Source organism: Tenrec ecaudatus, chromosome 16 (assembly GCF_050624435.1).
Source record: "Tenrec ecaudatus isolate mTenEca1 chromosome 16, mTenEca1.hap1, whole genome shotgun sequence".
Classification (NCBI taxonomy): Eukaryota; Metazoa; Chordata; class Mammalia; order Afrosoricida; family Tenrecidae; genus Tenrec; species Tenrec ecaudatus.
The window spans coordinates 21188704-21326100 of NC_134545.1; the positions used below are offsets into that span (position 1 = coordinate 21188704).

A 137397-nucleotide genomic window follows, 5' to 3' on the forward strand; every position below is an offset into this window, starting at 1 on the left:
CAACTGAGCACCTCCAATGTGCTAGCTCTCATTGTTCAATAAAGGAAATAAGCAAGCTAGTACAAAGAGACCCATTCCTCTGACTTAAGGATTTGAATCAGAGACACGAAGTCTTTCATAGCAATCACACCAAAGATAGGGAGGTCTTCCTTTGTTTTATCTTTAATCATTTTATTAGGGGCTCGTACAGCTCGTACCACAATCCATCCATCCATCGTGTCGATCACATTTGTACATTTGTTGCCATCATCATTCTCAAAACATTTTCTTTCTACTTGAGCCCTTAATATCAGTTCCTCATTTTTTCCCTTCCCTACCTCATGAACCCTTGATAATTTATAAATTTTTATTTTTTCATGTCTTACACTCACCGATGTCTCCCTTCACCTACTTTTCTGTTGTCCATAACCCAGGGATGGGGGCTTATAGGTAGATCACTGTGATTGGTTCCTCCTTTCTCCCCCACCTTCTCCTTCCTCTCCTGGTATCACTACTCTCATTATTGGTTCTGAGGGGCTTATCTGTCCTGGAGTCCCTGTTTCCAGCTCTTATCTGTAACAGTGCACATGCTCTAGTCTAGTCGGATTTGTAAGGTAGAATTGGGATCATGATAGTGGGGAGGAAGCATTTAAGAACTAGAGGAACGTTGTATGTTTCATTGTTGCTATACTGCACCCTGACCGGCTCGTCTCCTCCCTGCGACCCTTCTGTAAGGGGATGTCCAGTTTCCTACCGGTGGACTTTGGCTGGCAGGCCCTCCATACACACACACACACACACACACACACACACACACACACACACACACACACATATAAAATCTGGCATTGGCCCTTGAGATATATATATGTTTTTTTGGTATATTTTTACATACATATAAAATCTGGCATTGGCCCTTGAGCTCAGGATTGGGTTGCTTAAAAAAAAGGCAGTTGTCCCTGGTTGGCTGGGACCTAACTCTGAACCTCCTAGTCACAGTCCTCGGTGGTCAGGCTCACAGCTACTTTGTTTCTGGTATATGGCAACACATCGCTTAGACCATTCAGGCGCCTTGCCCTGTTCCTTTCAAGTGCACCATCGAAAGACTGACTCAGATAGGCTTGCATGGCATTACAGGTTGTCATCTCAGCCTAACTGGAGACTACCTAGACTTGGCCCCTCAGTTCTTTTCCAGGGGATGTCAGTTCCGTATTCAGGAGTCCATCCATGAAAACCCCAGCCCAGGGTTGGGCATTCATCCAGTCCAACCCTTGCCAGTCACTGGCAGCAGGTATACCCACGTTGGTTTCTCCTTACCCTTTACAGGCCGCATCTTCTCTTCTTTAGCCGAAGTAAGTCCTACTTCACATGCCATGACAAGGTCATGTTCCTCTTACACCGAGAGATGCCTGCTTCTCCATCAATGCTCAATGCGTGCCGGAGACCTCTCAGGCAACTTAGTTCTTGCAGTTATTCTACATACATACATGCGTACGAATGCTGAACGCCTGTGAGCCCACGTCCTTTGAGTTGCGTTTTCCTCTGGCTTTTCCATCTGCTTGGGACCATCGGCAACCTTGATGCCAGCACAGTGATAGGCCCGCCCTCCCAGGGAAAGGCGGGGAGGCCCCAGCAGGACCCTAGCCTCCCCCTCGATGGAGGTCCTGATTCCAGCTGGCCCGAGGGTGGCGGGGGTGGGGTGCACTCTAGACATTCTGTGCCACATCTTGACATCCCACAACCAGTGGAGGATCCAGTGAGGCTGTTTATGGGCAGACTTAGCTAGCAGAAATTGAAGAACCTTCTCCTGGATGGGCCCTGACGCCCACGAGAGATGCTGAGTCAGAGCCAGCCGTAAACTTTGGATTCTGTTTGCTTCTTTGCCCCAAACCGTAAATGACCTTGTGCAATAGACCAGCTCACCAGGCAATGAGGCGAGACAGCCTTGCTTGGTAAGCTGGCCAAGGCTCCAAGAGCAAGTTCCAAAGGGGCATGTGCCCTTGGATGTGGGGGAGGTGAACAGTGGGGAGAACTGAGGGTAGTGGGGGAAATGTTCAATTGGGGGACCTGAAATGGGGCAGAGGGAAGCCTGAGAGGGTAGAGCTCCCCCAAGGGGTATGGAGACAACTTCCTCAGAAAACCAGACCATCTTCCCCTAGCTCGCTCTGGCACAAGTGACCTCGCATGACGGATCAGGAGAGCCCAGCGAGACCTCAGAAGTAAGACCCACAAACACCAACTGGGTAAGGGGGCATTTCATCAGTGGGAGAAAGGTAGCATCTACAATAACAGACAGAGCCATGCCTGATGGCACGGTTGGACACCACTGAGTCGATTTCCATGTCTAGCCGCATCCAAATCCTGGGTCGGTGCCCAGGAACGATGGAGCCCAAGGAGTATCTCCGAGAGGAGCAGAGAAGGGGCATGAACTGAACTGTGATAGAGACCAACCTCGAGGCCATCTATTCAGTAGTTGGACTGTTTGCTGGGTGTGCAGATTAGTCTCATTTCCCACCTACCATGGTTACTGGTTTCTCTACAAATATGAATTATAGGTGGGTTTATCATTCTGACGAGACATGACAGGTCACACAGACTGGAGTCACCTGGAAGAGTGAAAATGTTGCAGAAGAATTCTTTAAGCTATTACTTGGTATTACACCCCCCAAAAGTCTCCTCCTAATCCACCACATAGGAACCTTGGTGGTGTCGTGATTATGCATTGGGTCACAAACCACAAGATCATCAGCTCAAAACCACCAGCCACTCCAAGGTCAGCCATTGGAAACCACCAGCCACTCCGCACAAGAAAGTCAGTTCTCTCTGTGCCCTTAAAGTTACAGTCTTGGAAACCCACAGGGGCAGTTCTACCCTGTTGTATAGATAGGGTCACTATGAGTCGATGGCAGTGAGGTGGTTTTTTGTTTTTAAATCATACGTAATGATCGAGAAGGTGTGTGTGGGGGGGGGGGTCAGTGTGGCTCTCAGCAGGACTCAAACAGCGATGAACATTTCTTGGTATGCTGGGCTCATGGAACCCAAAGCCGGCTGATAACAGATCAATAGGATCCAACTTGACCAAGGTTGACTCAAAACAAAATGGCTGCAGCCTTGCTCACAGCTCAAGAAGTCATATGGGCAGGTCTCCAGGTCTTTCTTCCTCGGAGCTTTGATGCTGGGTGGGTGGGGTTAGAACCACCAGCTTTTCAGTAAAGGCCAAGTAGTTGACATTGTGCCTGCGGGTCCTCCTTTTGTATCAGATTGCAAAAGGTTCAAGTGCACACATTGCAATAATGCACACATATAAAACACCACCACATTCAAGTGCTGGAGACAACCATGGGAAGTGGTTTGAGAGCCACGAGGGAGGGGCCAAAGGGCGCCGTGGATTCTGAAGGAGTTGGGATGTCTCCAAGGTTTCGGAATGAGTACATCTCCAGAGAGGAGGAGGAGGAGGGATGAAGGATGTCTCCAGGGAGGTGGGTTGAACAGATCTCCAAGGAGACGGGATGAGCACATCCCAGGAAGGTGGGATGAGTACATCTTCAGGGATGAGACAAGTATGTCTCCAGGGATGAAGGTTGAGTACATCTCCAGGGAGGAGGGATGAGTATGTCTCCAGGGAGGTAGGATGAGTCAATCTCCAGGGAGGAGGGATAATAAGCATCATTTACAAGGTAGAAGGATGAGTCTCCAGGGGAAGAGGTGGGATGAGCACATTCCAGGGAGGTGCAAATGAGCAAGTATCAGCTGCTCGCAGCAAAGAACTGCCAAGGACAAGGATTTTCCTCTTTGCCAAGGGGCAAGCCCAAGCACAGGCTTGTTGCTTCTAAAGGCACCCAGTGACAACATGGGCTTGGCATCTGGCTGCTGACCTCAATCTCACCAACAGAAACCCCGGGGAGCACTTCCGCTGCAGTTTCCCAAAGTGGGTGCTACAGCCCCTGGGGGTGCGAAGATGACCTGGGACAAAGACAGAGACCGACACGTTGTCCTGGATTCTGGGCTATCGTACCTGTGTCTTTCGTTGCCACGGAGACTCTGAGTTTTATAGTGCTTCTTTCCTAGAAAAGGGGGTGGTAGGGCCAAAATAAGTTTGGGAAGTTCTTCAATAGTGACTATGAGTTGCCCAGCTGGCGTGGGTTTGGTTCGAGGTTTCTGAGGACACGAGAACATTGGCATACTTAGCCATTGGCTGACACTTACCCTTATCCAGGTAGAGGGGGCATTGGTAAATCCTTCCATTTCCCAAATGTGAGAAACTGTGGCCTGGACAGGGGACTGGACCCCAGTTCTGACATGGCATGAGGGAGTCAGCCTCACAGAGGCAAAGATCAGGCAAAGACAGAAATGCATGTCATGAAGGCGTGTGCCTGGGGTGGGGCGAGACGGGGGAAGGGGGAGGCTGATGTAGCTGCTGGTCCTCCAGAGCGGACCAGCCCAAGGTCTCTCCACATCCACAGACCCCTGGGGAGACACAGCCAACACAGTGGGCAGGCTGGCAGAGTGCACCGCACTAACTGGGCAGGTCTCACCCAGGTTCCAGTGGGCTGGGGGGCCGGATTGCTTGGCTGCCACTAGAGCCCCCTCACCGACAGGGAGCTTGAGGCCACCCTGGCGATTGGGGTTGCCAGCACTGATGTCTCAATGCCCCTGGATGTCGGGGTCTCCATCGCTGGAGGTTGCAATGCCCAGGAGGGGCAAGGCTGTGCGGGCCACGTGTCACATTTCCAGTTGTGCTGGGAGAAGCGTTTCTGCTGCTGCCTGGAAGGTGGGCCACAGGCAGGGACAGGCTATGGCTGTATAGGCTGCTTCCGGTGACCCAGAGTGGGGTGGACAGGCACAGAGGCAGTCTGCTGCTAGAAGGGGGCCAAAGGTTTCCCTGCTGAGATCCCCCCAGCCCCATGGGCCCACCTCCCTGGCCTAGTGTCAGCAGGGGAACCCAAACACTTGGCCTTGATAGGGGGGACGAAAGGGACTTGAAGGGCCATATGAAGAGTTTCTATGCTGGGAACTGGACCAGTGCAGTCTCAGACCGTGAGTGGCTGGAGGTGCTGTGACCAGGGCCTGGCTAGTGGTGAGACTTCACATAAAGCCCGGCAGGGAGGCCCCCGTCTCTGTGCATACTTAGGATAAACACAAATCCCTCATCTTTCTCCTCTAAGTCCCAGCCCGAGCCTAGGTCTGTCACTGTAAGTGCCCATGTCTAAATTCATGCCTGGAAGGGGAGGTGAAGAACAGTGAGGGGGAGCTAGGGTCCACTGAGGAAGGGTACCCCAGATAACCCCAGGAGCCTCGGGTATCATGGTTACTGGGGCTGGTGGTTCATACCCACAGTGAGGGCAGTGCCCCCTAGACACTATGCCCTTCGGGGCCAGCACCTGTCCACCACCCCTGTGAACTTCCAGCCCCCTTTCACAGAAGCATTAAGGGACACAAAGCTTGTGTCCCAGGCAGGAGGCAACGCACTGGGCTGTGAGAGAATAAAACCAGGAAGTCTGCATCTGCCACCTCCCTCATCCCGAAGATGTTCCTGAAGGTCACAGCCATTGTCCGCATACGCGAAACGGTGACGGAACGGCTTCCACCCAGAAGGTCCATACTCTTCCAGGCAGAAGTCCTCGACTTACACACAGCACCTCTCCAGATAGCAGCCCGGTCTTGGGACCAGGTAGCTCAAGATCTGAGCTGGGTTTCTGGATCTGTGGCCCCAGGGCCCCCGTCTCCCTCCCACCCTCAACCACACCCTGGCAGGGGAGAAGGGCTGCAGCTCCAGAAGGTTCCAGGGTTGGCAGCCTGGCCCTGCTACCCCATTGCTTCCTTCTGGCATGGGCTGGGCGCGGAGGGATGGGTTTAGTCAGGGCCTCGGCCCTGCCCCATCTCTCACTCAGCCAATCCAAATGCAGTCGAGGCAGGCAGCTTGGTCTCTGAACCGTTTATTTCTTTCGTGGGGGGGGGGGGGCGCGGGCGGGCTGGCTGGGGCAGGGAAGGGGGCGACTCAGGCAAAGGTGGAGCTGTTCCAGCCCACGTTGGCGGCATTCATGTCATAGTAGTTGATGTAGATCCTGTGGGGTGGAAGGCAGGTTCAGCGCTGCGCCTCGGGGGATGGGTGGGGGGACGGACCACCCGCCCTGCCCCGACCAGCCCACACCCATACCTGTCCGGGCTGATGCGCAGGCGCTCGGCCAGCAGGCCGCACAGCAGCTTGCTGTAGGTGCGGTTCTGGGCCCCGCCGATCTTGCCGATGCTGTGCAGGCTGCAGAGGGCACACGGCTCGGCGGAGCCCCCGAACACCATGAGCTGGTCGGGGACCACGTGCACGGCGATGTACTGTGGGCACGGTCACGGGCAGCGAGGTCAGGGGCGCTGGCCGTCGGTCACCGTGCACTCCTCACCCACGGGAACCCCCCACCCCCACCAGGCACCCAATCTCACGAGGCACCCCCGCCCCGCTCCAGGCAGCACCCCGCGGGCACCTCCCGCCCCGCGGACCTGGGCCGGCTTGCCGGTGGCCTGCGCCAGTTGCTGGGTGAGCTCGGAGAGCAGCCCGTCGGGCACGGAGGCGCGGGGCACGTTGGTGTTCACCACGAACATGGGCATGATGGCGGACGGACGGCGCGGGGGGCCAGACGGGCGGACACTCGGACAGCCACGCGCGGCGACCGCAAGCCGGGAACCGGAGCTACGTGACTGCCGCTCGGCCCCGCCCCACAATCGCGCGGGCGCGCCTCTCGTGACGTCACCCAAGCGGAGGCTCCGCCCCGCGTCCCAGCACGTCCCCGGAAGCCCCGCCCCCTTGTTGCGTCACGGCCCCGGAGCCCCGCCTCGGCAGGCTCCCAGCGCGCTTGCGCGCCTGCGCGCGTAGCGGAGCCTCTCGGGGCGGATGGGGCCGCGCCCGTTCCACGGTGCTTTGCTTCCGAGCTTGCACCCGGGGGGCGGGGGTACACTCGTGCTTCTCCCACTCAGGGGGCGCCCGGCGGGTGCAGGCGAGGGGCGCCGAGGAACCGCTGCAGGGGCGGGCCCCCGGAGGCACCGCACGGCGGCTCCCCGCCCAGCCCACCCCAGGGTGCAGGCCCGAGAAGGGTGCACCTCCTGGGCTCACCCACCGTGGGGGCCCCGCTCTCTTCTTCCCTGTACCCCCTGTGCAAGCTTTTCTTTGGGTGAGCCCACCTCGTGCCTAGTATCCATAGCTTTCGGCCCCGCCCAAGGGGCTAGGTGGCCAGGGCGCTGGGTTAAGCTGGGCAGCGGACCTCAAGGTCGGAGGGTTGAGCGCAACTGCCTGCCCACCTAAGGATTTACAATCTGCAAAGCTCTGTAGTGTAGCTGAGTCAGAATCCGCTCAGTGGCGGTGGGTTTGGGGGTACCCTCTGGAAAGTAGAGTCTAGGGGCCTCATGCTTGGTAAAGTGGAAGGGCTGAGAAAAAGGAGGGCCCTGCTTGAGGTGGGTTGAGACAGTGGCTGGAACCGCGGGCACAGACAATAAGAAGACTGGGCCGTGTTTCCTTGCGCTGTGCATTGGGTCACTAGGCGTCAGAACCCAGTTGTTAGCAGGTAACAGCCACGGGAGGGATTGGCCCTGCTCCTCGCCCCTCCCTGGGTACGCTACTTACAGGTCAGGGTCGAACCGCCCCCCGTGGGTTTCTGAGACGAACTCTTCATGGGACTAGAGCTGCTGGGAGGGGTTCGAGCTGCCGACCTTGTGTGTTCCTACAAAACGACAGACGTATGTTTAGGGTCACTTCAGAAATCTCTGTAAATCCTGTCCTTCATCACCAGCCAAAATTCACTTAATAATGCTTTTTGTTGTTGAGGAAATGCAGGTTTTTCAGCGGGCAAATTCTTTTTAATGACTGATGACTCTTCCCACCCTCGCCATCCACTCATTTTGAGTATATTTTATGAAGCCAAACAATTTTTATTTTTTTAGAATTAAAATTTGAAGGAACGTCTTTCTGAAACCGTGTTTCAGATTCGCCCGATGACCAACTACAACTCTCAACTATAAAATCTTTGGGGAAGTTGTTTACAATAATAAAATAATCTGTAGGTGTAAATATTTCTAAAGAACCATTTTCTACTCTTTTGCACATTTTAACTTTTTTTTTACAATTTTACTAGTACATAATCCACAAATCATACAACTCAATAGTTAAATCATATCAAGAAGAATTGTACAATCACTACCACAAACATTTCTCCCCCATGGTTAAATCACTTTTTAAATGAGTTGTGAAATCACCATGAATTCTAGTGCTGCCTTCCCCCTCCTGCATACTTTCCTTGCTCCCCCCACCTCTCCCTCTATTGCAGTTACATAATCTGTCAACTTGAGTGAAGGGGTGGAGTCTAGCCTGTCATCAGGTCATAGCCAATGAGGTCTCTATGTGGGCATGTCCTACTCCTGAGGATTCTGGGAACTCCCACCTTCCTTCCTGGAGGCCAGACACACCCTCTCTCTGCAAGACATTCCTGTTGAAGCCACATGAAACTATGCTGATGACAACCAGAGCCCTGGATCTGGAGGAGCCACATGGAGACCCACACCAGCACTGAGATGCTTATACCGCCACTGGATCCACAAGACTTTGCACCCACTGGCCTACGATCTTCGTGCATTCGGCACCATTGTATGTGTTGCATGAGTCTGAAGAGGAATTTATAGACTGGTATCGGGCATATGGACTAATATTGGACTCATGGGCTTGATCTGGACTGGGCTGGAATGTTTTCTCAATATACAATTACTCTTTGATATAAAGCTCTCTCTTACACATATATGAGTGTCTCTGGATTTGTTTCTCTAGTCTACTACCCAGACTAACACACCTGTAAACCCTTGCATCATTTTATCTCTATGCATCTACTCCTCCTGTGCTCCACAAACTGGAGAACCCAACAGCAAGGACAAGAAACAGAAAGAAAAGAAAGCGGTAAGTGTAAAATAATACAAATATTTAAAATACACACGAGTAAGGAAGAAAAGACCACCATCAGTATTTAAAAGGCCAGGGAAGAAATTCTTGTCATGGAATAAGCAAGAAATACTTGCACCTAGAAAAATTTCACATTGGGTTAAGAGGGAGGCCAATTGACCACGTACCAAGTTTGATCCAGTATGATCACGATTTACAATGATCTCTATCTGATAGCAAACGCTCCTGGCCCTGGCCTGTGGCTGGAGGAAAACTATCAAAGGTTAATCTGGTTAAATACTCTGCAGATCGGTTGGGGGCTCCCACTGTTCTCCACAGCTTCCACAACTTGGGTGTTTGCCATTGAGGCTCTGGTATTTATCCCTTCATCATCTTAAAAGTCTGTATTGTCATCTTGGATCACACAAAGTGGTGTGCATCTTCCATGTGGACTTAGGTGACTCCTCACCTAGATGGCTGCTTGTTTGAATATAAGCCTTTAAGACCCCATACAATATTCCAATTGATAGCCGGGCCCCATCTGCTTTCTTCACCACATTTTACTGCAGCACCCAGCGATCATTTCAGGAAGGTAAGTATCAATCAGTGATCATTTCATGAAGGTAAGTATCAATCAGGGCCCTGTTAGGAGAAGTAATTTTTCTTGGGTTGGGACTAGAGTTCAGTGGGATGCCGGAGTCCATCTGCTTGTCCCTGGGATACGCCCAACTCAGGTTTACTTTGGTGGTCGTGTTGTGTCAAAATCAACACCCCATAAGTTCAAGTACTCCAATCAAGAAACCAACAAGCAGAAACCAACTGGCAGACAACAGAAAACAAAAACAAGCAAACTAAAGGCAGAAAACCAAAAACCGATAGAAACAGAAGAATAAACCTTGTCAATCATCCCCGTGGGGGTTAAGGGATGTGCACTGGTAATATCATCGATGACAGCAAATTGCGGGTTCCCCCTCAAGGTCCCATGACCGCCACTTCCACAGTTCCGGGGCGGCCACTCTCTGCTTCCTCTCCCATCCAAGTACACCCGTGCAAGGTGCAGGCCCCTTTGGAGTAGTTCATCCTGCTGGGTCTCTATGGTACGGCCTTCTGGTGTGGTCCATGGGTTATGCCAGGGCCCCAGCCCAGTCAGCACCCAAGGTCACCATGATGCTTAGGTGATGGTGTGTTTCACTGGGAGTTGGGTAGAAATGTATTCATAGTGTTTAGCCAGGTACTTAAAATCTGGTCCATTGCCCGCCTATGTTCTCTACAATCATTGTTTAGCATCCCTTCTTGATGTGAGGTTACTGCTCCCCAATCACCCACCATACTCGCCAACAGAATTTTCCTTGTCTCCTCCGAAATGGAGACGCTCCTCTCCCCATGGCTTGATTTTCCAGCAGGTTCTCCTTCCATACCTGCAGGGAGCCCCTTGTCTCGGTGTAGAAGCTATCCTGGAGTGAATGGCATTCTCCCACTTCCCACTGCTTGAAGGAGTGACCGCAGACAATGTGAAGTCTCCTCCAAGCTGGTTCTTGTGCTAAAAGGGAGACTGTCATGTCATAGTTACATAATGTATTGTCAGCTTGGAAAAGGGTGGAGTCTAGCCTGTCAATCAGATTGCAGCTTGATGACCTCATTTGGAGGCACCACGATGATAAATAGCTGACTGGAGGTCAGATACACAGAAACATTCTCTGCTTTGTCTTCCTGGTGACAAGATTCATGGAGCTACTCTGGAGCTCTAGAGGAGCCATGTGGAAACTCCTGTCAGTGCTGAGATACTTCCACCACCACTGGATCCACAAGACTTCCCACCCACTGGCCTGTGACCCTCCTGCATTCGGCGTCATTGCATGAGTTGTGTGAGTCTGCATAAGAAATTATAGGTTGGCGTTGGACATATGGACTAATATTGAACTTATGGACTTGATCTGGACTGGGCTGGGATGTTTTCTTAATACAGCATAATGGTTTCCAGGTCCTTCCAAGTCATGTGGTGTTTCGTGCTTCATCACTGTTTTTCAGGGGTGCATAGTATTCCATTCTGTGTATGTACCATAGTGTCTTTATCCACTCTTCCACTGTTGGGCATTTGGGCTGCTTCCAGTTTCTTCATATTATGAACTGTGCTGCTATGAACACGGGACAGCATACAACCATTCGTGTTGTGTCTCATTTCTTTTGGGTAAATACCTAACGTGGTGTTGCTGGATCATATGGGATTTCAATTTCCAGTTGCATTCAGTATCGCTGTATTGCTTTTCATAGTGGCTGTATGTATTTATAAACTTACCAACAGTGTCTATGAATTCCAATCTCTCCAGCATTTGTTTTTTGGTGTGTGTGTGAGGGGGTGGGGTGGGACTGGTATTGTGGGTGTAAAGTGATATCTCACTGTGTTTTAATTTGCATCTCCCTGATGGTTAGGGATCTTGAGCATGTATTTGATAGTCATTTGTACTTCATTTTTGGTTCTGTCCATGTCTTTTCTTTTTTTTTCATTTCTAAAGTGGGTCACATTTTCTTATGGAGGTGTTGTACAATTCTGTATATTTTGGTAATTAGCCCTTTGTCCAATGTGTCCTTGGCAAAGATTTGTTTCCCAATCTGTGGGCTCTCCTTTCACTCTGCTCATGAAGTCCTGTGGTGTGAATAGGCGAGGTGATTTCAGCATGTCCCACTCATCTGTCTTGTCTTCTGCTGTGTGTATATTCTCTGTTATCCTTGGTAGTCTGTGTGTGCCCTGCAATAGGGCCCTTACGTTTGTTCCAGCCTTCTCCTCGATGATCTTGAGAGCTTTGGGGTTTACAGTTAGGTCTTTAATCCATCTTGGGGTCGCTTTTGTGCATGGGGAAAGGTAAGGGTCTTGTTTCATTCTTCTGCATATGGGAACTCAGTTTGTCCAACACCATTTGTTGAAGAGGCTGTCTTGCTCTCATTGGATCTTTCTAGGTCAATTGTCAAATATGAGATGGCTGTAGGCTGATGTATTTATGTCTGGGTTTTCTGTTCTAATCCATTGGTCTATGTAATTCTTGTTGAACAAGTACCAGGCTGTTTTGACTACTGGGGTTGTGTAGTAGATTTTTAGATCAGGCAGTGCCAGGCTTCCTGATTGGTTCTTCTTTTTAAGAAGTCTTTTGCATGCCTATATGAAATTCGTAATTACCATATATACTCGAAAATAAGCCGACCCAAGTATAAGCCGAGGTACCTAATTATTACCTGGGAAACCAGAAAAACTGACTGACTCGAGTATAAGCCTAGGGTGGGAAATGCAGGATGTGAATTAACACAGAGACCAGAGGGGAGAGAGGGAGCGCAGCCACAGACACATCCTTACCAGTTCAGCTGCCTGTGTAAGTGAATCACTACAGGTGCTTCTGCGAATTGGAGCAGTCCATGTCACAGGACGGCTCTGATTGGTTAGATGTGAGTAAACAAACATTCAAAGCCCTGCAGTGTCAGCAGTGCTTTGAATGAACAGCGGAGGAATGGCAATCACCCGCTAGATGTTACACCTCGCTGGGGTACCACTGACCTGTGTATAAGCCAAACCCCAGTTTTTTAGCACATTTTTGGTGCTGAAAAACTTGGCTTATACACAACTTTATACGGTAGTTTTTCCATTTATTTAAAGGATGTATTTAGGATTTTCACTGGTATTGAATTATATCTGTAGATTATTTTAGGTAGTACTGACATTTTCTCAATATTAAGTCTTCCTATCCATGAGCATGGGATCATCTTCCATTTATGTAGGTGTGTTTTAGTTTCTTGTAGTAGTGTTCTGTAGATTTACCTGTCTAGTTCTTTTGTTCTGTTTATTCTTAAGTATTTTATCTTTTGTGTAGTTATTGTAAGTTGTATTGATTTCTGAATGTCTTTTTCGTAGCTCTCTTCGTTGGCATACTGAAATTTGACTGATTTCTGGTTATTAACTCTGTATCCTGCTACCTCGCCAAATTCCCCGATTGTTTCTAGCAGGCTTATGGTGGAGACTTGTGGGTTTTGTATAGCAGATCATATCACCTGCAAATAGTGAGAGTTTCACTTCTTCTTTGCCCATTTGTGTTCCCTTGGTTTCTTTTTGTTGTCTAGTGTCACTCACGTAAACTTCCAGCACGGTGTTCAATATGAGTGATGATAGGGGACATCCTTGCCTAGCCACTGTTTTCAGTGGGAATGCTTCTAGCTTTTCCCCATTGACCATGATGTTGGCTGTTGGTTTCTCATAGGTCTTTTATTATGCTGAAGAATTTTCCTTCTATCCCTATTTTGTTGAGTGTTTCGAACAGAGATGGATGTTGATTATTGTCAAAAGCCTTTTCTGTGTCTATTGATCTGATCTGTGATTTTTGTTTCTTGCCTTGTTTATGTGGTGGACTACATGGATTGTTTTCGAATGCTGAGCCATCCCTAGATACCTGGAATGAATCCCTCTTGGCCATGGTGAATTTTTTTTTTTTTATCAACTGCTGCATTCTATTGGGCAGGATTTGGTTTTCATGAGGCATTGTCTCATGTGTATTGTTGCTGTTGGCTTTTTGGCTGTAGTACTTCATTGAGTTTTTGTTTGTTTGTAGTGGTGGTCTTGTTTTTGTGAACTCTTTTAGTTTCTCCTTGTCTGGGAATACTTTTATTTCTTCATCATATTTGAGTGGTAATTTTGTTGGCTAGAAAACTCTAGGTTAATGGTTATTTTCCTCCAGTACTCTGTAGAAGTCACTCCAATGTCTTCTTGCCTTCCTAGTAGTTTCTGCTGATAAATCTGAGGTTCTTCTAATTTCTGACCCTTTTTATGTCATTGATCCTTTTTCTCTGGCTGCTCTTAGAAATGTTTCCTTGTCAGGTGGGTGAACACATAAATGTGGTGAAGAAAGCTGATGGTGCCCGGCTATCAAAAGAGATAGTGACTGGGGTCTTAAAGGCTTGAAGATAAACAAGCGGCCATCTAGCTCAGAAGCAACAAAGCCCACATGGAAGAACACACCAACCTGTGTGATCGCGTGATCCCGAAGGGCTCAGTTATCAGGCATCAAAGAACAAAAAATCATATCATTGGCTGCACACTTCCATGATACGATCGCCGAAGACAAACGGGTGCATAAGTAAATGTGGCAAAGAAAGCTGATGGTGCTCGGCTATCGAAAGAGATAGTGTCTGGGGTCTTAAAGGCTTGAAGGTGAACAAGTGGCCATCTAGTTCAGAAGCAATAAAGCCCACATGGAAGAAGCACACCAGCTGGTTTGATCACGAGGTGCCAAAGGGACCAGGTATAAGGCATCATGAAAAAAAAAGTATATATATATATATATATATATATATATATATATATATATATATATATATATATATATATATATATATATATATATATATATATATATATATATATATATATATATATATATATACCATAGTGAATGAAGGGGGAAGTGTAGAGTGGAGACCCGAGGCCCAAGTGTCGACCACAGGAGATCCACTCATAGAGGGGTTTAGGAGAGGAGATGGGTCAGTCAGGGTGCGATGTAGTACCGATGAAGAACACAGCTTTCCCCCAGATCCTGGATGCTTCCCCCCAACCCCCAGCTACCACGATCCAAATTCTACCTTGCAGGACTGGATGGGGCAGAGGTTGTACACTGGTGCATATGGGAGCTGGAGGCACAGGGTATCTTCAGGACCAGGGGTGTGAGGGGCAATGATGGGAGAGTGGAGGGTGAATGGGTTGGAAAGGGGGAACTGATTACAAGGATCCACATGTGACCTCCTCCCTGGGAGATGGATGGCAGAAAAGGGGGGGAAGGGAGACTCCGGATAGGGCAAGATATGACAAAATAACAATCTGTGGCTTATCAAGGGCTCATGAGGGACGGGGGAGTGGGGAGGGAGGGGAAAAAAAGAGGACCTGATGAAGAGGGCTTAAGTGGAGAGCAAATGCTTTGAGAGTGATTAGGGAAAAGAATGTACGGATGTGCTTTATACAATTGATGTATGTATATGTATGGATTGAGATAAGAGTTGTATGAGCCCCTAATAAAATGTAAAAAAAGAAAAGAAAAAAAAGAAATGTTTCCTTGTCATTGATATGAGACATCTCCTGGCTGGGGTTCTTTTGGCTTCCTCATTAGTTATCTTTTCCTCCTTTACACTTAAAGGAAAGTTTCTTGCAGGAACTCTTGGACTACTCTCTGTGTGGGTTATTTACTTATTCTGCATCTTCCTCGTCTGGAATCCCTATTATACGTACGTTGTTCCTCTTAATCACGTCCCACATTGTTCTCAAGCTTTTCTCAGTCTCTCTTGAGTTCTTTGTGATTCTCCTTTTAGGTTGGAGCCTATAGATTTGTCTTCTAGATCACTAATTCGGGTTTCCATCTCTTCAATGCTATTTCTCTGCTCTTTGATAGCCTCGTGCTGTTCCTTCACAGGATTGTTTGATTCTGCTATTGTGGTGTCTGATCTTTGTCTCTGGAGTTTTTCTGCTACAGCATGCTACGAGCTTCTCTATTGTTTCACGTTTCCTCCAGACTCTTCCTTCAACTACTGCACACGTGCACTCATCATTCCTTTTCTGGTAAATCCATAGCCTGTTCAGTTTCAGGCACTGCATGGAAGTCTGGTTGGTGTTTGGTTGTTTTTGTTTGTTTCTTTCTCTTGTTTTTGTGTGGGGGCTGATATCTTATGTTGTTTCCTCTACATCTTGGAGTTGCTGCTAGGGGTGTTAGGGAAGCGGTGTTGTGTGGGAGTGGCTAACTCTGTTAGGTGGTGCAGTACAGGGTGGTTAGCAGTTTGTGTTAAGTCTATAGAGGGAGTTTGAGATGAGGTGTTAGGGCAATAGCGGTGGTCAGAAAGTGGGAGAGGAAGTGTTAGCTCAGGGAGAGAGGAAGGAACAATAGGAAAAAGGAAGGGATTGGATAGTGTTATTTGGTAGATTAAAAGAAGGGAAGTTAGATCACAAAAAAAAATGCCTGCTTGTAACGATTGAGGAATGGGTGCTAATATTTGATTGGGGATAAAAAAGATTTTAAAAATGTATTAATAGTGTCAGCTATTGGTTTGATGATGATAAGAAAAGGTTTGATGGGAAAAAAAGAGAAACTAAATGATAGGTTAATGGTGCTATGGAATAAAACTTTACGTATTTAGATTAAAGAGAGGGAAATTAAAGGAACAGGCCAGAGGAGAAGCTTTTAAAAATAATACTAGCAACAAGAATACTAGAGTACAATACTAGACAGGTGTAAGTGTACGTCTGGGCTCTCAGCTTTGCCCAGGGACTTTGTCTCTGTCGTGGGTGTTAATTTCTGGGTTGGGGGTATGTTAAGTGATGAGAACAAACAAATTGAGAGTAAGAAAGTTGCTATAGTTTATTGTGGCAGCCTGGCCGATAAACACAAGTAGGATTAACTGAAGGGCAGAGGGATAAATGGCTCGGTGAGCCTCACCTTGGTTGTTCTGTGCCTCAGTTTAAAGGGGTACACTACCTGTGGGATGCCTAGCCTGTGGACTGTGTTGCTGTAAGTTGAGGTCCCTTTAAGCCCACACGATTGGAATGTTCGTCTCTGGAGCTAGGGACTGACAGTTGATGACAGTTGGGGACCTGCCTTGCTGTTTGCTGCCTGGATATATATAGCCCAGCTCTCTACAGAAGGGGACTGGCACCTGGCAGCTCTCAAAACTTGAAGGACTGCTAGTGTCTCACTGCTTTATAATTTAACTGGTAATTTTTTGTATTATCTATCTGTATATTATTTAATGGTTTATTTCTTGAATTATATATCTATCTTTATAAATATATTTATATATAATTACTAGCAATCTGGTTTGTCTCTCTAGAGAACCCTGTCCAATACAAAAGTAAAGGTATATATATATATAAAATCTCCCCCCCACCCCCCACCTGACCTTACCTCTACCTACAAATGGGAACGTCCTGGCTGAGTATCGATCATAAGAACAGTGCTCAACTTTGTTCTAAAGAGGGCCGTGTACAGGAGAGCTAGAACACAGCGCAACAACAGAACCAGCAAAATGAGCAGCTTAGTCCCACTCCTTGGCCTGGGGGTGGGGGACGGGGATGTGGGGGGGGGACCAGGACTGTGTGTAGCAGAGGTCTTTTAAGGAGTTGGGGACAGTGTCTGTCTGGTAGTATGATGTTCTTCTACCCTGTGATCTTGTAGGGTGTCAGAGTAGGGTTGAGACTATGGATAGGGGAATTATTGGGGTGTTTGATATAGCTATGGGTCCTGTATTGGGGGGTATACCCCCCAAAGCCGGAATTTCTTTTACAAAGTTATGTATTTAAATTTTCTTACTAAACAACCTTACCATCTTCAAAGTCTACTCTCCATTACTCCTAATAGATTTGTCAAATCTGTGAGTCCATTCTTGGAGACATTTTTCAAACTCATCTATTTGGATGGCTGACAGCACCTCCCTCGTTGTTGGTTTTTTTTCCACCTTTTCTACGTCATCAAATCGCTGTCCTTTCATGTCCCTCTGAATTCATGGAAACAACAAGGAGTCACTTGGAGCCAGGTCAGGTAAGTAAGGTATGTGGGGGAAGAGACGCATGCTGTGATTTGCCCAAAACTGGCGCACTGAGATGGCTGCCTGAGCAGGTGCATTGTCGTGGTAGCAAACCCAGTCCCCTGTCTGCCACAAATCAGGCCTGTTTTGTCACACACTTTTAAGCAACCTTTTCAGAACCTCTAAATTGATTAACAGTCTAGTCTGACCTGGTGGAACGAACTCCAAATGCACTACAAGTTGACATTTTCCTCAGTTTGGGAAGTTGACTGATGTCCAGAATGAGGTTTGTCATCAATCGACATTTCACCTTTCTGAAATGAGAAAACCACTCGTACACTTGAATTTTTCCCATCGCGCTGTCCTTGTAAGCCGTGTTCAACGTCACACAGTTTCTGCGGCATTTTCCCTGAGCAGAAAACAAAATTTTACAGCCACACACTGTTCTTTTAAATTGGCCATCACAAAACAAACAAACAAAAAACCCCAATGTTCGAGTGAAATGCTTTTATGAAAAAATTCACTGTGACCAGAAGAAATTTCCCAGGTGACACCACAGGGTGCACTAACTCAGAGCAAGTTGCTCAATGCTTAATGCTCGCTTAAGCAGGAAATGTCGTGCTATGAAAGCTCTACCCAGCGGAGATTGTGTGTGTGTGTGAGGTGGGTTATACCCTTGTATTCTTGTGATTTAATTATCTCGAGAGAATAGACCTCTGATGAATCTGATCGGAGGGAATGAGATCTGCTCTTTCCATGTTGTGGCTGACCAAGTGGAGTTGGGGGAATGGGGTCGATGCCTACCACCTAGCTAGGTGCCCTGGGGTGGCCGAAGAAAGCAATGTCCCACTTAGAGGGCATGCGGCTTATGGGAGAGACCTGGGATACTGATCAGGGGCTGGTGTCCCCAGACAGCTTGGTGTGGACAACTAGGTACATGCCCTGTGAGAGGCCTCTGGGCCTCTCTGCCTTGATCCTGCTGGTGCTGTAGTTTCCCGTTGTTTTGCTATCCTAATAAATGAACCAGGTGTGTGTAAGCTGCCACCCAGAGAAGTTTAAGGACAGATAAAAAGAAAGGGGGGTGGGGGGAGCCTTTGAATGAACTTCACCTTGGGAAGCTAGGTTAGTTTTGCTGCTCAGGGCTGGAGCCCTCTGGGTTTGTGTGAAGAGTAGAGCCATTCACTGTTTAGGTCTACTATTTCAGATGATGGGGTGACCAAGTGGGGGTGGAAGAATGGGGTCTATGCCGGCATCCCACCCAGCTTGTCTAGTGGGGAGGGGAAAGCCTTCGCAGAGGGCAGTTTGCACAGCAGTTTCTAGACATATAATTATGCTAATGCTCTGCCAATAGCCCAGGTGTGTGCTGGGTGCCCCCCACAGGAATTTAAAAAGATAATAATAAAATGGCTTCATATGTCCTTTTTTAAAAAAAGCTTTTTGGATGTCTTAAGATTTGGAGGTTATAGAACAGCAAGGGGAACAGAGCAACGAAGTCCCCAGGGAATACCAAAAATAGACTTTGTGGCCAGGGCTTGGCGCCCCATCAGACTCGACTGGAAAACACTCCTAAAGGTCAACAAACAGTCCTTGAACTAACTACAAGCTTTTCTTTCTTGTTATTGTGTTTTGGTTTCTGTCATTGGTTTGTTGTTTTGTTTCTTGGTGTTGCTCTGTCTTGCTTTTGGGCATGTTATTATCTCCGCAGGTCTATCTAAATAATATGGGCTGGATGAACAATCTGGAGGAGAAAACAACAGGACTGACAGTTCTGGGGGGACATGGGAGAGGGGGAGGGGGGGAAAGGAAGTGGTGTTAACAAACCCAGGGACGAGGGAACAAGTGATCCAAATCGGTGGTGAGGAGGGTGTAGGAGGCCTGGTAGGGTATGATCAAGGGTAATGTAACCAAGAGGAATTACTGAAACCCAAATGAAGACAGATCATGATAGTGGGACAAGAAGAAAGTCAAAGGAAACAGAGGAAAGAACTAGGAGGCAAAGAGCATTTATAGAGGTCTAAATAAAGGCATGTAAATATATTTATATATGAGGATGTGGATCTAGATCTATGCATGTATACATATAGGTTTAGTATTAAGGTAGCAGATGGACATTGGGCCTCCACTCAAGTACTCCCTCAATGCAAGAATACTTTGTTCTATTAAACTGGCATTCCATGATGTTCACCTTCCCGACACAATCGCTGAAGACAAATGGGTGCATAAGCAAATGTGGTGAAGAAAGCTGGTGGTGCCTAGCTATCAAAAGATATAGTGTCTGGGGTCTTAAAGGCCTGAAGGTAAACAAGCGGTCATCTAGCTCAGAAGCAACAAAGCCCACATGGAAGAAGCACACCAGCCTGTGTGATCACAAGGTGTCAAAGGGATCAGGTATCAGGCATCAAAGAACCAAAAATTCTTATCATTGTGAATCAGGGGGAGTGTGGAGTGGAGACCCAAAGCTCATCTGTAGGCAATTGGATATCCCCTCATGGAAGGGTCATGGGGAGGAGACAAGCCAGTCAGGGTGCAGTGTAGCAGGGGTGAAACACAACTTTCCTGTAGCTCCTAAATGCTACCCCCCCCCCCACACACACACACCCTCTATCATGATCCCAGTTCTACCTTAAAAATGTGTCTAGACCAGAGGATGTACACTGGTAGATAGGAACTGGAAACACAGGGAATCCAGGATGGATGATCCCTTTAGGACCAGTGGTGAGAGTGGTGATACCAGAGTGGAAAGGGGGAACTGATTTCAAGGATCTCCATGTGACCTCCTCCCTGGGGGACGGACAACAGAGAAGTGGGTAAAGGGAGATGTCGGACAGGGTAAGATATGACAAAATAATAATTTATAAATTATCAAGGGCTCATGAAGGAGGGGTGAGCAGGGAGGGAGGGAGAAAAATGAGGAGCTGATGCCAGGGGCTTAAGTGGAGAGCAAATGCTTTGAGAATGATGAGGGCATTGAATGTACGGATGTGCTTTATACAATTGATGTGTATGTATGGATTGTGATAGGAGTTGTACGAGCCCCTAATAAAATAATAAACAAGAACTAGAGAAAAAAAAAGAAAAAATAAAGATCTAATTAATGGCTTGAGGCAAAAAAGGGGCGGGGGTATGCCAAGCTATACCTCAGGAAAGGGGGGTTAGTTTTGCCAAGTGGAGCTGGCACTCAGCCTCACATGCTTTCCAGGGATAACAGAGACTGTCTGAGCCTGAAATACCTGCGACTTCCCTTTCCCTCATAAAAGTCACTTGGATTTACAAAAGTGCTTCTGCCGCGGGAATTCTTTCAGTGCTGAGAAGCAAGAACTGGGAAAACCAACCCAGACACCTAACAGTTACCTGGTTTGTTTGTTTTTAGCAGAAATCCGAGATAGTTAATTTTTTTCATATTGACTTGTGACTTTCAGAACTGTATTATTCAATTATTTTTTTAAAAACTTAATCATTTAAACATGTTACGTCAAAGCAAGATCATGTTTAATATTATGTTAAAAGACAAAAAGGAAACTTTTACTTAAAAATTTAATATAAGATGGCGACCGGTGCATGGGTTTGGATTTGTGGCAGGTCCAATCCATGGTCCTCTCACAGGGTCCCATGCAAAAGCAAACTGTCACCCCGAACCATTGCCTGGCTTTACCCTGTGGGTTTCAGGCAATGAAATGGGTTGCAGAGTGAAAAAAAAAAAAAAAAAAAAAAAGATGCGACTCCAAGTGGCACACACCGGAGGGGCTCCACAGGAAACACCGCAGGAGAACCACTGAGAGGGCCATTCCACACTTGGAGACCACAGGAGCAGTAGCATAGGGATAAGCAGACACAAATTTACCGACCAGAGCAGGGTCTGCTGATCAGGCACCCCTGGCCAATAGCCCCGCCACCCACTGACCACAGAAGCAGTGGAATGGCAGGACAGCCCTGGGGCAGATAAAAGTCCAACAGCTTTGCCGAGAACCCAGGTCGAGAGCTCAGCCCCCCAGCCCTAACTTCCCAGTGGCAGGCCGTCTGCCCAACAGCCTCCCAAGCAGCAATCTAATGCCAGCGCCTCCTGTCTCTTATTCCTAAGGAGCAATTCACCCCGCTTGTCTCGGGCATGCCTGATACTTGCTAGGAAGCGTTCCCCTAGAAGGCTCAGGGTATTCCAGATGAACGCGTTGCCCATTTTCCTGTGTACGTATGAACACGAGGCTTGAAGGCCTCGTTACTAGAAGACCCTATTGCTGAATAAACTCTAGGCTCTTCTCCCGAGAATGCAGTTGAGTCCCCCTGTGCTCAGCTATCTTCTTGGTTTTCTTCCGTAAGTACGCCACCACTCAAGACCCCCTTTGACTGTGGGGCCGGATGCCGCACTTGTCAAGAGAGTGGAAACTGTCATTTTGGGATGAGTATTTTCACCCTCTACTTAGCCACAATTTTCGCATGGTGTCTGTGTGTGTGTGTAGTATGATTGCTTTATAATCCCGAAGTGATTATACAACCCACCTTACTCAGCAGCTATGCACGGACTTATACAGAGACCAGGAGTACATCCTGCAGGCTTAGCAGTTGGGATTCCAGCACATAGTTTTGAGTTGCGAGATGAGTTGGTAGATGACATTAAGCCCATTCCCATCTGAGGTAGTTAGTTTATGGTGCCAGCCAGGCCGATAAACACATGTGGGGTTCATTGAAGGATGGAGAGATAAATGGCTCGGTGAGCCTCGCCTTTCTAGTTCTCGGGTCTCTTGCTTTCTGATGGTCGGACCAGGGTGCAGCTGCCTTAGCAGTTCCCTGCTTCAGCTGGCAAGGCTCACTTCCTGCAAGACATCCCCAAGGAAAAGCCACATGGACCTACCCCGATGCAGCCCTGGGTGCTGGAGCAGCTGTGTGGAGATCCCTGCCAGCACTGAGATGCTTACACGTTCACTGACTCAGCTTTCCTCCTGCAGTCGACATCATTGTGTCTGTTTTGTGAGATGGAGGAGGACTTTGTGGATTGGTGTCGGACATGTGGGTTAATGTTGGACTTGTGGGCTTGGGCAGCACTGGGTTGGGATGTTTTCTGGATGTGCACTTACCCTTTATATAACACTCTCTCTTACACATGAGTGTCTGTGGATTTGTGTCTCTAGAGTGCCCAGACTCACACACCTCCACTCTATGCACAACAGAAGGTCCACTGCCTGCTCCCGTGCCGTCCTCACAATCAGTCTTATGCCTGAGCCCATGGTGACAGCCACTGCGTCCATCCATCTTGTCAAGGGCCTTCCTCTTTTTCTTCACGTTGCCAAACATGATGCCCTTCTCCAGGGACGAGTGTCTACTGACAGCATGTCCAAAGGACATGAAATGCAGTCTCCCCATCTTTGCCTCGAAGGAGCAGTTTAACCATACTTCTTCCAAGACAGATTGCTCTCTCTTTGGCAGCCTATGGTACTTTCAATATTCTTTCCCATCCCTATAACTGTGTTAGTCCGGATGGACCAGAGAAACAAATCCAGCGATACTCATGTCTATGTAAGAGAGAGCGCTTTATATCAAAGAGTAATTGTATATTGAGAAAACATCCCAGCCCGGTCCAGATCAAGTCCATGAGTATGTTAACCCATATGCCCAATACAGTCTAAAAATTTCTCTTCAGACTCATGCAACACATGCGATGACACTGAAGGCAGGAAGATCACAGGCCAGTGGGTGGAAAGTCTTGTGGATCCAGTGGTGGTGGAAGCACCTCAGCACTAGTGTGGGTCTCCATGTGGCTCCTTGAGTTCCAGGGCTCTGACTCCATCAGTGTAGCTCCATCTGACTTGTCTGTGAAGCAGAGAGTGTGTGTCCCGCTTCCAGGGAGGAAGACAGGAATTCCCAGAATCCCCAGGAGAAGGCCATGCCCACAGAGAGATCTCATTGGCTATGACCTGATTGACAGGCTAGACTCCACCCCCTTCATCCAAGTTGACAGGAGATTTTGTAACTGCCACACCAGCTCAAATACATTGATTTTTCTTTGGTCTTCCTTAGTCATTGTCCAACTTTCACATGCATATGAGGCAAATGAAATTATCATGGCTTGGGTCAGGTGCACGTTGGTCCTCAAAGTAACATCCTTGCTCTTCAACACTAAAGAGATCTTGTGCGGCACATTTACCCAATGCAATGTGTTATTTGAACTCTTGACTGCTGCTTCTGTGAGCATTGATTATGAATCCAAGCAAGATGAAATCCTCACAATCTTTGGTAGGCATACTTAAGTCCTTAAGAGCATGTATCTTACAAACTTCCCTGCCACTGAGTCCATTCTGACCCACAGAGACCCGAAAGGACAAGGTAGAACTCTCCCTGAGCATTTCTGAGACTGTTTCTGTTACAGGAGTAGAAACCCCCATCTTTCTCCCGTGGGGCGGCGGGTGGTTTTGAATGGCCAACCTTGTGATCTCAGCCCAACTCATACCGCAACCACTATGCCACCAGGGCTGCCATGGCAAAGTCCTAGCATCTGAAGTATATAGAGACTGATGCTGCAGAATCACTTCCCACTCCTTGTGACCCGTGCACCCCAGAACAAAACACAGCGCGGTCCTACCCCATTCTCCCAATCCTCACAGTTTGAGCCCACCGTATGCACTGCGTCAATCCATCTTGTGGAAGATGGTCCTCCTTCAGCTGACCTTTCACTTTACAAAGTGTGTTTGGCTGAGTTCTCTCGAGAAGCACCATCAGGGACACTTGTAGGTGATTGTTTTTTATAGAAAGAGGTTTATATCCAGAAATGGCTTACACAATTGTAGAAATCGATTAACCCCGTCCTGTTCAAGCCAATCTTCTCCGGAGGGTGGAAGCTAATGAACAGCAAGCAGAGACAGCAGGGGGCACAGGCTGGTGGATGCAAAGGTAACATGAACCCAAAGTCAGCTAGTTGGCTGGTAGTTTCTAACTGCTGACCTGACAGTCAGCAGCCCAAGGCAGAACCACGATGTCACCAGGGCACCATTCCTTAGACGGAGTGTAAAATGCTAAACACAAATGCCAGGGAGTTTGGGGCTGGGGCTCAGATGCCAACCATTCTACCTTGAGTATGGTGGTGGCATCCTAAGTGCCAGGCAGTTACATCAAATACAACCTTTCAAATGGATATGGGGGTGTCTTATATGCAAATTAGACCTTGATAAAGCTGAGTTTAAAACACATTCCGCCCCCCCCCCCCGCAAACTCCATTTCTCAGCTTTCTCCAGGGCTTCTCCCTGACTTAGCGCTTCTGCCTTGCCTATCCAGTGAGCTGACGTGGTGAGGGGTGCTGGGGCCTAACCCCCGGGCTCACCCCTGATCCCGGGGCACACTTGATCCTCCGTCAGCAGTCCTCAATAAATGACGCGGCAACAGGCGAAGGTTGCAGGGGAGGCAGCAGCGGGGCTAGACAGCCTGCCCCACAGAGGCTAGAGTTCGGTGGTGTGGATGATGTCCAGGCGCCCCCAGCTGGGCGCCAGGCCCCGGTGGCGCTGGGGGAAGTTGATGCGGTGGAGCTCCTGAGCGATCTCCAGGAAGGTCTTGCCTTTCGTCTCAGGGAGGAACAGACCGGTGTAGATGGCCCCGCAGATACAGACGACGAGGAAAGGCACGTAGAGGAAGGAGGACAGGCTGTCCTGCGGGTCAGAGAGCCCGGGCAGCTGTGGCCAGGTCATAGGAAGGGTCAGCCCCCCAACCCCTCCCGACCTCCGGACCTGGTCTCCCTGCCCCCATGGTGATGGGGAGGAGGCTTACCACGATGAAGGGGAAGCCCAGCCCCACCACGAAGAGCATCGTCCACAGCAGCGCCCCGCACACCACATAGGCGGCTGGCCGGGCTGACTGGTCGAACAGTTCCGTCGCCAGGATCCCCGTCACACCAGCTACAGGAAGGACAAGGACACAGGGTGGGGACCAGGCCCGGCCACCCCCCACGGGTCTCCCCCCGGGAACAGACTGGAATACGCGTGGGGAATGGCTTCTCCGAGGAGCTGCCCTCTCACCTGGGCCGATGCCAAAGCTGAGGATGAAGGCGAAGACGCAGGACATGGCCAGGTAAGGCATCCAAGCGAAGGAGTCCTGGGGGCGGAGCGGGTGGTGAGGTGGGCAGGTGGCCGGCCCCGCCCTGTGCCTCCACCCTGCCTCCACACTCCACCCCTCACCCCCAACTCCCCCAGCTACCTGCAGACACAGGGCTACAGTAAAGATGCTCCCCCAGCAGGTCATGAGGCCGTAGCCCCCCATCAGCAGCACCCGCCGGCCCACTCTCTCGATCACCATACACTGTAGGGAGAAGCCTGCTTAGTCACCGGCCAGGGTGCCCATGGGCCTGTCAGGAAGCTCAGAGCAGGCTGGGGTCTGTCGGTTCTTACTACGGGAAGATTGAGACATTGTGAGAGAGGGCCTTAGCTCGCCATGCAAGCCAGCCAGCAGCTTCCCGTCTCAGCCCGGATACAGCAGGCGGTTACCAGCCTTTACCAGTGACTGGAGTGGCGTCCTAGGAGTCTGAGGGACATCCTGAGAGCCCGTGGGGGCCAGGGTGCACCCACAGACAGCTCAGGGGGAGGATCAGCCCTGGGTCAGCTGGAGTCGCTGACCCGGTGACACCATAAAGTCACCCACTGCTCGGTGGACTTCTCCCTGTCCCAGACCATACAGAACCCTGTTGCCAGGTGCTGTCGGTTCTGACCCACAGTGACTCGGGGGCACAACAGGACGAAACACTGCCCAGCCCTGCCCACCCGCACAATTGTTCTTGTGTGAGCCCATGGATGCAGCCACGGTGACAATGCATCTGGTCCAGGGCCTTCCTGACTGCCGCTGCCCCTCTACTTGACCAAACAGGATGTCCTTCTCCGGGACTGGTCTCCCTGACAACGTGTCCTGACAAAGGACATCGGGCGAAGTCTCGCCGTCCTTGCCTCTAAGGAGCACTCTGGTTGTACTTCTTCTAAGTACTTCGCCCAAAGGCCTTTCACTCAAACTCCACGCACTGACATCAAGTCATTGCTGGCTCACAGTGACCCTCCAGGACAGGGTGAAACTGCCCCTGGAGCGGGTTCTGAGACTGGACCGCTTTACCAGAGTGGAAAGCCTCATCTTTCTCCTGTGGAGCGGCTGGTGGCTTCAAGCTGCCGACGGTTGGGTTAGCAGCCCACAGCGTAACCGCTGTACCACCGGGGGTCCTCCTGAGAACCCTTGGTGCTGTCTAATATCCACTTTAGCCACGGCTCCTCAGGCACTCACGGCCACAAAGCCGATGCCAACCCACGGCCATCCTACATAGGGGTTCTGAGGCTGAAAATCTGCAGGGGAGCAGACAGCTTCAGCCCCTGTCCCCAGAAAGGCGGGTGGGCTGACCTGCTGGCTCACACCCCAACACTCATCCAACTGGAGCACCAGGCTTCCCCGGATCCTAAGTTCTCAAAACGAACAAACACACCATTGAGTCAATGCCGACACCGAGAACGACCATATGGGACAAGGTGCCCCGGTGGATTCTGGAACTAACACTTCACAAGAGTAGAAAGTCCTGTCTTTCTACATCCAGACTTCTGACTTTGCAGTTAGTTAGCAGCCCAAGCAGGGAATCATAGGTTCCTAGGGGATAAACAGTGCTGCCAATGATTTGAAGGTAATGTGTCTTGGATTTTATAGACATACCAACAACCGGAGCGTTTGTGGAATCTTTCTACGCTGCATGACGTGATTAGTCACCACATTACCCAGGAACTGAGTGGAAACTCTAAGGCAGCGGTTCTCAACCTGTGGGTCGCAACCCTTTCACAGGGGTCGCCTGATTCATCACACTAGCAAAATGAGTGATGAAGTAGCAGCGAAAATAATGTTATGGTTGGGGGGGGGCGTCGCCACCACATGAGAAACTGTATGAAATGTCCCACCCAGTGGGGTTATCTGCACCAACCAGAAAGCCGTGCCGGGATTCATCATGTGGACAGAATTTATAGATGACCCCAAAACATAAATACTGTGGAATTTGTTTGTTCTCTCTCTCTCTCTCTCTCTCTCTCTCTCTCTCTCTCTCTCTCTCTCTCCTGTCACCCCTGCCTGCTACCTGAAACCCCAGCTGTGCAGACAGGACCCCTTCCCAGCAGACAGGACCCCTTCCCAGTTCGGCTCCAACTCTTCCCGCTCTCCCTTTCCAGGTGTCACTGCGCTGTCCGTCAGCCGCACTCACACTGATGGCGGCCGTGAGCAGCTCGCAGCTCCCCATGCCGATGACGGCATACTGCACCTTGTCCTCGGGCACGCCGGCCGCCTGGAACACGGAGGAGGCGTAGGCGTACACCTGTACACGGGAGCAGAGGTCACCTGTTGACCCGCAGCCTCCCGTGGCTCCCAGCTGCCCACCCCCCACCCCCCACCCCCAAGGCCAGGCCCACGCCCAGGGTGCTCACCGAGTCATTCCCACAGAGCTCCATGGTGCTGCCCAGCACGACCAGGCTGACCACCTGCCTCCGCAGGGCCTGCTCTCCAAACAGCTCCCACGGCCGCTTCGTCCGCTGGCCCTGGCACGCAGCCTGCTCTGCCACCAGCTCCTCCAGCTCCACTGTGACGTCTTGGCCGCCCCGAAGTCGCCGCAGCGCTGAGAGACACAGGCCACCTCAGTGCTGAACACCCACCCACACACGTAACCCAGACGGGGCTTGAACTGCCGCCCGTGGGGCTCGCAGGTCAGCCCCTAGCCCACAGCACTGTTAAGAGTGCCTCCTGATAGATGCTCTTATCTCCAATGCCCTCCCTGGCCTGTGCCCCTCTTTACTCTGAGTTTGCAGCTCTGTCCTTCCTCCCCTGCCCCTGCTCTTAAAAACAAACAGAAACAAATGCTGGGACTAGCAACTAACTCCTAACCACAAGGTCAGCAGGCCCAACCCACCAAGCACTTTGCCGGAGAAAGAGCATGGCTCCCTGCTCCTGTAGTTTTCCAGTCTGGGAGACCCCCAAGGGGCGGGGCTACTCTGCCCCACAGGGTTGCTAAGAGCCGGACTGAGCTCAATGGCAGTGACGTTGGGAGTTTGGGTTTGATGATGCTGGTTTGATAAACTAACAGTGCTAAACATATTTCATGTGTGGAGCCATCAGCTTCCTAGCTTCTTCGGGAGAAAAAAAAGTTTATCCAAGTTCTTTGCTGTAGGAAAGGAAGTAACTGGATGGAAATATAATGTTCTCCTCTCAGCCACGGGGCTGGGAAGGCTGGCCTTGGTGGTTGGCCTTGGGAGGGGGTGGTCTCTCAGTGATGAGAGAGAGAAAAATAGTAACTCAGAAGCGTTCTCCAGACAGACAGGAAGAACTCTACCATGCTAAGGTAAAGCTGGTCTTTTAAGGGTGCCTGGCTTTTCGCTCCTGGCTGTAAATGCCTGAGCTCTCAAGCAGATAAGGCGCATTCCATCCCTCACAGGCTAGCAGTCAGCCATATCCTTTGCTTCTTAGCGTCATGAAGGACCCCCCCTTCTCCTTGTAAGTTAACAGGAAGCCGGATGCGTGTGGTTCTCCAGGAACACGCTCTTCACGCAGACCCCCGATGAGACCTCCTCCAAACTCGATGACCTCACACATCCTGCCAACAACATGCTTCCTGGCTGTCTGCCATTCAATATGCTGTCTGTCCCCACGTTGACACCGCTCCCGCCTTCCTTTGAGATATTCCCCGAGTCAGGATCGCTCAGGTTCACACTTGGCCCGTCTACTGCGCATGTGTCTGAGGGCGGTTTGCACGCCCACTACTATATACACTGTTGGTGAACTGGCCCTCGCGCTCTTGATTCCACTGTGGGAGAGGAGCCTGCCCCGATTTCTGAGTCTCTCTTATTTTCCATAGTCACACCTCACATAATCCCGGGGCCTGTTCGGTTGTGGGGCAAATTCCCCATGCTCGGCCCATTTTCTCACTTGACTGTCTTTGCTGCCCAGTTGTAGGAGTTCTGATAGATTCTAGATACCAAGCCCTTATCAGCTAGGCGGTATGCTCTCCCATCCTGTGGGTTCACTTTGTCGACAATGTCTCCATGCGCCGAGGCTTTGGGTCTTGGTGTGCCCAATGTCCCTCTCTCCGTGTCTTTGGCGTCATATCCAAGACTCCGGTTCTTCCCACACTGAATGGCTTTGGCCCCCTGTATGGAAAATCAATTCAGCTACAGACAGATGAGGGGCCCTTGGAGGTGTAGTGGTTATGTGTTGGGCTTTGCAGCCCTTCCATCCACAGTTCAAAACCACCAGCCGATCCTTGGGAAAAATAGGGGTGCATTCTACTCCATCAAGAGTGCCAGTCTCGGAAACCCACAGGGGCGGCTCTACCCTGTCTTGCAGGGTCCTGTGAGTCAGTGTCAACGTGATGGCAGTGAGTGTGCAGACAGATGGCTTATCTCTGGGTCCTCAGAGATGTACACGCTGCTTTCTGTGGTTCTGCAAGCAGGGCTTCATGCTGGTTCCAGACGGCCCAGTCTTTGTCAGCGGACACAAGGACATGATGAATGCTGCAGAGCCATCAAGTCTCCTGGACTTGACTTTGACCCAAGTAGGACACAGATGCTGGAGCCTCACTGCAAGATGGCCGTCAACCACACCACTCTGAACGAGACAGACAGACAAGACACACACACACACACAGACACACACACACACACAGGGGCCTGCCGACCATCCAATCACCAACAGTCAAAACAGCACAGCCGGTCGCGTCTTTGTGAGGGCGGCTGCCCCAATCTCCCTGGGCCACAGGCTCAACCGTTGGGACTCCTGCTTTGTAATGTGTCTTGACATCATGAAGCGCGAGCCCTTCCCCTTTTCCCCCCCACCCCTTCGAGGGCGTTTCGGGGACCTGGATTCCTCTGCCATGCCACGTAAATCTTGGGCTCACACCAGGCAAGGTTGTGTGATGGCCCCTTGGGCGTGGGTACTGCAGCTTGGGCTGACTGATAAGGAGGCCACGACCCACCTGGCCCAGGGCATGGCTTTCTCTAGCATTTCATCGTGCACAGGTGTGCGGGGCCCCCCTCTGTGACCCCTTGGGGCTCCTGGGTGACAGGACAGGGTCTGCTTAGGATGCCCCTCCATGGGGAGCTTGGAAGATGAGGAGGGGTGGATCCTAACAGTGAGGCATAAAGAGAGGAACTGTTTTCCCACAAAGATGAAACGCAAGAAGTGGGAACCCATCCATTCTGGGTGGGCTGGAGGCCAAGGCCTGGGACTCACTCACCTACCAGACAGCCCGCCATGTCACCGCAGTCAATGAGGAGGTAGCGGGGGCTCTCAGGAAGCAGAGGCAGAGAGGCCAGCTGGAGCACCGCAGGCACCAGGCAGCTGGACAGGAGCAGGGGCCACATCTTTGGGCCCCCCAGGAACTCCCTGGGGGAGGCAGGGGTAAGGCAGCTCCTTCTCAGAACTCTACTCACTTTGGCCACCTGCCTACAGACGGTCTGCAACACTCTAACCAGCTCTACGTCCACCTGTCAAGGTGCCTCCCACCTGGGTCCCTGCTCCTCCTTCCCCCAGAGTCCTCTCTGCCCGCTTTTCCTGGTACAATCTAGCTACATTCCCTTGCTGAAATCCAACCTTCCCCCTCACCTCTGTCGAGACCTGATCTGGAGAGGACGGGAGAGGTAAGGCCCCTGAACATGGGTCACTGAGAGCCAGATGGATGTGGGCAGGGCCTCACTGTCCCAATCTACATGGCGGATGGCGGAGAACTGGACAGAAGGCCTTACACAGTGCTCTCCTACCCACTCGATGCTCCTGGCGTCAGGTGGTTACCTGAGTCCAACCACCTGTCCCATCATGATGCCCAGGGCTGCAAAGATGGCCGAGGTCATGGCCACGGCTCCTCGGAGCTCTTTGGGGGCACTCTCCCCCAGGTACATGGGCTGGATGTTCATGCTCACACCTGGACACAAGGGCGAAACAGAGATCGGTCAGCCTCCACATCAGCCTCCAGACACCGCTGACCTCCTCCACCTAGTGCCCAGCCCTCTGTCTGATGCATCCCGAGTCCTCCTATGGCCAGAGAATGCCTGCCCCACGGACCTCTGAGAGGGACCCTTCCTGCAGATCAGTTGCTATCTGGCTCCTCCAACCCGCCATAATCATGGGCTCTCCCAACAACCTGTCACGGGACGTGTGTGACAGACTCTGGAGGAGCTGAGCGAGGAGATGGGAGAAGGGCAGGCCTTGCTCCGGGATGCCCACCCCCGTGCTGTCTCTCAGGACCCCACTCTAGCCTAGTGCCCGAGGTACGGTGAATTAATCAATGTGGCTTCCAGTCATAATCCAAAGGAACCTGCAAACACTGTGGGTTTTGTGGTGAGCTGCTAATGAAAAGTCTGTAGGTTCAAGACCCCCAGCCATGTCAAGAGAGAAGGATCAGGCGGTCTCAGAAGATTTGCAAAAGTCCTATGGAACCGTTTTATGGACAGCGTCCCCACCACCCACACCAGAGGGGGACTATGTCCACTTGGTTCATCTGTGGGAAGGTCAACGTGCATTCAACCTCTCAATCAGAACACAGCCTAATGACATCTCCTTGGGGAGGTGGCCCATTTACAGGAAATGCTGTGGAGGGCTGGCCAGTCTCTCTTGCGTCTGTCCTTCCAGCTAGCTTGGGACCTGTGTCCGGCTTCTGGGGCTGGTGGCCTCTGTGGCCTGCCGCACCTGAGTGCTGTCCGGACCCCGCCAACCACAGCTCTACACAAGTCTATACCCACTGGCTTGTGACCGCCCAGCTTCCCGCTTTGTTTCCTGCTTCCTTGGCAGGCAGCTGTGTGAGTCTGGAGGGGGTTCCCGCCAGCAGGTGACCCGTGGACTTGAGTTGGACTAGCCAAGGCTGCTTCCTTCATATCCTCTTTCTTGGAATAAAGCCTTCTCTTACACATATATGAGTGTCGCCGGTTTTGTTTCTCTAGGAAGCTCGGCCTGACACAAAAAGGTACCAGGAGTGGGGCTCTGGAGAAGCGGATCTTAAGGGTGGTGGGTGGAAGCATGACTGACCCCTGCCTAATGGCAACTGGGTGGAGTTGGATTTCCCTTCTCCTTTGGGGACCCAGAGGAGGGCCACAAGTGGCTGCCGTGGGGTTCCCTCATGGCATCTGGAACTTGATCGTTCTCTCGGGCTCCAGTCTCAGGGGAGTTTGGGGAGACAAAGCAGGAAAGGCCATGGGAAGGGCAACTTTTCATTCTTGGCAGTTGTGACCTGCCGCGGAAGGAGGTAAAACCACTTTGTGGGGAGGGGGTACCCCGTGGTAAAAGTCACACTGTTTAAAACAAGATGCCTGAGAGAGGGCAGGCCTGCTGGACTTTACTCTGCCACTGGCCTGGGGCCCTGGTCATCTTAAGGGGACAGTCCAGAGAAGAGAACATTGAACCTAAATGTTGTAAAAGGCTTGGGCTTAGAATGATTCCTTTAGCTGGGTGTTCTAGGATTAGATTGCTTTCTCCCATGGAAGACATATGATCCACATGATTGACATGATGTATGATAGACATGATGTGTGTGATAGACATGATGTGATAGTGGGACAGACCTGATGTATGATAGGTATGTGTGTGATAGACATGATGTGATAGTGTGATAGACATGTATGATCCACATGATTGACATGATGTATGATCGACATGATGTGTGTGATAGACATGATGTGATAGTGTGACAGACATGATGTATGATAGACGTGTGTGATAGACATGATGTGATGGTGTGATAGACATGCATGATCCACGTGATAGACATGATGTATGATAGATGGTGTGATTGTGTGATAGACATGATGTATGATCCACATGACTACAATTAAGGAGAGTTTGTAAGCCAGCCTGTGGCCTTTACCATTGGATTTGCTAAAAGGGAAGCTGGAACTTGCCCAGAAGAAACACACTTTTTGTCTTAAGTCAAGAGAGTAAGCGGCAGAGCCTCGCCCAGAACAGTGAGTGTCAGGATACTTGCATTTGAACTAGAACGCATAAAAATAGTTGCCTGTGGATGCACCTAAGTTGTCCTCAGTAGAGAACATCCTTGTACAGGACTGAAAGTTAAAGGGAGCTTGTCGGGAGCCTGACATGCTCACTGGCTGACCACCTGGATTCATTTATTGAATGTAAATGAGAGAAACACAGCAATGAAGAAACAGGCTGAGTTTAGCCACTGGAACCTGTCTACCTGGTTCACAGGGACTAGAGACGAGGAAAAACTGGCTGGTCTGAAGTTTAAAGAGTTGTAAGGAAGCAGAGCCCGTGATTTGACTTACTGAGCCTGAGGGGGTTAGGGTTGATGAGAATCTATGGAGGAACCAGATGGTCTGAAATGAAGGGAGGTGTGTGTGTACTCCTGAGCTTGCTACTAGTCCCCACTGATCTAGCTTGGAATGGACAGGGCTGAGATGGCCAGAACCTGACTGGATGAAAAGAGGAAGAGGTTGACATTGTGAGCTGATGTACATTGTCGCAGTCTGGATGGATGGCCTGCTCTAGACTAGACTTTGCTTATAGATGCTGATACTCAAAGTTCCAACAAGATCCTTCCCATCAAAGAACAAGCTTGTCTCCTCAGAGCACTGAGTTAATAGGAACGGGAAAGTTAAAGATGGGATATCCGCAAAAGGATGAGATAACGTCATGGAAGAGCTGGCTTAAAATCTGCAATGGGTGTCTTTAGTCTGGAATAAAGGGAACAAGGGAAGATTCCCACTGAATAATTTTCTCTTTCCCTAATGGGTCTAGGGAACAGAAGGAGGGTGGTGGTTGGTGGGGAGGGGGAGATGTTGATTAGATCATAGGATTCAGCTGGAGGTAATTGTTCACTCAACCACAATTATTAGGCATCAGATAATTTTGTGTTGCTCACAACATACAAGCTCTAAATGGGTGAATGGATTTTCATTTGTACGTGTTAGTTGTATCATGTTAGGCACAAGTGCGATTTTTGTTCTGTCTTGGTTTGGAGCTTATGTGTGGCTAAAGAGTTGTATACAAGGCCATGGTGAGAAGGGCTGATGGACTGATAGCCTATGGGTCAACTTGGTTCACCTGTAAGAAGGTACGGGTGGAAACTAATCTCTCCATCAGAACACAGACTAACAGTGACTCTTTTGGAGGGTGGCCTATTTATGAGACACCGGGGGACTGGCTTTTCTCTCTTGCTTCTCTCCTTTCTGCTTGCTTGGAATCTATGTCTGGTTTCTGGGGCCAGAGGCCCACATGGACTGTTGACCCTGAGAGCTGTCAGTGCCCTGTCATGTTTCTGCCAAACCTGGATCCACAAAACCTTGCCCATAACCAGCCTGTGATCCTGAAGCTTTCTGCTTCACCTTCCTGCTTCATGGACCTGAGACTAGAAGGACCCCCAGCTCACATCTGACCCATGGATTGAACTGGACTAGGCTGAGCTGCTTCCTTAATATAAATTTCTCCCTGGATATAAAGTCCTTTATTAAACATATAGGAGTTGGGGAGGGAGGGGGGGAAAAGAGGACCTGATGCAAAGGGCTTAAGTGGAGAGCAAATGCTTTGAAAATGATTAGGGCAAAGAATGTACGGATGTACTTTATACAATTGATGTATGTATGTGTATGGATTGTGATAAGAGTTGTATGAGCCCCTAATAAAATGTTTTAAAAATTAATTAATTAAAAAAAACATATAGGAGTGTGGTTGGTTTTGCTTCTCTAAAAAACTCAACCTGGCTCAGCGGCTAATGGAGATCAAGGAATCCATGCACGGCACACTTGGAAGTGCTCCTCCATCCGGGAACAGCTTCATCTGGTTGGCTCAGAGGACACTTTAAAGTGCTGAAGGGCAAGGGTGTCATGCTGAAGACTGAGGTGCACTTGACCCTGCCACGGTATTTTCAGTTACATCACATGCACGTGAAAGGTGGACCGTGAGTAAGGAAGCCTGAAGAAGTGATACCTTTGAATTAGTGTGCTAATTACCGAAGACTATTGACCATGCCCTGGATTGCCCGAAATATCGGGGGTGGGGTGGAGATCTGCCATGGAAAAAGCACAACTAGAATCCTCCTTAGAAACAAAGATGGTGAGACTTTGTCTCATATACTTGGCGCACGCTGTCAGGAGGGACCAGTCCCTGGAGGATATTGTGTTAGTCAGGTTCTGTAAGAAGTAAAACCAAAAAAAAATAAAAAAAAAAAAAAAAAATTAAAAAAAAGAAGTAAAACCAATGACATATATATATATATATATATATAGTCCCTGGAGGATATTGTGTTAGTCCGGGTTCTGTAAGAAGTAAAACCAATTTTATGGCATATATATATGCCATATATATATGGCAGCAAGTGTTTATATATATATATATATATACATGAGGCAGCAAGTAAGTCTGGTCCAGATGCGGGTTTTTCCTGACTCATGTAGCTGCTTGTGCTGAAGAACTGGGAGAACAAAGAAGGAAGACAAAGCAGGGAAGACTAGGGCTGGTAGGTTCAGAGGCAGATAAATCCAAGACCAGCAGTCAGATGTCAGGCTCTGGTCATTCTCAATGCGGATGGCTCAAGTCCAAATAAATGGAGGTCAACGAGCCAGAGGGAGGATATACCTCAGTAAGAAGGGAGCTAGCTTGCCCACAGCGCCAATTTACATCTGAAATTGCCTCCCCACCCCGCCATCCCGAGGAAACTTCATTAAGAATCAGACCCAAGGAGGATAACGCTCCAGCCTCTTACGTCCACACTGCTGCCTTGCTCACAGCAGGTTCCATCGCGGAGTGGGTTCCTGTGTTAGGGTCACATCATGGGGAGGCTTCAGCTGCTGAGGATCTGAGCCCAGCCAAGTAGACACAAATCTGACTAACACAGACATCATGCTCGGTAGAGGGGCAGCAAAATAAGAGAAGACCCTCGGTGAGCTCAGCTAACACGGCTTCAAACATAACAATTGGGAGGACTGACTGTGCAGGCCAGGGCAGCGTTTCCTTCTGTTGTACGCACGGGTCCCTGTGGGTTGGAACTTCTTCAACAGCACCTGACAACCACCACCACAACCATTACATATATATATATATATATATATATATATATATATATATATATATATATATATATATATATATATATATATATATGATGGATGTGAAGGAGATGGGGATGGATGGATCAAGGGGACTGAGGGACAAGGGACTGACATACCTGCACTGACTCCAATGAGCAGTCTGCCCAGCATGATCATCTCAAAGGAGCCTGCTCTGTGGCTGAAGGCAAACAGGGCCCCCGCAGCCACCACGAAGATGTTATTCACCAGGAGGGACTTCTTCCTTGGGGAAGGGGAACACAGGGCAAGACGGACTCAGGACCAGCCCTGTGGAACCCAGAACACAATAGAATATCCAGGAGGCAGGCTTGTATGGGTTCAACTTGGGCATGTGTCCACATATTTGGGGGAGAAGAAGGAGAAGGAAGAGGAAGAGGATGAAGAAGGAGGAAAAAAATTTTCTGATACATATATCAGAAATATATTTTAACGAAATGAGAAAATGATGATGGCAACATATGTACAAATGTGCTTGACACAATGGATGAATGGATGGTGATGAGATGTAAGAGCCCCCAATAAAAGTATTTTAAAAAATAATAAAGAAATTAAGTGAAAAAAGAAAATACATCTCCCTCCTTTTGTTTTAGCGGATTACGTTACATCCTGGCTTTCTGTTACTTGCCAGTGGCGTCTTGTTAACTATACAAATGCAACCCCCACCCCCACCCCCACCCCACCCCACACCTCTCCCCCACCCCTGCAATGTTGCCTCCAACCAAGGAAGTCCCACCAGGGAAAGAATGGCTCGTGGCATGCCTTGGGGTGTTGAAATCCCATCATCCAAAAGCAGTGTCCTTAGAACGTGAGACCCCACGTGAGCAGAGCCGCCCAGCCCACTCGAGAGCAAAGAGGTGGGCCAGCCCACTAGGCAAAGCCCCCCAGCCAACTGCTGCGCTGAGTGGGGACAAGAGGGAACCTGGAGAACAGAAGCCACAAAGGCACGCACCAGCTGCGAAGGCAGGGAGCAGAACCTCCACCTGGAGTCCCATGGCTTTCTGGAAATAAAATTGCTGCTTCCCTCTCCCCAGCGCAATTTAGTTCTCCCTACTCTTTCTCCTTCTGCTACTGCGAAAACAAAAACTCAAACCCGTGACCCTCAAGTGGATTCCAACCCATGGAAGCCCTAAAGGGCGGGGCAGAATTGCCCCACAGGGTTTCCCGAGGCTGTCCATCTTTAAAGGAGCGGACAGATGGCCTCCTCTTTCTCTGATGGAGCACCTGGTGGGTTTGAACCATCTGTCTTATGGTCAGTGGTGCAATGTCTAGGCCACTGTGCTACCTCTCCCATTTAAATTTCAATGGAGTGTATAGATTGTAGACAGGAGAAGTTACCTGCAGGGCTGCCCAAAGAACGGCCTTTATGTGGAGACCCTGCACTCAGAGAGGAGGAGTATGCACACCCCTCATGCTGCCCTAGGTGGCTGTGGGGTGAATACATTGTTGAATGTGGGCTGACTGAATAATTTTAGGTGGAACACTTGTGTAACTCAATATATGGGGGGGGAGGAGTTGGGGTGGGCTGTGTGGGTAGCAAAGAGGTGGGCTGTGATGCCCTCTTTTTTTTTTTGAAACCCAGCATTCACAGGTATAGACATGTGACCCAAGCTGGACCAATCGAGGCCTGCCTTCCTGGATCCTGAATCTTGACTTTAGAAAATAGAAGGCAGAACCGGCTTGGAGCTGAGCATCTATCTGGCAGACATTAACTTGCAAGAAGGAAAGCTCAGTGCTCTGATGACGGAGACCTTCAGCTCGGTCTCGGTCCCTGTTCTTGTTTTGTTCAACTTCCCCAATATCCTTCCAGTTATTACATTTTTAAAATTTTACCAAGTTAGTGAGAGGCCATTTCTGTTGTTGGAACCGAAGAGCTACATTAGTGAGATTCAGGAGGAAGGAAATCATGGGGTTGGGGTAGGATAGTTAGAGATTGTGTCAACCTTGCACTCCGGCGAGGGGTGGGATCAAACCTGTCAGTCAAGGCGCAGCTTGATGACACCTCCATGTATTCCTGAGCCTTTTTGTGTAAGATCCCTGCCCCTCTGCCTTCCCGCCTGCCTCAAGGGGTGGACCCACGTGGGAGCCAACCTCCAAGCTGCCTGCACCATGCTGTGTTCTCACCCATCTTGGATCCAGAGGGGCTGATGGGCTAGTGTTGGACTTGGCTGGGCTGCCTTCTTGACATATAAAAATACTTCTCACACATTGATTGGTGTCGCTGGCTTTGTTTCTCTGGGCAACCTGGCCTAACACATACAGGATAGATACTTGTTTCAGGTTAGCAAGAGCCTCCACCGCCGAGACAGGCTGACACATGGTGGCTGCCAGGACAGGCTCACGCAGAACAACAACTGGGAGATGGTGCCGGAATCGGGCAGTGTTTCTTTCTGCCAGGCTCGGGGTCACCATGAGTTAGGGTGGACTCACAGCACCCAACAACCACAAGGTCAAATAAAGAGTCCTGGGGTGGTGCACACGGTGAACCATTCGGCCACTCACCCAAAGGTTCACGGTTTGAATCTACCCAGAGGCTCTTCGGGAGAGAGCTTGGGGAGCACCTGACTTCTGAGAGATCGTGGCCACTGAAAACCCTGGGAAGCAGCCCTACTCTGTGCACTCGCATGTCCGCGCACACGGCCAGCACCAGTCTGCCTGGCTCAACGGGAGCGGGCTGGTTGGCTGGCTGGTTTTGTGGGGTCACACAGCAGTTTATCCGTGGTGGGTTCATGAGTCTAGAACCCAGAAAACCTCCCTCAGAGCAACCGGGCCCTTTCCTCTAGAAATCCACATGGAAGCGGGAGTCGCCTGCGGGACGCGCTGGGCAGAGGAAGTGCAGGGCAGGGGAGCCTGCTTGGGCCACAGATGTGTCTCAGCTTACACACGGACAGGGTGACCCCACCCCCGTGAGGACATGGAAGGGGCCACAGGGAGCACTTACCTCCCCACCACGACGGCCATGGGCCCGGCCAGCAGTGACCCCATGAGGCCGCCCAGCGAGTAGAGCGAGACGGTGAGCGACCACAGCAGCAGAGTCAGGCGCTTGGGCATGGGGTCCCCGGTGCGTGCCTGCCACGTCTCATTAGTGAACTCCTGAATGTACTGGGAGCAGGGACGCCTGTCAGCCTCCTGGGGTGGGGGTCCCACAGACGGCCTCCCCCCAGGTGCCCCATCCACGGCTTCTGCATGGGAAGGTACAACCCAAGTGCCCACTACGTGCAGGGCCCTGGATGGGCTTCTCCCCCACACTAGGCAACCGGTTTGGCCCCTGCCCCCCTTGCACACACCACTTGCTAATTGGCTCTTTGACTGGGCCAGGGACAGCACCAGCAGATCACCCAAAGACAGGAGGAGGAGGGGGGTTGCCTTCCTGGCTCCCTCCCTGTGAGGTCACCTTGGCTGGGTGGTCACCTCCTATGTCTCCACCCTGTCTCTGTGAGCAGCGGAAGAGCAACAACGCCGAGGTAGCCACACCTATGCTGCCGCATTCTGCCCCCTTGCCTGGGTTCAGAGCCGCCAGCAATGAGAACGATGAATGCGCTCGGCCGCTACCCAAAAGGTGGGTGGTGGGGTCACCTTGAGGTCCCTCGGAAGAAAGACCTGGTCATCTATTTCCAGAAAAAAACCTCAGATCATTCTACTCAAACATAGGGGCCACCGTGAGTCAGGAGCAACTTGGGGGGCAGTGCTTTCTGTGACGGCCCAGGGGAGGGAGAGGCTCGGCCTGAGAATGTCGAGTGTGTGTGTGTGTGTGTGTGTGTGTGTGCACATGAAGGGGCTGCAATGGTCCAGGCCTGAGGATACCGTGCCACAGACTCCTGACCAGCATAAGTCTTCTCATCAAAGGCCTGTGCCCCTGGCCAACTAGCTGAGAGATCAGTGGTCCAAACCCACCAGCCACTTCACAGCAGTAAGAGTCTGGCTGCCCCTGTAAAGACTGCCAGGCTTAGGAATGCCATGGGGGCAATTAAACTCTGTCCTCCCGAGTGGCTGGGGGTCAGAATCCACCAGAGCACCATGGGTTTGCTTGTGTGTGACCCAGAGAGGTGATCACCTGACCCAGACCAGGCCGATCTGAGGGCTCCATCTGCCTGGACATGTGATTGGCTGCTTTCAATCACATGCCCACCTCTAGGCCAATCAGAGTCTTCCCTGGATTTTCTGCCAGAGCTCACAGGGAAGACGGGCTGGAGGTGACCTCTGGGAGGAGGTCGTGGGTATCTACCTGGGCAACCAGTGGGCAGGTGCTCCTCAGAGGCCTGTCTATTCCCACGGGCCCCGGGGAGGTGCTCCACACTTCTGGGAAGAGGGGCGGCTAGAATAGACAGTGACTTGAGGAGGGGAGAGGCTGAAGGTGGGGCGCCCACGAGCAGGGGAGAGATAAAGGTGAACAGGGGGCCATGACAGAGACAATGGGAGGTGATGGCTGGATTCTGGGGTGGCTCGGGAGGAGCTGGTATCTACAAGAACAAGGGAAGAGCCGACCCCGGGTTCCTGGGTGGGTCCCCATGGCGGGTGGCAGAGTCATTGCGGAAACCAGGGACAGGGAAACTCAGGTTTGGGAAGAAGGCAGAGCTTGTTTAGGACCTGCTGGATACCCTGTGGAGGTGGACTTATAGGGGAGAGTGACCCCAGACAGCCCCCGCCCCAGCACCCTGGCCGACAGACAGTAGCAGTGGGGACATACCAAAGTTGGGGTATTGATGATGGAGAGGTTGTAGCCAAACTGAAAAGTCCCTCCAATGCCGGCTGCACAGATGGTCAGGATCAGGACCCGGGCCTGGACCTGAGGAGGCAGGGGAGGGGAGGACAGGGCTTGACTGGTAGCAGCCCCCCCTGCCCTCCCTGGCCTGGAAACTCCAGGCTTCAGCCAGCCCTGCAGTTGGCCTGCACCCAGCAGCCACAGATGAAACCGAGGTCCACAGATGAAACCGAGGTCGGGAGAAGGGAGGAGGTCTCAGAACACAAGCATCTGAGCTAAGCCTCCACCCCTGGGCCACCTCACAATCCCCAGTTCCAGCCCCTGAGACCAAGACTCCACCCCCAGCTAGGGCTCCACCTCTTGAGTCCAAGACTCCACCTCAGTCCAGGGTCCTACTCTGCCAGTTATTGCTCCACCTCCTGAGCCTAGGGCTCTAGCCCCACCCAGTCCAGGCCTCCACCCACCCACCACCAAATTCAGAACCAATCCCCACCCTGCCTTCAGCGCCCCCTCCCTTTGCACCGCCCTTCCCTGGAGATGGGCAGGAGCGCTCATCCTCCTTGTAGGGCTGTCCTGGGCACAGGTGCCATCTTGTGGGAGAACCATTGCCTGGGCTGGCCATGCAGGAAGCCCACATCCCCAGCAGTACAGGAAGGGGCATCCCAGAGGACGGCCTTCAGCCTCCGCAAGGTCGTTCTCCCACAGAGAAGCTGGGTCCCAGGAGGGGGGTTAGAGTGGAGACCCAAAGCCCATATCGGTAGACAATTGGATATCCCCCTACAGAAGGGTCACAAGGAAGGGACGATTCAACCAGGGCGCAGTCTAGCACCGACGAAACACATCATGCCTCTAGTTCCTGAATGTCTCCTTCCCCGCCACTCCCATGACCCAGTTCTACCTCACAAATCTGGCTAGACCAGAGAACACACATTGGTACAGATAAGAGCTCTGGACACATGGAATTCAGGACAGAGAAACCCTCAGGAACAGTCATGGGAGTGACAATATGATGAGGGTAGAGGGATGGGGGTGGGGAAGGGGGAGAAAGGGAGAGCCCACTACAAGGCTGTATATATAGCCCCCCCTGAGGGGGACAAATACTCGATCAAGGATTCACGAGGGTGGGAGGCAAAAAAAGAAGACCTGATACCCAGAGCTCAAGTAGAAAGAAAATGTTTTGAGAATGATGACGGCAACATATGTACAAGGGTGCTTAGTACAACTGAATGATGGATTGCCGTAAGATTTGTAAGAGCCCCCCCCCCAGCACGATGATTTTTAGAAAATAAATGAAATGCTGCAGGGTCCTGCAGCACCCTGACAATTGTGCGCATGCCTGGGCCCAGTGTTGCAGGCACCGTGTGTCAGTCCATCTCCTTGAGAGGGCCTTCCCCTCTTGTCCACGGTTCCCCCACTTACCGAGCAAGATGTCCTTCTCCAGGGGCTGTGTATGTGCGTGTGGGTATACACACATACATGTACGTAGATGAGGGGGGTTTCAGAGAGTTCATGGGAAAATGGAATGAAAAGAGAACAGAATTTTCCCAGGAGCTGTCTCGTTTAGACCATACTAGCTGGTGCTACCAACCTAACCAAACCAAACCAAACCAAACCCACTGCTGTGGAGTGAGTCACTTCCAAGCCGGTGAGCCAGTCTGGAAGTGCAGCAGACAGCCTCCTCCCTCTCCCTCGGAGTGGCAGGTGGGTCTGACCTGCTGTCCTCCACAGACCCCAAGGTTCGCAGCCCCTTTGTGTAGCCCACTGCTGGTGCCAGCTGCCGCCACAGAGGGCCATAAAGTGGGAAGGGTGACAGCGCGTGTTGGGGGAGAGTGGTGCTATTTTAAATTGGGGTGTGTTTGTCAGGGAAGGTGCCCGGAGTGACATGCAAAGAGGTGACCTCGGTCTGGGTGTCACAGGTGTGTGTGGGGGTCAGAAATGGGCAATGATGACAGTCGTTCTCTCTGGGCTGTTGGCAGGACACCAGGCAGGGGCTCAGAGGGGGAGAGGGGAAGGGAGGGAAGAGGAGAGAGAGCAGGGCGGTCTACCAGGACTGCAGGGCTGGGTGTGAGGTGTCTACTGCCCCTGGGGGCCTGTGTGGCAGCAGGACCCAAGGAAGACACAATTGCTTGGGAGGCTCCACGCTCCCCCAGACGTCCACCAGCCAGCAGACGTGTGACCTCAGGTGACCTCGGGATCAGGCCCTGGCCAGGGGCCATTCCTGGGTCTGTCACCAACGTGTCTTCATGGGCACCCTGCACCTTGCTAATCTCCCTACATAAGGACACACATCACCTTCACCAAGCCTTCCCGAAACACCTGGGCAGGTGGACTTACAATCCAGCCCTTTCCAGGTGGCAAGCGTTCAGGCAGAGGGGCAGGAGAGGTAGGGGGACTCGGCGGGGGGCGGGGAGGGGCCTCTTGCGGCCACCCCCTCCTTACGTCCCGCGAGCCCACCTTCACCCTGCAGGTGGGGCGCATGCGGGCAGGGGGGGGAGCTCGTTCCGAGGTGGCTGTGGTTAGGGGGGGCGTAGGGTCGACTCCGGCTCCTAGCGACCTCATGCACAAGGAAGGGAGCAGCGCCGGGTGCGGCGCCAGCCTCACCATCTCTGCGGCGCGGGAGCCCCCAGCTGCAGCCGCCGCGGCATCACGGGCGCGGGAGCGGCGGGCAGGTAGAGCATGCGCGCTGTGCACGTCCGAGGGCGAGCTGGAAACTGGCGGAAGCCGACGCGGAAGTGCAGTGGCCGCGGGGGGGGAGGGGGGGTGAGCCAATGAGTGGCCCAAGAAACAAAAAAAAACCCCAAACCTCACCCACCCCCCAGTTCCGATCACAGTAACCCTTTCGGGCGGATTAGAGCTGCCCCATGGGATTTCCAAGGCGGTGAGTCTTTACGGACAGATAGCGCATCTGCCTCCAGCAGATGGTTCGAACCCCGGACCTCGAGGCTGCCCAGCCGACGCAATGCACCGCCAGCGCGCTTGCGCGGTTAAGCCGCGTTCGGCGGCCCGGGCGGGACACTGGCGCAGGCGCAGTCGCGCGGGGTGGAGGGTGGGGGTGCGCAGGTGGGGGAGGAGGAGAAGCGCAGTCCCGCGCGCACCTGGCGTTCCAAGCGGGCGCGCAGAGTGGGGTGGGTGGTCGGGAGGACGACTCCCGCCGCTTCTCGACCCAAGTGGCCCTGGTCAAGGTCATCCCCGCCAGTCCTCTGCAGCCCGCCCTGCAGGCTTCCGCCGGCGCCTCGCCCTGCTCTTCCCAACGGCTCATCTCGGATTCCAGCCCCTGCCTCTGGGAACCGGAGTCCCTGCTGCACCCCCACCCACACCCGCCCACCATCACCACCCACCAGTCTCCGGAACGCTCTCATCGGTCCGTCCTGCTGAGAGCCGGTCCCCCGGGGAATGTGGGGCGTGAGGAGCACCGGGTCCACGGGATTAGTCTTTACTGCCCAGCCCTGCATAGGCTGCTGGGCAAAGGCCAGACTGGAACCAGCATTGCCTGGGAGGCTATTTATGGCCATAGAAAGTCAGGCAGGGTGAGCTTCCTGGAGTCACCGGACACCCAGACAGTGGGTCTGGAGGGAAAACATTCGATCGCCTTTGGCTTTTGTTTGATTTTTGCAGGTCTCTATACTATGCATTAAAATGTATCCACACGGGATATTTTGTTTTTTGGTGAAACAGTCTAGAAAAACACTACACTTTTTAAAGAGAGTTAATTTGGGGGTGCGAATTTACTTGGCAGGTCATACGCCCGTTCAGCAATTTCTATACTGGTTAAAAAATACAAAACCAACTCATAGCGACCCTATGGGGCAGGCTCCTAGCTGCGCACACATGCTTGTGTGGACGCTAACATAAACGGCTCTTCTTATGTTGTGGGGTTACGATCGTCAATTTCATCTGGTATATGTAAGGCTTCATAGAGTCTGCTAAGAACCAACATTCCTCCACGTTTTCCCCCCAGCCCACCCTATAAAGTTCTTCCCCTGGGGGGGCCCCTGTAAAAAGGCCCGTAATCACAGGAAAGAGTGTGCCCTTGACAGAAACCACCCGGATTCACTAATCACTCTGAGGGAGGGAGGGAGGGAGGGAGGGAGGGAGGGTGTGTGTGTGTGTGTGTGTGTGTGTGTGTGTGTGTGTGTGTGTGTGTGTGTGTGTGTGTGTGTGTGTGTTTTCAGGGAGCATTTGTTTCAGGGTCAATATTTTTCCAGAGCAACCGACTTTCGGGGTTCCTCCAGCCTCAAGGTGTCCCAGGGTGTGTGTGTGTGTGTGTGTGTGTGTGTGTGTGTGTGTGTTTTCAGGGAGCATTTGTTTCAGTTCCAGGGTCAATATTTTCCCAGAGAAACCGACTTTCGGGGTTCCTCCAGCCTCAAGGTGTCCCAGAAACCTGGATCCTATGAGAAAATTGAAATTCTGTTCCCCTTTTGAACCAGGGCTGGACCAATGACTAGTGTCAAAGAATCCTACGGGTTGCTAGGAGCTAGAATCGAACGGATGGCAGGAGTGGGGTGGGGTAGGGGTTCTCAGAGAAAGGGCTTCAGCGTCTTGCCTCAGACCTCCTGGCCCTTCAAGGTACAATCAGCCCCTGGGAGCACCCAACAAGCCAGCTCTGGCTCCCTGCCTCGCCCTGTGCAGCCCTTCCTGGCTCCCTAATCAGCTTCTTTGGGGCCCCATCAGGGACCCTGTTCTGCCCCTCTCAGGTCCTGTTGAAGCCGCCTGCAGCTCCTCACTCAGCCCTTTAGGGGCCCTAATGGGGTTCCCCTCAGCTTCCCTCTAGCTAGCTTCTCTTTCAGCCCATTTGGTTCCCTTGGCTCAGTGGGTTAAGAAGTAGGCTACTAACCGAAAGTTTAGCAGTTCGAAACCAACACCCCCTCCTCAGAAGGAAAAGGCTTTCTCCTCCTGGACATAGTTACATCTTGGAAACTCACAGGGTCGCTGACTTGAGGGCAGTGAATTTTGCTTTTCGTTTACTGAGCCCCGGCTCTGCGCAGATGAAGGGTGCAGTACCTGCACCGGCCACGCGAGGACGACAGAGCCCGGTCGCTGTGTCCACAGCGCTGACCCCTCCCAAGCTCCCTGCAGGAGGAAGCTAACCAAGCTTGGCACTGCCCCTTCAGGCCTCGTGGGCTCACCCCACACTCCAGGAACAAGGCCAATTACTCCCACACGCAAGACATGCGGGGCTTACCTGTGTTTACTGACCAATGTGTGAGGGCAGCCCCACTGGTGTCCCCGTCTTTGAGGGGGTGAAACCCATCCTTTGCTTTCTGGTGAATCTGCTCCTGTCTGTGGCTGCCAAGTCCTAGCTGTGCCCCTGGACATGAGCCCCACACGTGTGCCCACCGCCCTGGACAATTTGTGGCCAGCTACACATGGGGCTAGGTCAGAGGCCTGGTGGAGGCGGTAGCCAGGACCAGGACCAGGGTGTCTACTGGGCATGCTCCAAATTCAGGCTCAGAGCCAGGAAGGGCGGTACACCTAGGTGGGTGGTACACCTGGATTGACCCAATCTAGACTAGGTGGGCTTCATTCAGCCAACGGGGTCAACCAGTACCATTGATCTCGCCTCCTACAGGAGGCCCTAAAAACTGGAACTTGGAGATCACCGCCCTCCCAACACACCCCTCACCTCACCCCCCACCACCCCCACCACCCCAGCCTCTGCCTTCAGCCCTGCAGTGCTGTGGTCTCTCTCTTTCTCTCTCTGGCTTCAGGGGTGGTGGTGGAGGGGGTGGTGGTGATGGTGGTGGTGGGGGTGGTGGTGGAGGGGGTGGGGGTGGTGTGGTGGTGGGGGGTGGGGGGGTGGTGTGTGCACGCCTGTGTTCATGACTGTTAAACCTGAAACTTCTATCCTTTATAAAAACCCACTTGGATTACAGACCAGGCTTTGGCGTGAATTTCTTTTGTCCTGTGAAGCCAAGAATCAGGTGCTTCCCACCCAAGGAATCTACTAACCCCCAGGTCAGCAGTGCGAAACTCCCAGCCACTCCGTCGGAGAAAGGTGAGGCTTCCCGCTCCCTGCTCCCATAAAGAGTCTCCGTATAAAAGTGGTGCCAGGCTATTGCAAGAGATAGCGTCTGGGGTCTTAAAGGCTTGAAGGTAAACAAGCAGCCATCTAGCTCAGAAGCAACAAAGCCCACATGGAAGAAGCACACCAGCCTGTGCGATCACGAGGTGTCGAAGGGATCAGGTATCAGAAGATCAAAAGCAATGATATCGACGTGAAGGTGAGGGGTCAGAGTGGAGACCCCTTGGACCTTCTCTCACAGCTGGGTCAGAAGGAAGAGATGATTCATCCAGGGTGCAGTGTAGCACTGATGAAACACAACTTTCCTCTAGTTCTTTAGTGCTTCCTCCCCCCCCCCCATCATGACCCCAGTTCTACTTCACAAATCCTGCTAGACTGGAGCATGTACACTGGTACAGATAAGGGCTTTCGACGCATGGGTTCCAGGACTGATAAACCCCTCAGGAACAGTAATGGGAATATCGATACCATGAGGGTATGGGAGGAGGGAGGGGGTAGAAGGGGAATTGATAGCAATGATCAATGCAGAACCCCCTCCAAGGGGAAACAGATAAAAGAAATGTGGGTGAAGGGATACAGTGGATGGTGTAAGATATGAAAAAGTAATATATAATTTATTAAGGGGTCATGAGGGCAGGAGGGGAGAGGGAGGGAAAAAAAGGAGCTGATATCAAAGGGCTTAAGTAGAAAGATAATGTTTTGAAAATGATCATGGCAACCTATATACAAGTTCCATTGATACAATTGATGTGTGGATTGTTCTAATAACTGTAAGAGCCCCCAGAAAAATGATTAAAAACGAGAAAGAATAAAGAGTTACCATCGGCTCATATTGCTCCTAGCAAATGCTGTAGCTTCTTGCCGAAAACTGAGTGGGGTACCGTGTCAGGCTGTCCCAACACCATGCAGTCCTCAGGAGAGGTCATGTCCATCTGCGTGCAGGGGCCGAGGGCCATGCCCTCCTTCCCAGTGCTCTGCTAAAATTATCTAGACTCATGGATCTCAGGGCCCCTATCAGCAGCACAGTCATATGCTAAAGAGATCCCTGTGGGCCAGACTACAGAGAATGCCATCCAGGCTGACAGTGGGGTTTGTATTGTCCTCTTGAGCATGGGGAGGTGGTTTAATGATGAGAAACACACCCTCTCTTTGGAGAGGAGAGCAGCCCAGGATGCCCATGTCCCACCATCACCTAGGTCAGCGGATTTCCACCCTCCTCAGGCCATGACCCTTTCAGACAGGTCCTTATGGGGGAGCGACCCCCCAACCAGAACATTATTTTCGTTGCTACTGCATCCCTGCCGTTTTGCTACTGTGATGAATTAGGCGACTCCTGTGAAAGGGTGGTTCACCCCCCACCCCCCAAAAGGGGTCGAGAGCCACAGGTTGAGAACCGCTAACCTGGAGTCTCTGCCAGCATCCAAGCAGAACCTCCAACCGGATGGGAATGGCACTGAGACACAGTCTTCAGAGGGCCTGTGACATCACAGTCAAACGGAAGCGTCCTGGGGCCGAGGAGCCGCGGAGGACGGCTGCTCAGGGAGTCCGCCTTGGAAGCGGTGTTTTGGCTGTGGTGCTACTCAGTCTCTTGAGCATCTTGATGAGCGGTTCTCAGCCTGTGGGTCTCGACCCCTGAGGGGTCGACCGACCCTTTCACTGGGGTCCCAGGGATCTGTATGAAAGGGCCGCGGAGCTGTATGAGGAAGGTGGAGAACCACTGGTCTTGATGAGCAGACGGGAACGGACACACAAGAAGCAAGCTGCAAGAACGAAACGGGGGGACATTTAATGCCCCTCACACGGGCACTTTACAGAATGCAGCGGGAAGGTGAGTCCGAGCCGTAGACAACGTCTAGACCAGGGGTCCTCAAACTTTTTAAACAGGGGATCAGACCTGTTGGAGAGCCGGACTAGAGTTAAAAAACAAAACAAAACTATAAACAAATTCCGATGCACACTGCACGTATCTTATTTTGAAGTAAAAAACAAAACGGGGCAAAAACACCCGGCCGGCCGGATAAATGTCCTCGGCGGGCCGCATGTGGCCCGCGGGCCATAGTTTGAGGACACCTGGGACTCTTGCAGAGAATCTTGACATCACGGATGGAGACTGATTGGCCCTCCAGGGCTTATGAGAACTGCAGAGACACTGATCAGCTACTCCAGGGTCGGATCCCAGGACCGTTTTTCTGTGCCAGTTTTCCCCGGCATCAACAGGTCAGTGTCACTGAGTAACATGGACCCTCCAGCTTTAATCTGGGTACGGTCAACCCCATTGATGATAGAAATACCCCCCCCACTTAACTGATTATATCAGAGGCTCTTTCTTCAACACAACGGTTTTAGAATCACCTATTTTTTAAAAATCCATTGCAAATTTGAGTCGCTGTCTCTGGACAGAGCAGCACCGCTCCACGGGGTTTCCAAAGCCAGGAGTCTTTAGGGAATCGACTTGCCACCTCCTTGCCCACCGTCGTTCAGCTGGTGGCTTCACCGTTTGGTCAGTCATTGATCTCAGTATTTCAAGGGGAGTAACTCCAAACCCTGTGGACAATTCATGCTTCAAGTTCAGAGCTACGCATGGAGGTCTGGGAGGGCAGAGGTCTAGGAAATGGGTAGCTCCCCTGTGAATAAAGGCCTGATGGAAGAATAAGGTGGGGAGGCACTGTACACTACATGTCTGCGGTAGTTACGCAATCCAGTGTCAACTTGCAGGGGGAGCCTAGCCTGTCACTCAGGTCGCAGCTCAATGACCTCATTCGGAGGCGCCACAGAGATAAACAGCTCACTGGAGGCCAGATACACACAGACACGCTCTCCCTGCAGGACATTCCTGTTGGCAAGCCACATGGAGCCATGCTGATGGAGGCAGAGCCCTGGAGCTGGAGGAGCCACGTGGAGATTCACGCCAGCGATAAGATGCTTCCACCGCCACTGGATCCACAAGACTTTCCAACCACTGGCACTCGGCACCATTGCCTGTGTGGCATGAGTCTGAAAAAGCATTTAGACTGGTACTGGACGTATGGGCTAATATCGAACTTTTGGACTTGATCTGGACTGGGCTGTTTATTCAATATGCAATTACTCTTTGATATAAGGCTCTCTCTTACACGAGTGTCTATGAATTTGTTTCTCTAGTCTACCCAGACTCACACAATGTCCTGACAGTGTTAGCCTGAGTTTCCTATACACAGATTGTGTTGGGTCTCTGGTCTTTCTGTTTTGAGCCAAGATGTATAAAAGTAGAGATTCAAAATGAAGACTCAGATGTGTAGCCTGGCTGAATAGACCCTCTACATGGGGCTGCATTTCTAAGTGGTTGGGGTCCCTGTAGATGGGGTCAGATCCTCTAGCCCACCAGGCGGCTGGCAATCCTCCGAGTCCCAGACCTGCCTCACTCACTCTTGCTCTGCGCCTGCTGTGTGTGGCTCCTGCTCTGTTCTCCATCCCCATCCTGGGGATTTATTAAAGGCTCTGGGAACCTCAGTTGCATCCAGCATCCCCCAAACTCATCTGGGTGGGTGACTCATGCAGAGCATACCCCACACTCTCCCACCACAACCCATGGCAGAGTATGTGGGAGCATGGAATAAACATGCTTAGGGAATAAGAAGGCCTGGTTTGAACCCCAGTTTCTGTAACAGCAGCAGACACCAGGGGACACAAAGGCACTTTTTCTTTCTTTTTTTTTTTTTTAGCCTAAATTTTCCCATCTGTTAAAAAGGATAATTTCCATCATTACGATGCTGCCTTGGAGGAGGATGATAAAACTTCAATGAGCTGGTTCTTGGTGGAATTATTTGAAAACTAAACACTACAGAAATGAAAGTTGTTTCTGTTGGTCACCCGCCCCCGCCATCTCCACCTCTCCCCTCCCCCACCGCCACACACACACACACACAGCGGAACGTACAATAAGAGCAGACCTAGCGTCACTGAGCAGTCAGGGCCTTCAATGATGTTGCACTCACAGTCTCTGGGCTGGACTGAACCCCTTGATTTTAATCACATTTCTTCTTTTGGGGGAAAAAGGGGGTGTTTGGTGATTTGGTTCTCACGCGATTGTTGCCGGACTGAGTCGTACAGATGTGTCCATAGCTGCCGAGGAGGAATCGGGAAGGGGAGCAGAGGGAGGCTTTGGTTCATGACATGAAATTCTTTCCTGCAGTCATATACCAGTCCTGTAAGATGTATAGGAATATTTTTGTTTTCGATACCTTGAAACACAACTGAGATTCCCTTCCCTACCATCTGTCTGGGGTCAGCAGGGCCCTGGTGGAGATCAGACGCGTGTTCGAAGCATAGCTATCTTGTGCGGCTTTGAAGAGCAAGTCCCGTCTCTCGGTGATGGCTGAGAGAGCGGGGGCTACTTTTCCAGTTAAAAAAAAGCAAAACAAAGCATTTCAATCTTGGAAACCCACCGGGGAGTACCATCCTGTTCTATAGTATCGCAATTGCTGCTCCGGGCAAGATCAGCCACACCACTGTTTAGCTCAGCCGGGCTCCTCCACTGTGCGTCAGCTCGACTTGAGGACAGGGAGCTTGGTTGGGAGCAGGGCGTGGGGCAGAGGTCAGGTTGCTCAGGCTGGACACCACGGCCGCAGCCTCTCATCCCACTTAGCCCAGCAGGCCCATCCATCCCTGGGTGGGGGGAGTGGTGGCTGGCCCCCCTGCTGACTGAGCCACTCTAGGGGCCAGCCTCTTGGCCTCTGAGTGTGGGTACCATCACCTGGTGTTAAGACTTGCTTCTTACACACACACACACACACACACATACACACACACACACACACCATGGGGACCAGCACCCATGGCCCACACCCAAGAGGTGAGATCTGACGCCAGCAGCCCTGTCTACTCCTGGCATGCCTCCTGCCCCTGATTGGGAAGCCAGGCTGCCAGCTGGGCAGTAAGCCCAGGACTGCCCCAGCACCCCCAGAGGGAGCCCCAGGACTATGAGCAGTCTTTTCTTTGAGAGCCTGCGTTGTTGGCTGGCCTCGAGGAGCCCCGGTGTAATTCAGTGCTGTGATGTGTTGCTGGAGAGGAACATTGAAAGTACCGTGGACTGCCAAAAGGACAAACAAATCCGTCTGGAAAGAAGTATGGCCAGAGTGCTCCTTTGAGGCAGGGATGGTGAGACTCTGTCTTACGTTTTGAAAGCTGTCTGGAGAAACTGGTCCCTGGCGAAGGACATCATGCTTGGTCAAGTAGAGGGGCAGCGAAGAAGAGGCAGGTCAAGGAGAGGGACTGACACCCTGGCTTCCACCGTGAGGCCGCCGTGGGTCAGAACCGACTTGACGGCACTGAACAATGGGAGCCCTGGCAGGAAGCCTCGGCGGTGCCGTCAGGTCAAACCCAAGAGCCGGTCCACAGGAGAAAGATGAGGCTGTCTCTTCCCATAAAGACAACCTCGTGAGCCCCGTGGAGGACACCATGAGTTGAACTGACATGGTGGCATGGGGTGGCTCAGCTATGTTAAAAGATTTGGTGGTGCGGTGAGGCAGGTGTCGGGCTGCAAGCCGCTAGGTCAGCAATTAAAACCCACTGACCGCTCCCTGGGAGAAAGATGAGGCTCTTTGCTCCCGGGAAGATGACCACTTCAAAACTCTATATAGGTAGGGTCGCTGCGAGTCGGAAGTGATCCCATGTCAGCGGGTTTTCCTCTGGGGTTAAAATGGGGGGCTCCTACCAGCTGCCTGGTCCCCTGCCATGTGCCCAGAAGCCTTGGAACCTCTGCCTCACAGTTCTGAGCAGAGGCAGACAACCCAGCCTGCCAGGGGCTTACCTCTGTGTCTGTCCACTCTCCCTGGGCTGGGCATCTGGTGGGCTGGGACCCTAACTGTCCCTCCTGTTGGATGGGTGACCATGGGTGGCAGCCTAGCAGATGTCCCAGCCGGGGGAGGGGGGGACAGGTGGGGAGAGCAAGGCCTTGGAAAGGTTCCTGCAAACTGCTCCCCAAGTCTCCCCGCTCCCAGCACTCTCTCAGGTCCTGGTCTCATTTCCAGCTTAATGATCCAGGAAGACGCAGGGAGCCAGCCCTGCGACCCCCACCCCTCTTCCCTTTGATATTTGAAGATTGAGCAACGGGTCTGGTTGCAGCTGGAGCTCTGCAGCCAGCCCTAATGAGAAGGCATGAATGTTCTGTGGTTGGCTGTTCTAAAAATACCCCCGTGCCTGGGCCAGCTGGGCGGACATCTGGAGGGGAAGGGACCGGGCGCCGTGGTTAAGCCCCGAGTCTGCAGTCCTGACGCCAGCATTCTTGGGGAGCTGGAGACCCCTCCTGGCGGGGCCCAGAGCAGGTAGGGTGCTGTGGCTGGCCTCCTACAGCTCCCAGCCTCAGTTTCCCCTGCTGTACGGGGCACACAGGGACCTGGTCAGTTGTGCGCTGGCTCTGCCACTGACTCAGGCAACACATTTCACCACGACTGGACCCCAAGCCCCAAACCAAGCACACAGTGACCCTACAAAACCAGGGAGCAGGGCCCCTGTGGGTCTCCGAGTCCCGAACTCCTGGTGGGAGCAGAAGACTCCAACTCTATCCTACTTCCCACCCCCCCAGGGGTTGGTGGTTCCACACCTAATCCACTGCACCACCAGGACGCCTCTCCGAGGCTGGCGTGCTGGATGCGGCCGCCGAGCCGTTCTTCCAAGGTGCCAGGTCTCCCTGCCCACATGAACCACCGCTCACGGTGGCGGGACCTGTCTGAACGGCAGTCAGACAGCCTCATCTTCCTCCCCCAGAGGGAGTGGCTGGTGAGTTCGAGGCCCCCCACCGCCCCCAACCTTGCAGTCAGCACTTCACCCACTGCCACTAGGACTCGTTTTTCTTTTTTATTATTATTATTATTTTGGGGGGGACTCGTTTTTCTTTAAAGGGCTCCCCATCCCTCCAAAATTTCAACAAGCTTCAGGTGCCCCCACATCTCAAGGAAAGGAGGGTGGGGGTTCCTTGGGGAGGGACAAGGACAGCCAGTGCTGGTTTCCCCCACCACCACCACCCTCCTGTGGCTGCACCAACCCTAGCCCTCACTGCCCTTGGTTCTACGGGGGACAACAGGGGGTGCAAGCCAGCGGGGGAGGGGATACAGGCCCTTTCTCAGACTCTTCTCACCTGCCAGTTGGAGGCTCTGAGTCTCTTGTGCTGGGCAGAGGGGCAGAGGGCCCTCCGGGGTGTGCAGGCAGCCACTCCAGGGTCATACGGTCTTGGCACTGTGTTCTTCCCAGTGTCCCTGTGGGCACGTAGCATGCGGATCATTTAGTCCTCCTGAACCTGGGCCAGCCCCCTGGCCCAAAGCAGCCCAGGGACAGGCCAGCCTGGGTGGCTATGACTTTCAGGTGGCGGTGGCTGCAGGAAGGGGAATTGGGGACAATTGCCAAGGGTCCTGGCAGCTGGGACAGCTCTCAGCAGGACAGGGACGTGCCTCTGCCACTGTGGGTCAGTCAGCATGGGGGCACTTTGAACCCTAAGTCTCACATTGGAGACACTGAACCAGCTGTTGGTGCCAGGGGATGCTTGTCCAGTACCCGACTTGTCTCCACACCTGGGTGCCACGTACTTCCCATCCCAGGGCCGACGCCAGACCTGGTGCTGCTGTGTGTCTCAGGAACCCTTTCTGTGTGTCACCAGCCAGGTCACCTCACCTCACCTCTCTGTGCCGAGTCTCCTAGGCTGTCTCAGAGAGTGGCGGTCGGGGTTTCTGCAGTGTGGTCTGGTGAGAAACAGCTGCCCTGGTCACCACTGGTTCCAGTCCTGGGTTCACCTGTGGACAGAGAGGGACCTCACATGGGACAGAGGAGACTAGTCTCCAGGGCTTCCTTAGTGGCGCAGTGGGTTAAGCGCCAGGTTAAGCTCCAGGCTGGCAGTTCAAACCCACCAGTTACTCTGCAGCGGAGAAAGATGAGGCTGTCTGCTCCCATGAATTAGACTGCTCACCTCTAACAACTCAGAGGGGCAGTTCCACCCTGTCCTACAGGGTCTGGTGAATCTGAATCAATTCGATGGCAGGGGGTTTGGTTTTTTGAGTGTTTTGGTATCAGGCAGCCGTGGAGCCCTGGTGGTGCTGTGGGCTGGGCTGGGCTGCTAACCAGTAGGGGGGAGGCTGGGACCGACCAGTCACTCCGCAGGATAAAGATGAGGCTGGCTACCCCCACAAAGATAGACCGTCTTGGACGCCCTGTCACCAAGAGTTGGAATTGACTCAACAGCAGTGGGGTTGGTTTAATCCCCAGGACAGGGACACTGAGGCCCATGAAGGGGCAGCACTGGCCCCAGGGCCCTGGTCTCCACCGTCACGTGTCCAGCCATTTGCTGAGCCCCACAGCTGGGCCAGGGAGGGTGGTGCTTGGACACAGTCAGTGCTTATGTGGCCATGGTAAGGGTGGGCATGAGAAGAAGCTGGCGGGATTCGTCAGGGGGTCCTGGTCGGGGTGCCCCGAGGAGCGTGGGTGTCATGTTCCCACAGCACCCCAAACTGGGCCCATTCAATACCAGCCAGTGGGCCTCCTTCTGGGCCTGGCACCAACCCATGCTCAGCCTGGAGGGGGCTAGACAGACACTGGGGCGTCCCCTCCAGTATCAGAACCCTGCCGAGTGCTCCCAGCGCCTAGCTCAGCCTTGATCTACTTGGCCCCTTGCCGCCATTCTTTGCCCCAAACAGCTACCATTCCATCATGCCCTGTCTCTCACCAAGGACCATCTCCCCTGGCTCCCACTGCCCCTCCTTCCCCCAGGGCACTGCATACTCTTGGGGGGGGGAGACCCCACTGTGCTGTTGGGCTCCGGGCCCAGCCCCATCCACTTCCTCTGCAACCCAGGCTGGAAGCGGCCACCTGTTGCCGGTTGGTCACACGCTCCGGTCACCACAGCTGCGGCCCCTCTGGTCCTTATTCGGTGCTAAAAATACCCCACGCCAAGGCAGGAAGGGCCAATAGCTGGAGCCTGGCTTGTGCCCACCCACTGAGATTGGGGCTTGGGACCCAGGTGTCAGGAAAAGGGTGCGGGACCGTGCTCAGAACCCCCAGGACAGCTCCCTGCACCCAATGGAGAGGACTCAGGGCAGGCAAGGGGTCCTGTGGTGGTCAGTAGGAAGGCACTAGCTCATTCGGCCGCAGCTGCCACCACCCCACTCCCCTAGCCTGGCCTGTGACAGAAGGCCCAACCCGCTGCCCCTGAGACCACAGTTCCGAGGGACCTTCCTGGACAGAACAGAGCTGCTCCGTTGGGCTTCCCAGAGGGTCCACTCTAACGGACATAGATTGCCTCCACGTTCTCCCACAGAGCAGCCGCTGGGTTCGAACTGCCCACCTTGTGCTTAATGATCCAGCGCCTAGCCCACTACATCACCAAACCCAAACCAAACTCACGGCCATCGAGGCGGTGCCAACTCATTAACGATGCCATAGGACAGGGTAGAAGTGTCCGTGTTTCCGAGATGGGAAGTCTTTACAAGGACAGAAAGCCTTAGATGCAGCTGGTGGTCTCGGACTGCTGGCCTGTGGTTAGCGGCCCAACGTGGGACCCACCTCGCCACCCAGGGCTCCTAAATAGAAGGGAGGGGAGCTGCCGTCTCTCCAGAGCTGATCAAGGAGGGCTTCCTGGAGCATCATTTCCCCGCCCCCACCTGTCTACTTCCCCTCTTTTAACAAAGCATCCAGCTGGAGGGAAGGGAGAAGAGAGGGAGGGAGGGAATGGGTAAGAGGACCCATAGTCCCAGGAGAGATGCTGGCACCTGCAGAGGTGGTGGAGGTGGTGAGGTAGAGAGGAGGAGAGAGGCCAGGGCAGGTGTGTAGAGACATCCGATGCCCTTGACCATGACTCTGAAGGACTGAGGGACAGGGCAGGGCATGGATGACCCTGGGCTTCTGGATTCTCACCAGGGCCCGTGCCTGTGGCTCTGGGAGGAGAGCAAGCTGGGTGGGTGAGCCCCAAGGGGTTGTCCAGCCCGAGGCTACGGGCCTCCAAAAACCCAACTCACTGCCATCGAGTCAATGTCGACTCATGGAGACCCTGTGAGACTGGCTAGAACTGTCCCCTGGGAGTTTCCAAGACTAGAACTCTTTACAGGAGTAGAAAGCCCTTAGAGCAGCTGGTGGTTTCAAACTGCCGACCTGTGGACCACAGCCCAGCGTCTAGCTACTACGCTGCCAGGGGTCCTGGAAGACGTGGTAAACGGCTGTGAACAGTTCACCTCACATTGCAGTAAATGAGCACACGATGGCCTCCCTGACTTACTCGGTGATCTGCCCGTGAGCCTGGCCTGGCCCGGCCCAGGGGAGCCTCTCCCTCCAAACAGGACACAGCTGGCCAGCCCAGGCGGAGGTCTTGCTTAAGACAGTTCTGCCCCAGAAATAGCTGTCTGGAGGGTCCCAGGGGGAGCAGGCTCAGCAGGGTGGCCAGGTTGGGCTTCCTGGGCCCTGCCCACCCTCCAGTGGGCCTCAGTTTCCCCAGGAGGGATCCCTCTTCCCCAGGGCAGCAGGACCCAGCCATCACCCCCTCCCCGCCTGGGTCCAGCCTCCAGGAGTGTGCCTCCTGCAGGCGCCACCTTATCAAGCTGCATCAAAGGGGAGCTGACTGCCTCCCACTGGCCCTTGCCTGACCCCGGGGAGGGTTGGCCTGCCAAAAACCTCCTTTCCCTCCCAGCCACTTGAAACCCACCGCCCCCTCCTCTCACCGCTCCGGAGCCTGGCAGGCGCCCACCCTGGCGTCCAGATGGTTCCCAGCACTATCTGCTGTCTGGCCTGGCCCTGCCCCACGTCTCCCTGGACCTCTCAGTGCCCTGTCTCCGGAGTCCTCTCCTGACTCAGCTCCTGGACCCAGGCTGTCCCAGGGTCCCTTGGCTCCATCTGGCCCAGGCCTGGCCCCTTCTATTCCCTTCAGCCTTTGGGCATCGCCTGCCCATGCCCGCAGTGCCTACTCCTACCTCCCGATGCCACTCTCTGATTTCTTCAGGAGACACCACATAGATGCCCAAGCTCAGCAAGGCTGTTCTTACGGCTGCCTCTCGCCCACGCACTGTGGGCCAGGCTACCGAGTCATGCTGGCCTCCTCGCTGTCCAGACCCACGCGCTCTCTGATTCAGCCCTCCTGGCTGTACCCTGCCTGAGACCACTGCCCCTCAAAGCCTCCCTCTGCTCACTGGTTGCCTTGTAGCCCGAGAACAGGCTGCCAATCAAATGTTGCCTCCTCAGATGAAAAACCAACCAAAGGCAGGGCCATCGCGCCGATTCTGATTCATCGTGTCGCTACAGGTAAGGACCGACTGTAAGGCCCGTGGCAACTGCACAGCATCGCGATGAGTCGGAATCGACTCCACGACACCTCCATGTAAGGAAGACCCAAGTCCTCGCAATCGGATCAGTAGACAACATCCTGGGAAACGGAGGGATGCCTGAACTGGGCATGGGTTCCTTCTTGCTTGGAGTCACAATCAGTGCTCACAGAGGCAGCGGCCGCCATCCAACAATGCACCACACTGGATACATGTGCCGCGCACCTCTTCCAAGGTTGGAAAAGCAAGGAGGTCCCTTGGAGGTCGAAGGTGCGTCCGAGCCGATTCTGCCCAATCAGTCCCCTCCTATGCGTGTGCAGGTTGGACCCTGAATAAGGAAGGCCGAAGAAGAATCAGTGCATCTGAATTGCGGTGCAGACGAATATTGGAAGTCAGGGGCTGTTCTGCCCTGCCCTGTAGGGTCGCTGGTTGTCAGAATTGATCCGATGGCAGTGAGTTAGGTTTGGGTTTACATAGGCCTAACTTGAACACTGTCGGTTTTCCCTCTATTGTCCGTCTTCTGGAAAGCTTTGCATTACTATTTTTTAAGTGCATGGCCTTATTTTACTTTTAAGGCACTATTGCAGTTCTGTTCAGTAAAATCGTTCATTTTTTTTTCCAAAAAAGAGAACTACGAACTGCCAGAAGAACAAACAAATCTGTCTCGCAAGAAATAAGGCCAGAGTGCTCCTTTTCTGTTTTAAAAATCATTTTATTAGGGGCTCATACAACTCCTATCACAATCCATACACACATCCACTGTGTAAAGCACATTTGTACATTCGTTGTCCTCATCATTCTCAAAGCATTTGCTCTCCTTAGAGGCAAGGATGAGGCTTCGTCTTACCTACTTTGGACGCGTTGTCAGGAGAGACCAGTCCCTGGAGAAGGACATCCTGCTTGGTCCAGGGGAGGGACAGCGAACAAGAGGAAGACCTTGACCGAGATGCGTGGACACATGAGCCATGAGCCATTGGGAGGTTGGCACAGGACCGGGCAGGGTTTTGTTTGGTTGTGCATGGGGTTGGGATGGGTCAGAACGGATTCCATAGCGCCTAACAACAGCACACCTTTAGTAAAAATACCCCAGTATGGGAAACTATGCCTTCTTGATACAGCCTCCAGGCATGTGTACACATGTTTATAGGTGATCTCCCTCTCCCTCTCTCTCGGATCACATGACTTTGAAAGGTTCTTGGAGCTTGGGGAACAAAGTTGGCAGGGGCAAGACTAAGGTGGGAGGGTGGGTGGGGTAAGGTTCCCCCGCCCCCGCCCCTCCCAATGAAATTCTCACAGGACAGCCCTTACCCTGAAAGAGTGAGCAGCATCCTCACCGGGGTGGTTCACACGCTCCTCGCAACTTCTCCTTAAGCCCCCAAGACTGTCCTGGGTCCTTCGCGAAAAATCCATCAAGATTTGAGATGGGCCAAAAGTATAACCTTCTGAGCTGACTGCTCCGCCTTATCTTCAGAATCCCCTGTTTAGGTGGGGGGCCTTTGTTTTAAGGGTGCCCCAAAGAACTAAGACAAGTAGATTGTTGAGAAAACTTGTCTGCAGCCACCCCGATGGCACAGATACATGTAGTGGTGTTTTATCAGGAGTAAACCCATGCATCCCGGTACTGGAGGCTCTAGAATCTACACTTAGTGACTCACCTGAGTTTAGAAACCACGATGATTGGGGGTGGGCTGGGGGTGGGGCTGAGGAGGCAAGGAAAGGTCTATTTTACATTTTGCTCGGGGGTGTTTTTGTGAACGGTGGTGGAGTGTTTCGGATGCAAGGATGTGTGCACAACGTGAAGAATGTCCAGTCTCTATTGTACACGTGGACATGGCTCGGATGGGCTAAGTTGTGCTACGTGTATCTTCACAACAATAATAATAAAACAAAAATGGCTACAAATATAAAATTAGCACTCCTTAAAAATATAATAAATTAACCCCTATCCCGGGGTACCAGGGATCTGGGATGCCGCCTCTAGGCTGCTGAGTTTGTGCCCGGCTGCTGGAGGGGACACGTGGACACACGCCAGGGCGCGCCGTGGGACCGCCCCGCCCCGCCCCATTCACCAGCCGGACCTTAGCTCCGCCCCCGCACCGGTCCCGTGGGCCCTCGCTATTGGTTCTGCCCTAGAATGCCGCGAAGCGGCCGCTTCCTCATTGGTCACTTTTTATTCCGGCGTTGCCGGCACAACAACTGCCACGTGCTCGACCGTGGAGCCTGCTCATTGGTCCGCAAGTTAAACCGCCTCTGCGCCTGCCCCGCCCAGCCATCGAGCCTACTTCTTTCATTGGCTACGAGGCCCTGCGGCCCCGCCTTATAGACGGCGCACCCGACGTGGATTGGCGGAGGGTCAGGATGAGGCGGGACTCGGGAGCGGATTAAAGAGTGGGCTTCAGGCCCCATCACGCGTGCCTCAGAAGGCGCCATGGCGTGGCAGGGCGTGGCGGCCGAGTTCCTGCAGGTCCCCACGGTGACGCGAGCCTACACAGCGGCCTGTATTCTCACCACCGCCGCCGTGGTGAGCCAGCTGGGGGAGGGCAGGGCGGGACGGGCAACGTCGCCATGGTGACGGCAGCCGGGCGGGTCGGACAGCCCCTGACTTGCCCGCCCGGGTTCCGCAGCAGTTGGATCTCCTGAGCCCCTTCCAGCTCTACTTCAACCCGCACCTCGTGTTCCGGAAGTTCCAGGTGCCGCCGCCCCGCCGCAGCCCTGCAGCCCCTTGCCACCCCGCAGCCTTGCCCAACCTCGCCCCTCTGCTCCCGTCCAGGACAGCCCTACACCCCCGCCCCCCCACTTTCGCCCTGCCCCTATAGCCCCACGCTTACAGCATCCCCCATGCCAGGCTGCAGCCCATTTCAGCAGCACGCCCCGCCCCCGCCCGCCTTGCAGGTGTGGCGGCTCATCACCAGCTTCCTCTTCTTTGGGCCCCTGGGATTTGGCTTCTTCTTCAACATGCTGTTCGTGTATCCTGCACCCTGGCCGGCCGAGCGGGCGGGCTGTGCGGGCAGGGGAAACTAAGGCAGGCGCGCTGCGCTTCCTATACCGGCGCCCAGGTTCCGCTACTGCCGCTTGCTGGAGGAGGGCTCGTTCCGAGGCCGCACTGCCGACTTCGTGGTCATGCTCCTCTTCGGGGGCGTCCTCATGACGGTATCCTTCCGGGGCTCGCCCTCACACCCCAGCTGGGCCAAGCGTGGCTCTGGGAAAGGCCAACTCAGGCTGCGCCCTGGATGCGGGTGGGGCACGGGCCAGATTGGGGGTGGGGAGGGGGGCGATTTGATAATCAAGAGCGCCCAGCAGGGGCAACAAACAAACTCACTGCATGGATTCATTGAACCGGGTAGAACTGCCCCTGTGAGTTTCCTGTGGGAGGGAGTAGAAAGCTGTCTCTCTGGAGAAGGGGCTGAAGGTCAGCTCCCAGGGCAGCAGAGGAGGGTTCACCCAGTCAAGACCCAAGGCTCCAAGGGGCAGGGCAGGGCAGGTGGTAGCCCCTTGGCCCCTTGACTCGGCACAGCTGCTGGGGCTGCTGGGCGGCCTGTTCTTCCTGAGCCAGGCCCTGGTGGCCATGCTGGTGTACGTGTGGAGTCGGCGCAGCCCGAGCATCAGGGTCAACCTCTTCGGGCTCCTCACCATCCAGGCACCTTTCCTGCCCTGGGCACTGCTGGGCATCTCGCTGCTACTGGGCAACTCCATCCTAGTGGACCTGCTGGGTGAGCCGCGTGGAGGGCCAAGGCCCCTCATGAGCACCCAAGCCCCTGCCTCTGACCCCAACACCCTCAAACCTGCCCTCAGCTAGACCTTTGGGATCGGCCTAGCCAGACACTTCCTGGAGGCCATCCTGGCCCTGGCCTCCTGTGTAGGTGGTCTTGTCCCTCCCCAGGGATCACTGTGGGCCACGTCTACTACTTCCTGGAGGATGTGTTCCCCAACCAGCCTGGAGGCAAGAGGCTGCTGCTGACCCCCAACTTCCTGTGAGTACTGGGGGCGCCTGGCCACCACCTCCTACTTCTGGGCCTGGTGGGTGGTACTCGGCTTAGCTTGGCATGAATGCCCCCAGGAAGCTGCTGCTAGACACCCCAGAGGAGGACCCCAACTACCAGCCCCTGCCAGAAGAGCAGCAGTGACATCCTGGGTTGGCCCCCACCCTGAATAAACCATGACCTGCAGTCTCTCAGCCCTGTCGTGGTGTCCTGTGCACCCCGGCTGCCCTGAGCTCTGCCTGCCGTGCTCTCGCAGAGCCTGGCCCTGGCTGTGGTGTCTCGAGGGGCCTTCGGCAGGTCCCACTTGGTTGTGGCCGGGTCACTTTGCTCAGCAGCCCATCTCCTCCAGGCTCGCTTCCCCACTTAGCCAGTGGGTGCCACCAAGGCCTCATGGGGTCCTTCACCCTCTATGGCTCTGAGCTCGGAGACAGTGCCACCGTGGCAGAGCGTGGGTGGGCCAGGCTGACACGGCAGTGAAGCCCTGCCCTTGTGAGTGAGCGCTGGGTTGCCATCAGCTAAGTGGCAGTCCAGTGGTCTTGACTGGCTCTCCTGCTATCCCAGACACGTACTGCCTGTGCCCCAGGCGACCTGCCCTCCTCTTCTGTGCAGACAGGCGGGGTGTATGCTCAGCTCACCAGAGCCACAGCCAGGCCAGGGGCCTCAGGAGGGAGATCTTTTTATATTGCATGTGCCTGTGGGTTAACACAGCCTGGACTGGGGGCTGCACCCCCGGATGAACAGCCAGGCCCTGGGATGCGTGAGACCTGCTACTCCCCAGAGCCAGGCAGAGCAGGGTTCTACGCGATGGGTGCCCTGGCCTATGCTGGCTGTGGAGGTCTGCTCTCCTGGGGCTCCGGGGGCTTGACTGGCAGGTAGGCATGTATGCTGTGAGGTACTGAGAGCCCAGCTGGACCTGGGACCACGGCAGTGGGCCTGCTGGAAGCCAGGCCCAGTCGCAGCCCCCTAACTCTGATAACATTACTGAGAGACAGGCAAGGTGACCTATTGCCTTTTATTGAAAAAGTGTTGCCTTGCCCCGCCCCCACCCCTACCCCCACCCCAGGGCTCCTATAGAAAAACTAAACACAGCTCAAAATGAGGCCCTGACCCTGAGCCCCAGGGTTTGGATGTACGTGTGTGAGAGAGAGGGGTGGGGCAATGTCAGCACCGCATGGCTGTCTTGCCTCTTCTTGCTCAGAAGGTTCTTGTTGGCGGCAGTGTGGTTTCCTTGTCGCTGCAGTGGGTGCCGTTGCCAAGGCGTCACCAGGCTGGGGCAGTGTTGGCCAGACGCCGCATCCGTCTAGAAGGAGAGGGCAGTGAGCTGGGCACTGCCCACTGCAGGTCCCCTGCCTCTCCAGCCCACCAGCAATCAGGGCTCTGAGGGCGGTGTTGCCCGGGGCCTGCATCTGGCATAAGGTCACTCCCTAAGATTGCAGGCCCGAGGTCCGTGTGTGCGCATGTGCAAGTAGTGTGTGTGTACCTTGTGTTCCTGTCCTGGTCCCGAATCTTCTTCTCCATCTCTGCATCGGTCAGCGTCTCCAGCAGGGGGCACCACTGGTCAGCATCACCCGTGTTCCGGATAGCAATCTCCACTGTGGGCAGGGGGTTCTCACTATGGAAGAAGGGAGGGCTGAGGTCGGTCACTCAGACTCCACTGTGTAGGGCATACCCCCAATAGGACCCATCAGGGTTCCTAGGCTGGGGGAAGGTAGGACACACCATCGGGCTGCCCACTCCTGAGCTCTCTGCATGACGGCCCTTCCTGGGTCACAGTCTTACAGAAAGGCTCAGTGAACAGAGGCTGAACTAGAGACCCTGTTCCTGACCTCTTGGCCACGGGTACCGCAGTCAGCCCTGAGGGCTCCGATGGTCTGGACAGTGGGGTGGAGAGGGTGCCAAGTGGCTGCCCACCAGACACGGATAGCAGGATCCTTGGTCCCACCCAGGGATGGGCCTAGCCTGCTAGGCCCTAAAGGTGAGCCCCCACCCATACCCCAGGTTCTCACCACATGCCCATGAGGCTGGGAAGCACTCTGGGTGGGGGGAGTGGGGACCTATGAATAGCCACCTCACCTGAGTCTGTGCCCAAGGGGCTGGAATAGCTAGTTCTCCAACGTGCCCAATGGCAGCTGCCCGTGTCCCCTCTGGAGCTGGCCCAGGCCGTGGTAGGGCCTGGACACAGCTCGAGCTGCTGGCTCAGAGTGTGAGCCTCCTGACACAGCAGCCCAAGCACCGTCCGTCACCTGGTGCCAGTCGCGTGCCCGAGGGATGGGAGGGAACCACAGCCAGGCTGAGGGGGAAATGCATTCTAGGGAGGAGTCCCCAGTGGGTCTTCCTTTAGGACCCGCCCACGGAGGGCCTGGAGCACCCCTCCCTCCTCAGCGGAGGCAAAGGGAAGCGGCCCACCCAGAGAAATAGGAAGTCTTGTCCAAGCAAGGCAGAAGACTCTTCTGTCTTCTCCAAGGATGAATGCTGGAACCACAGAGCCTCCCTCCACAAGAGTGAGGCTACCCTACCCTCACACCACACAAAACTGAGGCCGACAGGTGAAGTGCCTAAACACACAAGCCTGACGCCATCAACCTGAGCGGAAGGGGCAGGCACACATCACGACCGGGGGTTGGCAACAGCGTCTGCCAAGAGCAGGGGAAGAAAAGCTGAGGCGCCGGGCTTGACCACGGAGACACTGCTTCTCAATACTGTCCATACAATCACGGACTCTCGTGTCCACAATCCTAGGAGCCCTGCCTGGCGGCAAACTGGTTGGGGCTGGGTACCCAGGTCCGTGGTTCAACCCACCAGCCATTCCTTGGGCTGGTGGCTCGGCTCTGACCACCAGCCTCCAGAGTTGAGACTATGTATAGATGACAACTTCACGGGAAGACAAATGCAAGAATGTGGGTGACAGACTTGAACGGTTCTTTCTCCAGTGAAATCGTGCAAAAGACAACGAGCCTGTGACAAAGGTTCTCAACAGCAGAGATGCCAGCTCCCCATCCACTGCAGGATGGCGAGACTAAAGGCGGGACTCTGGAGTGTCAGCAAGGCTGTGGCGGAAGCAGGGCCCCGCACGGTGGGGAGGCAGTGGAGCGGGGCACCGGGGCAGCAGGCACTGGCTGGAAAACAGGCTGGCGCTTCCACCAGGGGTGGTGGGTGAGTTACCATGTGGCCCAGCGAATCAGCTCCCCGAGAAAAGGGAACACACCCTCACCCAAGACACGGCCATCAGTATGCTGACCTCACAGCACCCCTAAGGTGAGAACGGCCCAAAGCCCATTCGTTGAGTATGGGTAAGTAAAAAGGGGCCTGGCCGTGTCGGGGTGCACTCCCTCCCCAAACTCACTGCCCAGGAGTGGGTGCCAAGTCCCGGCAACCCTACGGGACGGTTGAACCGCCCCAGGCTACTCCTTAAGGGCGCCGAACGCGGGTGTTCAGACCGCTGGTCCCGAGGTTAGCAGCCCGGCATGTAACCACTCTGCCAGCAGGGCTGAGAGGGAACAATCTTCCCGTCGCCCTGCCATGGAGGAGCCCAGTCACTGGGATACGAGAGCCCTGACCGCACACCGGAATAGGCAGCTCCCAAGGCAAACAGGCCGTGGGGTCAGCAGGCGGGATGGCCCTGTGGCAAGCCTACAGCGTGGCCGCGGTTTCGTCTCCATGACAGTGCTGCAAACCACCGAGCGTATGGTCGCAGCTTTTAAACAGCCTGCTGTAAAAACCCACCCACCGTAATGCCAGGCCAGGGCTAACCTCTGTGGCCAGCACGCACTGAAACTGGTCCCCAGCCTGTGTCCCCCAGCCTGCTCCTGAGACTGTCCTAGGCCATGGTCCCAATCCCCAGGCCCAGGGTCCTGAGCCCTTACCCTGTAGCCGCCCAGAACACACACTGACAGGGGTGCTGGTGTGAGGGACTCCTGCACCCATCCAGTCGGTGCCCAGAAATGTGTTGTCCGCTTGTCTCCCTGTAGGAGGCCTTAGCGTAGGACCAGGCAGACCCCATGCCCCATGCCAAGCTGCTGGGAGCAGGACACATCATCGAGGCTGGGAGACCAGGATGGGGGTGGGGGTGCCCCGGGTCAGGCCCTGTGTGACGTCCTGGCCTGCTGGAAGCTCCTGCCCAGTCACCGCTCAGCCGCAGACACAACTGCTCCTGCTCAGAGTGACAGGAGCCGGGGTGCAGCCTGGGTGTGGGGGCTGGTTTCTGGGAAACAGATGAATCACAGCCGTTGTCTCAGGCACATGAGCCCTCCTGTCTGCGGTCGGCTGGGTCCCTGAGCCGTGGCCCGCCCGTCACATGTGTCTTCTGACGCTGTGATGGGCAGCTGGGCTCCATAGTCCATCCCTGTACCCCCACCCCCACGACCCTGGCTCACAGGATCGAGTGCTTACAGGACACAGCTGGCTGCCTGTTCACACCCACGATTCTCAGCAGGAGCCAGCTGGCCCAAAGGCTGCTGCTCTGCCTCGCCCTGAGCTGCTGAAGGAGCCGGATGAGGAAAAGCAGCTCCCGGGCTCCGCCCACAGAGGCGACTGCCTGCAGGCCGTGCGGGTGCTGGGACAGAAGGCCCGGGGGAAGGCCAGATGGACAGGAAGAAGGGGTTCCGAGGGGGTGAGGTGCCAACTCTGGGGGCCTTCAGGCCGGAAAGTTCTCTTGTGAGGGGGAGAGGTGCCTGTCTGCAGTGTGATGGAACACATGCCCAGAACCCTCACCATGGAGAGAGGTCTCCCGGAGATGCTGTGCAGAGGACAGTGGGAGACTCGGGAATGTGGTCTTAAAAGCTTGTGAGCAGCCGTCTTAGAGGCAACTATTGGTCTCTCCTCATCTAGAGGAATGGCAAGTGATGAGACCCAAAGATACGGAAGAGATTCAATCCAAGGGACCCGCAGACCACACAAACACCAGTTTCCACAACCCTGCGACCATAAGAGCTTACTCAGTGCCCGGCTGGCTGGCACTCAACTGCTCTGAAAGGGAAGACATTAGACCAGGGGTCCTCAGACGTTTTAAACAGGGGACAGTTCACTATCCCTCAGACCTGTTGGAGGGCTGGACTACAGTTAAAAAAAAAACTATAAACAAATTCCCATGCACACTGCACACAGCTTATTTTGAAGTAATACACAAAACAGGGCAAAAACACCCCGCGGGCCAGATCAATGTCCTTGGAGGGCCGCATGTGGCCTGACGGCCGTAGTTTCAGGACCCCTACATTAGAGGGTCCTGGGTTGAGTGGGAGGGAAATGTGAACAAAAGATGAGGCTTAGTGGCCTGAGATGGGTGGAAATCCTGAGATGAAGCCCTTAGTCACCCTTCAGGCCAGGAACTGGGCTCACCCCTGAAGCCCAATTGTCAGACGAACAATAGGCCTGAAAGAGGACAAATAATCCTAGAGAGAAACACACAGATCTTAGACCAACTGACCATCTGAGCCCAAGGGTAGTGTTTACCCAAGGTCCAAGTTCAGGGGGATAGGGGAGGAGGAGGGAAGGAAAGGGAGCACAGGGAGCAGTGGGATGAGGGAGAGTCTGCTGTGGGGATGGCTGTCAGTGACCGTGGCTGAGTAGAAAAGTGATCTGTCCTGTTAGCTGTCATCATCCAATTGACCATAAAAAGCCCCAAACCACACAAACTGACAAACTATCCAACAAGGAAGCCAGCCACGGTGGCGGGGTGGGGACTGTCCTACCTGAAGGCGTAGGTTTTCTGGTGCCAGCTCAGCTGTCCCCGGATACTATAGGCGATGGTGGTGACAAACTCGCCCCCCAGGCCGAGTTCTGAGCACAGCTTCAGCGCAAACTTCTCAGGTGAGTTCTCCTTCTCTGACATGTCCCACTCAAACTGGTCCACCAGGGAAATGTTGCCCACGTGGATGTTCAGCTGGGGGCGGGCAGGCACAGGGTCAGGGTCTGACCAGCCACCCTCCCGACCCACCAGGGACCAGCTGAGACCTGGGCAAGAGCTTGTCCTTCTGGCTGCAATTTCCCCACCTGCCAAACAGGTCTCCAAGGCTGTAGAGAGGGGGTAGCCGGGTCATGGGGGGGGGGCCCAGCTGGCTCATGATGCTAGTCCCTTAGCCTACTGGCTCTCAGCACATGGAGCTCCTCCTGCCTCAGGGCTGGGACCCCATCTTTCTGTGGTCATGGCAGGCAGGGCTCAGGGTCCCTGAGTGTACATCTCCCTCCTTCCAGGGCTATGGAGGAGCTTCTACTGGCCCCCACTGTGCAGGCCAACCCCTGAGACCCTAAGCTGCTGGGAGGGGAGGGGAACAGCGGGCCGCAGGGGCAGATGGTAGGCTCAGGGGCTGTGCTGAGCAACCTTGATGATGACCCGCTGGTCCGACTGGTCCTCCAGGATGCTGTCCATGGGGTACGACTCGATCTGCTGCCGGATAGCGGAGGCAATGGCCGGCACAAAGGTCAACGGGTTCAAGTCCAGGTCGTCACACAGGATCTCTGAGAACATCTCGGGGGTCATCAGCTTCTCTGTGGTCAGGGGACAAGGCAGCCACTGATGCTCAGGGGCTGGGCACCTGGATGGCCCTCCCATTCATCTGCCACGTAGGCTGGGGACACCAGGGTAGCCCTCATGGATGGGGGAGGGAGATGGGACACAAGTTAGGACAGGCTCCCTGCCCCCTACAGAGCATAGCAGCTCAGAGAAACACCAGCACCTGGCACTCCCTCTGTGGCTGGGGTTCAGAGCTAGCTCCCCTTATCTGCTCCTCTGGGGACCCACACTGTACTGCATGGCACGGCACGGGCCCCCTCACAGGGTGACAGCCACCCACATCAGTCTTGCACCCTCACCAACCAAGACATCCGGTGAACTCTTGCTGTCACCTTAGTCCCCGCTCGCTAGTCCCGAGGAAGGCTGGAGATACGGTCAGCAGTGGGCATGCTTGTTTCAGAGGCTGCCCAACACACGCCTGGGCACAGCTCCAGGCCACTTAAAAGACCAACATTTTTCCCCGGAGAAAGCCATGATAAAGACACGGGTGGGATGCACACAAGAATGCAAGACTGGTTCGACCAGAGTCTGGTGACATGCCATTCAAGAAGAAGGCGTGACACAGTCCTGAAATGCCACCACCCTCAGAAGTGGCGGAGCTGTCCGCCCTCGTGAACTCTGACACAAAGTGCCTGGCCCGGCCGAAGGAAGAACAAGCGACTGCAGTGGACCAGTCCTCCGTCAGGAAGGCCCCGTCTGGGGAAGACTCGCTCCTGGTTATACTCTCCCTCCCCCGGGACGAGGCTGTCAGGGCAGTCCTGGGGTCTGGTCCAGGAGAGGAGCAGAGAAAACGAGGAAGGCCCCGGACAAGACGACTGACACCTCAGCTGCAGCAATGAGCCCAAACACAACAGTGGTGAGGCTGGTGCAGCGCCTGTTCCTCAGGTCGCCGGGAGTCGGAACCCCCTAGAGGGCGACAAGCAGCACAAAAATCTAAGGACGCACACGCACCTGGACTCAAGAGGTTTGCAGGAGGAAGGGGCTGGCAGGGAAAGCCTCTATTGCCGGGAGGTGAGATTCTGGCCATATAAAATTTTTATTAACAAACAACCCTCAAGCCAAACCCACGGCCATCTAGTAAATTCCAACTCAACAGCCCTACAGGACAGAGCAGACGGCACCCCTGGGGTTTCCAAGCCTGCCCATCTTCCGGGAAGCAGATTTCCTCACTAGCTACCATGTTAAAGGGGTGATCGACCAGGTTTTGTCTGAAAACCTGAGAGACTCTGATAGAGTAACAGAGAAGACAGAAAGTGAGAACCCTGCTCAGGGGGCACAACCTCCTTTCTCAAGACCAACTACAGCCTGCAGCCTCACCTTCCTCTGCAGCTGCACACACAGCTCCTTCCACTGGGGGTGGAGCAAGGAGGATCTGGGAAGGGGTACCACCCTCCGGCATAGAGGAGGAGGAGGAGATCCTTCAGGAGATCCTCCCTCTGAAGGCGGCATTGGTCACGGGGGATGAAGCACAGGGGTCACACGTGGGCATCCAGCCAGGTGGCCATGCCCGGGTCTGGTCAGCAGCACCGTCACCACCTAACTTTGTGGGCCAGTAGCTGGCCACCCCAACCCTCTCCATGGTGTGAAAGGAGGGAACCTGGCTCGCACAGTCTGGCTGTAACCACCACGGGAAGAGCCAGAGCCCGTGCCCTGCCGAGCCAGGCCACGCAGCAAGTCAAGTTCAGAACAACAGGAAAGGGGCCTATCCACACGTAGACCGAGTGCCCGTGTACCATTCATGTTCCAGGTGAAGGCGTCCCGCAGCTTCTGCCCGTCGATCTCCATGTCCAGCCGGATGGGCACCAGCACCTCGGGCTGCGATGCATTCTCATGGATGACAGCAGGGTCGTGGTCGTCGAAGCTAGAAGCGAGACGGTGATGGTGCTCAGCCAGAGAGCTGGGCTGCTGCCACGGGGGCCCCACCAAGACCAATGTCCTTGGTCCCACAGGCCTGGCTTCTCAGAGATGTCCTCAGTGGGCCCAGGCCCAAGTACTGTAACGGCAGGCCCAGACGCCGTAGACAGGAAGCTGGTGCTGCGTGTACACACTGGCTGGGGGCGGTGGAGGGGGGGGCATCTGGATGCACTAGAAGGCAGGGAGACCCTCACACAAAGCCCGTGACAGGAAAGCCACAGGGCGATGGGAGCACCCACTCTGGCTCAGACCCACCCAGGGGTGCCCTGGATGGACGCTGAAGGACGTGAGGGACATTGCTGTGTCAGGGAGAACCTTGAAGGACCTTGAACGAGGAAAGGACTAATGGACTACAGGAACCATGACCTCTTGCACTGAACTCAATGCCCCCTGCCCCTACACCCCACCCACCGCCAAGCAGTGAGCAACTTTCATCCACAGAATAGGACTCACAACACCAAACTCACTGCCCTGAGTCAATGCGCGCCCTGGAGGTCAGGTAGAACTGGCCCCTGTGGGTTCCACGACTGTCACTCTGTACAAGGGTAGAGAGCCCCGTCTTTCTCCCAAGGAGCAGCTGGTGGTTTTGAGCTGGCAGCCCAATGCGTACCCACGAAGCCACCCGAGCCCGTGACAACAACTGATGGGCCTATCAGGTGAAGTGCGGCAGCCAGAGTGCCCTTAGGGGCAAGGAGGGCAAGACTCCGTCTGGCACACTCTGAACACAGTGTCAGGAGGACCGGTCCCTGGAGAAGGACATGATGCTTGGTAAAGCAGAGGGGCAGTGAGAGAGGAAGGCCCTGGAGGAGATGGACGGACACTGGCTTCAGCGATGGGCTCAGGTATAGCATCAACAGTGAGGAGGGCCCAGGGCCGGGCAGGGTTTCCTTCTGTGGTGCAGGGGTCGCTACAGGTCGGAACCAACTCGACAGCCCCTAGCAATGGTAAGGTCACCCCCACCGGGGAGACGCACACTCCCTGGAACAAACCCCCAACCAGCCTGCCATCCTTTACTAAGGCCTTCCGGGGCCCTGACTCGGGGGAAGCTGCATGCTGGCCATGGGACAATGCCAGGGGACAAGGAGGATGCCCGAGGAGAGCTACCCAAGGTGCTGAGGATAAACACTCAACGGACCAGAGCAGACAGGCCAATTAGACCAGAGAAGCCCACGGACCCACAGCCTGGAGGCGAGGGGAAGCAGGCTGCTTTGGGGACTCCAGGAGACAGTGCTAAAGACTGTGGAGGTGGTTGTGATGGTGGAGGAGGTGGTGGAGATGGTGGTAGAGGTGGTGGTGGAGGAGGTGGTAGAGGTGGAGGTGGTGGTGGTGGTAGAGGTGGAGGTGGTAGAGGTGGTGGTGAAGGTGGTAGAGATAGAGGTGGTGGAGGTGGAGGGGTGGCCAACAGCGCACTCACCACAGTGGGAAGGTCCTCTTCTTGTCACGGCCCATGCGGTTCCTATTGATGGTGGTGGAGCAGGGCACGGCGTCCAGGTGGTGGGAGCTATTTGGCAGGGTGGGCACCCACTGGCTGTTCCGCTTGGCTTTCTGCTCCCTGGGAAGACATGGGAACCCTCTTCAGGTCAGCCTGGGCGTCCAGTACTGCTGACCCTGCAACACTGGGGTGCATGGCAGCCTAGCGCCCGGCTCAGGCACTAAGCTGAGCCACATCTGCATGCCACGAGCCAGGATGGTGCCTGGAAGAATGGCCTTCCCTGCTGAGGCGAGGGGATGCACCACCGGCCTTCTAGACTGCCAGGCCCACCCCCACCAAGGCTCCCTCTGTCCCTGGAAGCTCAGGGGTGCTGATGACCAGGAAGAACCCTGGTGCCACAAAGCCTTAAGCACTGGGTGGTTCACCACCAGACTGATGTGCACACCCACCGCTGCTCCTGGGAAGAAAGGTCAGGTTGCTAGAATCGGTCTGTCCCTCCCACATGTGGGGAAGGGGGGCACGGTTCTATTGCCCCCCAACAGGGTGCTGAGTGAGAATGGGTTCCAGAGCCGGGGGCTTGGTTTGGGGTGTTTTCTTAGCATGGAAATAGCACCTGCAGCCTCGTTCGCTGAGCCTGTGCTGGGCAGGCTCCATCAACACCCTGGGGTCTGTCTCCAGTGTTCTGCACATCACCTGGGCTGCCTGGCCCCCAGTGGACAACTTGAGGTACGTCAGACAGGAGCAGCACACACGTGACAACACCCAGCCCCCTAGAGCCTGCGAGGTTTGATGATGTACACTGCTGGACACAGGGCAGAGGACACGCACCACGCAAGGCAAACTCCCTTCCACAAGGAGACCTCCCCGGAGCCCCGAGGGGCCGTCAGCTGCCTGCAGCCCCCAGCAGTGGATGTGGGGGCTGCACCCTCAGCTGCTCCTCATGTGACACCCACCCCACAGCCCAGCAGGCTCCCAGCTGACTGTGCAGACTTGAGAGCCCCCACAACTTCCTGTGGGGGCTCCCTTCCTGCCCGCGCCCGTGATCCCGTGCTCCCCCCCTCACCCCCCAGAGGCAGAATCTGCGGCGCACACGTCTCGGGCGGCTGGGCTGGCTGCCGGCCACCGCCAGCTTTTCTTGGCGCTGGAGACACTCAGAACAGTCTGGAAAGAAGCCATTTCCCACCAGCACACTCCTCTCAGCGGGGCCTGCCTTCTCCTTTCTGCCTTGTGCATCTGACCGTCTGACCTCTTGGAGCCTGAAGGATGGCGGCACAGGGTGTGCTGCTGGGGAGGGGCTCACGGGGGGTCCCGTTTCGGGCTGTGGAGCCTGGACTCAAAGGCCACAGCTGGCTCACTCGCCACCCGAGGCTGGACACACTGGGGCCGTATGCCCGTGGCAGCTCCCAGGCCACAGGCCGCCTCAGCACCTGGAATGACCGGCCAGGGACATGGCACTGTCTGATGTCACAAAGCTCCCTGAGGGGCCCACCGCCCAGAGTGCACTATGACTGTTGGACTTCCTTCTTACTCCGAGTTTTCCAATGACCCAGGCCAAGCCAAGGCCACCGCCACCACGTCGACTCCTGCTGTAGCCCACCTTCCAGAGCACTGTTGGCAGGCCAGAGCGGCTCTCTGGGGTTTCCCAGCCCGTGGGCGCCTTACAGGCACAGATGGCCTGGACACTATCCCAGGCTGCAAACGGTGGGCTCCGACCAACTGACTTTGCGGCCTGAGGCCCGATGCTTTCCCCGTGGGACCACCAGGGCTTCTTCACCAGTGGTAAACTAGGACAGACCCCAGAGTCAGGCCTACCCCATGGGGCAGATCACCACAGTCCGCGAGGTCTTGTGTGGTTGCCTATCTTCATGGGAACAGACAGCCTCGTCTGTATCCCTGAGCAGGTAGTGGGTTCGAACCGCCCATCTTGAGATAAGCAGCCCTGTTGCTGAGCACCTGCGCTGCCTGGTCAGGCCTGTCCTCACCACTGACCAGTGAACCGGCCGCCCTGTGCCCAGGCCTGACAGACTCAGCATCACACAGCCCCTTCCGGTGTGAGCTCTGTCTGCGGGGTGGGGCCCACTCTCTGCACACGCCCCAGGCAGCTCCTCCTCTGTCAGTCTCCGGGACCAGGGGCTTGGCTTGTGTTTCTTACACACACGGGAGGTGCAAGAAGTCACTCGGGGCCTGAGCTCAGGCCGTGTGTGCCCACAGAGGGTGAAATGCTTTAACAAAGAACTTGGCCCCTGGTCAGACCAGCTCGGGCCTCTGGTAATGCCTAGGTAGGTGGGGCTCCCGAGAGCCATGCCTGAGGTAGGGAGGGCCCAGGTGGGTGTACCTGAGGTAGGTGGGGGGCTCCGTGCTAATGGAGACGGCCTTATACTTCTCGTCGTTACCATCCAGGATCTCCTCCACCTCGGAGGCCTTCAGCAGGGTCACGCTGGTGGCCAGCGTTGTGTAGCCGTGATCTGTAAGCGAGACACATGGCTTGAGCCTGCTTGTGGGGAGGGGGTCGGCGGAGTGGGCAGCAGGCAGCAGTGGGCACAGCATCAGAGGTCCTTGCATGCAGGGTGGGAGGTGGGGTGTCAAACCCACTACCCTCCGGTTCCCAGGGTGGGGGTGTCGGGGCTGCGCAACCCAGGCACCCTGGTGCGGGGCAAGATGTGCTGGGCAGCCGTCCACCTCTAGGGGACAGTTTACACAGATGACGCCCCTCCTGGGATGCTGCGCAGGGTGAGAGCAGGCAAGGGGTTGACACCACCGCACCTGGGGCGTGCCGCAGGGGGCAGGCGGGAAGATGCAGGGCCCTTTCTTTTAAAACAAGAGCCCAGAGAGTCTCAAAGAGCTGCTCCAGGCACGCTCCTAACTGCCAGTCTGTTTGAGGGCGGGGCTAGGGTCAGAGGCAGACCTCCCTTGGGAACTACCACCTTTGGGGGGGCCCAGCCTGGCTCTCCATTATGGAGAGATCGCCAAGTCCCAGGTGGCCCCTCTGGATGGACAGGGTGAAGGCGAAGCAGGGCCTGGCCTGTGTGAAGGGTGCAGATGTCGGCAGGAGAGCGGCTCGGCTCGTGGATTAAAAGAACCCCTACTTTCTCTACAGTGGACAAGACCACAGTGGCACCTACATGCCGGGCAGGCCGCACAGGCAGTGGGGCACCACCGGCCCCAGCCACCCCCCACCCCGCCCCGGTGCACGCAGGCTGAGCCACACTGCATGCACACCACACACATGTGCACGCACACACACCCATGCACTCACACAGAGCTGGGGGCGCTGGGCAGCTCTCTACAAGGCGCCTTTGTCAGGTGGGAATGGCCTTACCCCTCTGCACCTGGGGAGGGGGGGCGGCGCGCAGGGCGATGTCAGAGAAGCACCACTCACCCTGTACAGAGCTGCCGCCCACCTCTCCTTCCCCAAGCAGCACCCACCCCAAGGAGCCCAGGCATGCAGGTGGAGCGAGGACTAGCTAGGGGTGGGTGCTCTGGGCAGCACGCAGTGAGACTGGGGTCACGGCTCACTGCCCAGGAGGCACGGGGGGGGGGGGGAAGGGGGCATGGGGCACACCGTGCACAGAACAGAGCATGGCAGCATTCCTAAAGCGTTTTGAGACCAGCGTGTCTTCACAAACCCGCCCCCAGCCCAGCCCCGCCTTCCGCCCCATCCCCAGGGTGACCCTTGCCCAGGGACCCTCTGGTGAAGACACGGGTGAGAAAGCGCTTTATTCCGGTGACGGAAGCTAGTGGCTGTGAGACAGGTTTACAAACCCTGGTGGAGACGCACCCTTCGTGTTAGGTTTGGCTTTTTTACCATGTGACGACGCCACTATTTTCTTCCTCTCGTCCACGGTGGCCAGCCGCCTCCAGAGAGAGGGGTACCTCTTGTACAGAGAGCCTCGGAACATGCGCAGGTAGTTCCCCACCTATGGGCAGAGTGACGGCATCACGCCTAGGGGTCAAACCGGGAGCACATCTGGCCAGCATCTGGCCCCTGGGCCTGGCAGCATCCGACTTGTGACAATAGGCGCCCCCCCCCCATGCCCGAGCACCCGATGCCAACAGGACCTCTGTCACTCTCCAGGAATGGATGGCCTCCGTGACCCGCTTTTATCTCCCGGGCCAGACTTTGATATTTTTACAGCGTAATAAACACCAAAGGGGGCTCTTAATTTCAGACAGATGCGGGTGCCTTGCCTGCGGCCATGTAACTCGTTTTACTAACAGAGCGCAGTCACCGTGGCCACTGGAGGAATTTTCCTGAGAGGAAAGTGCTGAGCCCAGCCCCGCCGGAGCAGCCCGGAAACCCTTCCTCCCCAGACAGCAGCTTGGGCCTCCGTCTGACCCTGGAGCCCCAGGCGGGATTTCTGTGCCCCTCCCAGCTTAGAACAACACTGGCAATCTCTGCGACTCTCAGGGGCCATCATCAGATACCCCCCCCCCGGGGCTACTGGCTGGGGGGCCAGAGGCTGGGGGACTAAGGACCAGGGGAACTAGGGGCCAAGGATCCAGGTACTGGAGGACCAAAGAGTCTGGAACTAGGGACCAAGGGTCAGGGGGTCTCCAAAGCCAGGGCCAGGTGGCTGGGCTGGAGGAGGGCACTGGGGATTCAGGATGGTGCCCGGCGGGCAGTGTTGTGTTGTGATGCACATTGGGCCGCTGTGAATTGCAACTGCGATGGCACCTTAGAACAATAACAACTCCAGATTGTGCCTGTCAATCCAAGACTTGTCCCTACATTTCATTTCGTGAAATCTCCATCCCATCTGACGTTGCCCCAAAGGGCTGGCACAAAGCACAGCTCTTTGTGCTAGTTGACCATCATGAACCACCCCCCGCCCTTATCGCTTTAAAAATAAAACCAAACCAGTCTGATCAAACGTCCGTAAGTGTGACAGAGAACTTGTCTGCAGCCATCCACAGACCACGGAGACACAAGCACACGTTGCTCAGAATCAACCTGTCCACGTACAAACTAGACGCCTCAAGGCAGTATCTTCTGACTTACCTGGGTACTTGGTACAAACCCTCCTTGGAGGGAGGGTCACGTGTTGGCTTTTCCTAAAGTCAGTCATTCATTCTCTGGGGAAAAGGTGAGGCTGTGTGGCCTAGCCCTGATGGCCTGGTCCTTACGAGCTGGGTTGCTAGCCACCAAGGTCCACAGTTTGAAACCACCAGCCGCTCAGAGCTTTCTACTCCCCCAGCGTCTCTGTAACCCACAGGGGCAATGCCACCTGGTCCTGCGGGGGCCACTGTGAGTGGGAATTACTCCCGATGGCAGGGAGTTGGAGGTGTTTGGGGTTTGGTCGGCTTCCGTTAAGACCCACAGTCTCAGAAACGCCATGGGCCACTTCTGCTCTGTCCTACTGGGTCGCTGTGAGTCAGAATGGACCAGGTGACATGGATGGGGGGGGTGAGAGATGGTACAACGACCGACGGGGGCGGGGTGCACATGCTCCAAAGCATCTCCGCCCAGCAGAGGTTACCTGGGACACCCCGACTCTCTGCATCTGGTGGGGGGCACCTTGGAGAAACTGAGTCCGAGCGTGGGGCTGAGCCCCGGGCCGTGTGAAAGCGAGGCTGACACGTAACGAGTGGGGGGGGGGCTGAGCATGCGCGCACTCACCCACACGGACCACGTCCACGAGTCGCCCGTCCCAGAGCCCCGGGCCCCGCCCTCGCCGACCACGCCCCCTCAGCCCCCGACCCGTGCGCGCGCCCGAGCAGCGCGATGAATGGGGGCGCGTCCCCGCACGGCGCGGCCCGGAGAGCCGGCGCGAGCGCGCCGCGGCTACCTCGGAGCCGATCATGTAGAACTCGCCGTCGTCCTCCAGCTGGAACTTGACGGGCTTCTGCCCGAAGGTCTTGCTCAGCGCCATCATCATCATGGCGGCGGCGGAGGCGGGCGGCCGGGCCGACCTGAGGAAGCCGCGGGCCGAGGCGGGGCTGGTCACGCCGAGAGGCCGAGGGGAGCGCAGGCCGGGCCGTGCGCTGGCGTCTCCGAGAGGGCCTCAGCCGCTGCCCGCGCGGTGGCCGCCGACAGCGCCGCTCGCTGTTGTTGCTCCCGCCGCCGCTAGGCCGCTCCCCGTGCGCATGCGCGGGCGTTGACGCCGACGCGCGCGCCGCCGCCCCAACAAAAGACCGGCGCGCGCGCCCCCGCGGGCTTCTTAAAGGAGCCGCAACCCGTTTGGCTCCTCTCCAGGCGGAGGCCCGTGTGTGGAGCCAAGGAAATGCTCCTGATGACAGAAATAGCGCCTGACTCTGGCGGTGGCGTCCAAGTCTCGCAGGCGGGCCTGGAGCTCCGCCCAGTGGAGGAGGGCAGAGCTATATCTGGAAGCCCGGGAGTGTTGGGGGGCCCGGGCTAGCCTGGATCCCCACCCCAATACAGGTGCAACAGGAAACGCGCCTTGGGGATGGACAGAGCCACCGCAGAGACGAGGTTACGGCTAGTGCCATCCACAGCCACCCTGTGTCCAGGAGGACACGTCTCAGCCCTACCCCATCCTCACAGTGGTTGCTAGGTTGTGCCACGCCATACATGGTATGTTCCATCATTTGCAGGTGAAAGTCGGACAGTGAAGAAGGAAGATTAGACCATCGGTGTCTTTGAACTGTGGTTGGGGACAAATATGGAACGCACCCAGGACTGTGAAGAATAAACAAATCCGTCTTGGAAGAGGTACAGCCAGAATGCACCTCAGAATCCAGGATGGAGGGACTTTGGACCCATCCCTGGAGAAGGGCCACCATCGTGCTTGTGACAGTAGAGGGGCCACAAAGGAGAGGCAGGTCCTGGACAAGACGGACTGAAAACTGCCGCCATGGGCTCACACACAGCACTGACTATGTGGCCGGGACTGGACCGGCCAGCAGTTTGCTCCGTTGTCCCCAGGGCCGCTCTGGGTGAGAACGGCACAGCCCCTAACAACAACAGCAAACGCTGACAGTCTCAGAAACCCACAGGGGCAGTTCTGTCCTGTCCTGTGGAGTCACTGTGAGTCGGCATCGAGACCAGTGAGTTCTGGGGGAGTCCTGCAGGTATCTTGGTTACATGTGAACTAACACAAGCTTGCCAGTTTAAAACTGGGCTTTCTATACCTGTAAACAGCTCATCTTGGAAACTCACAGGGGGCAGTTTCACCCTGTCCTGCACAGTTACTAGGAGTCGGCATTGGCCTGAGAGAGCGAGCGAGCGTTCTACTGGCACCCATGGGTGGCCATGGGTTGCGATGGGACGAATGACAGCTGGTGTAGGGATCCAGGGAGGTGTGACAAACCTTCCCCAGTGCCCAGGGCCAGAGGCATGGTGCAGCCCAGCTCCCAGTGGCTGAGTGAGGCCGACTCCTTCCCCACCTTCCCACAACACCACCGAGCCACAGACAAGCAGGTAAAAAACAAGCATGTTTAATGACAGTTCTTTGGTAAAAATGGCTTTGTACATTCTATACACATTTACAGCGCTGGGGCCTGGGGGTGGGAGGGTGCGCCCAGAGAATCAGCACTGGACGAGGGCTGTGGGGGCTTCCACTGGGACAGGAATGAGGTATCTTGGGGCCTCCAGGGCCTGGGGTCTCCAGCAGGAAGTGTTTCCGCTTCTCCCAGGTGGTTCTGGTCCTTTAGCAGGTCCCAGGGACAGATCTCAGCATCACCACCTGGCTGGCAGCTTGGCCCACAGCCGGCTGGTCATGAGAGGTCCCTGCCCACTGGAACAGGCCACAGGCTGTGGTTATCACAGCTTCCCCCAGGAACCTGACCACAGGGCCTTGAAGGAGATTACTCTGGGTGCCCCAACCCTGCAGAAGTCCCACCCCAAGGGGAAGCTGGATCTGACTGAGCTGCACAGCGCAGGTAACACCTGCTCCATCGAGGACCACTGCTGGTGGGTGTCCACGGCCTGCGTGGCCCACCCTGCCCCGTCCACCTGGGTCCCGCTGCCCCAGAACCCACATCTGCAGGCAGAGCTCAAAGCCCTGAGAGCTTGCAGGCCCAGGGTCAGTGGAAAGTGTTGGCAGGCTCCGCACAGCCAAAGAAATCTGGGCCCACCAGGCGGGGGAAGCCCTCCAGCGTCTTCACTTTCACAGGGTCAAACTTCCAGTAGAGGCGGCCGCGCAGGAAGTAGGCATAGCCTGTAGGGACAAGACGGACAGCACGGGGAGGGCAGCCTTGGTCACTGCCAGTTCCCAGAAGCCTGCAGGCCTGAGAGGGGAATCCCCCTTCACCCAGGCTTGGGGTCCCATTGGTCCTGCTGAGAAAAGCAAGTTCCACTCCCCTGCCACCCTTCAATCAGCATGTCACTTTCTCTACCTCAAACACCCCCACCCCCACCCCACACACACCCAACTACAGACAGGGTGTTTGAAGCAAGGTCAGTCAAAATGAGGCCATCCAGGACAGGCCACTCGTGGACCTCAATGTAGGCAGCCACAGAGGCAGGGCCTGCCCAGCCTGGGAAAAGAGAGAGAGGGTGGGGGGGGGGGGGGGCGGGGAGAGGGAGAGAGAGAGTGTGTATGTGTGTGTGTGAGTGTGTGTGTGTTCCCAGATTTCCCCCAAGAGAGAGAGAGAGAGAGAGAGAGAGAGTGTGTGTGTGTGTGTGTGTGTGTGTGTGTGTGTGTGTGTGTTCCCAGATTTCCCCCAAGTGGCCCCCATTAGGGACCTCCCTGCCTGAATTCCTTGTCTGCCTCTCTGAGATTTGAGTTTTTCCCTCTGTGCTGACAACTGAGAGATGTGGTACCTTTCTGACCTCAAGCTCTTCTGCAGGCCATGGTAGGTGGTAGGGCTTTGGGGGGGGGGGAGGAAGGGAGAGTGGGGGAGAGAAGGACCCAGGGCGAAAGGTGCCCTCTGAAGCTGGCTGCTGTCCCCAGCCCACTCACCATCAGCATCCTGGAAGGCAGCATCGATCTCCGCAGGCACCCCTCTCCAGTCGGTGGCCCGGCGGGGCACGGGGCTGTCCACACGGCTGGAGCTGGGCTGGAAGCGCCAGTAGTGCTCTCCACGGAAGAAGTAGACCTTATTCTTCTCGGAGCCCCAGACCAGGGCAGCATGCACACGGGAGCCCGCCAGGCCCAGCGTCGAAAGGGGTCCAGGGCCCAGGACCTGTCTCTCGCCATCATACACCCAGTACTGGGCACCTGTGGGGCAGAGACGAGGCTGCCCAAGAGTGGATACCACAGACCTGTAACCCCCTGCTCTGGTACCTGGCTCCACCTGCCCTTAGTCTGGGCTGGACTCCATCCCAGTATCCCTTGGCAGCCCAGGACCCACAAGCACCCCCTGCTAGGCCCTGGTTTGAGTCTGCGGCACCCAGCTCTCATCTCTTCAAGTCCAAAGCACAGGCCCCAGGGTCATCCCCAGGTGGTTCTGACCTTGGCTGAGCCCCGTGCCCCAAACCAGTCCCTGTGGCATCCACTCAGACCCACGGTGCCCCCATACGTGCCAGGGCAGAGCTGTGGGTCGCAGGGTTTCAACCACCCGACCTTCGGGAAGTTGGTTTCCAGGTCTGTCTGTGCAGGCACCTCTGGCACCCTCCAACCCCCAACCTGGCCGAGCACTTAACTCTGTGTGCCACCCCGGACTCCATGTGTGCAAACACCCAGACCCACTGCCATCGGTTCTGGCACAGAGTGACCTTCCAAGACAGAGTAGACCTGCCCCAAAGGGTTTCCGAGGCGCCCGGTCAGCCTCTCCCTGTCCATGTGTCCTCTGTCCGGCCGTCTGCCCAGCTCACCTTGGAAGAACCAGATATGGCCCCGGGCATCTTCAAAGACGGCATCCACTGGGCTGGGCAGCCCCTGCCAGTGGCGAGAGGCCAGGGCAGGGTAGCCAGGCTGCAGCTGGCCTCCCCGCAGGCGCCACACAAAGGGCCCCTGGAAGAAGAAGAGCTCTCCGCGGATAGTGGAGACAGCGTCGAAGGAGGTCTCGCAGGCATCTGGTGGCGTTGCCGGCTGGGGGAGCCGGGGCGGGGGGGGGGGCGTGCAGGAAAGGTCACATTATCACATTAGTGGGTTAGAGATGAGAGTTCCAACTCCATGCCCAGGGCCAGGAGTCAGGCCACAGACCCCTCCCCTCCCCTCCAAGCTCACCTCCAGTGGGGCAATCTCATTGGTGTCCACGCCAGCCCGGGGGCCCGGGGCAGGAGCACTGGGGGTGGGAGCTGAGCGGGGGCGGCCATACAGGTGCTGGATGCCCCTTTGGTCATCTGGGCTGAGGCTCAGTGGGTAACGGAACGTATAGAAAGGAGACATGAGTGCCTTGGCAGCCGTCGTGTGCTGAAGCCCCAGCACATGGCCAAACTCATGAGCGGCCACCTGCAGGAGGTCAGTGCCTGGAGAGGGGGTGGGAACAGAGCATCACCCCAGTCTCTTGTCATCTCTCTACACCCATCCTGGGACCCCCTCCCCCCGCCTCCTCATCTGTACAGGTGCCCCCAGCCCATACCTTGGTTGTCCCCCACTGTCCAGGTCTCATCATAGTCGAAGTGGACGTCCCCTTCTCGGTGGGTCTTAGGGAAGAAGGCGTGGGCCAGGATGCCCCCAGGTCCATCGAAGGGCAAGTTGTCCCCATGCCAGTACCTGTGGGGGGGGTCATGGTGGGGGGGGGCAGGGTCAGTGTTTAAGAGCTGGTAGGGCTCAATCCCTCCTCCAGGGGCCCCTGTGAGGCCACATCACCTGGTGAAGTCTATCATGATATCAGCTCGACCCTCATGCACCTCAGTGAAGGTGAGTGGTGTCACCGTGCTCCACACCTGCAGGGCCTCGGCTACTGTCTGCTGCACCTGCTCCCGCACCAGCTGCCACGGAAAGCGGAGGATCCTGCAGGAGGACAAGAATGGGGAGGTGCCCCTGGAGACTGAGCGGGGCACGTGTGTGTACATGCATGCACAGAAGCCAGGCCAGGAGTGTTCTGGGCTCAGGTGTGTCCATCTCTCTGAGGGTCCATGTCAACAGGTGGCCCAGGTGTGTTCCAGGTTCAGGTGTATCCATCTCTGTGAGGGTCTGTGTGAACAGGTGACCCAGGTATGTCAGGGCTCAGGTGTGCCCGTCTCTGAGGCTCTCTTATCAACAGGTGGCCCACCAGGTGTGTTCCAGGTTCAGGTGTGTCTGGGTCCAGGTGTGTCCATCTCTGTGTGGGCTGTGTCTACAGGTGTCCACAGGACTCAGTTCCAAGCCCCCACTGTCTAGATCTGACAGAGCTGGGCCCCACAGGGAGGCCCTGGCCTGACCCCACTCCCTAGTGTCCACTCGCCCAACAATTTCTTTTTCCTCTATTACTTTCACTCTGTATTGTGAATTGGGGGATGGTTCACTGAGCAGACTGTCAGTCTTACATCCGACCATTTATACCCATTTTGTGTCAACTCAATGTCTCAGCCCTCATCCCCTCCCTCCCTCCCGGTGTCCCCTGTTCCCATTCGTTTCTTTCCGGAGCCTCTGAACGTTGTCCTTGGCCCAGTGCTGTCCCCTTGATCACACACAGATGGTGGTTCTCCAGAGAGGTTGTGGCATGTGGACAGGGAGACGGTGCTCGGACAGAGGCACCTGGTCCTGCCAGAAACAGGACGCCCTGTGGTGGGTGGGTGGACATGTGTGAGGGACCCAGTGATATAAATGTGGTCCAGGCAGGAGGGCAGCAGGCCGTGTCCCAGCCCAGGGTACCTGTAGGTGAGGTCGGTCTTGTCCCAGCGCCCACCAGACAGCACAAACCGCTTCTGCCTGTTGCGGGCACTCAGCATCTGGGGCGGGTCAGGCACACCGCAGCGGGGTGGTCGGGGGCTGCTGGCCAGACGGGGGGACTCCTGGGTGGCAGGCACCAGCCTATTGGGCAGCACTGCATTCCAGGACTTTGGTCCCCTCCTCATGGGGTGGTGGCGGTGGGTGTCCTGGGCAGGAGAGAGAGGCCCATCAGGCCTGGGGTCCAGATGGCCTACCTACTCACTGCCTGGCCAGGCATACTTGGGGTGAAGAGCAGAGTGAACCGGAGGTTCGCCCCCATGTGTGAAGCTCAATCACTCTGGGGCCATGCCTCCTGCCAGCCACTGGGACAGGCTAGGGTCTCTCAGTGGCCCCTGTCTGCTCACCATGGTCAGTGGGCACAGAACCCCCTCCCACGGGGTTGCAGGAAGAAAATGAGGCCCACCCATGGGTGAGCAGCCTGGGGCACAGGGCAGGCAGCTGATTTCAGCCTAGCCCAGGCTCACACACAGCAGGTCCACCAAGTGGCCTGCTTGCCCCTCAGGTCCAGGTGATGGCCATTTCCCAGCTGCCCCGTGGCTGCAACATCCGATCCGGGGAGAGTCCCAGGGCAGAGGGCAGGACACCGGCTCTGAGCTGAGTTGGCTTCCGGCATCTGTCTGGCTGGGTGCCTGCTACCTCCCCACAGCCATATTTAGGGCGCTGAGCTGGGCCTTGGCTGCTGTCCCAGGCCCAGGAGCCTACAGCCCTGAGCAGTAGGCCCCAGCCCTCACTGCGCACATCTCCCAGCTGTGTTCTCAAAGGGTGTCTGGGAAGCCTGGATCCCTAAACCTGGGAGCTATTTGGGGATCCAGATCCTGTCCTGGTCTATGGTTACCTTGCTGGGCCCAATGGCCCTGGGTCCTGTGGCCGGTGGTAACAAAAAACCCAAACCCATTGACATCGAGTCCCGACTCCCAGGGCCTCCTCAGGACTAAGCAGAATTGCTCTCTCGGTTTTCTGTGGTTGTCAGTCTTCCTGGGGGTTGATGGTCTCATCTTCCTTCCAAGGAGAAGCAGAGTGGTAGGTTTGAACTGCCGGCCTCGCAGTCTGGCATTTAACCCACGGCTCCACCAGGGCTCTTAAAAACCAAACCGAATCTGCTGCCTTCAAGTCAATTCCTACTCCTAGCAAGGTGGCTAAGGTTTTGTAACTCTTCACAAGAGCTGGGCAGCCTCATCGTTTTTCCATGGAATGGTTGATGAGTTCGAACTGCTAACCTTGCAGGAAGCAGACTGACGCTTACACAATAGCGCCACCAGGACCCCAAACCTCATCCAATCTTCTCTCGAACTCCTGTCACCAACTCACTCCCAGCTGCCAGAGACCTGTGTGCCCCCAGAGTAAGAAGTGGGAAATCACAGCTGCCTGTTCAAGCCAGAGATTACACACTCACATGCAAGCACACACACACACACACACACGCATGCAAGCACAGCTTCGAGCCCTGACCCCCACCCCCTTTATCATAGCTCCTTGATCTTGGGGTCTTAGACGAAGCCTCACCAGTAGTGTTTTGAGACTCCATCATTGGCCAGCCCCAGTTTCTCTGCTAACTGGGGCGCAGGGAGCAAACCAACTTAGCTGCTGTGAGCAAGACCTCCTGGGGCCTCAGGGGTACATTGGAGCTCTATTCACATCCCTGGAGGTTGGGGAGCAGACATTACCCCAATTTCCTGAGAAGTCAGGGAATCTCCCCAGGTTTGAGACCAGCTGGGCCCAGAGCCCAGAGCTTCCTCACTCTTCCGCTGTCGGCTTCCAAAGAAGAGCTGGGCTCCAAATTCCTGAGGGCTGTGTCCTCCTCCAGGACACTCTCTCCTCTGCCTCCCTGGCCAGTTGGTGGCCTTTCCAAAAGTCCTGCCCCACTCTCCTGGCCGGGCCTCTGGAGGGCACCCAACAGCAGCTGAGATCATGCTTGACAGGGGACCAGCTTCCACTGCAGAAAATGGGCAGTGCCTGTGTGTGGGGGGGGGGGGGGGCATGGGCTAAAGGAGTAACTCCAGCTCTCTGAGTGAGACAAAAAGGGTTAATGGGCTCAGGGATAATCTGCAGTGGGAGGCTGGAAGTCTCTATGGGTTACATTGCATCTCCCCGAAGTATGGGACCAAAGAGCCCTACTGGCAAAGTGGGTTAAGCATTGGACTGCTAACCCCAAGGTCAGCAGCTAGAAACCACCAGCCCCACAGAGGGGGCCTTTTGTTCCCGCAAAGATTCACAGCCTTGGAAATCCACAGGGACACTTCCACCCTGCTCTGTTCTATAGGGTCGCTATGGCAGTGAGGTTTTGGTTGGGTTTGCCCTGGGAGTCCCCTTTACCAGAGGCTGCAATCTTATTGGGAAATAAGTTTTTGAGTGTGTGATAGGCATGGTGCCATTCTCAGTGTCCCCCCCCCCCATCACACCCTAAGACTAGCCTTAGTTGCTTATCAGTGATAGAACAAAGCAGCGGAGAGAGACACAGAGGCCACAGGCGAAAAGCCTTTCTGGGGGGAAGGGGGGGAGTCGTTGAATTTGGACCTCCTCCACTGCAAAACCTTTGGTGATGAAACCACCCCCATGTGGCATGTGCATCTACAGCAGTGCCAGGAAACCAGGTGAGAGGTTTGGGTCCACCCTGAGTGGACGGGAGAGAGGCAGGCTTTCTACTCTCCCTCCCCAAAAGAGTGATAGTCTCGCACCCACAGGGACGGTTCTACCTTGTCCTATTGAGTCACCATGACCCTGCATTGACTTGAGGGCAGTGAGGTCCGTTTATTTAATTATTTTTTTAGTTTGAGGGGGCTAGGAGGAAAGGCCTGGCAACCCTCTTCTGAAAGAGTCAGCCATTGCCAACCGTCGGAGGGAGTCAGCACCCTTGTATTTTGGCAGCTGGCCAGGAATAGGAGTCCACTCAATGGCAACTAGTGCCAAGGCTACTGTTAGCTGAGGTCTAGAAGGGGGCCCTGGCCCCACTGTCAAGGTTCGGCAACCTGCCCCAGGTACCCAGCAGAAGGAAGGTTGAACTGATAAGCTGCTCAGCCCATCTTGTTCCCTCCTGTCTGCCCCCTGCCCCATGTACACATTCCCATTCAACACCAGTTGGCTACGGGTCCCAGGGAGCTGTAGCTCCGGCCTTTCATCACCCTGAAATTTGTGAACGGGCTGGGATAAATATTTACAGAACCCTCCCGCCCTGCTGCCCGTAGCCTGGGGATAAACATGTGAGAAAGAGAGAGACCCCAAATGCTTTGAGCGTCCGTGGGGCAAGAGCCTAGATCAGACCCGTGCCCTGCCCCCAGCCCTCTGAACAAGTATCCAGGGTCTCTGTCCCCCAGGCTCTAGACACTGCTGTGCCCAGGGAGTGTCCCAGACAGAAGCGGGTTCTCCCAGGTCAGTCACATGGCTCACATCCCAACCCACTGCTGTTGAGCTTTGAGTCTGACTCACAGGGACCCTCAGGAGCGGAGTAGGGCTACTCCCTAGGGTTTCCGAGGCCGTCAGTCTTTACAGGAGCAGACAGCCTCCTAAGTCGCTCTTGGAGCGCCTGGGGCCGGAGGGGTGGGGGTGGGGGGCTAGGAATGTTCAAATCAGCCAATCCTTCAAAGTGCAGCTCAATGCTGAACCCACCGTGCCACCAGGACTCTCTGGCTCAAACCCAGCTCACTCCAATTGCTGAACCACAGCATTCGGAGAGACTTCAAACTTCTGTCCCCGTACCCATAGCGCAGGTGCTCCTGGACCCCGGGTCCTTCCCACCTGGACCAGCGACCCCTAGTCCTCGCCAGTGCTCCCATTTCTGGTACAGCTGCTGGTCCATGCCCTGGCTGACCCCGCTCTGGCTCCAGGCTCAAGCTGGCTGGCTGTCACCCAAACCCTCCGGGCCCTATCACACACCCTTTCTCCCTTCTCTTTCTCTCTGAAGACTCCAATTGCCCCCATCGGCCAGGCATCCCTCAACGCTCCACCCCCCTCTCTTGGCCACAGCCACCCACAGACCCAGCTTCCTCAGCCTGTGTCCCCACTGCACACCTGGCGGCCACACACCTGGAGACAACGTCCGCTGAGCGCCGCTTTGTCCCAGGGATGAATAGGGCCCCGAAGCCACGCCCTCTGCTACCTGCGTCCCCCAAAGCCCAGCTTCCCACGCTGGGAGGGGGCGTGTGTCCAGCTTGAAGTCCAGCCGGCCCAGCCCTGGGGCCCCGGCGCCCCTTGCACATCTCCAGGACGGGGAGCTCACTTTCCCTAATGCCCGTGGGACAGTGTGTCAGGTCACAGCCGCGCCAGTCCCCCGCGCGGCCCGGGCACTCACCGGTGGCCGCGGGGCGCGAGCCAGCAGCAGCGGCGGCGGCAGCAGGAGCAGCAGCAGCGGGAGCAGCAGGGCGCGCGGGGCCGCGCCGCGGTGCCCGGCGGCCCGAGCCATCCGCCCCGGGGCTGCTTGGCCTGGGGGGCCGCGCCGCTGCCGCTGCTTATAGCCGGCGCCCCGCCCCACCCGCCCGCCGGCCCCGCCTCCGGCCCCCGGCCCCGCCCCGGTCCGCCGCCTTTTGTTCTGCGCTCACCCCGGGGTGGGGGCGGGGGAGCGGAGGGCGCGGGCTGGCAGGCCGGGAGGGGCCCGGGGACAGGGTCCGTCACGCCGGCGAAGGCTGGCCCGTTGGAGCCGGAAGGAAGCCCGGTGCTCAGCGGTGCTGGCCAGCTGGGGGCCTGCGCGAGGCCTCAGTTTCCCCGCTGGGTGCCTTGGGCGGTCCAGACTTTATTCTCGGTGGAAGCGAGAGGAGTCAAATTTCACCCCTCCGTGTCTTTGGAAGCCTCTACAGAAGGTCTCTCTGATGACCTGACCTCCGACCTCAGGCTAGAGGACAGATGGGAAGGCTGGTCACCTGCCCCTACTGCTCAGAGCCAGGACGGACCCATGTGGTTGGTGACACAATAGTCCCTAACAAAAACAAACCCCGAGCCATCAAGCCCATTCCTGGCCCTAGCGATCCTGGAGGACCATAGGCTTGGCCAGGCTATCAGACTTCCCAACTTTCTTAGGAAGCTGTGTGGCTGGAGGGGTTCAGACTGCTGAACTGAGGTTAGCAACCCAAGGCATAAATGCAGCAAACAGCCTGGGGGCAGACCTGTTTCTGACCCCCTCTGACTTCCCTGTTGGCAAGATGCTGGGGCTCCATGTCTCCAGACTCTATCCTCGTTACCTATTCCAACACCAACCATACCTGCGACCAAAGCTGATCATTCCTTGCAAAGACTAGGGGACGACTGGCAGACAATGCTCACAGTTCCCGGTTTATTAGGGAAGTTAATAGTTTGCCGCAAGTCAGGACCAGCAAACAGTAAAGATGCTGTCATTGGTCTCCTAAGTCGTCTGCCAAGTGTCTCTCTCGGGCTCTCAGCCTCTCAGCCACATGGTCTTTAGGCCTTTGCCTCCAGGGGCCAGGCAGCCAACTTGTCGCTATGTCCCGCCATTCCATAGGCTCAGGCCAAAGGAAGAGAAGGTGCCCCCCAATATCCGTGCTGTTTCTCTGACTCTCCGTGCCACAGTTTCTGGTTCCACTTCAGACCGAGCTCTTGGACGTGTCCTGCTCTTCTCTCTCTGTCTCACATAGCTCTTCTACTACATCAAGGAATGGGGTGGTTATGCATTGGGCTGCTAACTGCAAGGTCAGCAGTTCAAAACCACCAGCCTCTCCTCCGGAGAAAGGCGGGGCTTTGTACTCCCATAAAGAGTTTCGGTCTCAGAAACCCCCAGGGGGCCATTCTACCCTGTCCTACAGAGTCCCTATGAGTTGGCATCAACTTGATGGCAGTGAGTGAAACCCCCAAGGGAAGGATGGTGCCTTAGGTCACACCCTCTATGTGTCTTAAAGATGCTCCCAAGGAAACAAAGATTCACACTCTCTACTAAGGCCAAGGCTTAATCCCACCTTAATCCTGTAGCATAGAGATCCGTCCCAAAGAGGATCATGCCCACAGGCATAGAGTCTCAGATGAGGCATTCTGGCTAGAAAGGGCATCCACCTTTATGGACTCAAATCAACCAAACTTACTCCCTTCAAATCAGCCCTGACTCAGCCTACCGAACAGGGTAGAACTGCCCCTGTGGGTTTCCAATACTGTGACTCTTCACAGGAGTAGAAAGCCCTGTCTTTCTCCTGAGGAGCACCTCATATTCACCAGGGTTCCTCTTCATTGACTCCCTGGGAAAAAACCAAACTCACTGCCATCGAGTCAATGCTGACTCACAGCAACCCCTTGTGGGTTTCTGAGGCTGTAACTATTCAGGAGAGGAGAAAGCCCAGTCTTTCTCCCTCCGAGTTGATGGTGGTTTTGAACTGCTGACCGTGTGGATTGCAGCCCAATACAGAACCACTCCCCCACCAGGGGTCCTTCTGAATGGACGCTACCTCAATAATCTACTATGAACTGAAGAAAGACATACTCCAATGTGTGTCCCTGGGGAAACTGAAGCATAGGGCACAAGGTGCTGCCCACCCCTCCTAAACCCCCAGCCAACGCTTGGAACAGTAGAACTATAGGTAACTTTGGTAGCTAGGTGCCAGTTGGTCTCACCTCATAGGGACCCTATGTACGACAGATGGTCCTGCACGGTCCTCATAGACCTTCCTAAGTTTGAGCCTATTGTTGTAGCCAGTGTCAAGTCATCTAATTGAGGGTCTTCTCTTTTGCATGGACCTTCTATTTAACAGGAGTCTTGGTGGTGTCGTGGTTGTGATGGGCTGCCAACCGCAAGGTCAACAGTTCGAAGCCACCAGGTGCTTCTCAGGAGAAAGATGAGGTTTTCTACTCCCATAAAGAGTCAGAAATTCACGGGGGGCAATTCTATCCTGTCCTATAAGGTCATTATGGGTTGGCATGGACTCAATAGCAGTGAGATTTTGTTTTATGTTGTTTCTGTAACAGACAGTGCTGCGGGAGCCACGGTGGTGTGGCGGTTACGAGTTGGGCTGTTAACTGCAAGGTCCAGCAGTTCGAAGCCACCAGCAGCTCCACAGGAGAAAGAAGGAGCTGTATACTCCTGTACAGTGATAGGCTCCGGAACGCACAGGGGGCAGTTCCACCCTGTCCCGTAGGGATGCTGTGAGTCGGAATGGACTAGATAGTAGGGAATTTGATTTTTTGGTTTGCTGCAGGTTAGACATTGGGCTCCCTGACCACCAGGTCAGCCCTTCAAACCCACTAGCGACTCCGGGGGTATGAGAGCTGCGGGGAGAGAAAGATGTACAGTCTCAGAAACTTGATCCTGGGTCACTGTGAGTCAGAATCAATTTGACGACAGTGGGTTCGGTTGGGTTTTGGCTGCTTACACAGATGACTTACCAATGGGGAAACTGAGGCCCACGACAGAGGTCAGGGTTTTCTACACCAGTGGGTATACGACTGGGGAGGCCTTCTAGCTGGTTCGCTAGGGTCAGGGGTAGGAAGGGTACTGGAAGCAGAGGCCCCATGTGTTTGGAAAAGGGGAGAGGCAAGTGACACTGAGTCAGGGCCCCATCCCCCAAGGGCCCCTCCACCCTTGGGTGTGGTGGTTCACACCCTCTCCGTGGCTCCACAGAAGAAACACCTGGTAGTCTGTTTCCCTGATGATGGAAATTTCTCTCTACCAGGAGCCCTGGTTACGCGTTGGGCTGCTAACCAAAAAGTCAGGTTTGAAACCCCCAGCCACTCTAAGGGAGAAAAAAGATGCTTTCTACTCTCATAAAGAATCACAGTCTTGGAAACCCACAGGGGCAGCCCTGCTCTGCCCACGGGGTCCCTATGAGATGGCATTGACTCCATGGCACTGAGGGTTTTTTTTTTCAAATATGTGGAAAGAGATGACACTCAATAATATCTCCTGCCTCTATACAATAAGATCTCCTGACTCCTGCCCTGACCAAGAAACTACCTACCCCCTTCTGCACAGGACCCAGCCAACTCCCTCCTCCCTTCCCCCCATCTTCTCTGTGCACACAACATTCCACAGCCACACCAAAGTCAATCCCGCCGCATGCAGCTCGATGAGTGAGTTACAGAGCAGAGCCGGGCTTCCCGGGGCTTTCTCAGATGTCATCCGGACGGAAGCAGAGTGCCTGTCCTTTTGTCTGTGTGTCACCCGGATGGGTTCCCATGCTGAATTTTTAGGTTCGTGGACCGTGAAACCAAGATGTGCCACCTAGAGACGGTCCAGCACAATAACACCGAACTCGATGTCACTGAGCGGAGGCCACTCCTCGCAGCCCTAGATAACAGGGTACACTGCCCCTGTGGGATTCCCAGCCTGGATTAGAAAGCCCCCTCTTTGTTCCGCAAGAAGGGCTGGCGCTTTCCAACCCACGACCTTGCTAGTTGCTGTCCAATCCATCAACCCGCCAGAAATACGTAATAGGACAACTGCAAAGTCTCGGGGAAAAGAGGCACAGAAGCCACCAGCTTCTGAAGCGCACGGAAGGTGCCAGCCTTTCACCAACTCCTTGGACCGTGCGAGCCAAGCCTAAGCCGGGCTGGGAGGCGTGGCCTTTGCGATGGAAGCTGCAGGAAAATGGGCCAGGTGGGCTCAGGGTCTGCGGTGGAGCGCAGCCCAGGGGACCTCCCAGCGGTGCTGAGAGCACTGCCCTGGGACAGAGCCGAGGCGGGGCCGGGCCGCCCGTAACGGGACTCCTGGGAACAGGTCGCTTGCCTGTCACCCAAACCAAGCTCACTGCCACGCAGGTAATTGCAAAGCACAGCGATCGGGTAGGACGGGGTAGAAAGGCCCCTTTGGGTTTTTGAGACTAACTCTCTTTTTAATTTTTCTTTCTGAGACTAACTCTTTATGGGAGTAGAAAGTCTCTCTACTGGCGGTTTCGAACTGCTGAACTGGCAGTTAGCAGCCCAACGTGTAACCCATACGCCGCCAGGGGCTCGTCTGCGCCACGAGGTGGTTAGCAAGTTCCATCACCGGGAGGAGGGAATTGGGTCTGGCCTGTCGCCTCGTGTCCCCCTATCCAGCTGACTTCAGTCCGTCGCTCCCCGCCCCCTCTCTCGCCCCTAACCCTCTTTATTCTACTCCCTGTCCTCTTAATGTAAAGATGGGCTCTGTCGTCCTGCTTAGACCCTCCGTGCTTTGAGACAGTGCCAGGGGTCCCTAGGGTCCGCGGAGCTCGGTCTGGGAGGTGGCAGGGCGCGCTGGAAGGCAGGGGTGGGAGGGGGTGGTGGAAAGAGACGGGAGGTGTGTGTGGGTGGGGGGGCGGCGCAGGCAGGGGGCGCGGGGTGGGTGCAGGGGGAGCGCTGGCAGTGCGTAGCCTGGGTTCAAGGAGGTGGGGGAGCGGGCAGGGCGCAGGGGAGGCGCGCAGGCAGGTGCAGAGGGGCCGTCAGCGACGCGCTGGCTAGGCGCAAGGGGCACCCTGGGGCGCACGGCCTTGTCCCGCGCCGAGAGAAGTGTACCCCCCGCCGGGGACTGCAGGATCGGAGGTCCGGAGAGGAGCGTGGGGGTGTGGGGAAGGGACGCTCGGTGCCCTTGACGCTCCCTGGGGGCGTGTCCCAGAGGCTCCGCCTCCCGCCAGCCCCTTTCGCACGGTGACAAGAGTTGCTGCGCGTGTCCCCGGTCGCTTTCAGTTCGTTCGAGTCCCGGCCTTGCCACCGTCGCCACCATGCCCCGCGGGAGCCGCAGCGCGGCCGCCCGGCCCTCCAGGTAGTCCAGTCGGGGCTCCGTGGGGAGGTCTCCAGGGAGGCGTGGGCACCCTCCAGGCGTCCGCGCTGTGACCTTGGCTGCTGCTGCGCCATCTTGGGGGTGGGGGATGGGCAGGGTGCCACCTCTAAGCCCCTGTGTGTTTGGGGCTGGGGGTGATGGTGTGGACGGTACCCTCTCTGGGAGGGAGAGGGGACGTTTCCTGGACTAGCATGGGATCTGGGGGCGGCCCTGAGGTCACTTTGTCCCCCTGCACAGCCGCCCCTCTGCCCACCCGCCGGCGCACCCGCCACCCTCGGTACCCGCTCCAGCCCCAGCCGCTCCGGGCCAGCCGGGTCTCATGGCTCAGATGGCGTCCACGGCGGCGGGGGTGGCCGTGGGCTCGGCCGTGGGCCACGTGATGGGCAGCGCGCTGACCGGAGCCTTCAGCGGAGGAAGCTCGGAGCCCGCCCAGCCCGCCACTCAGCAGGTCAGCCTCAGGGTCAAGCGGGACCCGGTGTCCGGGCCACATGGAGTGGTGGCAGGGGGGAGGGGGTAGCTGGACATCCGCCCTGGTGTGCCCCAGGTTTTGCCCACTTAATGTTCTAGTCTTCACTGTTAACCTGGCACCTCGCCGCTTTCCTCACCTCACTCCTAAACTCCAGCTAGCCCTTAAAAGACGCCTGAGGGGTTAAAGATTGCACCCTCACCTCACCTTGAGAGAGAGGGGTCTTGATGCATACGAGGGCGCTCCCCTCCCCCCTTGCAGGCTCTCCGGCCACCTGCAAAGGGGCAAGGGTGACTTTGGGGCGTGTGCCCTGCCGCCAAGCTTTAGCAATAAAGTCAGAGACTGTGGGGCAAACGGATTACGAATCAGGTGCCCAAGACCAGAAGATTCTAGAACTTGTGGGGGTGACCTCATACCGTGGGATTGCTACAAAACCTTGGGTGCTCGGAGTCTCCTCCCCACTGCCCCTGGGCTCGGCGCCTGCTGACTGCGCATGCCCCTCTGCCCTCAGGCCCCCGCCCGAGCTGCCCCGCAGCCCCAGCAGCTGGGGCCCTGCGCCTATGAGATCAGGCAGTTCCTCGACTGCTCCACCACGCAGAGTGACCTGTCCCTGTGTGAGGGCTTCAGTGAGGCCTTGAAGCAGTGCAAATACAACCACGGTGAGTGAGCCGGAGGATCCTTGGACTCGGCTGGGGGTGGGGGTGGCGGGTGGGAAGTTGGGGTCCGGGCCTGCACCTGCCCTACCTGCTGACCACACCTTTGCCCTCCCTGTCTTCCAAGGCTTGAGCTCCCTGCCCTGAAGGGCCCACACTGGACTCAGAGCCCTGCCTGACACCCTGAACCCACTGCTCACCGACAACGGACCACGACGTCAGATTGTACCCCTGTGGTGGTGGTGGGGGGGTTCTCCCCTCACAGAAGACCCGAGACGCAAATGTGCAATTAAAAAGCTGATCTTAGACCCCAACGGGGCTCTCGTGGCCCATCTGGCGGATGGATATCTTCCCCTGGGGTGGGATACCTTTGTTCCAGCCTGCGTCCTAGGTGGGAGTAGAAGGGGGGTGGAGGCACAGAGGGCGGTCCAGAGAGGGGATGAGTCATCATCAGGTGACCTCTAAACCGGGATCCCCGCAGTGGGGATGGCTGCCCATTCCCCCTTGCCTCTGGGTCCCTGTCCCCCAACCCTGCAATCTTCTCCCCAGCGGACGATGCATCACTGTGGCTTGAATTCTGCATGAGTGCGCGCGCCGGCACAGTCTGTCTTCTTGCTCTGAGTCCCCTGTCACTTGGCTCTGGGTGCTAGGTCACGGGGCCTAAGGGACAGGGAACAGCTTCACCCGCAGGGCCCACGCTCCTGGCTGCAGGTGCCTTGGTTCCCACTCCCTGTCCCTTAATGAGGGTCTGCTTTGTGTCAAATCCTGTCCTGTACCCCTCTGCCCAGAGAGAACACCACTCATGGCTGAGTGGGTGCTGGCTACAGGGTGGATATATGTGTGTGGGGGCGGGTGGACGATTGGCATAGTTGGCATTGGCGTCTGTCTCTGTCCCCCCAAAGGGCCCCACCATACCAGCTCCTGGGCTCCAGTTTGGCCACTCTGGAGGGTCCCGGAGGGCATGGTGCATCCCCGATGGGGCCTGGAAGGGGACCCTGGTTCTGCTCTGCCAAGACAAGTGCCCATCCACCTTCTGCTGCCGTCGCCCATGTGGGGGAAGTCCCCACAGCTGGTGAAGCTCATCTACAAGGCTTGGGAAGCCATGCTATCGGGGATGGTGACAAGAGACACCCCCCTCCCCCACACATGGAACACAGGGGGTCCTTCCCAAATAGTGGGGATGCGGTCTCACACACACCCTGGAGACAGCATGTTCCCCCAACACAAACCGGGGATAGGGGCTCACACGTACACACACACACACACCTCAGTTGGCCTGTGTTACCCTCAAGTACTGGAGACTGGTATTCTCCTTACCCACCCACCCCCAACACATACCAGGTACACTCACCTGCCAGCTCAGGGCCCAGGTCCTCTAGTAGGGACTTACAGCAGGTAGGGGGCCCACCCTCCCCTCCTGTAGTAGAGAGTGGGTGAGAACCTTGGCTGCCTGGCTGCTCCCCCCTCCTTCCCTCTTTCCAGACTCAGGATCCCTGTTGAGGGGGACCTGGATGCCCCGAGTCTTGGTATCCTCACTTCCTATGAATCCTAACAAGGAGGTAGGTCTCCCATTCCTGGAACGGGGCTGCCTAGGACAGGGACTGGGGAAGCCGAAAGTCCCTCTTCCAACCCCTGGCCCAGGCTCACCAGGTGGCCATCTCCAAATAAGATGGGGAGGGTCCCTGTGAGGATAGAGGAGGCAGCTGGGACTGGTACCGTCACCTGGGCCTGCAGCCCCTCAGTCCTGGCCCCTCACCACCTGGGGTGACACCCCCTCTCTGCCACAGGTGGGCCTCAGGGTTGTCAGGTTGCACCAGGACTTCACCAGCTCCCAACAGCTGGCTGTTGGGGGAGGGAGGGTTCGGTGAGGGAGAGGTAGGCCTTGCCTCCCCCCAGAACCTCCCCAGTTCCATCCGGAGACACTAGCCCATCTTGCCCCAAGGCTGGGAATGCCCCAGACACATATCGCTGAGACCACACTGCAGACCTCTTGGGCTATCTCCCAGGAATCCCCCCACCTGAGTGAGGGGTCTGGATCTGCACCTGTGTCATGAGCTCTGAGTGAGAAGGGGCAGTTTTACCTAGCTCATGGCAGATTGGGGAATGCCCCTCCGTCACCCACTCTGACTCTACCATCTTCCCACCACTGCTTCCCAACCTCCCGGGTAGAAGGAGAGGGTCTACCACTGACCCCAAAGCCTCAGTGATAAACATGGCAGCAGACGGTAGGGGCAGATGTTGGAACTCCTGCTCAGCCTGACCTGGGTCCTTTACCTCCCACTGGACACAGCGATCACCCAGGCATGGAAGCTGCCATTCTTCATGGCAGTGGGAGTTGCCAAGGCGCCCAGGCAGGAATGTCTTCCTCCAGTACCCTGGCTGTCTGCTGGTGGAGGGGGTGGGATGGGGAGTAGACCCCACAGTAAGGCTCTGGTCAGGCGGCAGTATGGCCAGCAGTGCCCTGATGTGCCCAGACTCCAGGGGGTCTAGGCTTAGGGTGCTGGGGGTACAAACCTTCCTGAGAGTCTTCAGAGGAAGGCTGACTTGGCTCACCCTTTGTTGTTTAATAGTTTTATTGGCATATACTTCACACATCTTACAGTTGAGTTGCTTGATCATTATTAAAAATATTTGTGCAATCATCACCACAATCCATCTCAACATTTTCTTCTACTCACTGTCAGCTCCCCGTTTCCCCCCACCCTCCCCCGCCGTGGCCCTTAGGCAATTATCATCAATCCAGTTGGGTTGCCAGTCTCTACAGCCAGCCTGGATTCCATGTACAAAAAAATCAAACAAAGCACAAACGAAGCAACCAACCACAATGACTACACAGAACGTAGAAAAACCTCAGTGGAAAAGAAAGCAGAAAATATTAAAATCGGGAACTTTAGAATGCGTCAAAAGGGAGACCAAATGATAGGGCAGTACCCTCTAAGCACTGCCTGGTCCTTGCCCACCCTCACAATTGTTCTTGTGTTAGAGCTCATCTTTGCAACCATGGACGGTGTCCATCTGTCTTCTCAAGGGCCTCCCCCTTTCTCGCTGTCCCTTCACTTGACCAAGCATGATGTCCTTCTCCAAGGAACGGTCTCTCCTGACATGTCCAGAGCACGTGAGACCGTCTCGCCATGCTTGCCTCGAAGGAGCACTCTGGCTGTGCTTCTTCTATAGCCTTTTAGAAACCGGCTGTTCACAATCTTACCCCTCGGTTTTGGATGTCTAGACTCCAAACTGAGTTGGTAGCAGGCTGCCTTGGGCCAAAAGAGCCCTGGAGGTGCAGTGAATTAAGTTTCTGGCGGCTAACCCCAAGTTCAGGGGTTCGAACCCACCAGCCACCCTTTGGGAGAAAGACCAGGCAAACTCTATGGGGGCAATTCTACTCTGTCCTAAAGGGTCTCCTCGAGCCGGAATCCACTTGATGGCAACTGGTAGTGGGTTAGGTCCTCTCCAACCTCAGCACCACTACCAGCATACCCCTCTTTCCTATGCCTTTCTCACTCCTAGCAAGACACGCCCCCCCACCGCCCTTTGCCTCTTCTGTTTTCTTTGTAAAAACATGATGATGGATGGGTGTGTGGGGGGGGAGCAGATCAGTCTTCCAACCAATGACTCAGACCCATTTGTTTCATATCATTGATCGCCGACACCACTTCTCCCATTTCCTCCCAGCTTCTCCTGTTTCCTTGCCTCCTTTCCTGCCCCTTCCGAACACGGTCCTGTAGCAAATGCTGCCCTTTGGATATCAAATGGTGTCCAATGCTTTATTCTCCTGTAAAGAGTTACAGCCTTGGACACCCACGGGGGCAGTTCTACCCTGTCCTGTAGGGTCGCTGTGAGTCGGCATGGACTTGATGGTAGGGAGTTTGGTTTGGGTATCAAATACTGACCTCCCTAGTGCTATTGGCCTATTTACAAGCCTCTTGTTGGGCTGAAAACTAAGCCACTGGGGTGAGTTCAGTTCTAGGCTTGAAGTGGGACTAAAGGGGGTCCCTCCAGTCTCTATCTGACCCATAAGCCCAATCTTACTTTTAATGATAAAAAAGCAAAACCGTTTTATTGGCATATAATTCACAAATCATACAATTCCAGTCTCTGCCTCCGAGATTTAATGATCTTGCATTTTCTATTCAGAGAAACATAAAAAAGACAAGAGAAAACAACAGCTAAAAAAAAAACTCACAACAATAACAAAGTAACACAGAGAAACCTCAATCCACAAGGAAGCAGACAAGATAAAAAAAACTAGAATAGGGGAAAAAACAAAACAAAAACTAGAATAGGGGGAGGCGAAAAATGAGAACCCGATACAAAGGGCTCATGTAGAAAGAAAATGTTTTGGAAATGATGATGGCAATATATGTACAAATGTGCTTGATACACTGGAGGTATGGATTCTTATAAGAGCTGTAAGAGCCTCCAATAAAGTGATTTAGTAACATTTTTAAAAATACAAATAAAAAAAATAGTAAGTTTAAAATGGGTCAAAAGGGAGAGCCAATGAGAGGGTGTTACATTTTAGCCCAACTGCCTGGTTATCTTTCAGGACGCACTGGAAAGCGGATCAGTGCTGATGCAGTCAGGTTAAAGCTGTATGAATTCTGAGTCTTGTTCCACGTTTCCCCTCACGCTCCCCAAGACCTTACCTTCTCATGTGTTTCTTTCCTGAGCCCTGGCTGGAAGCTGGGCACCATCTAGACCTTCTGGTGTCAGCACTGCTCTAAAGTGCCATCTCCTTGCTCAGCATGTTGGGAAAGTGTCGGCACTGTGCAGCCCACTGCATTGGTATGGGTGCCAACAGGCAACATCGCCCAAACTTATTTTGCATCATAGTGCCTACACCTATGCATCTGTGTGACCCTGAGCAGGAGGGGCAGAAGCCACCTGGCCATACGCTGAGCCATGGTTCTGACGACCAGAGGCTGTCTTCAAGACCACTCCAGGGACTGCTCTTTTATCTGGAGTGCCCAGGCATGCTCTAAAGCATGTTCTGAGCTGCCCTAGGGATGGCTCCCTAGGACTTTCATTGGGGAAGTAAATTCCTGGTCCCACTTAAGCAGAAAGACGAGGCTGTCTGCTCCCAGAAGATTGACAGACTCCGAAGCCCTGTGGGGCAGTTCTATTCTGTCCCATGGAGTCGCTGCGAGATGAAGTCGACACCAGGGCAGTGGGTTTGGCTTCAGGTTTTTGTTTCCAAATGGGACGCTATTCACAGAGCCAGGGGTTAGGATCCCGACGCTCATCTTTCCGGGAATACAGTTCAGCCCCTGGCAGTGTCTATCCAGCATTCACGCGTTCCCAGATACAACAACAGGAACAGGCAGGAGCCGGCAGTTGACTCTGTTGCATCTCAAACTGGGAAGCACCCACGTTGTCCCCAGCAAGTGGAGGGGCTCTGTACGTGGGAGACACCTGGTGGTGGTGAGGGAAGCGGATGTTAAAAAGCCAAACTCAGGGCCATGGATTTGAGCAGATGGATGCTGACTCTCGTTGTCCCCATGGGACAGGGTGAACTGGCCCTGTGGGTTTCTGAGACCGTAAGCCTTTGTGGAGGTAGAAACCCTGCCTTTCTCCCAGATATTGCTGCTCTCAGTGCCGGACCCGAAGGAAACCTGAGAGAGGACCGATGAGTCATCCTTGCTTTGAGTGGATGGTGGCTTTTGGTTGCCAACGCCCTCACTGACAGGGAAGGTGTTCGAGGGAGCCTCTCAGTGGTGCTGTCTCGTAAGCACTGGGCTGCTAACCTCCAGGTCCACAGTTCAAACTCAGCAACTGTTCCCCGGGAGAAAGAGGAGTCTTTCGATTTCTGTAGAGTTACCGTCTGGGAAACCCACAGGGGGAAGTTCTGTCCTGTCCTCTGGGGCCGCTAGGAGTCAGAACTGACTCCGGGAGTTTGGTTTGGAAGGTGTTAAGAAGCAAAGATATTACTTTAAAGACTAACGTGCACCTGACCCAAGCTGTAGTTTTATGTACTTATTTTTTGCCATAGTATTTTAAAAAACATTTTATTAGGGACTCATACAACTCTTATCACAATCCATACATATATCAATTGTGTAAAGCACATCTGTACATTCTTTACTTTCATCATTTTCAAAGCATTTGCTTTCCACTTAAGCTCTTTGCATCAGGTCCTCTTTTTTCCCCTCCCTCCCTGCTCCCCCCTCCCTCATGAGCCCTTGATTATTTATAAATTATTATTTTGTCATATCTTTCCCTGTCTGACATCTCCCTTTACCCCCTTTTCTGTTGTCCGTCCCCAGGGAGGAGATCACGTGTAGATCCTTGTAATCGGTTCCCTCTTTCCAAACCACTCACCCTCCACCCTCCCAGTATCACCCCTCACACCCCTGGCCCTGAAGGGATCATCTGCCCTGGATTCCCTGTGCCTCCAGCTCCTATCTGCACCAGTGTACATCCTCTGCTCTATCCAGTCCTGCAAGGTAGAATTCGGATCATGGTAGTTGGTGGGGAGGAAGCATTTAGGAACTGGAGGAAAGCTGTATTCTTCATCGGTGCTACATCGCACCCTGACTGACTCATCTCCTCCCCTAGACCCCTCTGCGAGGGGATCTCCAGCGGCCGACAAATGGGCTTTGGGTCTCCACTCTGCACTTCCCCCTTCATTCACTATGGTAAGATTTTTTTTTCTGATGATGCCTGATACCTGATCCCTTCGACATCTCGTGATCGCACAGGCTGGTGTGCTTCTTCCATGTGGGCTTTGTTGCTTCTGAGCCATAGTATTTTTAATATCCTCATCTACATGCAAAAGCCGAACAACGCATAAGGAAGACTAAAGAAGACTTGATGCCTGTGAATTATGATACTGGCAAATAATATCAAACCCATCGCCATCTGCCAGAAGCTTAAACAGACCCATTTTGAAGAAGTGCAGCTTGAATGCTCCTTAGAATCAAGGATGTGAGGCTTCAGCTCACACACTTTGGACATTGCCACCAGGAGAGGCCAGTCCCTAGAGAGAGGAATCATGCTTCGTCAAGCCGAGCGTCCGCAAAAAAAGAGGACTCTCAAGAGACGGGTTGACGTCTGGTCGATCCCCCTCCCAGGGCCCCTATAGGACAGGGTAGTACTACCCCTGTGGGTTTCTGAGACTGCACCTCTTTATGGGAGTAGAAAGCTTTGCCTTTTTCCCATGGAGCAGTTGGTGGTTTCGAACTGCTGACCTTGTGGCTGGCAGCCCAACATGCAACCATGACGCCACCAGGACGCCTGTGAACTCAATTAGGACCTGACTAAATCCGGTTTGCATCCGCTTTGCATCCGCTTTGCATCTGCTTTGCATCCGCTTTGCATGGCGTGGTCACGTGAAAAGGGCATGTGACTAAAATATTTTGGTGGCCAGTCAGTTGTTTAACCTCACGGTCAGTTGTTCAAATCTACCAGCCTCCTTGAGAGAAAGATGGATTTTCCTACTCCTTTAAAGAGGTACAGTCTTGGAAACCCCAAGACCCCTATCTGTAGGGGCCGCAATGGGTCAGAATCCCCTCGATGGCAGTGAGTTTGGTTTGAGGCTGTACAGCCTCATCTTTTCCCTCAGAGAGGATGCTGGGCTTGAACTGCTGACGTTGAGGTTAATAATCCCATGCTTTCCCTAGTGCCACCAGGGCTCCTGTATGCAAGCTCAACTCAATTTAGCTCAGCTCAGCTCAGCTTGACTCACTGCCATGGGGTAGAGTGGCTGGGGTTTTCGAACTGCTGGCCTTGGGGTCAGCAGCCTAATGTGTGACCCACTATGCTACCAGAGCTCCTGCTATGAAGCTACATGGCCGTCAGAAGCAAATCCGAAGTCCAGGCTGCAACAGCGTACGTGGAAGACCCTTTGAGGCAGGACTCTTGACATTGGGAGGGCAGCTTTGTCCCGCCCCAGTGGGCAGATTTGCATGCTCTGTTGTGGTCCAGCAGCCACCCAGCAGGGCCCCAAGGCACCTGGAGCAGGACCAGCAGATCGCTACCTGCCTGCCCCTTGCCTCCTGCCCATGGCTGCCTGGTGTCTGGCTCTCCTCGCTGGCTGCCTGCTGGCAGGTAAGCACTAAGTCCCCAGGCTCACCTGGGGGTGTGTGTCGGGGTGCCATGGGGGTGGGATGGGGCACAGTAGTGCCTCCAGAGAACCCTTGCAAGTAAGCACATGACTTAGACCCGGTCTGTGTCAGGCCTTCAGGTTCCCCACTTGTGAATGAATAGGTTTTGAGACTCCGAATGGGCTCTGACCCTTTGGGGTCTCAGTTATTTCCTGGGGGAGCTGGTTCCTTCTCCACATGGGAAGGAGTCCTGGTGGCAGGGCAGGGGAAGTGCTGGCTTGCTAGCAGAGAGGTGGACAGTTGAAACCAACCAGCCACGCCATGGGAGAAGGATGGAAGCCATCTCCTAGGGAGATTGTCCCTAGAGGGTCTCTGGGAGTCAGCATGAACTCAGGGGCAGTGAGTTTGGGGTGGCACAATCAATTACAAGTTAAGTTGCTAACCTAAAGGTTGACAGCTCAAACTCCTCAGCTGCTCCAGGGGAGAACAATGAGGCAGGCAGTCTGCTTCTGCAAAGAGGTATGGTCTTAGGAACTCTATGGGGCAGTTCTACTCTGCCTTCTAGGGTCGCTGTGAGTTGGGTGATGATGATATGACCCAGAGAATCTGTCACTCAAATCTCACTGCCATTGTGACCCTGGACGACTGGGTAGAACTGCCTCGGTGAGTTTCTGAGATGGTAGCTTTTTATGGGAATCGAAAGCCTCGTCCTTTTCCCGAGGAGAGGCTGGTGGGTTTGAACTGTGGGCCTTGTGGTTAGCAGCCCAATGTGTAACCACCACACCATCAGGGCTCCTCAGAAGACCTTAGAGGCAACTAATTTTTGAGAAGGTCCCCAGTGGCCAGTTGCCTGAGGCTGATTGAGCTGTGGGGCAATCTAAGGCTGAGGGGCAAGCATCTGTGGTCACTAGGGCCGGACAGTTGGGGACCCTGAGTTCCACTCTTTAAGTTTGGGTCCTCACTCAAATGAGGATCCTTGGGATGTGGCAGTAACAGGGCTTGGGGCCCTGACCCCTAGAGGGAAACAGGTTCAGAGAGGGTGAGTTGGCTATACCGAAATGGGCCTCCTGCTCCTAGCCCATGGTCACCCTCCCAGAGGGGAAGGTGTCCAGGCTGGACTTGAACTAACGCTTCTCTTGTAGCCTCCCAGCCAGCCCTAACCGAGCCGGATGCACTGTTGGTCTTCCCAGGCCAGACGGCCCAGCTCTCCTGCACACTGAGCCCCAGCCATGCTGCCATCAGCAACTATGGCGTGTCCTGGTACCAGCAGCACTTGGGCAGTGCCCCTCGCTACCTCCTCTACTACCGCACCGAGGATGACCAGCACCGGCCTGACCACGTCCCAGCCCGGTTCTCAGTAACCAGGGACGCGGCCAGCAACACCTGTGTCCTGACCATCAGTCCTGTTCAGCCTGAGGATGACGCTAGCTATTACTGCTCCGTGGGCTTCAGCCCCTAGGCACGGGGTGTGTGGACGTGCCCCCGCCTCCCTGCTCTTCCCAGACCTTGGGCCCCTGTGAGTCCGGCTTTCTCTGCTGTATAAAACAGGTTGCTAATACTCAACATGTTGACCACAGCTGCTGAGTCTGGGATCGTGGGTAGGAGTATGTATGTCTGTGTATATCTAGATGTATGGAATGGTGCTAATGTGTGCATGCATGCATGTGTATTTATGTGTAAGTATGTTGTATATGCACATTGTGTATATCTGTATGTGTGTACATATATAGATTGTGAATATGCATGCATGTGTATCCATGTGTGAGCATGTATGTATAGGTATCCATGCATGTGGGACATTGTTTGTGTGTAAAGGTGTGTAAGCATGCAAGTGTCTTCATGCATACACATGTGCATGTATTTATTTACACAGATAGCTCAGTGTAGGCATGTTGTGTGTGCATCTATATTTATTTTCACATATACATACATGTGTATCTGTGTGCGCATGTAAACATGTATGCATGTGCGTGAGCATACATATATAACTACGTGTACATGTTAGCATGTATCTGTATGTTGTGCATGCAAGCATTGATATGTGACACATGCGTTTAAGTTTGCATGTACATTTGTGTATGCTTGTGTGAGGGTGGCTACATGTGTAAGTGTATATGTATGTGTGTGAGGGGCCTGTGGGAGCTGTTGCAGACAGGAAGCACCTGAGACCCTTGGGGTGGGGCCCTGTATCCCCTTGTTTCCCAGGGGGCTCAGGCTGGTGGCCTGGCCTTCCTGTGACCCAAGGGGGTGGTGGGGGAGAAAGAGGAAACGCTCCCCCCTCCCTGAGCTCTGTGACCCAGAGAAAACCCTGAAGCCCAGGCTAGCCTGGGAACGCGCTGTGTCCTGGATCGCTATCCTTCCAGATAGCTGCTCAAGCTAGGATCAGCTTTGAAGGGGCAGGGAAGGCAGGTGTTCTTGGGGGTGGGGCCAGAATTGGGGAGAATCAATAATGGACGCCCCCACTGTGCAGAGTTCCCAGCCTCCACCTCCCATGCCAGGAGACAGCCCAGGTGGGCCAAGGGAGGGGCCTGGGTGCAGGGGAATTCTTGCCATCCCAGGTAGGACAGAGCCTCTGGGAGTGGGGTGAGGGTGGGCTTCAAGGACACACCCCCTTTCCATCCTCCAGGCTCCCTGAAAAGCACCCCAGCTCTCAGCAGCACGTGCTTTTGTTTCTGTTCGGCTATAGTCCAAGGTCTTGGGAGCGTTTTGCCTACATTGCCAGGCACCGCCACCTCACTCCCCCATATCGGACAGAACGTAGGAGGACTTTCGGTTCAGGATCCAGATCCACAGCCTGGGAAACCTAAAGAGGGTCGCTATGGGTCGGAATGGATTGAGCCGCAGGGGATGCGTCCTCATTGGAGTAAAACTGTTCCCCATTTCCCGCTTCCCCCCACCTCTCCTGGAAACTCCACACGCCCCGTGGTTCCCGGGCAGGCCCGCCTCAGTTTCCCGCCAGGCACTCCTGCAACGTAGACCCGCCAGAACGCGCGCTCAGCTGCTGCGCGCGCAGCTGCCGGCGGGCTGGACCACCGAGACGGGGCCTCCACGTGGCCTAGCGCGGCCCCGGAAGTGCCCGCGGAGGGCGGGGCCGGGCCCTGGGCGGCGGCGCGCGTCACGGCCGCGCCGACCGAGCCTCGTCGGCTGTGGGTTGGAGCGACTCAGCTGCGGCCCCGCCCCGCCGCCCCGGCCCCGCCCGCCAGGTGAGCGGCCCCGCCCCGCTTCGCCCAGGTGAGCGGCTCTGGGTCCTCGGCTGGTGCCCACCCGGCTCCCGCTGTCTGGGGCCCGCGGGGCCGCGCGTCTGGGGCCCCGAGGGGCGAGCGGGGGCGCGGGAGGAGCAGAGCCAGGCCGGGGGAGGGGTGGGAAGCGCGGGTTCCCACCTCCGGGATTTCAAACGTGCCCAGAGCCGCCGGGGACTGTGGAAAGAATGCCAGCTTTCTGTCTGGCGCGCAGGGGGGCCGGGATGAGCGTGCAGAGCCCCTCCGGAGGGAGCCGGGGAGACAGACCCCGCGTGGAACAGGTGGGTGGAGGGACAGGTGTGTTCCCGCAGGTACCAAGGAGGGAGGCAAAGACTTCAGAAATGCATGCGTGGCTGGCCTCCATCGGGAGGGCAACGGGCAATTTGTGGAGGCCGCCTCCCCCCGCCCCCCCTCGGGTTGTAGCTCCGTGGGTTCCTTTTGTTCCAAGCTAGAAACCTGCCGAGTTTTGTGTATTATTTATTTTTAAAGACTTTTCCTTGTGAATTGGGTGAAGATTTACACCATTCCAACCCTCCTGCCCACCTCTCTCATATACCAAACCACTGCCATGAGTCGATTCTGACGCCTAGACATCCAATAGGACAGAGCAGATGCCCCTGTGACTTTCTGAGGCTGCAAATCTCTCTTTTATTAATACTTAAAAAAAAAACCTACTTTTATTGGCGGCTCTTACATCTCTTAACACAATTCATACATTCCGATAATGTGTCAAACACATTTGCACGTATGCCACCATCATCATTTTCAAAGAGTTCTCTTCCCACTTGAGACCCTGATATCAGCTCTCCATTTCTCCCCCCTGCCCCCCACCCTCCCTCATGAACCCTTGATAAGTTATAGATTATTTCTTCCATAGCTTACATTGTCCTCTGTCGCTCCTCACCCACTTTTCTGTTATTCGTCCCCTTGGGAGGGGGTTCTAGATTAATCCTTGTCATCAATTCTCCCTTTCTCCCCCACCCTCTCCTAATCCTCCTAGTGTCTGTACTCTCCTTGTTGACCCTGAGGAGTTTTATCTATACTGGATTCCCAATGTTTCAGGCTCTTATCTGTACCAGTGTGCATGCTCTGGTCTAATCCGATTTGTAAGGTAGAATTGAGGTCATGATAGTGGGGGGAAGGAAGCACCAAAGAACTAGAGGAAAGTTGTGTGTTTCATTGGTGCTACACCGTACCCTGACTGGCTCATCTCTTCCCTGTGACCCCTCTGTGAGGGGATGCCAAGAGGCTGCAAATCTTTAGGAATGAGCCAGCCTCGTCCTTCTCCTTCAAAGGGGCTGGTGGATCGGAACTGCTCACCATGTGGTTAGAGCCCAGTGTGTAACTGACTCAGATGCAAGGGGCTTCAAAAAGGTTGCTGGAAAATCCATGATCTTTGCACTCCATTATAGCCCCTTCAGCGCTCGGCTGTCATCCAGGTTAGTGGTTTAAACCCACCAGTCACTCTGAGGAAGAAAGATGATGATGTCTAGTCTGATAAAGACTTGCAGCCTCTGAAACCTTGTGCGGCAGTTGTTCTTTGCCCTGTAGGGTTGCTATGAGTTGGAATCTCTCGATGGTGGTGGTTTGGGCTCCGACCTAAGTTGATATGTATCTAGGATTATCCTCTTCCAAAAAAACCACACTCCTTGCCATCGGGTCAATGCCAACTTACAACAACCCACTCGGACAGGGTGGAGCTGCTGTGAGTTTCTGGGACTGTAACTGGGAGTAGAAAACCCTGTCTTTTTCTCACAGAGCAGCTAGGAGTTTTGAACTGCTGACCAGTTCAGATTGCAGGCCAGGTTATAACTACTACACCACCTGGGCTCCTTTCCGCATTCTGGGAGGCTTCAAAAAGCTTGTGGAGCAATGGAATGGAAAGATGCTGGAAGTTTTGCTCAGCTGTATTGAAGCTCCTTTGTGCAATATTGCCCCCTGTTGAAGTGGACTTTGGGGGCTCATTGACAACACAGCCAAACAAGCCCAACTATCGTGAGAACCAAACGAAGGCGCCTGTGGGTAGACCAGCTGGCTGACACATTGCAAGAAGGGAGTGCAAGTGAGCAGTGCCAGAGGTAGTGGGGAGAGGAGGTCTGAGAAGAGACCCCTGGGTTTGACCAGTAGGAGGTCATTGCATGTTGAGCGAGTGCTGAGCTCTCCGCTCACGTTACGAGAAACAACAAAACCAAACTCACTGCCATCGACCCCGTGCCGGCTCATAGTGATCCTACAGGACACGACAGGGAAGAACTGCCCCTGTGGGCCTCCGAGACTGTGGTCGACTGTTGGAAACTCCCAGCTCACATTAGAGACTCAGAAGTTGTCGTGGGGCTAGACCTAGTCAGGATTTTCCCTGAGAACATGTAGCATCGCCGGAAGAATTGGCAGAAAAGGTTGGGAGGCAGTAGCTGGTTTCAGCAGGGCAAGGAGGTAAGGAATGTCAGCCGCTGGTCAGAGTTCCTCAAAGTATCACATGTGTAATCCCCAAACCACACCCACTGCCCTCATCCATTCTGACTCATTGCGGCCCCATATGGAGTTTCTGAGGCCATGCATTTCTGCAAGGGCAAACAGCCTCATCTTTCACCGGAGGAGTGGCTGGTGGGTTTGAACTACCAACCGTGCAGTGAGCAGCCCAATGCCTAACTCACAGTGCCACCAGGGGCTCCTCTAGATGGGTCTGTCCACCTCTTATGCGTGTTTGTGCATCAGTGGAGGCCTACCTTCTGCTGCGGTGCTGAAGGGTTTCAGCAGAGCTTCCAGACTGAAAGAGGAGAGGCCTGCTGATGGACTTCAGAGATCCAGCCTAGGAAAGCCCTGTGGATTGCAACAGTCTGCTCCATAACGGACCACGAAGCTGGCTCAGGCCTGGCCAGTGCTTTGATCCATTGGGCCCGGGCTGGCAGCGAGCTGGCTTGCCTCGTAGGCTGCTGATGATGGATGATGGCAACAAGCTCGACAGGGCAGGAGGGAGCCTGGGTTGGATTTGATGACGCTGAAGGGAAGGACTGGAGAGGAGGAGGGGAAGGTAGGGGGAGTTGAAGCGGGCAGCGTCTTTTGAGGGTGCTCTGGTGCTGTGCCCTTTCACACCTGGCCGGTCAATTGTGAACCAACCATGTATAATAGAGAGGAGTTTCTCTGTGGTTCTTAGGATCACTTTAGTATGCTTAGGATACCCTAAGCTATGGTGCTAGGATCGCCGTCCTTCTCTGTCTGCTTGGAGGATGACAGGAGATGTGCTGGGAAAGCTCTTGCAGGCACTCCATCAACACGTGCTGTTCCAGATCCGTTGTCTAGCACAACCTTTGAAAGTCCCAGCACGAAGCCAACTCATTTCTCCACTTGCTCATGTGTTTCTCCAGCAAAGCTCCGCCTGTGCACGTGGGCACGTGTGTGTAAGGGTGCTGCTGTTGTGCTGGCTGCTGGGCGGGGGCCCCAGGGTGAAGGAGCACAGTGGTGGGAGGGTCCCATGGATGGACTGATGTTCACCAGCCAGGGTGTGTGCTGGCATAGATGCGTGCCTGGTGTCGGGCCATGGAGGAGGCACACAGCCCTGCCGGAGACCATCAGAGCGCGGGGGCTAAGCAGGGAGGGATGTCTGGCAAGGGTTGAAGCAAGGGGCAGTGTGAGGCAGGAACTCTGCAGTCCTCAGTCAGTTCCAGAGACTGGAGGACAGCTGAGGTGGAAGTCTAGCATGTGAGGGACAGGCCTGAGAGGGCTAGTGAAGGAGGGAGACTCTGTTTTGTGTTGTTAGGTGCCGGAGTAGATTTTGACTCAGAGTAACCCTACGTGCCATCGAGTGAAACAATGCCTGATCCCTGCCAGCCTTGCAGCCCCTCCTCTGTGAGCCCATCGTGGCAGCTGCAATGTCCTTCCATCTCATTGAGCATCTTCCTCCTTTTCATTGACCTGCTTCTTTACCAAACATGATGTGCTTCCCTCCTGATCACATGTCCCAAGTATGTGAGATGGAGTCTTACCATGTTCTCTTCTTTTTGAATCATTTTATTTGGGGTTCTTGCAGCTCTTAGCACAATCCATACATGCATCCATTGTGTCAAGCACATTTGTTGCCCTCATCATTTTCAAAACATTTTCTTTCTATTTGAGCCCTAGGTATCAGCTTCTCATCTTTTTCCCTCCCTCCCTGCGCCCCCCCCACCCGTGAACCCTTGATAATTTATAAATTATTATTTTTTCATGTCTTACACAGACCAATGTCTCCCTTCACTCACTTTTCTGTTGTCTATCCCCCAGGGAGGGGGTTATATGTAGATCATTGTGATCGGTTCCCCTTTTCTCCCCCACCTTCCTCTTCCCCTCCTGGTATGGCTACTCTCATGATGGGTCCCGAGGGTTTTATCTGTCCGGGATTCCCTGTGTGTCCAGCTCTTATCTGTACCCATGTATATCCTCTGGTCTAGCCAGATTTGTAAGGTAGAATTGGGATCATGATAGTGGGGGGGGGGGAGGAGGAAGCATTAAAAAACTAGAGGAAAGTTGTACGTTTCATCAGTGCTACACTACACCCTGACTGGCTCGTCTCCTCCCTGAGACCTGTCTGTAAGGGGGTGTCCAGTTGTCTACGATGGGCTTTGTATCCCCGCTCCACACTCCCTCCCTATTCACATTGATAGGATTTTTTAAAACCATGTTTTCTTCTTAGGACCATTCTGGCCGTACTTCTTCCAGGATGGAGTTGTTGATTCTCCTGGCATCCCATGATCTGTGTAACATTCTTTGCCAGCACCATCGTTCAGAGGCATCTCCTTATTCATTGTAGGCATCAAGAAATAGGTACGAGGTCATCACTTATGAGGGACATTACATCATCAGGTTTGGGGCTTGTATTGTACGCTAGCCTAAGGAGTGACTTCCATGCTAGTCTAAAGAGGACCGCAGTTCAAAAAGAAAAAGATTGGTACTGGTTCAAGCCAAGCCAGCAGTACCAGGAAGGAAGAAAGGCCAGGCACTCTGCTGTTGTGAAGATTACAGCCGAGAAACCCTCCATAGCATTTCTGCATCGGCACTCGCGTCACCGTGAGTTGGCGTCCACCTGGTGCCAGTGGGCTAGGTTTTCCTTCTTGTCCATGGAGAGAATGGCCTGGATGGAGAAGGAGAGCCCGAGCCGCCAGCTGCTATCCAGTCAACTCCGGCACACAGCAACCCACGTGTATGAGTGGTCCTGAGCACCACACGGTGTTCAGGAGCTGATTTTTCCTGGTGGTGGATTGCCAGGCCTTTCTTTTGTGGCACCTCTGGGTGGACTTGAACCACCATCCTTTCAGTTAGCAGCTGAGCATGTTCACCACTGACATCATTCAGGAATTCCAGAAGCTGGAGGTAGGTGGCCAATTAAGAGGTGACATTGAAATAATCCTGGTAAGAAGTAGTAAGACCTGAGCCACTGTGCTAGACTGAGCCATCTTGAGAAACAAAACCACGGATCTATCAGCTATCAATCAATCAATCAATCAAGAAATGGCCCACAGTGGGCGTGCTTAGTTCAAGTTCTGTGGGTCAGATGACCTGACTTGTGTAGCTTTCAGGGACTAAGATGGCAGGAACGCCACAGGCTGATAACAGGCGGCAGAGGAGGATGCATCCAAGGTTAGTAGTCATGTGACTGGAGAGGTGAATGAATCCAAGGTGAAGATCAGAGGGCAGGCCACTGGTGATTCTCAGCGTCAACAGGCAATATAACCAACTGTTGGCTCAAGTCCAAAGAACTGGAGGCCAATGAGCCAAACCCAGCAGGATCCAAAGCCAGCCAAAAAGCAAGTAACCGTTTTCATAGTATCCTTTGATATAGGAAGTAGACTACACTCCTGAGGAAACTGCCTTTCAATTTCATTAGGGCAGAGACCTGAGAAAAGCAAACTATCCCATCTTTCACCTACGGAATGGCTGGTGGGTTTGAACTGCTGACCCACCACCAGGCCTCTGTGACCTAGTGTACGAGGGAAGGAGTCCCTGTTTCCTAACAACCTTCTCTCCAAGTCTTTCAGTAAGCTGGCTTCTCGCTGCTTTGCCCAAATGACTTCACTATCCTATCTCATCTTAGGTCATTAGGAACTTGATGGCAGTGGGTTTTGGTTTCTTTTTTGGCCATTGCTTCTAAGCACCCTTTAGATACCACTTGGAACATTTGATCGTGTCTGTTCATTTGGACCCTCTGGAAGGTGTAATATTAGCATGCTTGGTAGCTAATCAAAAGGCTGGCCATTAGGACCTATGGAAAGGTACCCCAGAAGATAGGTCTGACAATCCCCTTCAATAAAAGCATCCATTGAAAGTCTAGTGGAGTCTGCTCTGACATGCATGTGGTTACTATGCGGCAGAACTGACTCAACAGTGGTCTGCCTTGCCATTGCTTCTGGTAAACCAACCTTGTCTGTGGTTTAGCTAGGATGACCCCAGAGTCAAGCTTGTGTCATGTACTTATTTTTGTGTTGTCACCACAGTGCCAGTCTAGAGAGGAGACATACAATAGGCATTTATTCGCCAGTGTTACAGTGTCCCTTGTTTTCCTTCCAGGTGTGAGACTACGTGAACCTGTCATAAGAGAAAAACACTTTTGAAGAAACACAATCATTGGAGCGATCCTTATTTCACAATGGAAGTCCCTCCCGGAGCCGCGTTTACAGAGATGTTTGCCTTTGGGGACAGGCTGGAGATGCAGCAAGAGCTTTTCCCGGAGGAAGACCTGGGGATGTCTTTTCTTCAGGACCGAGGCTTGGAGCACATGGCTGTCATCTACAAGGAGATCCCGCTTGGTGAGGAGTGTGAGGATTATGGGGGCAATTTCAGTTTGTGCTCCAGCCCTATTCAGCATCAGAATATCTCCCTAGCCCCTAGCTTCCAGGATGATGAGCTGTTTGACCAAACCTTCCTCCAGAAGCCAGACCTCAGCCTGTGTCAGATAGTCCACCCTGCAGAAGACTCTGGCAAGAGTGACGGCAAGAAAGCCGGCTGGGCACGCGTGGGGCTTAGCAACCCTCACAGAGTGGACCAGCCAGTCAAGCCCTATGTGTGTCGGGAGTGCGGGAAGGCCTTCAGCCAGAGCTCCCACCTGCTGAGGCACCTGGTGATCCACACAGGGGAGAAACCCTATGAATGCTCTGAGTGCGGGAAGGCCTTCAGCCAGAGCTCCCACCTGCTGAGGCACCAGGTCATCCACACAGGGGAGAAGCCTTATGAGTGCCCGGAGTGCGGCAAGGCCTTCCGCCAGAGCTCTGCCCTCACACAGCATCAGAAGACCCACACTGGCAAGAGGCCCTACGAATGCAGGGCCTGCGGGAAGGATTTCAGCCGGAGCGCCAGCCTCCGGAAGCACGAGCGCATCCACACCGGAGAGAAGCCGTACCAGTGCAAGGAGTGCGGAAAAGCCTTCAACCAGAGCTCAGGTCTCAGCCAACATCGGAAGATCCATACCTTGAAGAAGCCCCACGAGTGCGAGCTTTGTGGGAAAGCCTTCTGCCATAGGTCCCACCTCATCCGGCACCAGAGGATCCACACTGGGAAGAAGCCCTACGAGTGTGAGGAGTGTGGGAAAGCCTTCAGCCAGAGCTCCAACCTCATCGAGCACCGAAAGACCCACACAGGCGAGAAGCCCTACAAGTGCCACAAGTGTGGGAAAGCCTTCAGCCAGAGCTCCTCTCTCATTGAGCATCAGCGCATCCACACTGGGGAGAAGCCCTATGAGTGTGGCCAGTGCGGCAAGGCCTTCTGCCACAGCTCAGCCCTCATCCAGCACCAGAGGATCCACACTGGGAAGAAGCCTTATGCCTGCAACGAGTGTGGGAAAGCTTTCCGGCATCGGTCGGCCCTCATTGAACACTACAAGACCCACACCAGGGAGAAACCTTATGAGTGCAATACATGTGGCAAATCTTTCAGGGGCAGCTCACACCTTATTCGGCACCAAAAAATCCACGCTGGGGAGAAGCCGTGGCAGGAAGAACATGTAGCAGAATAGGCTAGCTGTTACTGGGCAGAGCCCGTGTCTGTTTTGCTCTCTGTAAGACCCCCACCTGCCTCCCTGTCAGCAGCACCCAATGGAGGCCTTCTTATTCCCGTGCTTCTAAACATCCATAGGAGAGGAGAGCCCTTGTGGCACCCAGTAAGGAGCTCCATGCTTGGCAGATCATGGAGTGCATGGGCGGCTGGGGCACTAGCAAGGTGGTGGAGATGTAGGCCAGCTGAGAGAGAGAGTTGGTTTATAATTCTTCCCTGAAGCCTATGAGATTGCAGTTTTCCCTCTTGATTTGCTTCTCCCAGAATCCAGAAGGAGAAGAATACACAAATACAGAAGTAGAAAGTGGAGGCAAATCCATGGAAATATCAGATATGCACTTTAATGCTAGGCCTCAGGGGGCTGTTTCAGCAGGCTGGGCTCACAGCCCACACCAACAGAAGAAAACCAAATTCTAAGGTAGACATTTCAGCAGGCAAAGTGGAATTGGCCTGGGTCAGGCCCTCTTGGGACAAACAGCAGGCTAATAAAGACAAGAAGGTTCTTGGAAGGATTGGTTTTGGGGCTGGAGGCTGGGCCTGTGCGTCTGTGTTACAGGACAGCTTCTCTCAGAGGCTTTCTCACAATGGGAAGGGAGACTGCTGGTTTTAACTCGGCCTCCAGAATAAGCCCTCCACAATACCCCTTGAGTGGGAGGACATCAGGGCACCCAGCAGCTCTTGTCCGCATGTTGGGGTGGGGAGCAGGGGGAGGGGGCTGTAGTTCTGGAGTCAAAAGCTCTGAGGTCAGATTCCAGCTATGCCCATTCCTCCCAGCGTGATGTGCGTGTGTGTGCTCCATGTCTCTATCCTGCACACACTCAGGCCCCATGTTCCTTTTCGAGTCCATCCAAATTCCTCAGGACCCTACATCCCACCAGTGCAAGAGGCCCAGGATCTAGCCATGTACTTCCAAGGCCTGGCATGGATGCCCCACGCAGAATGAGTACACACTGGAAAGTGCTTTGGAATTCGAGTCGTTCCAGATGGTAGCTGTGGATGGAGACCCTCGTGGCCCCCTCTCACTCAGAGATGTTGCCTTCAGACTGGTGGGGCATCCCTGTTCTATTCCCCCCAAAGAAGGGGTTTGCAGGAGGGGTTGATCCTTCAATCAGGCCTTCCTGCATCCCTTAGGTCTGCACCTGGCTCAGGTCTGTGCGTGTGTGCTCCATGACCCTATCCTGCACACTCCCTGATACGTTCCTGCATCTTCCTTTCCACTCTGCAGTCCACCAGCAGATGCCGGAGGGCTGTTTCAAGAGTGCCATTGGGGGGGCCCATCAAGACCAATTACAGCCACACCCCCAGAGCTGGGCCCAGACATGGCACGCTCTGAAAGTCTCCTAGAGGATTACGGTGGATAGCACGGTCAGGTTGTCTCAGTGCCCCCAGGGTGACCTCTGACAATGTGTCTGGCGCTCAAGCGTTAGGCCACAGGGGCTCCACAGAACTAGCTCAGGAGGGAGCAGCCTGTTACCTGTGTTCAAATTTCTCCAAAGTGTATGACCAGACTCCCAGGCAATGCCGATCTCAGCTGATGAGAAGCTTGACGTGTGAGTGGTGTGTAGTTTTGATGACAAACAGGGAAAATAATAATAGTTACTTAGCAAACGGGGGCAGGGTAGGGCATCCCAAGTAGGGCTGGTGGGCTGTGATGGGCATGCAATGGGATGGCATGGGTTGGGATGGGATGGGGGGCCGGGGAGGATTCCTAGTAGCTCAGATGCTAAGAACTGGAGAGGCTCCTCTGTCCACCTCGTGTGACTCCGTAGAACAGGTAGCCAGCAGTTCACATGTCCAGAGTGTCATCTGGGGTGCCCTGCTCCAGAGGCCATCAGTCACTTACCAGGAATAAAGACAGAATGGGATACTTGGGTTAAGGTGCTTGGCAGTGAACTGAAAGATTGGCTGTTGGTCAAAGCTCTCCCAGCAGCAACTTGGAAATCCACTTCTGGAGACTGGCTGTTGTAAACCCTACAGAGCACTTCCCCCTCCCCCCACGGGCCACACTAGCGCTGTGTGTGATGACAGCTGGGAGAAATGCAGAGGTCCCTTCAGCTCGGGCCTCAGGACATCATTCCAAGTGCACCCCTACCCTCCAGCCAGCCCCTCTACAGGCCTCCCACCTCTCCCAGGGCACCCCAACCAGACTGACTTCTTAAAGCCTCACCTTGCACATGCCACCATTCTACACCAGCCTCACGCCACCTCTGAGTGTGGTGTGCCCGCGGAGTTCACAAAGCCCTCAGCCAGAAACCATCCCACCTCACTCCAGCCTGGCCTCACAGGCTGGCAATATGCACTTTCGCTCCCTCTCCCCATGACCATTTAGGAAACAGTGGAGTAGGGTAATCCCGGTTCTGAAGGGTTAGGGGCAATGTTTTCAAGTCACGCAATGTTTTCAAGTGCGCAACTGCTAACCCAAAGGCCAGCAGTTCGGTCCCACTTGCCGTTCCTTGGAGAAAAATGAGGCAGTCTGCTTTTGTCAAGATTTACAGCCGTGGGAGCCATATGTGGCAGTTCTAACCTGTTCACCATGGCCCCTGGGGTTGGATTCGATTAGATGGCAGTGGAGAATGGGCACTAAGGGTTAACAGACTCATGAATGTAGGAGACGGATTCCTTCTGAGCAGTTTAGCCTCTTCACTGTCATGCTTTTAAAAAAATACTTTATCTAGATGTGTAGAAAGTATAGTTGTATATGAGATTGCCTTCTGTATTATTTTCTTCCTCGGATATAGTTTTATTTTTGGTGTTTTATATTTCTTTTCTATGGCGGTGGTGTATTGAGCTGTTTTTGAGTATTGTACAGGAGGCCCGATGACGTGCTGGGTCATGAGTTAGGCTGCTCACTACCAAGTTAGTTGGACTCCACTGGCTTCTCTGTGGGAGAAAGACGGGCTTTCCACGCCTGTGAACAGGTGCAGTGCTACTGCGCCCTATGAGTCAGAGTAGGATTGATAGTGAGTTTGAGTGTTGTAAAAACTGCAAGTCTTGATTTATTCACTGATCTAATGGTCAAATTATTCATAGTCTCTTTTTATGTAATGATCCTAAGATGAGCAACCGAGATAGAATTACTGAGGTTTCTGTCATTTCCAGTATGTGTGGGCACTTGGATCGATACTTTTGGCAGCCCTCTGGAGATTTTGACACATGGTGCTTTTTGTTACTGATGAATGCCCACGTCATTCCTGTCGATTTCTCTCCGCACTGCAGTGCACAGTGCCTCTGAGTGTCGACACAACTTCTCCGCCGTGGGCATATTAACCCATCTCCACATAGGTAATACTCATGTACTCTCAAGAAAAGGCCTTCCCTTCATCAGTTCTCTGTGTGAGTGGAGCCCTGGTGGTGTGACCGGGAGGCTGTGGGTTGCAATCGCATGGTCAGTTCAAAACCACCAGCAGCTCCGCGGGAGGAAGATTGGTCTTTCTGCTCCTGTAAGCAGTTGCAGTCTCAGACACCCATCGGGGTTGCTGTGAGCCAGCATTGACTCGGCGGCAGTGAGACGTGTTAAGTAACCTCTTTGATTATTGGAACCTATGCTCTCACGTCAGGGTTCTCATCCTGGGCACACAGACGGCGTAGGACTCCGTAGAGGGCAGGGAGTCCAGGGGTTGGTGGTCCCGGGGATTGCACAGAGCTGTAAGGGGGCCTATATGCTGCAACAGGCCAAGCCCCTGGCCGATACCTTGAAAGTTGGTGGTTGAAGTCCACCAGCTGTTACGAAGGCGAAAGCTGAGACGTCCTGTAAAGATTTACTGCTTTTAAAAAAATTAATAGCCTGGGAAATGCTAGGGAGTTTTCTGTCTTCTAGGGATGCTATGAATTGTCCTGGGATGGGCCTCTAGCATTAATCCTCTCTGGAAAGAGCTCTGTGGTCCCCCCACTAGCTGATCTGGTCTAACTGTAGTCCCATTCTGTGTGCTTTTGTCTTTTATGATTCCCTCTCCTGCCCTAATGTCTGCTCTTGGATGTATGTTTGTTGCTGTTTTAGGCATGTGGTTCACTTAAGTCTTTTTGTTGTTGTTGTTGAGAAATAGGGCATTACTTGTCCACAAACAAGTGCTGTGATATGGGAGCACATATAGTTAATAGTGACATTGAAAGCCCCTCCCTCTGCCTCTTCATGCCTGTGATTTGTTCTACTTTTCCAACTATGAATAGAAGCCCCTCGCTTTTCTTGAATTTGCATGAAATAATTTAGTTTGGCATTTCCTCTTTAAGCTTGTGTATATATTTTGCTATATATCTGTAACTTATTATGGCAGATTGTTGGGTTTTGTTTTGATTCTGTAATTTTTCTTAGAAGTGCTCTAACAATATTTTTTAACAGTAAGACAATTTAAAAAAATCATCTTAGAAGTTTAACATCTATCCAGTCATTTCATCCAAAAGATCATGCTCATTCTTTTTTCCTATCTAAGGAACCCTGGTGGTTACGTATTTGTCTGCTAATGGGCAGGTTAGTGGTTTGAGACCCCAAGCCACTCTAGGGCAGAAAGATGAGGCTGTCTGCTCTCATAAAAACCTACAGGGTCGCCATGACTTGAAATCAACTCTCCGCAGTGGGAATTTAACCACAGTCCCAGGGTCATTTTAGGTAGACTAGAACACTGGCCTTGTGCAGGGTCAGCACAGAGCTTTGCCCCAAGCCCACTCTCCACACCTTGAGCCTCTGACTTCAGGGTCTTCGACTGTCACTTGGGAGGAATGGTGACCCCCTTACAGCCTGACGGGGCTCATAAGGAGTGAGGAGTACAAACGTGGCTGGAAAGCTGTGACGTGCAGTTAACTATTGCACGGTTAGCATCCTGCCATGTTTTAGTTTTTCTCTTTTTCTTACTCCCAAAGTTCTTTCAACACAACTCAGAATGTGACCCTTTCGGAAACACTGCCAGATATAAAATACACTAAGAACAAAGCACCCAAATTCCCTGCCATTGAGTCCATTGTGACTGCTAGCAACCCTATGAAATGGAATTGTCCCATCTGGACAGAAACAGGACAGCCTCATCCCTTGGCCTTGGTGAGTTCAAAACATTGATCTTGCAGTGAGCAGTGCATCACTGAACCTCTGCCAGCAAGCCACCCGAGTGGAATTGGGGTGCAGCACTTAGGGCATGTGATAGGCTATCATTGCACCCTGGAGTACAAACACCTAGAATGCTGGTGTGGCTTGGCTGGAGAACCACCTCCATTCCCACCTCCCACTCCCCTTGCTGCCTCCACCTGTCCCAATGACCTGCGGTCACCTCTGCTCCAAGCGGCTGCCTCCTCTCCATGGTCTGGGTCGCCCTCTGCTGGTGACTGGCCACAGCTGCGTGGCTCAAGTGCGTGGTCTTCTCAAACCCTGAAAGTCCCATCTGCTTCCTATCAAGTCACTGCCCACACACAGACCTAGCGCCCCTGGGATTTCGGAGACGGTCAGTCTCCACGGAAGTAGACAACTTCATCTTTCTCCCACAGGGTGGCTGATGGGCTCGAACAGCCAACCTTTCTATTAGTAGATCAATGCTAAACCTGCTGGTCCACCAGGGCTCTCAGGCTGACACGTGCTGGTGGGGAGTGACGGGGCATGGTGACCCCTTCGGGGTTAGTGGGATGTATGTGCATATCGTCTTACAAATGGCAGTTGGAACCAAAGGCTCACCAAGGCCTTCCTTTCTTACTGGGGGCCCATCTAAGTCTCTTGGGGTTCTGCTCTGAGCCTGGAGGGTCCGCAGACCTTGATTCTGGGAGGGAGGGCCCCAAAGACTTCCCCAGTGGGCAGGTCTGCAGGCCTCCTACCCCCATACTTCCTGGGCTGGAGCGACCCCACTGTGTCACTGAGCTGTAGCCCAGCCCTATCTACCTCCTGCCCTTTTCCTCCCCAAGCGGGACTGGAGACATAGCCACTTCCTAAACCTTCTCTTTTGCCCACCCCACATTCTGCTCCTTGATTTTAGCCTAAAGCCCCTGCCTTAGTTGAGGCCCATCCACACTCTGGACACCTGCTTGGACCTCAACCACCCAGAGCGAGGGTCGTATGGTACTGCCGTTCCCTCGTCCCACAATACTGGCTCTTGGTGAGGCAAAGTGTCAGGCCCTTAGACACTCCCTGACCTGACCCCTAGTGTCCCCTCTCACAGCTCCTACACCCAGCACATTGCGGGGAGCCCATCCCCACCATGGGGGGAACCCCTTCTTTAGGAGAGCATGGTGGATGGGGGGGAATGACCCCCCCCTTCTTGCTCTCCTTTCCCCCTCTTCTCTGTAACATTGAACTTACATTTTTGGTGAGCGTGTCCACAGCCAGACACGCATCCCATACCGGTGATTAAAAATGTTTTATTAGCATATATTTCCCATATCATATAATTTCATCATTCAGTCAAATTAAGAAAGTTTGTACAATCATCACCACAATTTCAGAACACGTTCTTCCTGTACTTGTTATTAGCTCCTCATTTCCCCCCACCCTCCCCTGCCATACCCCTACACACATCAATCCAGTTATTGTCTCCAGAGCCTGCCATCCTGGGTTTCATATACAGAAACTCATGCACAACACAAACAGCAAACACTAACACCAACGAGTAAACAAAACACACACCTCAATTGCAAAGAAAGCAGAAAACACTAAAAACAACTTTAAAATGAGTCAAAAGGGAGCTACAATGATAATAAGTCTTACATTGTAACCTAACTCCGGCTGCCATAATGCTTTCTGTCTACCAGCAAGACTACTCACACCCCTGGGCTGTATTCCGAGGGGCTTCACCGGAGGATTAATCCCCATGTGGATCCTGCAAGTGGATTTTGGTCTTCCACTCTCATCCATAGCCATCTGTAGACCAGCTCTGCTGCCATTCCCTCCTCTGGATTTGGATTTTGTTATTAAAAATCCTTGGACCACACAGGCTGGTGTGCTTCTTCCATGTGGGCTCGGGCGATGCCTCACTGAGATGGCTGCTTGTTTGAAGACCAGCCTTTAAGATGTTATTCTCTCTGATAGCCAGACACCGCCTGGTTTCCTCAGCACACTTCACTATAGCGATCTCGTCCTGAGCAGGGCCATGTCATAAGAACAAATTGCTTTTACACCGGGGCTAGAATTAAGCATGACCCCCAAATCCATACAGGCCATTTTTGAAAGGAGGACTGTACTTGTGGGTGAGAGTCTATTCAATGAGCCAACCTAGTATGCAGCTAAAAGATTATTTGGGGGGCAGTGTCAGGTCAAGGTTTAAAGACTTTTTCAGGGCCACGGTCTTGGGATTACCTCGAGTCCAGTAACTGGTCCAGTAAGTCTCTCTCTGTGTTTTGTGTGTGATATTTTTGAAGAATATGAGGGTATGTGCCACATTTAACCCCACTTTAAAAAAATCAGGATCTGTCTACTGTGTCTGGATTAGCTTTTTAGAGAAGGCTCCTCTTCTCCAGGCCCTGCCGAGGCCCCGTCCATGTCCTAGGTTCCAGCATGCAATGGAGATGAGAAGGGAGAGAGGGTCCAACAAAGGACCCCTGCTTCTCATGCCCCCTGGTCAGTATCATCTCAGCATCTGGCACATTATGTGAAGAACCAAACCCACCATCACAGCCCATTAGAGTCCCCAGCCAGCCTAGAGCACCGAGAAGAGCTTCTCCCTGGGGTTTCCGAGGCTGCACATCTGTATGGCTCTGCGTCTTTCTGATAGCGGGCAGTCTTGTCTGTCTCCCATGGAGCAGAGGCCTGGTGGGTCCCAACCACTGACCTCTCAGCAGCTAAGTTCTTTGACCATCGCCCCACCAGAGTCTGTGCCTTAAAAAGCTGAAGACCAAACCCACTGCTGCTGATTCGGTTCTGACTACGGCGACCCCGTCGGACCGCAGAAAGCTGTCAGTCTTTATGGGAACGGGCTGATGCCTCCTCCTGAGGAGCAGCTGGGGAGCTCCCACTGCGGACCTTCCTTTTGGCTGCATCCAGGGTCCTGAATGTGGGACTGAGAAAGCACCCTCGGGTGAGATCTCAGGACTGGCCACCAGAGGGGGGCATGCGCCCGGCAATACCACAGCCCTGCGGTGTTTTGGGGCGCGCGCGTGCGCGCGCGCGCGCGCATGTCCTGGGCTGCCCTCTGTCGGCTGCGCGGGGACCACCCGTCTTGTACACCCTCCATCTGGAAGGGCTCACGGACAGGAGGGCGCCCGAGGGCGGAACGCGCCACGCTTTGGAGTGCACCCTGCCCAAGGCCAGCCAGTGCGGAACCCCCCAGCCCCCAGAAATCCAGCCAGAAAGACGCATCCGGAAGGCCGTTGCGGGGTGGGGATGGGGGACGGCTTTCCTGGTCAGGGTGCTTGGGGCCCATCCTGGCGTCCCGACGCCCTGCTCATTAAGAGATTGTGGTAGGTGCAGGGGCGAGCGGATTCCACGAGGGCACAGCAGATCCCACTGAGGTGGGCGTGCAGAGAGCAGGCCACAGGTGCAGACGGACAGCGTTGCGGGGCCACGGGGGACCACCTCAGAGGCTGCGAGGTCAGGATTCTCCTGATGCCCAAGCCTCAGAGTCCACAGCACAGCCATGATCTTTCTGCATCAGCCTGTGTGGGCGGGTGCTCAGACATCCAGCTACACACGCACACGCGCACGCACACCACCACCCCTTTCCCTGTGCGTCCCGGGGCAGGCGGGGAGGACCCTGACAGTGGTCATGTAAGGAGCGCTGGGCAGAGGAAGGGGACCTGCAGGAGGTGGCATGGCTCTGGCCCGGTTGCTGGGTTTCTGTGGGGCCTATTATGACCTAAAGCCCCACCTCCCTTGTTTCCACGCAGGAGCTGGCCTGGGGCGCGCGGGGTGTGGGTGGGGGGCTCAGAGACTCACTCCAGGCTGGGTTTGGGGTTCAACTCTGAGCTGAGTGGGGTGGTGGGATGCTTGAGAGGGGTCCCAGGAGGCATGCAGGGGAGGGACCTGCCGCCCAGCTCCGCTGCGCAGGAAAGCGAAGGAACAGGAGACATGGGGAGCGCGTGGGGGGCCTGGGATCTCGTGGTCCTGGGGAAGCTGAGACTCAGAGGCTGCAGCGGGATCAGATGGAGGGTGGGGCTCCGGAAACTGGAGCTTCGAGTTCAGTGTGGCTCCTTGAAGGGATAGAGCAGGGGTCCAGACAGTGGTGTGTGTGTGTGTATGTATGCGTGTGTGGTATGGGGTGTGTGTGGTGTTTGGTGTGGTGTGTGTTTGTGGTATGTGGTGTATGGTGTAGGGTGTGTGTGTGGTGTGTGGTGTGTATGTATGTGTGTGGTATGTGGTGTATGTGTGTTTGGTATGTGGTATGTGCGTGTGATATATGGTGTGTGTGTTTGGTGTGTGGTGCGCATGTGGTATGTGGGTAGTGTGTGTGGTATGTGGGGTGTGTATGTGGTGTGTGATATGGGGCGTGTGTGTAGTATGTGTGTGGTATGTAGTATGTGTGTTTGGTATGTGTTGTGTGTGTGGTATGTGGTGCATGTGTGTGTGGTGTGTGGTATGGGTGTGTGTGTAGTGTGTGTGTGGTGTGTGCGTGTTATGGGGTGTGTGTGGTGTTTGGTATGGGGTATGTGTGTGGTGTGCAGTGTGTATGTATGTGTGTGGTATGTGGTGTATGTGTATTTGGTATGTGGTATGTAGTATGGGTGTGTGGTATATGGTGTGTGTATGTGGTGTGTGCTATGGGGCATGTGGTATGTGTGTGTGGTGTTTGGTGTGGTGTGTGCTATGGGGTGTGTGGTGTGTGTGGTGTTTGGTGTGGTATGTGTGTGTTTGGTGTGTGGTATAGGGCGTGTATGGTGTGTGGTGTGCGTGTGGTATGTGGTGTGTTTGTGTGTATGTGTATTTGGGGACTACTGAGTGACCCCCAGAGAAGCTGAGACTCAGAGCCCCCCAGGATCACATGGGTCAGGTGGCTGATGGGCTCAGAACTCCATGTACTGGGTGCTGCTGTAGGGGTGTCCCCTGGACTTGTTTTTTTTTTTTTTACATTTTATTAGGGGCTCATACAACTCTTATCACAATCCATACACACATCAATTGTATAAAGCACATCCGTACATTCTTTGCCCTAATCATTTTCAAAGCATTTGCTCTCCACTTAAGCCCTTTGCATCAGGTCCTCTTTTTTTCCCCCTCCCTCCCTGCTCCCCCCTCCCTCATGAGCCCTTGCTAATTTATAGATTGTTATTTTGTCATATCTTTCCCTATCCGGTGTCTCCCTTCCCCCACTTCTGTGCCGTCCATCTCCCAGGGAGGAGGTCACATGTGGATCCTTGTAATCAGTTCCCCCTTTGCAACCCACTCACCCTCCACTCTCCCAGCATCGCCCTTCACAACCCTGGCCCTGAAGGTATCATCCACCCTGGATTCCCTGTGCCTCCAGCCCCCATATGCACCAGTGCACAACCTCTGCCCTATCCAGTCCTGCAAGGTAGAATTCGGATCATGGTAGTTGGGGGGGAGAAAGCATCCAGGATCTGGGGGAAAAGCTGTGTTCTTCATCGGTACTACATCGTACCCTGACTGACCCATCTCCTCTCCTAAACCCCTCTATGAGGGGATCTCCAGTGGCCTACACTTGGGCCTTGGGTCTCCACTCTGCACTTCCCCCTTCATTCACTATGGTATATAGCATGATGCCTTATACCTGGTCCCTTTGGCACCTTGTGATCGCACCGGCTGGTGTGCTTCTTCCATGTGGGCTTTATTGCTTCTGAGCTAGATGGCCGCTTGTTCACCTTCAAGCCTTTAAGACCCCAGACACTATCTCTTTCGATAGCTGGGCACCATCAGCTTTCTTCGCCACATTTGCTTATGCACCCAGTTGTCTTCGGCGATGGGCTACTCATAAATGCCAGGAACGGTGTGCATGGGCCAGGGTCGAAACACTAAGGCCTGATCATTCCGAAAAATGGCCGGGATGCGGAGGAGGAGACCCCCGCTGCCTGTCCAGTGGTTCTGCCAAGCATCCTGCAGCTCATAGTGCACACAGATGCCCCGTGTCCCCTCAGTGCCCCGTCTCCCAGGTGTGCTTGAGAAATATGCTGGTGTACACAGGGGCCAACCAGAAACAGCCCAATGTCCACCGCGCCCAGCCCTAGTCTGGCAGTGCAGAACTCTTGTGCGTAGGCCAAGGTGTCACTGGGCCATCTGCTTGCTTGGACCCAGAGTCCCTTCCTTCAAGGAGACAGGGCACCACACATCCAGCCTAACGTTGGGCATTCCCTCCGAAATGATGGGGCAGAAGGAAGTGTGCTCCACAGGCCTCAAGGATGTCTGGCTCTTCTGTCCCCTGTCTCTCCCCCACCCCCAGGGTCAGGCCACACTGGCCTCTTAGCCGCCCCTCTAACCTGGCAGGCTGCTCCCACATCAGGGCCCTTGGGCCTGCTGGGAGCCTCCTCCCCATGGAAGGACCTCTTCCTTCATCTTTCTCTCCCCACCCCCAGACTTTCATGTCCATGTGTGTAGATGACAAAACACATGTGTACGCTATTCCCGGTCTCTGAATCTGTATGTGTCTCAGGATTCATGCAGTGATGGCTCGGTTCCCCCAGGAGACTTCCAGGGGTGGTCCCTTCAGGATGCACACACTGATGGTCCCTCTCAGGACATATACAAGATTTCCCTCCAGATCCAGGCTATGAGTTTTCACGTAGGATGCATACAATTACAGTTCCCTAAGGCCATGTGACAGGAGGGAGACATTAATCCAGTGAGCGCATCTGAGTTTATCTCAGGGGTTTTATGGGGCGTAAACTAAGAGGCCATTGGACCGCGGAGATGCCAATGGTCAATCTCTCCTCTTAACCCACCAGCCACTGTCAGGGGAGACGAGAGACTGCTCCCATAAAGACCGGCCGTCCGGGGAGCCCTACAGGGGTCTCGAAGAGTCGAGGCCACTTGGTGGTTTGCTTTCGGATTCTCCTTGTATCCGTCACTTTCTGGGATGAGCTCATGGCACCTCACACAGTGTCGAATGCGTTGTATGTTCCCGGCCTGCCACTGGGCCTTGGTCTCAGAGACCCCTGCTGTGTGCCCAGGGCCGACCACAGCCACACTCGGGACATTGGTCCTGATACACGAGTCCCCATGGTTCGAACGGCAGGCACAGAAAAAAACATCCAGAACCCTGACACAAAGCCATTGGGACCCCCCAAAGCAAATTCTTTCCTCTTGGGGGTGCACGCACACAGCATACATGTGGGGGTGGGAGTAAAGGACCTTGTACATGCCTCTGCCCAGCCTCTCCTGGGGAGCGGACCCAGCCATTGGGCTCTGGCAGGGCCTTGGGGCCAGGAGTTTTAGAATCTTGGAGCTGGGCAGCCGGGGCTGCCCAGGAGAGTGCTTGGCTAGGCTGTACACCCTCTGTGAAGGCAGACAATGATCTGTGAGTCTGGGGTGCCTTGGAACATTCTTAGGGGCTGTGACGGACACGGACAGGATCGCCGCCTTTCAGAGGAATGACTGTAGAGGCCACCAGAGAGCACTGTGGACCTGTGCTTCCCTGTGTGAGTGTGTGCGTCTGTGTGGGACCGTGTACGAGCCTGTGTGCGTGCGTGTGGGGAGAGGATGTGTGCGCGTGAGTGTGTGGGACTGTGAGCGTGTGATGACAGCATGTGTGGTGATGACAGCATGTGTGTGTGAGTGTGGTAAGAACATGTGTGTGCATGTGAATGAGGGAGTCTGAATGCCCGTGTGAGTCTGACACGCGTGTGCCTGCATGTACATTAGGACATTTATGTGCACACACAGTGAACGAGTAGGTGCGGTCGCACACGTATAACATGTGAGTGTGCGCACACATGTGTGCGTGTGCATGTGTGTTTTTGTTGTGAGCTGGCGAGTCCATTCCAGCTCCGAGCTGGGCAGAGGGTCAGTGCAAGAGGAAGAGCCCAGCAAGATGGATGCACACAGCGGCTCCAGCCACGGGCTCCAACCTAGCAGTCACGGTGCCGGACCAGGCAGTGGTTCTGTGGCCCTCGGGTCACTGTCAGTCAGGATGGACACCCGTCAACAAAAAGACAACAGGACAGAGCAGGTCACCCCCCCCGGGCCTTATTCACTAGAGCAATCGGCAGGCCTTTCCTCCTGCAGAGAGGCTGGGGGCGCACGCCACTGACCAACTGACCGCTGACCTTCTGGTCAACGAGGGAGTGCTCAACCACTGCGCCCCCAGGACATCTTCGGGGCATGTGCCTGTGGTTCTGCGTGGAGTGTGTGAGCGCATTTGTGTGTGAGTGTGTGTGACAGTGTGGGAGGGCGCGTGTGAGTGAGGGTGTGTGGGTGGATTGCACATGTGAATGCATGTGTGTGTGCCTGTGTGGGCGATGGTGCGGAGTGAGTGCATGTGACTGTGTTTGGGTGTGCGAGGTACAGTGGCCTGAGTGTGAGTATGTGGAGCGTGTGAGTGAATGTGTGGTGTGTGTATGTGACTGTGAGTGCTTTTGTGTGGGATGTGTGTGACTGCGTGTGCATAAGGAGGAACACTGTGTGTCTGTGTGTGGTGTGTGAGTACACAGTTGTGTGTGTCTCTGTGTGTGAGTGCACTTGTGTGTGTCTGGGTATGATGGTGTGTGTGAGTACACGTGTGTGAGTGTATTCTGTGAGTGCACTTGTGTGTATGAGACTGTGAGGAGTGTGTGTGGGAGTACATGTGCATGTGTGTGAGTACACATGTGTGTGGCTTTGTGAGGAGTGTGTGAGAGTACACTTGTGTGCGTCTGTTGTGAGGGAGTACACTTGTGGTGTGACTGTGTGTGGAGTGCTTGTGGGAGTACATGTGTGTATATCTGTGTGACTGTGTGGTATGTGTGAGTGTATGGTGTGTGAGTACACTTGTGTGTGTGACTTTGTGTGAGAGTACACTTGTGTGTGTGTGTGGCTATGTGTGGAGTGTGTGAATACGTGTGCACGTGTGTTGTGTGTGTCTGTATGTGCACACATGTGTGTGTGTCTGTATGTGTACACATGTGTGTGGAGTGTGTCTGGAAGTACACTTGTGTGTGCATGTGTGCATTTGGCTATGTGTGGAGTGTGTGTGAAAATGTGTGTATGTTGTGTGTGTCTCTGTGTGTATACATGTGTGTGGGAGTACATGTGTGTGTGAGGAGTGTGTGTGAGAGTACACAGATGTGAGTGTATGTTGTGTGTGAGCGCACATGTGTGTGAGACTGTGAGTACACGTGTGAGTACACATGTGTATGGCTGTGAGCACACATGTGTGTGTGTGAATATGCATGTGTGGCTGTTAGGAGTGTGTGTGAGAGTACGTGTGTGTGTCTGCGTGTGGCTTTGTGTGAGAGCACACTTGTGTGTGTGACTATGTGTGGAGAGTGTGTGGGAATACATGTGTGTGCAGTTGTACACGTGTGTGGAGTGTGTGTGTGGGCGTGCAGAGGCACACTGTGTGCGGGAGACTAGCATCTACAGGTCAGGGGTGCAGCCGGAACAGCTCTTTGTGATGCCCAGGGACGAGGTGGTCACGGGAGGGCACTGACATCTGCAGGGAGGACGCCCCTCTGACCTCGCAGTGTCAGCTCCTGAAACCCACATTCTCCATGTCTGTCTGTGCCAGAAGGGGTTCGTGGTTCTGCTTTGTCATGGACCGATGCGTGGATTCCTTGTGTGTACGGACACCAGTGTTTCCTTATCCGCGGTCCTCCTGGGAATGGGCACTGGGGTGGTTTCCAGCTTCTTGCTGCTGAGCACAGGGGCGTGCAGACACCTGCTGGTGCTGTCTCACGCTCCGGTAGGGCACAAACCCAGCCGAGAGGTGGCTGGAGCGCATGGGGTCTCTCCCTGTCTCCTCTCGCTGGTTCAAGGGCACGGAGCTCACACAGCACACAATTCAATAACTCAGTCTCATCCAGGCCAGTTTTGCAGGCATCGCCTCCACCAGCTTTATTTTACCTTTTCACCTTTGTTTGCCGTTAGATTTATGAATGTTTGCACTTAGCCAATCCACCCAGAATCCTCACCGGTGAATGCTTACTGCATCAACCTTACGATGCAGTGTCATCTCAGGGGGACCTAGGTGCATGTGGCGGGGACCAGGCACACACCAACGTTTCTGCTATCTTTGACGCAAGTCCGGCGGCAATGGGCTACACGCACCATGGAGGCACATCCTCCTGTTGACCATTGTTCACAAGATGGAAGCAGAAACACAGGCTTGGAGACAATGCTTTGTAGAAGAGGCAGACGATGCTGTGTCATGGCTCTTACCGAGCAGGGCTGAGGTGAGTGCAGGCAGGCCTCAGCTGACACAGGAGCCCCCCACGCCCCCTCCTCGTTACGTGGAATGGGTGCACAGGCGGGGCCTGGAAGGCACAGTCCGGATCTAAACCACGTGCTTGTCTGTGCTCCCTGCCATGGCATCAGTTCTGATGCACGGTGAGATGAGTGGGCAGAGGAGGACTGGCCCACAGTCAGCTTTGCGCTGTATGGGAGCTCTATTCCCATCCGTTTGAGGAGGTAGTGGCTTCCCACAGTGGCTGTGCATGCTGTTGTACTTTTAAGAAATTTTGCTTATATTGCTTTTGGTCATTGGGCGAAAACAACAACCACCACAACAAACAAAGCCACCTCTGTTTTTGGAAACGAAGCCGAGAGGAATGCTGCGTGGGCACGATGGCGGGTGCCCTGGACACGCCCAGGGATGGTGCACAGCGGCAAACTGCCTCATGTCTGCCCTTAGACGGGACACCTTGGTGGTGGCCCCCACCTGTGGATGGGGGGGCACTTCTCCTCAGCAGGAGACCAAGCAGCCATTCCCACACGTGGCTATCCGAGAGGAGGGCGAGAGAGCGCACCCATTCTGAGGGAATGCTCGCAGCCCAGCCCCACGGGAGCTCAGCAGCAGCCAGGCTAAGAGGTTGGATTTCCACCTTTCCTGTGGGAGACCCAGGCTCGGTTCTGGGCCCGCAGTCCCCTGCAGCAGACACCTCCTGGCTTTCCCTGGAGGCTGGCACATGGCCCGATGCCGAACAGGTTTCAGAAGAGTTTCCAGATGGAGACAGACTCAGAAGAAAGGCCTGGAGATTGTGTTCTGCCCCCCGCCCCAAACAGCAAAAATCTCTGTGGCCCTCCACGTACACACCACACAACAGAGCACTGAACAAGAGCACCATCACCAACCAAACCCAACCACCGCCATCACGTCCACACTGGCTCCCAGCGGCCCGAGAGGGCAGGTTAGAACTTCCCCCGGGAGTTTCCAAGACAGTCACTGTTTATGGGGGTAGGAGGTTTCCCTCCTGATCAATAAGTCACAACAGAGGTGGCCAAAGAGAAGGACAAGACAAGAGGTCAGCGACACTACACTGAGGCCGTCAGGATCCAGCCTCCGGCAGCCTGGGAGCCGGACACGTGTGCACAAGACCGTTTATTATTAGTTTCTCAACAAACAGCTGGGCCCGATGATTTCTGGCTGTTTACCATGAAAGCTGAGGTCCACAGGGCAGCTGGCAGTGGCAGGGCCTCCTGGGCAGAGGGAGGGGCAGGGGACTTCTCTCGGCGAGGTTTTCTGTACGTTGTCAACAGTTTCCAGCCAGCAGGTCTTGTTTCTAAACTCAAGACCAGCAAAGTGTGCCAGAGAGGAAGTTGGTGGATAAACATGGTGCTGGCTCTTTCTCACGATGGCCTGACACCTGTGTCCTCTCAGCCCCCACCTGGGCCTGTTGTTGGGGGTCTCCACCAGGGTGGCCCTCAGCCTGGAGGCGAGAGTCCTCCCAGGCCCAGCTAATCCTGTCTGGAAGAGCCTCGTGCCTCGATGGCATGCTTGCTTGACCAACTCTGATGCCAGCCCTTCTGGCCTCTATCAACTGCTGGTACCTGGAAGAGTGGGTCTACTAGACGTTTCACGACCATCTACCACTACCTTAATATTAATTTATGGCTGAACCTTTTTGTAGGAACCCAGAGAGGAGAGTTTAAAAAGCCACCGAGCTGAAATCCCTCCCCCCCCAAATCCTACTGCTCTGTGTTTTTCTCATGAGGATTCTCCCGCCCCCTTGTAGACGCTCCATGTTTGCTGCTTCCAGGTGGTGGTCATGCTCTCTCTGGCCAAGGATTCCCAGCCAGCTTCCCCAGCTCTTGGGTGGGGTAGGGGTTTCCTACTGGGTGGGAGTGAGGTTTTTGTTATCTCCTGACTCGTCGTGTGCCCTTGGTAAGGGTCCCAGTTTCTTAAGTGAGGGTCTTGGATGAGGTCGGTGAGGCTTAACCCTTTAGTGGCCAGGGCCTCTGTGTGTAGGAAGCCACATGCAATTGTACCCGTGTCAGGGTTTTGAGGAGCCCTGAGTCAGGCACCCCTGAACCCTTCCCTGTCCCTGGTCTCCAGGGCACCATCTTGGAGGGGGCAGTTTGAGCCTATTCTGTGTGGTCCACCCTGGATTTGTCAGGAGAAGTGCGTTTCTCCCATCCGCTCACAGACGCCGTGAGCACGTCCACGGCACAGCAGGGACAGAGACAGAAATGCAGGTGTCCTGCTCCTGGCTGGACACCAGACACATGGTGGAGACAGGACTTGGGCTGTTGGGGCTTCAAGCTCAGGCTCTTACTGTTGTTGTTGTTGTTGTCGGGTGCTGTCAGGTTGGTTCCGGTCCACAGGGAGCCAGTGCACAGCAGGAGGACACACCGCCCGGCCCTCCTCACCACTGCTGTTACGTTGGAAGCTATTGCTGCAGCCACGGTGTCCGTCCATCTCACTGACTGACGGCCTTCCTCTTCTTCGGTGTGCTTCGGCTCTACTCAGCATGAGGTTCTTCTCCAGAGACTGGCCTCCCCCGACACGCAAAGAGAGGGGAGGAAATGAAAACAACAACAAACATGCAGGGGGATCATTAGTCCAGGACCCACACCCCTGAGATGAGAGCTAATTGGTACCTGCTCTGAAAGGGATCACATTAGGGGCTCCAGATGAGAGTGGGACAGAGACCCCCACATCATAACAAAAGACCAGGCTTACGGTGGACCCCCTTCCACGCCGACCCTCAGGCATCTTTGGAGCCCGACGGCGGCCCCATGGTTCAACTTTCAGCAATAACTAGGCGGGTCTGTGAGGCGCCAAGGAGGGAGACACGCTTTAGAACACATGGTCAACCCACCCAAAGGACAGTATTTGCCTCAGGACAAAGGAACACAGGGCACAGGGCGAATGAGAGATTTAACGTTGTGGAGACAGCAATCGAAGACATGAAACAAAATGCGTCTCAAGGGTTGGAGGGAATGGGGTGAAGGCAGACATTCAGCCAACTTATGAGGACATGTTGAACAAGGTCACGAGAGAGGTGTCAGCCCTGAGTGGAAGGTTCCCTGTGGCCCAGTCTTCGAATGACGGAATTGTAGCATGCTTTCTTCCCTTCCTGCCTGGCCAACGCTGTGACCGGTGGAGGGGTCACTCAGGAGCACCACTCAGGACGCCCCAAAGGATTAGAGCTGCCTTCTCAGGAAGCACGGGCCAAGATGGGTCTACTTTGGGGTGAAGTTTAAATTCTCTGCCCTAAGTAAACTCTCAGTTTCCTGGGAAACAGATTGTCTGGTGGCCAAGGGGGTTTGTAGTTTGTGGGCGCTGTGTTTCCACTGGGCCGCCAGCCGGGAGGTCAGCAGTTCAAAATCACCCGCTGCTCTTTCAGGGAAAGAGGAGGCTTTCTACTCCTGTAAAGAGTTGCAGTCTTGGAGGCCCACAGGGACAGATCGGCCCTGTCCTTAGGGTCGCCGGGAGTTGGGATTGACTGGACGGCAGTGACTTTTTGAGTCTAGTGTCTCCAGCCTGCCTCTTGCTCATCTGCAAGTGGGCATGTTCCGCATCAGGCAGGGACCTTTGGGACTTTGCTATCTACCTGGAGGAGCCCATCCATTTCAGGCCTCGGTTTCCCTTAACAAAGCACGCTGCAGAGCACATTCTGACCACGTGGTCCTGTGTTCTGGCCTGGCGGTGTCTTTTTAAAAATTCATTTTAAACCGTTTCTGCACACACGATTCAGGGACATGGATTGCATGCTTCCAGTTGTACCACCATTCTCACCTTAGCAAAAAATTTAAAAAGGTGCTTCCCCTCCTAACACGAACTCACCATTCTCTAACCCTTCACGTCTCTAACACCAGTTTGATTCCACGTGGATCATTCTACAAGGAGCGCTACGCTCAACGCAGACATTCTTCGTTAGCTAATTAAGCGGTGGTTTAGTTTCCAGGAGACTTCAGGGGCTGTGTGTTATTGTTCTTAAAACTTAAAGATTGTCTCAGGGGAATCGTATCAGGGGCTCACCTACCTTCCATGGCGCCACAAAGACCAGAGTCCATGAGGTTTCGAAATTCGGTTCTCCATTCCCCCCACCCCCACTATGATCAGAATTCGGCTCTAGAATCTGTGATCAAAATGTTCAGTGATGGAAGACAATAACAAAACAGAAAGCTGCTGGGTGATGGCAGCTGGGCACCATCTAGTTCTTCTGGTCTCATGGCAAAGGTAGTGTTGTCAACTAGCTCCACACTCCATCCCTCCCTTCTGTTTCTGACTCTCCCCTCTCGGTTGCTTCAGGAAAACAGGCGCCAATTGTTATGTCTTCGAAGACTACGTGCAAGCTTTTAAGACTCAGGGATGACACAACAAAGCTAGGATCACATCGCTAAACATAAGCGCAGGCCAATACATTATGATGTCCGTGAAACCATGACCCCAAACCTCCAAGCCAAAGGACCCAATCCAAGGTGTTTGGCTTTCCATAGCAGCCTCAACAGCTGGTCTCGCTGCGTCACTGTTGTACACGACAGGGTAAGTAAACAAACCAAGTTGTAGTAGACTGGATACATTAGAGAAACAAATCCACAGAAACTCTTATGTATAAGAGAGTGTTATATAAAGGTTAAGTGCACATCAAGAAAACACCCCAACCTAGTGCTGCCCAAGCCCACAAGTCCAACATTAACCCACATGTCTGACACCAATCCACAAAGTCCTCCTCCATCTCACAAAACACACACAGTGATGCTGACTGCAGGAGGAAAGCTGAGTCAGTGAATGTGTAAGCATCTCAGTGCTGGCAAGGGTCTCCACACAGCTGCTCCAGCACCCAGGGCTGCACTGGGGTAGGTCCATTGGCTTCTCCTAGGGGATGTCTTTACAGGAAGTGAGCCTTGCCAGCTAAAGCAGGGAACTGGCTAAGGCTGCTGCATCCTGGTCCGACCATCAGAAAGCAAGAGACCAGAGAACTCGAAAGGCAAGGCTCATTGAGCCATTTATCCCACTGCCCTTCAATTAACGCCACCTGTGTTTATTGGCCAGGTGGGCACAATAAACTAACTCCCTCAGAGTCATAGAAACCCTTACTAAACAAAACCATTAAAATGTGAAGTTATTGCTTTCAGGCAGACCCTCTATGCAGACACACACCCTCCTGAAGGTGGCAGGTCCAGCTTTCTACCCCTTCCCTGAAAAACCCTGCCCTCTTGGATGCAGAGCACGTCCAAATGGCAGTTTGGGCATCTTCGAGGGATTCAAATCATATTTCTTCTAAAGGTTCCTTGAGTTTTGGGTACAAGGAGCTGTCTGAAGGGACCAGAGCAGGGCTGGAGGTTGGATGGGTCAGATTATCCCTAGTAGCCGGGTTCTCACCGGCGGCCCTTGCTGCCCTTGAAGGATGCACAGGTGTATTCTGATGGATGTTCCTGACCTTCTCACCAATGTAGCTTTCAATTTTCTTCAACTTTCTTCTTCTTTTAAAAAAATTTAAAACATTTTTCTTTTCTTTTTTCAATCGCTTTATTAGGGGCTCATACAACTCTTATCACAATCCATACATACATCACTTGTGTAAAGCACATTTGTACGTTCATTGCCCTCATCATTCTGAAAACATTTGCTCTCCACCTAAGCCCCTGGCATCAGCTCCTCATTTCCCCCCTCCCTCCTCCCTCACCCCTCCCTCATGAACCCTAGATAATTTATAAATTATTATTTTTTGTCATAGCTTGAAAACTTTCTTCTTAATAACACTCCCACCCTGATCATCCTGTGTCCTTTTGACAAACTAGATCAAGTTGATTCCTTGGGAACCCCCACAAAAAATCCAGCCACCACGACCCTCTGAGCTGACCTCTCTGCCCTGAATGTCACTGGTCCAGCAGGTCCTCTGGAAGCCACTGTTTTGAATGGACATTGGTCTGGAAGGCAGAGGTATGAGACCAAGGCTCTCGGATCCCCAAGAGAGCTTGTCAGCGGCCATCCCCTGATGGGCAGAGATGCTTCATGAACGAGAGTCCTAGCAGCAGTGCTTTGGGACTGATCCTTGTATGTCTGCTGTACAACTTTTTGCCAGTTCAGCTTGCTGCTGGCTGACGGTTTATGGACATTGCTTATGAAGACTGGTATGCCATCTGGTGAATCTGGAATGCACAAGGTCAACAGGCCTGGATCTCCACAAGGCAGGACCGTGTCCCATTGTTTCTCCCCCAGCCCCCTTAGAATCCCGGGATCTTGGGAAGTCTCTGTCTGTACTCATCCGTCCATTGGGCCTTTCTTTGACCAGTGTGTGAAAGGCCTGGGGCAGCCGGTCCCTCCTGCCCTGTGGTCCTGACCGTGTCCCTGGCCAGGCCAGGACCAGTTCTGCAGATAGGAGAAACTAGCAGACCCCCATCTGGCTCTTCTGAGATCCTGACAATTAGGCATCTGAGACCCTGGAAGTTAGGTTCTAGGATTCTAGGCTGAGGATGGGGTTCTGGGAGCCCGAGGCCCCAAACCTGGGCTGGGGCTGGGGGGGGGGGCTGGGGTTGGAGAGGGAGCTGGCTGCCCCACCTGTGAGTTCTGTAAACATCCGGCTGGCCCACACCTGGCCCTGTTTATCTCCATCCCACGCCCGGCTGGCTGCCAAGGGCTTGGTTTCTCTTCTGCTTAGTTATCCACTTTTGTCACCCTGGGTTCTGGTTTCAGCCATCGTGGGGTTAACTTTAGCCTGGGGATTCCCAGGGGTTGGCCAGCTGCAGGCAGGGCACCAGAGCTGGGGGAGGTGACTCTTTCCATGCCCTTCTCACATCCCCCCCACCCCTATTGGCAACGTGGGCCTCCGTGTCCCCCTGGCCCAGACTGATGGCCTACCATCCATTCCTGCATCCTAGGCTCTTTGCCCCCTCGAGGCCATCACTTGGGAGGCAGGAAGGCTGGGGGGGAAGGAACTTGCTCAGGGACCACACAGCATGTCAGAGGCAGGCTGGGTCAGTCACCCAGCAGAGGACAACGATGGGGACAATGGCCAGGCCAGTCACAGCCTGCTCTCATCTACTCCCCGAGCCCACCCTTCGGGGGGTGACTATTAGGGTCACCCCATTGCGCTGACAAGAACACTGAGGTCCACACAGGAAGTGGATCGTTTGAGGTTGGGGGCTGAGAAGCAGGAGTCAGGCTAGGGGTCAATGTGCCAGGCAGGGAAGCAAGCAAGGGCCCAGGCTATGAGTCAGTCTTTTCCAGGGGGCCTGCCTCAGGGTCCTCCTGGCCATGGATGGAGGGGAGTCACCAGAGTCCTTAGCCCTGGCCCTGCCACGTGTTTGCTCTTGGGCCCCTTTGTGCCTCTGATGGGGTATGCCGTGCTGTGAAAGATTTGGGGGCAGTCCTGTGTCTCAGCAGACCCCTACTTCTTCCAGCCCAGGCCCCCATTCATCAGGCAAGGCCCGAGGAGCTGACTCTGACTTGCTCTTGGTGCTTAACCACTTGGAACTCTGGTGGCTTAGTGGTTACTGATTGGGCTGCTAACCTCAAGGCCAGCAGTTTGAAGCCACCAGCCGCTCTTTGGTTGTAAGATAAGGCAGAATCCACAGCCCCAGATGGACTGACACAGTGTGCTCAGGCATTGGAACAATTGTGAAGATGGCGTGGGACTGGGCAGCATTGCTTTTTGTTGTGCATAACAGGGTCGCTGTGGGTCAGGACCGACCCGATGGCACCCGACAACAACAACAACAAACAGCAGAGAGTTTTAGTCTCAGAAACCCACAGGAGCAGCTACTTGTTCTACAGGGTCGCTACGAGTCAGCATTGACTCAAAGGGAGTGAGTTTGGTATTTCGGTTTGGTAATGGGCCTGGAGGCCTGGCTGCTGGCTTCGCAGAGACTGTGCATGGCTCAGTGAGGTCACCCCCGTCTGCGTTTTATAGACGGTACCAGAACCAGGGCCGGCAGAGAGCCTCTGAAGCTCCGCTACCCCAGTCCTGTCAGGGTTAGCCTTTACTGTACAGGGTTTTCAGTGGAGGATTTGGGGGCGTTGACAGCCAGCCAGGCCTTTCTCTGGAGGTGCCTCTGGGTGGGCTTGGAGCTCGAGCCTGGCCTTGGTG

General features: G+C 54.5%; 8 protein-coding genes and 1 non-coding gene across 16 annotated transcripts; 5 read left to right on the forward strand and 4 right to left on the reverse strand.

Annotated features, from left to right (window-relative positions):
* Window positions 1–5899: 5899 nt before the first annotated feature.
* On the reverse strand, window positions 5900–6698 carry MIF (macrophage migration inhibitory factor). The gene is made up of 3 exons (XM_075533806.1): window positions 6472–6698; window positions 6137–6309; window positions 5900–6044 (listed from the first exon to the last, which is right to left on the reverse strand). Exons 1-3 carry the CDS (start codon window positions 6577–6579, stop codon window positions 5978–5980), a joined length of 348 nt encoding a protein of 115 aa, XP_075389921.1. The 5' UTR covers window positions 6580–6698; the 3' UTR covers window positions 5900–5977.
* Window positions 6699–20984: 14286 nt separating this feature from the next.
* Window positions 20985–21117, forward strand: LOC142430080 (small nucleolar RNA SNORA42/SNORA80 family). The gene has a single exon (XR_012780555.1). It is a non-coding gene; the product is annotated as a small nucleolar RNA SNORA42/SNORA80 family (small nucleolar RNA).
* On the reverse strand, window positions 21116–44639 carry SLC2A11 (solute carrier family 2 member 11). 2 transcript variants are annotated; one of them, XM_075534312.1, is made up of 12 exons: window positions 44509–44639; window positions 41156–41254; window positions 39410–39570; window positions 36570–36694; window positions 31190–31319; window positions 30636–30784; window positions 27838–28025; window positions 27618–27728; window positions 25601–25702; window positions 25423–25498; window positions 25175–25302; window positions 21116–25056 (listed from the first exon to the last, which is right to left on the reverse strand). In XM_075534312.1, exons 1-12 carry the CDS (start codon window positions 44620–44622, stop codon window positions 24850–24852), a joined length of 1590 nt encoding a protein of 529 aa, XP_075390427.1. In that variant the 5' UTR covers window positions 44623–44639; the 3' UTR covers window positions 21116–24849. The 2 variants fall into 2 exon arrangements, with proteins under 2 accessions (XP_075390427.1, XP_075390428.1); XM_075534313.1 differs by lacking the exon at window positions 44509–44639 and adding an exon at window positions 43772–43924.
* A 16246-nt stretch (window positions 44640–60885) lies between these two features.
* On the forward strand, window positions 60886–62614 carry DERL3 (derlin 3). The gene is made up of 7 exons (XM_075534052.1): window positions 60886–60983; window positions 61087–61152; window positions 61355–61428; window positions 61519–61612; window positions 61977–62172; window positions 62343–62433; window positions 62520–62614. Exons 1-7 carry the CDS (start codon window positions 60891–60893, stop codon window positions 62584–62586), a joined length of 681 nt encoding a protein of 226 aa, XP_075390167.1. The 5' UTR covers window positions 60886–60890; the 3' UTR covers window positions 62587–62614.
* Window positions 62615–63466: 852 nt separating this feature from the next.
* SMARCB1 (SWI/SNF related BAF chromatin remodeling complex subunit B1) lies at window positions 63467–78377 on the reverse strand. Of its 4 annotated transcripts, none has more exons than XM_075534743.1 (9): window positions 78083–78377; window positions 76102–76213; window positions 74632–74761; window positions 72279–72416; window positions 70684–70811; window positions 68759–68925; window positions 68130–68320; window positions 63923–64054; window positions 63467–63742 (listed from the first exon to the last, which is right to left on the reverse strand). In XM_075534743.1, the coding sequence occupies exons 1-9, from the start codon at window positions 78173–78175 to the stop codon at window positions 63703–63705; spliced, it is 1131 nt and encodes a 376-aa protein (XP_075390858.1). In that variant the 5' UTR covers window positions 78176–78377; the 3' UTR covers window positions 63467–63702. The 4 variants fall into 4 exon arrangements, with proteins under 4 accessions (XP_075390858.1, XP_075390860.1, XP_075390857.1 ...); XM_075534745.1 differs by lacking the exon at window positions 78083–78377 and adding an exon at window positions 77774–77873; XM_075534742.1 differs by having other exon boundaries at window positions 63469–63742; window positions 76075–76213; window positions 78083–78376.
* A 1298-nt stretch (window positions 78378–79675) lies between these two features.
* MMP11 (matrix metallopeptidase 11) lies at window positions 79676–88437 on the reverse strand. Of its 2 annotated transcripts, none has more exons than XM_075534740.1 (8): window positions 88302–88437; window positions 83939–84162; window positions 82952–83095; window positions 82722–82855; window positions 82367–82608; window positions 82012–82228; window positions 81158–81415; window positions 79676–80413 (listed from the first exon to the last, which is right to left on the reverse strand). In XM_075534740.1, the coding sequence occupies exons 1-8, from the start codon at window positions 88410–88412 to the stop codon at window positions 80280–80282; spliced, it is 1464 nt and encodes a 487-aa protein (XP_075390855.1). In that variant the 5' UTR covers window positions 88413–88437; the 3' UTR covers window positions 79676–80279. The 2 variants fall into 2 exon arrangements, with proteins under 2 accessions (XP_075390855.1, XP_075390856.1); XM_075534741.1 differs by lacking the exon at window positions 88302–88437 and adding an exon at window positions 84852–85209.
* Window positions 88438–93527: 5090 nt separating this feature from the next.
* Window positions 93528–95110, forward strand: CHCHD10 (coiled-coil-helix-coiled-coil-helix domain containing 10). Its single transcript, XM_075534064.1, has 4 exons — window positions 93528–93659; window positions 93915–94125; window positions 94655–94802; window positions 94924–95110. Exons 1-4 carry the CDS (start codon window positions 93619–93621, stop codon window positions 94941–94943), a joined length of 420 nt encoding a protein of 139 aa, XP_075390179.1. The 5' UTR covers window positions 93528–93618; the 3' UTR covers window positions 94944–95110.
* A 7686-nt stretch (window positions 95111–102796) lies between these two features.
* VPREB3 (V-set pre-B cell surrogate light chain 3) lies at window positions 102797–104297 on the forward strand. Its single transcript, XM_075533877.1, has 2 exons — window positions 102797–102842; window positions 103981–104297. The coding sequence occupies exons 1-2, from the start codon at window positions 102797–102799 to the stop codon at window positions 104295–104297; spliced, it is 363 nt and encodes a 120-aa protein (XP_075389992.1).
* A 1667-nt stretch (window positions 104298–105964) lies between these two features.
* ZNF70 (zinc finger protein 70) lies at window positions 105965–120947 on the forward strand. Of its 3 annotated transcripts, none has more exons than XM_075534056.1 (2): window positions 105965–106069; window positions 112618–120947. In XM_075534056.1, the coding sequence occupies exon 2, from the start codon at window positions 112697–112699 to the stop codon at window positions 114056–114058; it is 1362 nt and encodes a 453-aa protein (XP_075390171.1). In that variant the 5' UTR covers window positions 105965–106069; window positions 112618–112696; the 3' UTR covers window positions 114059–120947. The 3 variants fall into 3 exon arrangements, with proteins under 3 accessions (XP_075390171.1, XP_075390170.1, XP_075390172.1); XM_075534055.1 differs by lacking the exon at window positions 105965–106069 and adding an exon at window positions 106142–106358; XM_075534057.1 differs by lacking the exon at window positions 105965–106069 and adding an exon at window positions 110751–110877.
* Window positions 120948–137397: the final 16450 nt, after the last annotated feature.

What these genes read in the sequence shown, in the direction of transcription:
- ZNF70 (XM_075534056.1), top strand. Translation starts at nt 112,697, where the DNA reads ATGGAAGTCCCTCCCGGAGCCGCGTTTACAGAGATGTTTGCCTTTGGG.
- DERL3 (XM_075534052.1), top strand. Translation starts at nt 60,891, where the DNA reads ATGGCGTGGCAGGGCGTGGCGGCCGAGTTCCTGCAGGTCCCCACGGTG. An exon ending in TCGGGGGCGTCCTCATGACG is followed by an intron (nt 61,613 to 61,976) that starts GTATCCTTCCGG and finishes GACTCGGCACAG; the next exon opens with CTGCTGGGGCTGCTGGGCGG. An exon ending in CTGCTGACCCCCAACTTCCT is followed by an intron (nt 62,434 to 62,519) that starts GTGAGTACTGGG and finishes GAATGCCCCCAG; the next exon opens with GAAGCTGCTGCTAGACACCC.
- VPREB3 (XM_075533877.1), top strand. Translation starts at nt 102,797, where the DNA reads ATGGCTGCCTGGTGTCTGGCTCTCCTCGCTGGCTGCCTGCTGGCAG. An exon ending in CGCTGGCTGCCTGCTGGCAG is followed by an intron (nt 102,843 to 103,980) that starts GTAAGCACTAAG and finishes CTTCTCTTGTAG; the next exon opens with CCTCCCAGCCAGCCCTAACC.
- SMARCB1 (XM_075534742.1), bottom strand. Translation starts at nt 78,175, where the DNA reads ATGATGATGATGGCGCTGAGCAAGACCTTCGGGCAGAAGCCCGTCAAG. An exon ending in TCTACATGATCGGCTCCGAG is followed by an intron (nt 76,214 to 78,082) that starts GTAGCCGCGGCG and finishes CTCTGCCCATAG; the next exon opens with GTGGGGAACTACCTGCGCAT. An exon ending in AGCCAAACCTAACACGAAGG is followed by an intron (nt 74,762 to 76,074) that starts GTGCGTCTCCAC and finishes TCTCGCTTACAG; the next exon opens with ATCACGGCTACACAACGCTG.
- SLC2A11 (XM_075534312.1), bottom strand. Translation starts at nt 44,622, where the DNA reads ATGCAGGGCTGGGCAGTAAAGACTAATCCCGTGGACCCGGTGCTCCTC. An exon ending in CATGGCGGGCTGTCTGGTAG is followed by an intron (nt 28,026 to 30,635) that starts GTGAGTGAGTCC and finishes TGTGTCTCTCAG; the next exon opens with CGCTGCGGCGACTTCGGGGC. An exon ending in CTGTAGCCCTGTGTCTGCAG is followed by an intron (nt 25,499 to 25,600) that starts GTAGCTGGGGGA and finishes CTCCGCCCCCAG; the next exon opens with GACTCCTTCGCTTGGATGCC.
- MIF (XM_075533806.1), bottom strand. Translation starts at nt 6,579, where the DNA reads ATGCCCATGTTCGTGGTGAACACCAACGTGCCCCGCGCCTCCGTGCCC. An exon ending in CCACCGGCAAGCCGGCCCAG is followed by an intron (nt 6,310 to 6,471) that starts GTCCGCGGGGCG and finishes CCGTGCCCACAG; the next exon opens with TACATCGCCGTGCACGTGGT. An exon ending in CTGCGCATCAGCCCGGACAG is followed by an intron (nt 6,045 to 6,136) that starts GTATGGGTGTGG and finishes TCCACCCCACAG; the next exon opens with GATCTACATCAACTACTATG.
- CHCHD10 (XM_075534064.1), top strand. Translation starts at nt 93,619, where the DNA reads ATGCCCCGCGGGAGCCGCAGCGCGGCCGCCCGGCCCTCCAG. An exon ending in CCCAGCCCGCCACTCAGCAG is followed by an intron (nt 94,126 to 94,654) that starts GTCAGCCTCAGG and finishes CTCTGCCCTCAG; the next exon opens with GCCCCCGCCCGAGCTGCCCC. An exon ending in GCAGTGCAAATACAACCACG is followed by an intron (nt 94,803 to 94,923) that starts GTGAGTGAGCCG and finishes CTGTCTTCCAAG; the next exon opens with GCTTGAGCTCCCTGCCCTGA.
- MMP11 (XM_075534740.1), bottom strand. Translation starts at nt 88,412, where the DNA reads ATGGCTCGGGCCGCCGGGCACCGCGGCGCGGCCCCGCGCGCCCTGCTG. An exon ending in ATCATGATAGACTTCACCAG is followed by an intron (nt 82,856 to 82,951) that starts GTGATGTGGCCT and finishes CCCCCCCCACAG; the next exon opens with GTACTGGCATGGGGACAACT. An exon ending in CCATATCTGGTTCTTCCAAG is followed by an intron (nt 81,416 to 82,011) that starts GTGAGCTGGGCA and finishes TCTGCCCCACAG; the next exon opens with GTGCCCAGTACTGGGTGTAT.